The sequence below is a fragment of the Amblyomma mixtum genome, chromosome 1 (assembly GCF_055824585.1).
Source record: "Amblyomma mixtum isolate Tamu chromosome 1, ASM5582458v1, whole genome shotgun sequence".
NCBI classification, from domain to species: Eukaryota; Metazoa; Arthropoda; class Arachnida; order Ixodida; family Ixodidae; genus Amblyomma; species Amblyomma mixtum.
This window is the reverse complement of record NC_143012.1, coordinates 193,627,596-193,771,774: the sequence shown is the minus strand read 5'-3', so window position 1 is coordinate 193,771,774 and position 144,179 is coordinate 193,627,596. Positions and strand designations below refer to the sequence as shown.

Genomic DNA, 144,179 nt, shown 5'->3' with positions numbered 1-144,179 from the left:
AGCTTGCATAATTTCGCGCTCTGTACCTGAATTTGGCGCAGCGTGTTTTTTCCGCGTTAAAACAACAGCTTAAAAATTCACTTTAACGAAGTGTTACCCTACGCGCCTCTGACGTCGCCCTTCATGATGCTCTTCAAGCAGCCTGAGTGCCAGCGTATTATCGACATGTCTTTTACCACCACATGGCGCTGCTTAGCGCTTAAAACACAACTGCATGGCTTCTTCCTGTGTCCCAAATGGGAGAAAAAGGAGCCCAGTAATGAATGCGGGCCCTGGGATATAAAATTAAGATTTAATTTGATGGGTATATTCAAAATTTTCGATCACTTGATCACTTGCGCTAACTAACAACCAGGAAATAGTAGTTATAGCAATATTCTGGCTGCACCAGAGAGAGTACTCAAAAGTAAGCTCGCTTGATGGTTTCCTAAACTGTGTTGTTTGGAAACAGTGCGTGAAAAACAAGGTAACGGCTTTTCGTTCCCAAAGCAGGCTGCGCATACAGCACGTCCCTGAATATACAGCTATGTATAGGGACCACTTGTCGCAGACTTTTTACATATTTATTAGAGGACTCAGAAAATTGGTTGCAATAATGCTGTCGCTCTTTGAATGCGTCGCTCTGTGCTATACCAAGTAGTGAATATTCATCTTGATGCTTCTTACTAGTCGACCGCTCTGTACTGCTCTGGCAAGAAACTGAATGTGACGGAACTAACAGAAATCCCATTGTTTGCCAGGTTTGGCTGGCTCTGGTGTGTTCCCTGCTGAGCTGCGTGTTCATTTCTACCATGGTTGACATGATCGTGCACAGCGAGACAAGGCCTCCAGCCAGAGAACTTCTTCTAAGAAACTGGTGGCTTTACTTTTCTACTCTCTTCTGCGAAGGTATGTACGAAACTGACCCCGAAGGGGGAGATGCGAGCAATCCAGCCTTTCTTTAACTTGTTGTGTCCGAAGAGCTTCGATTTGTCCATCATCAAATAGATGTTAACAATGGTAGAGCAGCTTTTCAGAGGAAGAGTAGCTGTAGGGTAGTTGACTCTGCTATCCACACTGGCTTCCTGCGTGCGCTACTTTAATGTTATAATTTTCAAGAAGAGCGCAGGTAACTAACGACGACTATGATGAAATGATTCGGTTCCCGTTACGACTTCTATAGAGATGCGTGGAAATGCACTCCACGAATCGAACGTCTTGACATGGGTGTAGTGTAAGGCCAGTCGCCGGTATAGTAGCAGCAAGCGAAGCCATTGTGCAAAATAGAATTATGCCACGGCTAACACTAATACTGGCGTTTACTGAACAGATAGTTTGCATGAAAGACTTCCTATGGAATAAAAATCAACTTCATGCTATCTCGTAAACCAAAACTGTCGATATTACCAGCCGCACAAGGACAACATTGGCCAACAAAACAGTAATATTTATGTTATTAAGTTGCCGCTGTAGAAAATTCCTCATTTGTGTTCGGGCTGGCCAGGTGAAATTAGAAAAGGGTATACTCATGGCGAAGCGGCGAAGGTGTAATACAACGCTCATTTAAACATCCTGAGAGCATGTCTGAAGCTACGACGCAATGAGAGCGCATATGAACGGTGGTCTGAACAGGTCTGCATTTAATCGTCGTCCTGCATTGCTTTATAAATCTCTTTTGTGACAGCAAAATAATACAAGCTTTGATGTACGGACAGAAGGCTACACCGAGGCTCCATGCGTTCTCTAACGAAGTGAAAATTCGAAAGGTAGCTGCGTCGCAACGACGAAAAAGCAATAGTGCTCGGCTGTCTCCCGTTCTTTCTTCACGCAGCATCACCAAGGACGCCAAGTAACGTCGCATCCAGGATCGTCTTCGCTGTCTGGTGGTTGACTGTTGTGGTGCTGATGAACGCCTTCACGGGCCACATGAAGGCAACGATGATGGTGCGACCCGAGCCCGATCGTATCGACTCCATGATGGAGTTGGCGAATCGAGAGAATATGAAGACGTTCATATGGAAGGGAACCGCTTACGAGTCGCTACTTAGGGTACGTAAAAATTCAAGGAAAAATCACATTTATCTGACGCCACGTTTGGGAAAAATACCGTCGCCTTAAGTGGCCTTGTGGGATGATCCACGGGCAAGTTCGCGCCCCGCGTATCTGCCTGTGCGGAGAATGTGAAACAAGCTGCATTTGTCGTGCCCGGACCGGCCACAGCCGTCCTTGCCACCGTTTGCGCCTGAGAAAAGGGTCACATTTTTATACTCAAACGAGGGTCGTTAAAATCTCTTCCACCCCCAACAAAATGTGTTTTGTTTGCTAGTCTCACTCTTGTATTAGTGCACTTTAGGTGCAACGTTTTTGCTGTATGGTAGTCTCTAAAGTGTTACTCTGCACGAGTTGCATTACAGTGTAAATCACATTGTATGTGCTCGTACGAGTGATTGGAAATCTTCTGTGCCGTCTCCTTGCTGTATAAACTTTGCTTTGTTTGTAAACCTTTGGTCCCGACCCATTCTCTGGCTTGCGACCGGTGAAAGCTGGGCACCAAACCCCCCATTGTCGCTTAGTCGCCGGTTTCTAGTATAGCTTGCACGCTGAGTCGAGGGCATCTCCTTTCATACCGAGACCGCTACCCCCCCACGCTCTAAGGGTGTCTGGGAGAGCACGCACAAGTGCTTTGTACTAAAATTGTATGGGTCTACTATAAGCAAGGTATACTAAGCGAAAACTTCGAAACATGTACAACAAACAAGACAGCTCAGAAATACTTGCTCTTATTGTTTTCGCGTAAATTATTGCCAGATGTCTGTGCGAAAATCTCTCACAAAATTTCACACATTCTCAGCGCCATTTAAAATTCCTTTTTAGCGGACGTGCGAAATGCCTACAACTAAGGAGTACCAATCCACTTTTTCTTTCGTTTCGAATTCACCACAATAAACATTTTCTTGCCTATTTGATGCTCACTGTGACGTAGTTTTGGAGTATGAATTCGCGCATAGTATTACCTCTAGTCTTAGTTCTGTGGCTCTGCAGCCAAGGCTAGGCAGACTTCCCCCCAACAAGGCCACATCCCTCCTCGTCGTCCGGAGCAGCTTACGAGAAGAAATTATGCAGACTTCGCGCGACGAGCCAATAGCTTGACACTTACGCGTTCATCCGCACCTTGCATCGCTTTCAAGACAAATACTACTGCCACCACTATACGCCGACTTCGCGCGGTGTGTCCAAACTTGCCGCGAGTGTCAGCAACGAAAGCCGTCGCTGATCAGGCCAACTGGACTTTTGAAGACACACCACCACCGAGCAAGCCCTTTAAACAGGTGGAATGGATCTCTTCGTTCCCTTCCCGAAGACAACATCGGGCAACGAATGGATCGTCGTACAGACTAACTACTTGAACCGCCATGCCGAAGCAGTAACCCTGCAAAGGGGTACTGAGGCGGAAATCGCAAATTTTTTGTGGAGCACATCCTTTCGCGCCGCGGTGCCCCAGACGTTCACATCACGCGTAGGGGCAGAACATTTAGGACCGAGCTCACTCAAACCAACGCACGGCGCTACAGTCTACGCTATCGCCACAAGGAATATGAGCTCGGTGAACATGTGTGGGTGGGCGCGGACTCAGTGAAAAGCTTTTGTGCCGCTTCTCCAGCCAATACAAGAGTGTATGTCGGATTGGAGAACTTGACTGCGAGGTCGTCGCTGATGGAGTTACACCATCTCAGGGGCACCGTTCACGCCCAGAAGTTGTTCATGTTGTGCGCCTAAAGCCTGATTACGGACGCAATCGGGCGATTTACAGTCCCAGTGTTTTTCTCTGCTGTGCCTACTTTTTTTTTGCTTTTTCCATTCTTTTCTTTTTATCTTAAAGAATCGAACCGATACTTCTTTGAGAGGGGAAGTATTGCCTGGAACTTTTGCACGGTTTGTTCGTTCCCGTTCAAAGCCTCCGGCACGCAGCTTTATCATGTTTTTTTTTTGTGATGCGAAATGCTACCGGCCTTATCTCGACTGATCGCCGCCACGAGCAACTGCTTCCTCATGTTTCCAGATTGTTGTAGTTTCTTTTGATTCCTAATATCGAAGGTTCCTTGTCAGCTTTAAATTGAGCGCGGTGATGAACTGCAGGCATTCTGTTCGACAACCGCCGAGCACGCTAGTGTATTTCTTCGCCGCCGAGAAATTCAGCGCTTTGCGGGGGCGAGTAAGCCAAACAAACATTCTTTTGGAAGCCTTCTTTGTGTCCTTCTGACTGGTTGACTGCCGTCACCATAACGTGGCAATAAGAGGGCTCTGGTAGCTGCAATCAGCTTGGCTTTCTTTGGCTTGCCGCACAAGTGTACGGATTTGCGCTAAGCCGAGGTCTGCAAAATAAAGAGCCAAGGGAAGCGAAGACTGAGAGGAGGAGAAGAAAAAAGCAGAAGAGAAACTGGAAGGCGAAGAGGAAGACGGAGAAGAAGAAGAGGAAGTTGTATTCTACTTTACTTTAGCAATGCGTGTGTTCCTTCAATAAGGCTTTTAATTTCCAGGCGTAGCTCCTGTGCTGCCCTTGTTCCCACGATCTTTGGCTTTTTACGCTCAAAAGATGTAGGAAGCGTACAGGGGAAATATATGGACTGATTGACTGCGTAAAAGTTCATTTCATCATGGGTTATATCGCTTGCCCGGTTGATGAGTCTTCGCTGGTCGTCCAGGTCTGTGCCGGAAAGAGCGGCTTCCTATTGGGAGGGGGGTGTTGGGTATGGAAAGCAGAGAGGAAGGGGGGGCATTCCCACGTTTAATGACAAGTGTTTGGAGTACTTCGCTGGAGGGGCATTGCCCCGGATATCTGGTTGGGTAGAAGATATGCCTTAGTGCGAGGCAGGGGCGAGGTTATTTTCAAGCTGGCGTCATTTTGCGGCTTCTTCACAAGTTAGTTTCGCATGTTGCGGAGAGAGTGTTCCTCGGGATCGCCTGCGGTGTTGTAAGTGGCGTGGACGCTGTCATAAAATGGAAACTGAAAAAGTGCAAGAGCGAGAAAGGAGAGAAGGACGAAGTATTAAGTGCAAAAATAAACGCAAACGGTGAAATGAGAAAAGAGCCCCACTGAAAAAACCAGCGTCATCTAGTGTAACCAGTAAGCTTTTCGCTATGGTTTTGGTTAAAGAGACTAGCATTCGGCGAAATGTACTTAAGCTTTGGTGGGAAGACACTCTTTGTGCTGGTAGAATGATGAAAAACGCTGGAATCTGCTTTGCCACGTTGGATTTGCCACTGGAATATTCCTCATGGCACTGGAGCCAGTGCTGCACGCGCTAGAACCGTGCTGGTCCCTGTATTATATCGGAAATAGCCGGCAGTCCGGGAATTGGGAGCTGAGACTCCGGGCAAATGAAATATTGTGCAAGTAAGCGCTGTTTGCTGTTTTCTTGGGTCGTATTTCACTATTGAATAGAAAATGAAGGCCACTTGGCATTTCGAGCATTTAGCTGGGCGAGTCAATCGTTCTTAAGCCAGCGCGAACAACATAGCGCTGGCCCTCACATTAGCCGCTGACGAACAACTTGCAAGGGAAAAGCAAAAAAATCTCTGCCTCTTCCGTAACCGAGAGTAGAGTAAGCATGAAATGTTTACGGGCCTAATGTCATCTCGGTGGACACCCGAACCGCACCGTACAGGAAGGCAGGAACGCCACCACCCGTTCAGCGCGATGCCTTGCCATTTGAACGCAAGGTTTTTTGAGGAAAGGAAATGGCGCAGTAATTCTCTGCCATCTCGGTGGACACCCGAACCACACCGTAATGGAAGGGAGGAACGCCACCACCCGTTCGGCGCGATGCCTTGCCCTTTGAACGCAGCGCTTCTCCCCCGGGCCCCTGTGCGCCTGCGCGGCTTTGCTTCGATGCGCGAAGCCCCTAAATGATCACGTATGACAACGAAGTGTATCGTGGCATTTATGTGCTTTTTGCACGCGTTATTAGAAATCGGAAATTATAATTCCGTGCATTATCAAACGCACAGCTCGACTGATATTGATAAACATTGAGAAGGCACTGGCAGTAGTTATTTTTTGTGACTCCTTTGGAGACCAACCGGCGCTTGCATGCCGGTCGCGTAGGAGGGCTTAGAGAGTCTCGTTAAATCTCGTTAAGTCTCGTACGGTGCCCGGATGTTCTCGTTTCAGAGCCCGGATGACTGGAATTCAGTGCCCGGATGAGTGGATTTCAGTGCCCGGATGATGGCTCTCGGTCTCGGAGTGACGTCACCACACTGCCGACAACGGGAGCTAAAAGCATTTCATGCTTAAAAATGTAGGCCATTGTCACAAACATGAAACATATATCCTCGAAGACACGGAAATAGAGCGCCTACCGCCAAAAGCTAGCGTCATAGGAAGCTTTAAACAATGCCTACGGAGTAGTGAGCATGCGCCCGCTATCTTTCCGCACAGATCAAGTGGAAACAGCAGTGTAAAGTGAATGAAAAAGAAAAAGAACAGCCTGCCAAGCGATGAAACTGTGAAAGAAGAAAAAGATCACACAGTCCCTGTGTGTACGACTTCGTGCGTGTTTCTTTACCTTTGCACTCTGTTGCGCTAAGTATCAACTGCCAAGCCGTCAATAGCCGAATGCTTTTGCTGATGTGTTGTCTGTATAAGGCTTAGTCAGCCGTTCACACGGCTGCACCTAAACGCATGGTTTCGGATGCATGATCCTAACGGAGAAAGTATTTTAGATTAGCGTTATTAAGCATGAAATGCTTTTAGCTCCCGTTGTCGGCAGTGTGGTGACGTCACGCCGAGACCGAGAGCCATCATCCGGGCACTGAAATCCACTCATCCGGGCACAGAAATCCACTCATCCGGGCACTGAATTCCAGTCATCCGGGCACTGAAATCCACTCATCCGGGCTCTGAAACGAGAACATCCGGGCACCGTACGAGACTTAACGAGATTTAACGACACTCTCTAAGCCCTCCTACGCGACCGGCATGCAAGCGCCGGTTGGTCTCCAAACGAGACAAAAAATAACTGCTGCCAGTGCCTTCTCAATGTTTATCAAGATATCAGTGGAGCTGTGGGTTTGATAATGCACGGAATTATAATTTCCGATTTCTAATAACGCGTGCAAAAAGCACATAAATGCCACGTTACACTTCGTTGTGATACGTGATCTCTTAGGGGCTTCGCGCATCGAAGCAAAGCCGCGCAGGCGCACAGGGGCCCGGGGGAGAAGCGCTGCGTTCAAAGGGCAAGGCATCGCGCCGAACGGGTGGTGGCGTTCCTCCCTTCCATTACGGTGCGGTTCGGGTGTCCACCGAGATGGCAGAGAATTACTGCGCCATTTCCTTTCCTCAAAAAACCTTGCGTTCAAATGGCAAGGCATCGCGCTGAACGGGTGGTGGCGTTCCTCCCTTCCTGTACGATGCGGTTCGGGTGTCCACCGAGATGACATTAGGCCCCCCCCCGTAAACATTTTATGCTTACTCTACTCTCGTTTACGGGAGAGGCAGAGATTTTTTTATCCAGATGGCGTGCAACGTCCTCGCCGGCTTTGCTTCGACGTGCGCCCATCACCCAGAGTCCGCGCGTCTGCGCACCCGCGTCTGCGAGTTGGTATAATAGCTGTACGTGCGCACCGCCGGCGGAGAGAATATACGCGTCGAGGACGCGCGCGCGCATCAAGGCGACCGGGACAGCCATGAGGACAGCAAAGCTTGGAAATAACTGTTCTTCTTTGTTCTTGCTTACTATTGTATATGCAATTGCAAAAAAAAAAATGGCTAGTAAATGCGCCAAAATAGAAGTTCAAAGTAGCCAGAAAGTAGGCAAGGAGCCAACGTGAAATTTTCACCGCCAGACGGGGTCGAAAAGTAGCCAATTTGGCGCAAAGTAGCCACCAACGGCAACCCTGGATGTGATGCTACCTCGCTCAGTATGCCACCAAGTTTGGCGCCGGAGCTCCGTGTGTTGCTACAATTTGGTGCGCGGTACAGGAGCACGGAAAAACAGGCAGCGCTGTGAAACTTCTAATGGTAAAATGTTTCTGTGCTTACTACTGCGCTCGTAGTGATTCAGAACATTAAAGGCAAATCTCGAGAACCGGCAGGCGCTGAAATATTCAGTCAGACTTGACACGGAAAGTAGAAAAAGTTTCCGTCATTTGTCACTGTGGCATAGGAAAATGTCTACTAAAGCCTTTGTAAATAGTTCATGTAATAACGTAATTTTAATCTAATAAACCCCATGTTTAAAAATAAAAGAACTGCAGATTGGGCTAGTTGGTGTAGGTTCATAGTGATGGTTCAACAGCGCAAACACACACAAACCAAGGAGGAGACAAGACACACACAGCGCTGAACTTACAACTGATTTTTTATTAGGAAGAAGCATGTCATGATATTCACACACGAAAAAAACAGCGCACGTGCGCAATGTCAACAATATCATAGTACTGAAAAAGGTAAGAACCGCTTTAAAAGCACGTGTGTATCCACAGAACCGCTATCCACTGTGTAGCATTTTCATTTCTCTAACAGATAATGTTACAGATGGCGCACTCACGCACCCTTTATCATTGCGGATAATATGAAAGGCTTCAGCAATTTCTCTAGTGCGCTGGTCAGAATGACAAAACAACACATCAGTGTCACCAAAAAACGGCGTGCATTTGCAAGTGAAACAATGCTTCGCTAGGTTTGCTTCTTTGTTCTTTAAAGAATTAGCGGGCTCATGAGCCGCACGTCGCTGTGTGTAGGAACAAAGTTGCTGTGCCTTAGTGGGCAGCGCGTCGAGCAGGTGGTCTGAAGGTGCTTGGTTACGAGAGGTTAGGCACTCGTAACCGGAAAGTGACAAGCGTGGACGAAAGATTACCGTGGAAGGAAATTGGTTTGGTTTGGTTTCATGGGGTTTAACGTCCCAAAGCGACTAAGGCTATGAGAGACGCCGTAGTGGAGGGCTCCGGAAATTTCGACCACCTGGGGTTCTTTAACGTTCACTGACATCGCACAGTACACGGGCCTCTAAATTTCTCCTCCAAAGAAATTCAACCGCCGCGGGAGGAAGACTGTATAGCAAGATGGAAGCTATGCGCTAGCGCTGGGTGGTTAGCCTGGAAGGAGGAGGAAGAGGAGGACCATGAAAGGGGAGCCAATCCCCCCGCGTGGGTATGTGCCATTTTCATCTGGAGAAGAAGAAGAAGAACAAGAGGAAGAAGAAGGAGAGTAAGGGAGGTCCGCTTTGTCTGGGTACCTGGCCATTCGGGAATCTATTTCAACAAGGTGGCCAATTTATTGGCAAGGCCAGCTCTCACTGCCCCTGTAATATATCCCGTACCGCACCTTATTATGTTGGAGACCTCCCGTTTCCAGCGGTTCCAACATACTGTATATCAGCCAGCTTGGGTGATCCGTTGCTGAATACCGCGGACTTTCAACATTTAAAGTTCCCATGGAATGTTCGATCATGAAAGACAAGGCGGTGTTTAGTGTCCATGACGCTTCTGCGATGCAGAATCCCCCACCTCAACTTGTACTTATGCAGATGCGGGTTCGCTACGGGTAACCTTTGTAACACATGCGGAGAAGTTGAAACAATTGACCATTATCTCCTCTCTTGCCCGCGGTTCGCTTTCGAGGTTAGGACTCCCTTTGTCTTTACCAGTCCTGCTCTCGTTTGGTTCGAGCGCCATTGGATTCTCGTTAAGCACTATTTGCGGCTACCTTCATGATTAAAACATTGCAACTGTCCGCTTACCCTGTTAAATCCATATAAAATTCCACTGAATGTCCAAAAGCGTATTTTATTTTGTTTCCTGGTGTATCTAATTTGCTTATTATTAAAGATTTCTAACAATTCATACATAATTTTTGATTTCAAACATTCTACTATTTTACTTAGCTTTTTCCCGCACTTATACCTCCTTGGCATTCACCACCCTACCTTGGCCAATCCCCCCGCGTGGGCATGTGCCATTTTCATATGGTGAAGAAGAAGAAGAGTACGGCGGGAAGACTGAGGACGTCATCGGAGGAGTGCGTAAGCGGCAGGTGGTTACCACGGGAACCATCCAGAGGGAGATTGCCTTTAATAGCGGAGGATTGTCGCGAGAGCACAAGAATGCTCTGGAGGTATTTGCCACGAGAAGAAACTTCAATTGTTTTCTTCTACAAGTGCACACTGGAAGAGTCAGGTCTAGTGACATCCGTTTTTCCGATTGTATGCTATGTATGGCAATAGCGACGGAGAGGCTGTAGACGGTGGTAATATCCATTAATGCATCGGAGAGAATCTATAAGGAATTTTTGTTTGACTTTCGTATTTTCTGACTGAAAATGGCCGTATTACGAACGACGTAAAAAAATATTCGGGATGGCTCAGCTCGCATCGAGCGTGCCATATAAGGTGATCGGCACAATGAAATAATTTTGAGTGCGCATCACAGATATCCAAATCTCGAGTAGAAGAAGGCACTTCACATTCCGGCATGGTTGCTGTTCAGCTAATATTTATTCTTAACATCTCAGAAACTGCTGAGTTGTATGCGGTCGAACACTATAAACATAACACACCTGCTTAGAACAAAATGGGACAACTTGAAAATGAAAGGGCAAACGTTTGCTGCAGGTGTGTGCTACAGTGCTTCGCTCTTGATTGCCTTCTCCAAAATAATTATTGCTCATGAGCGTCTGTCTCAAAGAGACTAAGCCATGACTGTTCTGCTCTGCTATTGCTCAAGCTAGGAGAATGTGACGGTGATGGACATTTTTCTGCTTTGGGAAAATCAGTCACGTGGTCACAGGTAGCACTCGGCTTCACAATTACAATCTAGGCATAACTGCTAACCATATTTTAAGCAGGATTAAGGAAAAAGAGGGTTTTAAAAAATCTATTTTAGTTCGCATGCCTGTAGGATGGTAGAATGTTTAGGGAAATCCCCCAAGGTGGAATAGATTTGAACTAAGGAAGTAATTACTCATTGACATCCACCTGAGCGCGGCCATACGGCGACAAAGGAAAGCTATATAGCTTTCTCAGAAACTTCGTAGTTAAAGAACAATTCGTCCTAGTCCGGGGTTCGAACCCGGGACCACCGCTTGACCGGAGCAGTCGTTCTACCAATTGAGCTAACTGGGACGGCAAGCTTATGGTAGGGCGAGAGCGAATTGATCAACAACTCGAAGTGGCAACTGTGTTGGTCAAATGTTTAGGATGAGCCTGCAGGACGGGCAGTTCACTCAGAGGTATCACGCATTTTTCATCGCAGAACTCACGGAACGTACCGGAGTACCAGGCCGTATGGGAGATGGTCGTACAGAGCAACGGCACCTTCGACACCAACTCCTTGTATTCTCAAGCGAACCTCGTTGCCGTACAGCGGGGCGAAGCGGTGATTGTGAGCGATGCGACCACGATGCGGTACCATGTGGCCACCAACTGCCGCAAGCTGAGGCACGGGACCTTCTACTTTTCCAGAGAGCAGTTCTTTCCGCACAAGTTCGCTGTGGCTCTCAACCGAAACGAAGATCCGAACTTCGTCGCCACCCTGAATCAGCGGTGAGTGTTATGACGCAGAAAATGGCATGGAAGAGAGCCGTATTCATAAAAAGGTCACCCAATGCACTGTTTTATTAAGTATTAGGGTGCGTTACCTTACCCTGGCTTTTCCTGATAAAACACTACTGACGGTTATCTCACGAGACAAATGGCAGCGCATGACTGATGATTATTGGACTACAATTATAGAGTACAAATTAATATAAACGAAACTCAATCAACGGTCAATGGTTAATGAACATAGTTTACCTTAAGCAGCGAGGTACCCTTTTATTTGTGATATACAGCTAGCCGCATTTCCGAGACTCTTTGAGGTTTGGGACACAGTACTTATAGACAGCACGAATAAAAAGGCAAGGCTTACGTATATAAAAAAAATCAAACATTTAGGTAAGATTGTGGAACGTAAGAGGCAAACACCAGTAGCCGCGACACACAAATTTCACAGTATTGAACACTTTCGAACATTAAAGACACGACCGCGGTGGCAGTAATGGGATACACTTGGAATACATTGGAATGGAATACATTGTTATTTACGGCGGCATGTATTCTCTGCATTGGTACCTGACCCACCCCTGGTGGATAGGATCAGCTGGATGAAAGAAAGCGGCCTCGTGGAAGCCTGGATGGAAGAGCAGTACGGCGACTGGGAGACGTGCTCGTCAGGGTCAGGTGACGACACGTACAGTCCTCTTTCGCTGTTCGAGGTGCAGTCCGTGTTCATCATCTACCTCATGTTCAGCGCCTGCTCGGTCGCCGCCTTCATACTCGAGCTCCTCCTTGCTGGTATGTCAAAAACAATGTTTTGAGTGGCGCTCAAGAAACGATTACTCATTATTGCTTTTTAGATTGTTTGCCCACACAGAACGCAAATTACAGCTGTGTTATTGAATGGCAAATTAAGGATTTCCAGAAACAGCCCTAGACCGAGACGTTTATTAGTAACCTATTTGCCCAGCACACGAAAAGATAAAGTTCAACATAATCACGCACCGGACGTAAACTTCGCAAAGAATCAAGTTGAGCCCACATGGAATATACCATATCGCACATATAATTATGAGAAATAGGGGTGTGCCTGCCTTATTTTTTGCCACTCATACGGCGCCAAAAAAATCAAGTACGACCTAACGCGCACATCAGCTAGCGCCCAGCACGCACACAACCACACTGCGCACCATTTTACGTGACAGGCTAGGATGCCCTTGTGTAAAAAAGCAGGCGTCGACGCTGCCGTCGTCGTTGTTTCCGAAAAATCCGGATTGGTCGGAAAGGTAGCTACGTCACACGTGGAGCGGCGGATCTGAAAAGCGATTCATCATTATCATTACCACCATGAGCCTGACTACGGCCACTGCAGGCCAAAGGTCTTGTCTATATCTTTCAAATCAACTCTATGTGTTCAGCACTACCAGTACACTGAATGAAGAAAGTTGCGGACAGAAAAGACCGCTTCTTCCTGTCCGCTTTTTCCTTCCTTGAATGTTCTCTCGCTGCTGAAAATATGATCCAACTCCAACTAGCCCGATTGCTTGAGCAATTAACCCTGCCCTATGCCGAGTGCGGCCACCGTATCCCCGCAAACTTCTTAATTTCATCTGCCCCATATAAGTTTCTGAAAATTGATTAAAACATTACAAAACTGGTGATTATAACCTTACAACGAGAGTAAAATTTCATTAGGACAAGTAATTACATAAAGTAAATGAATTGTGGCGAAACGGAAATTGGGTTGCCGGGTATCGAAGCCCTCATTGTTCGGTTGCGAGTTCAATACGCAACCGATACCTCACGCAGGCACGTTCGTGTAGCCTATTTAAAGCGGTGCTTTATATGTGCGGCGTGCGGTCTTTCACGTAATGATTTTCACTGTGAAAGAGAGAACAGTGTTCGTGTCTACGTGGACAAGAACAACGGCTGTCGCCTCATACGCTTAAAGCGGAGCTTAAGTGTCTCCCCAATTTTGTTTTCTTGTTCCCAGGGCTGCTGTCCGTGAAAAAGAAGCCAGCGGTACGCATCGTTGTCACAGCAGACCCGAATGCTTGGAGAAGAGCTTCGCGTACCTTTCGCAAGAAGCCTAGGGCTAGGTTATTTTTGCGCTAGTTAACCTGTTTCTCAGAGAAAAGATACAATTTAGATTATGTTTACATAAAGGAGCACCCATAAAAGATAGCAGCTTTCATGCGCATAGAGCGACATCATGATAAATGTCAGCGTCACTGAGTAATGTTCGCAAGAATCTAGCGGAATGCTAGGGTAGAGCAGTTGTAGTCCGGGTTGCCGCCTGGAGCACAAGGTGTTCGATTTTGCTCATAGAGACATTAATAAAGTGGCTACTTGAAGCAAGCAGTTTCGTCTTCTGAATCGCTGAAATTCTTGTATTTTTTTTACTACTGCCAACATCGAATGCATGCTGTGGTAAGCACAAGACGAAAAGTCAGAGTTGAAACTTGAGGGAAACTATATAACTGCCTCTCCGATTTGTAAATCAGTAGGAACCCCAACAGCTATTAGTCCCTTGAGAGCGCAAGAACACGTGCCGCCTGAGATGGGCAAACTGGCGCCGGCTTGGGTACAGTTCCTCTGTGATTGGAGCAGCTTTCTTAAGATCTCCCTCGAACGGCACTAAAAAAAAAAAAACTCCCCGACCATTTACCACCGAGGAATGCAGTCTCGAGCGCAGATCTAGGTGCGCGTTGAGCAGTTGCGTCAACTTCGATCATTGTGGCAGGAGAACTGGCTGGATGTGTTGTGTGGCGCTTATTCGTCGCGCTTATACCCAGGTGTTTGGAGGAGGGAGTAATTTTCTAAAATAGGCTTTTTATGGTAAAATATTGCTTTTGCGGCGTAATAATACCAGTGTTGGTGACCATCGGAAAGCCAGTAAATTTTCTTAAGTAGTATGGTGGTTAACTAATTTCTGATAATTAGCTTTTTTACTGCCACAGCTAAGGAAACTGGCTGCCATTAGAGATTTAGCCGGTCTGAGTAATAGCCATATCAGTTTTTATAAAAACGAGAATTTTCTCGGTGCTGTGGCTCGAAAAAAATTTTGCTGCATCTTGCCAAAGTACATGATCGAGCAACAGCGCCAAGGGTAATCGCGTTCTCGAAACTCTAAAAACTGATATGGTCGTTACCAACAACCGACAGAAATTATCTCATTGAAACTGGGTGCCTAATGCAGCTAGTTAAAAAGTGGACTATTAAAAATAAGTTAACCAGCTTACTACTCGAAACGATTCACCGGTTTTCTGGTTTCGGCCAACACTGGTAATTCTATTCTGAAAAAGCCATATTTTTACACCAGAAAACCTATTTTTGAGAATTACCTAAAGCCTTCCCTGAAACAGCTGGACAGCTGCCACACTTTGCTTACAACGTCGCTCCGAGACCGCTCCGACAGCCTGTGATAATCCTCTAACCTTTTTTAGTGTGCTACAAGTTGAGCACAAAAATTTTGCAGAAATTGCTGCCTGGTGAATTAGGAACACCACAACAATACTTTAGCACAATCCCCAACCCCGTACTTCAGTTATCAACGCCAAAAAATATTAGATGTAATCTTACCGTCTTAGCGCATTAATCAGCAACTGCTTTCAAGGGCAAAAATCAGAAAATAAACAAAACCAGCGAAATTTAGCCGAGCACTGTGGATGTTCCTTGGTCATATGTGACATCTGTGACCTCACAGTCTCCACCAAGCATGAAATTTCGCCTCGAACATCGGCGGGTGTTTTTGACAACTGTAATGCTATCTCAGTAAAAATTTCGTCTTGCTAGTTGAAGATTGCTTGCGCTTCATCCCCTTCTTCTCCATCCCCGCGCCTCCCTATCCTGGCATTACAAAAATGTGGTCACGCCATTGACGAAGTATATGATAAATTGAATGGTATAAGGTATATATACAAAATGGTAAGGTATATATATTCGAGGTTTTCACCACAAAGAGGAGGAGCGTAAATTGATTCAGTATGATGGTGCTAGAATTGCGCCCTGAAAGTGCAAACGTATGGACAGGCTGGCAGCCTACAGTGAGCCAAAGCGTTTTTCGCTGCTCCGAATTGTGAAAGGATAAAGGAGAGACAAAGAAAGAATCATGACTGGTGTGAGAGTAGTGCGGTGGACTTTGAAAGAAAATTAAGCTCAAGGAAGCTGAAGCTTAATATTGTGACGAAGACGAAGCTGGCAGTGGCGCGGGACGGAGCGCTCGCGCTAGGCCAGCAGCCATTAAATCATCTCTCATTCTTCGGCTGGCCGCCACGTTACATTTGGTGGAGGTGCGGGGGTCCCTTCATCGCCATCCTGGTCACGGAGCTTCGGCGTCCTGGGCCTGCCGTGGACGTCGGCAGTGAGTACCTGGTCAGCGCCGCACGGCCGTGCCCCAGCCCGCCCGACCTGAACCGACCTCGACGCTCACCCCAGCCCCGTCCCCCGCCCGGACCACAAGACACGACGACCCAAGACCCGACGGACCCAAGACCCCACCTACCTAAGACCCCACTGACCCAAGACCTACACGTGAGGACACAGCCCCCCCTGCCCCTGCCGCCCGGTGCGTCCACGGACCTCGGCCGTCAGCTCCTGGCCCCCTCCGGCCCGGATGCTTCGTGGACCGGGACTCATCCTTCAATCATCTTTATTTACACATACTGCAGTCATAGAGACTAAACAGGGGGGCAACATTCAAAAAGCAAAAATAATATCAAACACTACGCAAATCCAGCGTTCCGGCAACAATAAAAGAAGAAAACCAAACAGAGGGCAATGATATTGTTAAGTTTACACATACAATAAGACACTCTTTTCAAAAGCAGCGGCATCCTGAGCCGAAAAGACATTTGCTGGCAGTGAGTTCCATGTTGTGATTGTTCGGGGAAAAAATGAGTTTTTGAACGTATTTGTGCGTGCAAAGTACGGGGTAAGGTTATGGTTGTGGCTATTGCGTGTCTGTCGTGTAGAACGGGGGGATATATAGGGAGCAGCATTAATATTAAATTGACCAGAGTAATATGAGTACAGAAATTTAAGCCTTGCGAGTGCTCTCCTCCTTTCTAGAGTGGATAGGTTCTTCGTAGACATCAGAACGGATGGCGAGATAGAGCTATGGTAAGCGTTAAAAATGAAACGAACGGCTTTTCTTTGGATCATTTCAAGTTTCTTTATATCCTTTTTTAAGTGCGGATCCCATACGACGGAAGCATACTCAAGTTTCGGACGAATTAGTGTGTTGAAGGCAAGTTGTTTAAGTTCAGAGGGAGCGTGTTTTAATTTGTGTCTTAGAAGGCCGAGGTTCCTTGAAGCAGACGGGCAAATGTTATTAATGTGGCTGGACAATGAAAGGCGATTTGTAATGGTGACTCCAAGATATTTGTATTCGCTCACCTGTAGCAGTGGAAGATTGTTTATTGCGTAATTAAAACTGTATGGCGCTTTCTTGTTAGTAACCTGAAGAAGAACCGATTTGTCGCTATTCATTTTCATGGACCAAAGGGTGCACCACTCTAGGACATTATTAAGATTTGGCTGCAAGTATTCTTGGTCGGTAGTGCTGCTAATTTTCTTAAACAGAATGCAGTCATCTGCGAATAGTCTAATACTGACTTCGGACGTATTTACGGAGTTAACCAAATCATTGATATAAATAAGGAATAAAAGAGGCCCAACTACGCTGCCTTGAGGTACACCAGAGGTAACGGATAAAATACCTGAATGAGATTTTTTAACATCGACGAACTGTTTTCTGTTGGAAAGATAGGTTGTAATCCATTCGACAAATGCTGTTGGAAGACCAAGATGCTGAAGTTTAAAGATGAGCTTATTGTGCATGACGCGATCAAACGCCTTGCTGAAATCTAAAAAAATGACGTCAACCTGTCCAGCATTGTCAATCGATGAAGCGAATTCATGAACTGCAGTGACGAGCTGAGTAACCGTAGATAAGCCTCTTCTAAAACCATGTTGAAAGGGAGACAGGATGTGTTTTTTTTCCAGAAATGACATAAAATATTTAGATATAACATGCTCCATAAGCTTGCAGGTACCTGAAGTTAGCGATATGGGACGGTAATTGTTAACGTTCAAACGATCGCCTTTCTTAAAAATTGGAACAACGCGAGCTAAGCGCCAGTCATCAGGGACAACAGAATCTTTTAATGAAAGTTCGAAGAGGCGAATTAAAATGTGGGCTAATGGTTCGGAAAAACGGCGCAGAAACTCATTAGGGATAACGTCAGGCCCCACTGCCGATTTCGTTTTTAAGTTTAGCAGCATGTTTAGTACGCCTTCATAGCTTATAAAGTCACCTGATATATCAGATACAGATACCTGAAGTTCCAAATCTGGATCACTCGATCCATTGTGGCGGTCAGCACTGCACCATCTTCTACATACTGTTCAACCCCCTACTCAAGACCATCGCCATTTCGCCGTCTGTTCGTCACCGATCGGGACGGTCGCTCGGAGGCCCCGGGTAGTGTGACGAAGACGAAGCTGGCAGTGGCGCGGGACGGAGCGCTCGCGCTAGGCCAGCAGCCATTAAATAATCTCTCGTTCATGGTTCACCACGCCTCATTCTTCCGCTGGCCGCCACGTTACAATATTTTTGCTAATGGGATAACGGCAAAAATGTCTTGTCCGAGAAGGAGGCTGCCGTCGTCTAGCTATTAGTTAATTAAAATGAAATAATAAGCTTTCTTCTCGCTGCATTTACGGTCATGTTGATATTGAGAACTTAGAAACGATCGTAACGCTAGTTATTTTAGGCTGTTCGGACGCTCTCAGCAGGCACTGTTCTGAGGAATTCGCCTTGATATTTCCAAGCCAGTCCGCTCAATTACGAATGAAAAGTGGTGATGCTGGGGTTTTGTATGGGCTTCTTTCAGTTCACTAGCCACATTTATAAGGGAATCGTTATCAGACTCTTTTGTTGGCCTCAGCCTCTCGCAAACAAAAAACGCCAGGCGACAGGTACGCCTGTCGGCGGTAATTTTTGTGCCTTTCATCGATGTGTGATTATGTATTTTGGGTTAGGAATTTGTAGGTGAAAATCTGCCAACGTTAACCTGCTAGGAGAATGATACCAAATGAAATAATCGATCGCCTCAGATTTTTGTCGCAGAAATATTTGCAGAAATAAGAAATAAAACAAATTTTATTTAAACAGAAGATTTTCGACTGCTCTCAGATTTTCGCGCCAGGATACAAACACGCCCGTGTGTTCTGCGATATCACAGCACGTTGAATAAACCCTAATGGGCTCAAATAGTCGGGCGCTTTAAACTAAGTTGCCCATCACAGCTTCATGTTTCGCTTTAAGACGTCAAGGACCACATTCTTCATTAATACTGCGCTCTCAGTTTGTGCTCACCTCGTCGCATAAGGTACATGCCAACGCAGATTTTGCGCTCTCCTGCTGTATTTGCCTAAAAAAAGTTATTGAGAAGCTCTTTTTGATCACCCTGTACTTCTCAAGCAGAGAAAAGTCGATGCTTTAGTAAATGAGCATATTCCGACAGCGCACACTGCGGACTGAGTGAGCTGCAAGCCGCTTCATTAGGCCTCTGTCTTTTCGCACTGTGTAAACATGCAACACAACACTTGATGACTGCAACGGTAAATTTGTGTTTTGTTGCCCTCCTTGATTTAGCTGCGGCACATCATCGATAGGTTACTTAAAAATAAAATACGGACCAACAATATTGCTCGTTCGCCCTGTATAGTAGGCGGAACGTTGAACTTTTCTAATCTGAAAAAAGAGAACGCTTCATGAATTTTAGCTAGGGTAAACTTGTATGGTTACCAAAGGAAATATTTCGAAACGCCATAGTCAAGCGCGCAAGTAAACACTTGCAGACAAACCTCTGAGTGTACACATTCGTTCTTTATGGGACGTGTGGTTCATTTCTTGCTGCTGTCAATGTTCGGTATGCATGCCCAGAAGGGATGAAGCCCCCTTCGCACCAATCTGCGCGCGCAGCAGCAGTTCATCAAACTGCGCATTCCATGCTGTCTCGCACAACGTGAACTCATGGCGGCAAGTGTCTGCACTGCATCCAGATGCGGCCACTCTGGCAGTGATGTCTCACACAGCGCTGGTAGCAGCTCTGCACTGCTGCTTACCAGCCCTAAAAAAAAAGTGACGCCTGACGGGCTCGCTCTGCTTGACGGCCTTGGGGGCTTGGGCACTTCGCTCCGTGCTCACACCAATTCATCGCAATCACTTCGATGTTATAATCTTCAAAGTAAAAGCAGCGGAGGATTCTTACACAGCGATATTTCAGTCCTTTACTTCATGACATTGTGTTGATGCAGAGTGGTGCTGCAGATTATAGGTGTTTTTTTTTCTCACTTTTATTGTAGATAGTTCCACGCACATCAGTGGCTGGAGGGAAAAGTCAATTTGAACGCCTCGATTTAAAAAGGCGATGGGTATTGGTTTCGGCATTATATATGCGACGCAAAAGAATAACGGTCGTCACTCAAAAATACATTTTCTTTCATTATGAGGCCTTTAGCTTGCGGGAGTGTAGAGAAATTGTCCTAACGCGGCACTTTATGTCGCTTTCTTACTCCAGCTAGTTGGGTTAGCAGGAAAACTATCCGATTTTGCTTCAGTTTTGATTCGGTTGATCCGAATCGATTAATTGGGTTGATCCCGTGAGTAACGAAGGAGGAAGTAAAGAAAGCATTAGGAGCAATGCAAAGAGGGAAAGCAGCTGGTGAGGATCAGGTAACAGCAGATTTGTTGAAAGACGGAGGAGAGATTGTGCTACAAAAACTATCCACCCTGTATACGCAACGCCTTGTGACCTCGAGAGTACCAGAAGCTTGGAAGAACGCTAACATTATCTTAATTCATAAGAATGGAGACGTCAAGGACTTGAAGAATTACAGACCGATCAGCTTATTGTCCCCTGCCTACAAGGTATTTACTAAGGTAATCGCTAATAGAGTCAGGACAACCTTGGACTTTAGTCAACCAAATGATGAGGCAGGTTTTCGTAAAGGATACTCGACAATAGACCACATTCAATCTATTAATCAGGTGATAGAGAAATGCGCAAAATATAAGCCATCCCTATATACATATCCCTCATAGATTGCGAGAAAGCATTTGACTCAGTGGAAACCTCAGCTGTCATGCAGGCATTGCGGAATCAGGGTGCGGAAGAGTGTTATGTGAAAATATTGAAAGATATTTATAACGATTGCACAGCTACTATAGTTCTCCATGAAGTCAGCAATAAAATTCCAATACGGAAAGGTGTCAGGCAGGGAGACACGATCTCGCCAATGCTCTTCACTGCCTGCTTACAGGAGGTATTCCGGGGGCTGGAATGCGAACAGTTGGGGATAAGAGTTAATGAAGAATACCTGAGTAATTTGCGATTCGCTGATGACATTGCCTTGGTAAGCCACTCAGGACAAGAGTTGTAAAGCATGATCAATCAGTTAGACAGGCAGAGCAGAACGGTGGGGCTAAGAATTAACATGCAGAAAACCAAAGTAATGTTCAACAGCCTAGCAAGGGAACAGCAGTTCGCAATTGGTAGCGAGGTGCTGGAAGTACTAAGAGAATATGTCTACTTAGGGCAGGTAGTGACCGCAGATCCGGATCATGAGAGGGAAATAGCCAGAAGAATAAGAATAGGGTGGGGCGCATATGGCAGGTTCTCTCAGATCATGAATGGTAGCTTACCAATATCCCTGAAGAGAAAAGAATACAACAGCTGTATCCTACCGGTACTCACCTATGGGGCAGAAACGTGGAGGCTAACAAAGAGGGTTCAGCTTAAGTTAAGAACAACGCAGCGAGCTATGGAAAGAAAAATGATAGGTGTAACGTTAAGAGATCGGAAGACGGCGGAGTGGGTGATGGAACAAACGCGGGTTAATGACATCTTAGTTGAAATCAAGAGGAAGAAATGGGCTTGGGCAGGGCATGCAATGCGAAGACAAGATAACCGCTGGTATTTAAGGGTAACGGAGTGGATTCCAAGAGAAAGCAAATGTAGCAAGGGACGGCAGAAAGTTGGGTGGGCGGATGAGATTAAGAAGTTCTCGGGGATACAGTGGCGGCAACTGACAAAGGACAGGGTTAATTGGAGAGACATGGGAGAGGCCTTTGCCCTGCAGTGGGTGTAGTCAGGTTGATGATGATGATGATGATATTCGCCTTTTCGCCGTAAGTGAGGCCATCAGGAGCCCCGCGAACACAAGCATAATTCCTGCGTATCAGCCACGCAAGCGGCACGGCATCACGCCCATGTTCGCTTGGCCCTCGACGCACTCAGGACTTGCATCACTGGCAGGAGAACTCCTCTTCGGGCCTTCCGATGCGCTGATCTGAGTGGCAAGAAGAGAAAAGAAAGCGTTAGATGAAGTGCACGATGCGATGTGGTCTATACGTTGAAAGAGTAACAATAAAAAATGAATATTTGGCGCAAAATGAGTCGCTATCAGAATATAAATCAGCATGGTGAAAACCATACTGCATATAAAACACCTAGGCGCTTATATAGTTTAGAAAAAAAAAACAAGCTTCACTCCCTATACCTCCTGCACTATACCAGCTGCCTGAGTACTGAGGGTAGGTACGTGGTCTTCGTTTAGCAGCGGTTGCGGATCGAGCTTTCTCCAGACTGTCCATTTGCATGTTTTGTGTGCGCCAATAATTCTTTTGTTTTGCGTTGCCATAGCTATTCTTTGTCAGCCGTTGTGTTCCTGGCTAGGGTGACAAGCAGCTACCTATTTGACACGAGCGGAAGTTATAATTACAGGGGAAAAATGCGTGTTGCATGTACACGTGTGTACAACTTGGCGTGCGCCTTTCTCTTGACGGCAGAAGACTTTACAGCAAAATATGAAAACAAAATGGGAGAAAATTTTTTACCAGTCTGTTGTTTTCATTGCCTAATATCGAGTCTATCCCTAAATTAGTGCCCCACTGCGGTGGCTCAGTGGTTACGGCGCTCGGCTGCTGGCCCGAAAGACGCGGGTTCGATCCCGGCCGCGGCGGCCGAATTTCGATGGAGGCGAAATCTTAGCGGCCCGTATACTGTGCGATGACAGCGCACGTTAAAGAACCCCAGGTGGTCAAAGTTTTCGGAGCCCTTCACTGCGGCGTCCCTCATAGCCTAGGTCGCTTAGGGACCGTTAAATCTCAATAAACCAATAAACCCTAAATTAGTCATAACCCGGTGATAGAAAAATGAACAAATTAAATTTAACCACTACTGGTAGCATTACGAAGCTCGCCAAATAACCTTGTATTACTCTTTGTCTAACAGGCAAAATAGATCTTACTGCTATATAAACGAAATGCAAAGTACTTCGCATTTATATATGCCTCCTGGTAGCCCTCCGCATGGCTTCAAACGGTGGATTTAAATTTAATGGCATACATGACCGAATTAAGAAAGACTGTTTATAATCCCGAAGTTCAACCTTGACATTGGATCTCATATAGCCTTTTGTTGAAAAATAAAACATCAGTGAGTGCAACGGGAAGTTTGCATTGAACAAACTTGCTCTCTCTTCCTTCTCTGGAGCAAGCGTGTGCATTCACTCCGCACACATTTATCACTGAAATTTCGCGCTTGATTCTTTATATTCAGCGTGTAGAGACGCTGCTGACAAGCGCAACTATCAGAACAAAGTAATGCTTACGATGATTACTAATCGTATGGAAGGAGCGAAAAGGAAACCGATTAACTGCATGGTTTCAATCTGAATCATACGAAGAAGATTCGTGATTACTCAAAACTAACCTTTTTGGGTTATTTTCTTTTGGGAAAAGAAAACTTAACATCATTTACATTAGCGTCTCAGCCTGAAACAAGAGCTGAGACGCTAACGTAAATGACGACGTAAATCTACGGCTTAGCTGAACTTGCCGTTTTGTCTTGCATCTACATCAGAAAATAGCTTTGGATCGTTCTTGCAGACTTCTCGCAGGCATACTGATGCAGATTAGTAGCGTGCTGGGCATTATACTGATCCCATCATCGGCGTCTAATTGAAAGAGCGGCATAAAGTCAAGCAAGTGAGAAGTAATAACGGTGCTTTCTAGGAGTCGCACGACTACGATAAAGTTAAGAGATGCGCATAGCAAGTCTATATTTAAGCTTTACCGCGAGTAATAAGCAAGACTTTACCTGTGCATGCTTTCCTATATGACGACAAGCATGCCGGAGCGCTTTAAAGGTTACCTATAGTCTGGAAGAATATGCAGTATACATGTTAGCTCCGTGCACGACGCGAATGTGACATAATTATGTTCAAGCTGTTGCAAAGAACTGAAAAAGCACGAGTAAACTATCACCCCGTAAATTCCACGTCACACTTGCGTGAGAGCTCAAATGACGCGCCGTTCTGCGAACAAAGCGGCACCTAGTAGCAGCTTATGTATTTTAGAGACAATGCTTGCACGAAACTAGAGCCACGAAGACATGAAAATTATGTGATCACGAGCACAATGCTTCGGAGTCAGGATACTTTCTGATTTCCGTATATGCCGCCTGCTGCAAACAGCGCATGTGCTCTACACGATTGTTACGCAGTGCGTATGCGTCCGGAAGTCCGGTAAAAAGAAAAATACGCAATGTAAAGCGGTACTGAAACTTAGCTCCTGTGATGCGAATGATTCTGATATAGTCGCTCAGGAGAGAGGGGTAGTACTTACTTAGCCATACACGCTCTTCCAGAAGCGTAAGCGTTGATGCGTAGGGTAGCGGCGATCTGTGGCATCGATTTCAGCGTGGTCATTTCAACCTCGAGTTTCATCGAGCAGTCCAGATGTGCGAGCAGCGCTGGGCAGCTTTTATGCGTTGCTCTTCGAGTGGACGCCGTGGGCAACAGCCGCCTCTGACGTGCCCGCCACTCGAATCGCGTGCGCCGGTAGGACCACGACGCCCGAAGGGAGCCCTCCGTTAGCTGGGAAGCACGGCAGGTGGCCGGAGATAAGGGTGCGACACGAGTGCAGCCCGAGACAAGGGCCCTGCTTATGCGTTCAGCCTCCGTTGGGGACCGATATTAGAGCTTGGCCCGAAGTTATCGCATTTGCACTGCAGCTGGCAAGCTGTAACGGCTTTTTTTATCGTGCCCTTTTTATCTTAAGATGAGGCGCCTGTGATGAAAACGCAACAGTCTGCTTAGCGGTTGTGTCACTAGAAGCAAGAGGTGCGTGCTGAGGAATATGACACGATGGGCAGAGGTAAATTTAACGAGTGTACAGGTTTTTCTTGAACGCTGGTATTTTAACCACTTATCACGGTGGATCGATGGTCACTGCATTCAGTTGTTCATGTATGTGGCCATCAAAAATACGGCAGTTTGATTTCTGTTCGAGCTCTTGTTTGCTGAAAATTCAGCGCATGCTAAAATCCTCCAGGCGGCTTAAGCAAGTCTGTTCTCTCAATTACAGCTTGTGTTCTTGTTAATTGTTCAGATTCGGCATTGAAATAGAACATTTGTTTAAGGTGTCCGTCACTCTTACAGTGGTAGTAACCGTGGAATCATGAGAAGTGCCATTTACAAGCCTGCGGGCGTTGCTTCATAATCCATAGCTTGCTGATAAGAGGAAAACCAAATGTTTGACTAAAAATTAAGACGGTCAGGAAGAAATGCAGTAAAAATTAAGAGATCCTGCAAGTCGTCTCCCGAGGCAAGTACATTATAAAACTCGGAGGTAAAGTACGTGACCAATACGACCTGTACTCCTAGGACTTTCACAGGCAGTGCCTTGGAAAATATTGAGTTTAGCTTAGAAATCTAATTAGACAAATACGGGCCACGTATACAAGCATATTGAACCTGCTTATTTTAAGATCAGCACAAAGGTAGCGAACAGGAGGGATTATTTTTTGCATTATAATTTTTTTTTATCCAGTGGTGCATATGGTGTTCGACTTCTGTGCCTAAGATTGCGAGGTCGAATCCGCATTTTGATAGCGGCGAAATGCAAAAACAGCCGCGTAAAGTACGATTTGGGTAACCGTTACAGGGTCCCATGTGGCCAAAATTAATTCGTAGACCTCCACCATGGTGTCTCACACAGCCCACGCTCCATCAGGGGAGGAATTACGGAACGCTTTGAATCAGAGGAGAGTCGCAAAACAGCCTCAAAGCCCGGCTTTTATTGGTCGACCCTGACCACGCCACGGCAGCGCCGACGAAAAGGAGCGGGGCTTTGAGACCGTTTTAAATTTTCTCCAAATTGAGAGCGGTCTGTAAATTGGCCTCAGAAGTAATATTTACGAATACGTCACTAATTTCACGCAGTTTTCTGAAAGTGTCGACAACTTGATATGAAGAATTAGTTATCCGCGTTCTTGTACTAATCACCCAGCATCCAACTCCGCTCTCTTCCTATCGCACACGCACCCTACGTAATAGTCCTCCTCGTACGATTTTCTTTCGTCGAGGCAACTGAGGATTTGTGCGGCGTTTCGAATAATATTGTTGACACGGCAACGCTTTTTGTTTATAGATTACCATCTGAACCATCATATTCTGAATAAACCTTCTGATATTTGTTGCAAACACTAAGTCGCCATTTTTTGAGAAAATAAGCATATCAGGCATGCACCATTTCAGACCTAGAATAGTTTTCCTTCAGGCCACCGCGGTGGCTCAGTGGTTATGGTGCTTGGCTGCTGACCCGAAAGACGCGGGTTCGAACCCGGCTGCGGCGGTTGAATTTCTTTGGAGGAGAAATTCTAGAGGCCCGTGTACTGTGCGATGTCAGTGCACGTTAAAGAACCCCAGGTGGTCGAAATTTCCGGAGCCCTCCACTACGGAATCAATTATTTTCGGAGGGTGAGTGAAGCTTGGCGTTGAAAAGGAGGGTTTCGCCCCTTTCTGCCACTTACCAGCCCCCTCATTACCGGAACTTTGACCATGTGTTTTACGCTTGATAAGCGAGGTTTTTGAAACAAAAAAAAAACTGTGAGTTGAAAAAACAAAATCATTACTGAACAACAGTTGCTTTCCGGTGATCTGGCTAACCATACAAAGCAAAACCAGGGCAGAAAACAAAACGCACCTGAAAATAAAAGTCGCCGTCCTTCCTTTTCTTTTGTGTTCAGTTTTCCGCGCAGGCTCTAAAAGGAAAAACGTTTGTTTGTTTCTTTGTGGTGTTTAACGTCCCAAATCGGCTCAGGCTATAGGGGACGCCGTAGTGAAGGGCTCCGTAAATTTCGACATCAATAAATTATGATGACAGTTTTAGGCATTCACATAACTGAGCTTCAAGGGAGTGCTTATTACGCCCATTTTAGATACAAAGTTATCAGCTAAGCTAATTAATGCGCCTACTCCAGACTTGAAAGCCCGATCATAGCGACAGAGTAATTTTTAAGAGCTAATTAATTACACATTATTAATTTAATAATGTCAGGTGAGCAATTGTCGCAAACGGAAGACAAGGTGTCGCATTTATTCATGGTGCTCCTAACATTTGAATAAAAGAATGACACTTCATGAATACTGGAGCTACGGGGCTTGTGCGCTCTTGAGGTAACGGCGTGTCAGGAGCAGCATTCCGTGAATCAGAGCATTCACGTGTACGCAAAATGTTTGTTGCAGATAAACTTCTGAAACCAAATCTTGAAGTCCAACCTCAGTGTTTCTTTCAAAGATGGCGTACATTTCCCTGAGATTAATTATCTTCACCGTTCTCGCCAATGCTGTAGCGGCATAAAACGTTTTAGTATGCGGCTGGGAAGTCTGGCCGCTTATGGTACTTTCATCCTACATGGCGAGCAACTAACCGGAGCTCGGTTTAGAGAATGCAAGTTCCGCCTTTATCTGCATTCGAAGGCTGGTATTCACGGATGTGGCATTCAGAAAAAAAAAGCTAAGCCTTCCTTGGGTTACGTGGTGTATGGCAAAATAAATTTTAATTTGGATTCCGGTGTTATGGGTGGTAACTGTCAGAGTCATTTGTGAGTGAAAAATAAAAAAAAATAAAACGAAATTAGGTTTTGGAAAACCAACAATTCAACGCATCAAGCTTGCACTGGCTGATGATTCGTGATATGTATTATCCGGTTCACTACTTGTTTCTAGGTAAGAAATTAAGATCGAAAACATCTGGTGAAACACAAGCGAAGCCAGAGTTGCACAAATAGCGAAGGAATAGTATAACGGTAAAACTGAATAATGTATACGGATTCTAAGAGGGGTCGAGGGCACTTAGAAAAAAAGAGGCTCATGAGTGTCCCGTAAAAACCACCTACAGTATATTTTCTCACTTTTTCTTGATTCCAATAATACTTCGGTACAGTCTGCACATCAGGAACTCCAAAAAGTAGAGAGAAATCGTGGTTCTAAACAAAGCATGACATACCACGCTGGATCGTGTCTCCAGCTGCTTGACTCAAGCTTGGCTTCTAGAGCGGCCAGGCAAGCGTGTATGAGCAAATGTGGAGGCTCTTCTGTTCACACTCACAAGTGAAAAATATGAAAGAGTACGTTGAGCCATTATCTTTCGATAGCATTTATTTTGGGATGTTTATTCGAGGGACTTTTGGCGTTAATCGAGAAAATAATTTTGTAAAGTAAGAACCCGCGTCGTACCCTGGTTATACTCCGTTCTCTGCACTCTAGACGACGGAGCCGCTGAAGCTTAGGATATGGAGAACCAGTGCTCCACTACCCGAACGCGACGGGGTACTGCTTTTAGGCAATCTGCCGAAAGCACAATTGCGATATATAAGAAAAAAATAGCCGCGTATCGGCAGCACGATGACACTTCACGGGATAACTGAAGAGGTGTACCAAAGATCGCTGGTGGTGGTGAAAACATTTATTTAATCATAGGGAGAGGTGTTGGGGATCGTGACCTGAAGGGTCACGACCCCACAGCCATCTCGAAGAAACATAGCGAACGAGCTACCTCCTCACGAATCATCTCCAAACAGCACTGAGCCACATAACGGCGCCGAGGTCCCATCAAATGTGCACTCCCCGGCAGTGGAGAAAATAATGGCACTCATGCAGCAGTTGACAACCCTGATCGTTGAAGCTCTTCGGCCTCGCCATGGCTAGTGCATCATCTCTGGTGGTGCAATGGAACTGCCGTGGCTTTGCCAATAAGTCATCTGAAGTGAACATCCGCCTGCGTGACGGCAAGGCCTGGGCCTTCCTTCCTTTTTGGGCCTTCCTCGCCTCTCTGGTTTCTGCGCGTACCATTCTCCTTCCATCCCTGATCGCCGCTGCATCGCTTCCTCCCTCCATCCCGGTAAATCTGCAATTTATGTTCATCGTTCTGTTCCCCATACACCGATCGATCTTTCACGGTGGTGCAACACTCGCCAGGGGGTCGTTGGCCTTCTCGTAAAACCTGCACATACACCACTGATACTTGTATCTTTCTATGGTCGTCCGGGAACAGTGTCTCCCAACCTACAACCTAGGTTGGATTCGTTTCCTCCGTAATAACTACTCGGGCACCCCTATTTTAGTTGGCGGAGATTTCAACGGCGCTCACACTTCGTGGGGCTACCCTTTGGATTCCTCCCGGGGTGCTCACATTCATGGCACCTTTCTAGATCATTCATTTCAACTACTAAATCAACCGCAAACTTCAACGCGCCCTCGGGGTGGTCCGTATTCGCCTGATTTGTCTTGGTGGTTAGGGCCCGGCTACCCTCGTTGGAATGTTGAACCAGGCACTTGGGGCAGTGATCACAGCCCTGTTTTAATCTCCATCACAACTTCTCGTCTCCGAAAAATACGCCGCAGCGTGCGCTTTACATCATGGGATTCCGTACGCGCAGATAATAGGTTGTCTACGCTGAACCCATCTACTGTTCTGTCTACCCTCTCAGCTGTTTTGTCGACTCATACATTCGCCACTACTGTAAATGAGGATGATCCGAACCCGGACATGCATCTCCTTAATCTCTGGGCTCTTCGTCGCAGGGCGGATCATTATGCTTCTCGTAATCCCGATGACTCTTCAGCTCTTCCAGCTCTTCATCGGGCTACTGCACGTGCGCGGCGCTACTCAAAGCGACTTAGCAGACAACGCTGGGCTGCATGGTGTGCCCGCCTCTCCTCTACACAGGGTAATAGACATCTTTGGCGGGTATTTCACGCCATGGAACGCACTTCTCAAGTAGCTGATCATACCGAAAGCATTCGCTTGGCTCTGAATGTGGATGAAACTTCATTTGCACAACAAGCAGCCCGTAAGTTTTTCCCACATCATGACTGCCTCTCTACCCCTTCTCCCATATTATCAATTTCTGAGCCCCCTGATGAGGTTACTTCAGATTTTACCATGGCAGAATTGCTGGCCTCCATAGATCGCCTCAAAACAAGCACTGCTCCCGGGCATGACGGTGTACCTAACTCGTTTTTTCGCAGTTTGGAAGGACCTGCTCTACAGTCCCTCCTTGATACATTCAATGAGGTGTTGCATTCTGGAGTTATTCCTGCAGGCTGGAAACATTCCATCGTTGTCCCAATCCCCAAATCAGGTCAGCCGCCGGTTTCTCTTTCGGCCCTCCGCCCTTTTTCACTTACGCCTACTATCTGCAAGCTTTACGAACACATTCTAGCAGCTCGGTTTTCATGGTGGCTGGAATCGGATGATTGTTATCCAGAATCTCGAATTGGGTTCCGCCCTGACATTGTAACCGAAGGCGGTATAGCTGTTTTGGCTGCGGACATACTTAACCATTCTCCCCATAGTCATCTTGTTCGTACGGTGATTGCTACTGACATCACAAAGGCATATGACAACGTCCTACACTCTTCTATTCTTGGCACCCTTCAAGATCTCGGTCTCCCGCATCGCTTTCTCCTTTCAATACACTCATTTTTAACAAACAGAATCTTCAGTGTACGTGTCCATGGGAATCCTTTTGGTCAATTTACCTCCAACCGCGGTGTACCCCAGGGCTCCGTCCTCGCCCCCACATTATTTAATGTAACTTTTATACCTCTTGTTCGAGCCCTAGAGAAAATTCCTTCTGTACGCGTCCTTGAGTACGCCGACGACATAACCTTGTGGTCCTGTCATCCATATGCGTCTGTGCAACAGTCGGCGCTCCAGCAAGCGCTGGATGCCTTAACATCACGACTACCCCCTTTGGATTTGACCCTCTCGTGTAATAAATCTTGTTTCATTCGCATTGGAAACAGAAGTGGCTTACGGAAAGCAGCACCTTTTACCTTCACGGCAGATAATTCTCCAATTCCTCAAGTAGAAAGTGTGCGTGTTCTAGGTCTTCTACTTCATACATCTGGGACTGGGACTCCGTGGCTAAACGCGACCCGTAAATCGGCTCACGCTACTCTCGGTCTGATTCGACGCATAGCTATGCGCTCTGGCGGAGCGCGTTTTGATACTGCCCGTCAGCTCGTGCGCTTCATCCTTCAGCCGCGGATAGTGTACCAGGCGCAATTTCATCGCCTCACCCGCCGACAGTGGGACTCCCTTGAATCAATCAATCGGGAGGCTATGCGCGCCATAACTTATCTTCCTCGTATCACACCCATACCCATTCTCCAAGAGTACGCTCAACTTAATACATTGAGTGAACTTATCGACCAGCGCGAGGCAAACAGAGCACGCAAGATGTCGCTTCAGCTTCATCGTTTACAGACTCTTCCTCCATGGTCATACTGTCAGCTCACAGACAATCGCCCCTCTGCTTCGACGCCGATATCAGCCGCCCATCTTCCTTCAGGGTGCATAATATACACCGATGCATCACACACAGCAGTACAGGGAGTTACTGCAGTTTACAGTCCCTCCCATCCTCATCTCAACTCCCGCGCTACATATAGCGCGGATACTTGCTCCCCCTTGCCTTGGAGCTTCAGGCGCTACACAATGTCATTGCTTCCCTTCCACTCGTACCTACTTTCGATATTGTACACATTTACACCGACTCCCTTGCCGCCCTTAAGCAGCTTAAGGCTGTCCGGCGCACATTCCAAGTTACACAATTCATTCACCAACTTTGCACAAAATACCCCTGTCCTGTGCGTATACATTGGATTCGCGGGCATGCCCAGCATCCGCATAATATTCATGTGGATGCAATGACACACCTTGACACATCCGATATCCCGCCACCTTCCCCTCTTCCCTCAGATCCGTTCCTGTCCCATGTTTCCGAGAAACAGTCTCTGCGTCAGCGAACACGCGCTCTAATTCCTCCGTGTTCGTACCCTCTCCCCCGGAGTCTCACTCGGGAGGAAGAGGTATCTGTGCACCGGATTCGGGCAGGAGCGGCTCTGACTCCTTCTGTGCGTCATCGGTGGCGTGACAAACATTACGAAGTGACAGACAAGTGCCCCCATTGTGGTGCTGCGCCCGACCAGTGCGATGAAAAACACTTGCTGTGGACTTGCCCGGCTACAGCTTCCGTGAGACGACGTTTATTAAGAAAGGTTGGCCTGCGATGGGACGTTGCAGACGACTATAGCAAGTGGACTCAAGATAATCGCTTTATCGCGAACTTTTGCCGCTTTTTAAGCGAGGCTTGTTTGCACTCCTTTTTATAACTTTCTTCCCTTTTTCATTATACCTAATGGCAAACAGCTTGGATAAAAAAAAAAAACACTAGGCGGGATGCCTGGTCAGACACCCCATTGGCGTCAAATTCTGTCCCCCCGAAAGTGTGACTGTGACGACGCTTTCGATTCCTGGCTCCGTATCCTGACCTCCCTGCCGATACTGCGCCATTTCGACCCGACCACACCAACTGACGTCCATACTGACACCAGTGGGGTAGGCCTCGGCGCCGTACTCGCACAACGCAAATCTGGCTTCGCCGAATACGTCGTTCCCCATGCCAGCCGCACGATCACACAGGCTGAATCTAATTACTCGGTCACTGAAAAAGAGTTTCTGGCGATAGTTTGGGCCCTTACCAAGTTCCGCCCTTACCTCTACGGCCGCCTGTTTGAAGTCGTGACCGACCACCACGCGCTGTGCTGGCTTTCCTCTCTGAAAGACTCATCCGGTCGCCTCGCGAGGTGGGCCCTTCGCCTCCAGGAATACATCCGCGTTGTGTATCGTACTGGCCGCAAACATCAAGACGCCGATGCTCTATCGCGCTGCCCACTTCCAGCCAATACTTCGAGCCTTTCAACCTTAGACGCCTCCTCACCGAAGCTTCACATCAGCGCCATGCCTTCGGCGCAGCGTGCCGACCCATGGATCTCTTCTCTTACTGACTTCCTCACCAACCCTACGGCTGCTTCGCCTTCGCGTGCTCTTCGCCGCCATGCTTCCCATTTCTCAATTCGTGATAACCTCCTTTATTGCCGCAACTACAGCTCAGATGGCCGCAAGTGGTTGCTAGTTATTCCCCGTCACCTTCGCTCGGAAGTCTGCGCCCTTTTTCACGCTGACCCGGAGTGTGGTCATGTCGGAGTGTTCAAGACCTACGCTCGCATCCGGTTACGATATTATTGACGTTGCATGTACACCTTCATCCTCAAATACGTGCGCTCATGCCTTACCTGTCAACGTCGCAAGCCACCTCCTCAACGTTCTGCTGGAGAATTGCAGCCGCTACCCTGCCCGCCACGCCCATTTGACCGCGTCGGCATTGATTTATACGGCCCCCTTCCGTACACTTCGGCCGGCAACCGTTGGGCTATCGTCGCGGTTGACCATTGACAAGGTATGTCGAAACCGCCGCCCTTCCACCGGCCACAGCCTCCGAAGCTGCCTCGTTTATTTTAAACCGATTCATCCTTCGTCACGGCGCCCCTCGCGAATTGCTGAGCGATAGAGGCCGCACCTTCTTATCCGATGTTGTGAAGGCACTGCTCACCAAGTGCAATATATTTCATCGCACCACCTCCGCATATCATCCGCAAACCAACGGTCTCACCGAGCGCTTTAACCGTACCCTCGGTGACATGTTATCTATGCACGTCTCTTCAAACCAGTCTAACTGGGATCTTGTGCTTCCGTATGTAACCTATGCGTACAATACCGCAACGCAGTCCATTACTGGCTTCTCTCCTTTCTTTCTCCTTTACGGCCGTCACCCATTTGCTGCCATCGACACCATAATGCCGTACCAACCCGACGCTTCCGAGTATACGCCTCTATCTGAAGCCACCCAGCACGCCGAAGACTGTCGCCGCATCGCCCGTGCTCTCACAACTGACAACCAGTGGAGAGAGAAATCCCGCCACGACCTCAATCAAACAACGCCACACTGCCCCAATGGCTCCATTGTGTGGGTCTGGGTTCCGACAAATATTCCGGGCCTGTCGTCAAAATTTCTCGCCAAATACCATGGCCCATACCGTGTCCTGGAGCGTACATCTCCAGTTAATTACACAGTCGAACCTTTCGTGCCGTCTTCTGATCGCCGCTGCCGTGAACGCGAGACTGTTCACGTCCAGCGCCTCAAGCCATTCTACTACCCAGCCATTCTGCCCGCGCCCTAAGTCGCCAGGTTGGCTCCTCTTTTCCCCGGGGGCAACTGTAAAGACGAAGACGACCGTTCTGCTTAGAGGCGGCATTGCCATCGCTTCGCGTGCTGTGTTCTCGCCTTCGCCGACCACGGACTGTTGCCGCCCTGCTCCTGAGGTCCCAGTGCCTTTAACAAACCCCCATCCTACAGTTATTTTAACTGCATGCTTCGTCCATGTCAAAAAAGTGACAAATGCGGGGACGAAATAACGGCCGGAGCGGGGGGGTGGGGGGGATGAGGTTTGCTGTGTATTGTGAGCATGCTGTATTCGCTGCAGGGACCACGTAATGTCAATTAATTCTCGGAGAGTATAATTTCTAGGCACTTCAAGTGGACGCCGAGCGCTTGTTTAAGAGACTCCATTAGCAAGGCTAGTGAAAAATGCGTACGTTTTCGTTCTTTCGCGTCATGCGTACAAGACTTTGAAGTGGCTCATGCTCGCAGGGCTCATGAGCTCAGTTATATTAGCGCATGCAGCCTTGGTTGCAATAATGGTCCTCCAGTGAGAAACAGTTCCTTTTTGAAATGAGTAGTGCCGGGCGCAGGATGTCCGTGTTCAGCGAGAATGTCCGAAATAAGTGATGTGGAAGGTGTTCGAGGTTGAGTTTGTCTACCGCAAAATTATCCAGTGATACTAAAGTCGTACTAGCGAAACACATGTAAGCAAAATTAAGGGGCCTTGCTGAAAGACTAACAATAACATGTACAATAAACTCGGATCAGCGTTAATGATATATCTGCCGACTATGAACTGCAGGTGAGAAGTTCTGTGTCCATTTCAGGTTTGTATTTTGTCAGAGTTTCGGCAGGCCTTTATGTCTTTTCAGATTGATGAAGCCTGCCAATATGCACCATGATATCTTCCCGTACTAATATGGAGAACTATGATTTCGATTCATGAGATCACCTTAAGCGATGGCGTTAAGGACCGCGTGTCGCAGAAAAGCCAGAGTCGTCGTCGGCGGCATTGGCCGTGAGCGAAAAATCTCGGAAGCATTAATAAATAAAAGTACTTCGGGTCGTAGCTCGGATTAGTCTACAAGTTTTGAACTGATCAAGTGCGTTGACTACCAGGACGTCCTGCCGTATACAAAACTTGTCATGCAGGCTTTCGTCGGTACGGAAACGCGGAGACCGCGTTCGCCGGGTCCTCTGCAAGTTTGTAAGCATAGCATACACATAAGGAAGGCAGATATACAGGGTCTGTTCTGAAAGTAGTAGGACTGGTTTTGTTCTGGGCGAACGGGAGAACGAAAGGTGGTGTGCTCGTGCAGGATCGTTGAAGGGGGATATTGGGAATGCTGGGGAAAATCGGCAGTCGGCTCTCGGCCGTTGAAGAGAGGAGGTCGCTTGTACTGTGAACCCCTGTCGAAACGTCTCGTCACGCAGAATCATCGAGCGTTTACTGGATCAGCGATACGCGATCAAATTTTGAGTAAATCTTGTTAAAACGGGCAAAGAGACTCACAACATGATTAAGGAGGCCTACGGTGACGCTTCCATGGGTAGATCAGGTGTTTTTTGAGTGGCACAAGCTTTTCCGAGAAGGTAAGGAAAGAGTAGAGGAAGACGACCGCTCCAGACGCCCTTCGACCAGCAAGACCAACGAAAATATGTAGCGAGTGAAACATTTACTTAACAGTGATTCTTAGAATGAGTATCAGAATGATTGCTGATGACTTGAGCATTCCTCAAACCCAAGTTTTTGAGCTCGTTACAGAAAACTTATCCATGAGGAAAGCGTGCGCGAAGTTGGTGCTGGGAGCGTTGACAGAGGAGGAAAAGGCCAACCGCAGGATCTTCATCATGTGAATGAGGACCCCGATTTTTTGCCCAGCACAAGGCGGCAACGCTGCCTCAGCCCCCCTGCAGCCTCGACTTGGCCCCGCCAGACATTTTCTATTCCCGAGAATAAAATCGACGCTCGAGGGGAAACATCACGGATCGGTACAGGTGCTTCAACAGGCCGTGACCAGGGAGCTAAACAGCATTCCGGTCCAGGCGTTCCTGGAGGCGTACGAAAACTGTAAAACTCATTAGCAGCAGCGTGTAGGTGCGGAAGGGTGCTACCTTAAAAAATTGTAATCGTTTGTACTATTCTCTTAAATATATTTTGTTTCAAAAAATGAGTCCTACTACTTTCAGAAGAGACCATGTAAATCTCGCCCACTGATGTTTCAAGCAATCGCATTCTGGCACTCGTGCCCCAGCACCATGATGTGAAGCGCGCGCGAGTGCCCCGGCTGTGTTTTAATTTTTGCTTCCACTGCTCATCTGCATCACCGAAGGCTAGCACTGCGTCCTCGCGTGTGATGCCACATAACCCGCATATCTCTTACTCTGAGGTTAAGGTTAAGAAAACAACAACAAATAACATGACGGTCACCCCATGTCAGTGAAATATTCAGCGACAGCTGTTAATGCGATGTGTAGTGGTTCAGAATATTGTCTGTGTAGTTCTATGGCGGTTTTTTCATTTTCCCTTACATACTCGTTTACGCACCAGCGTATACAGCTCGTTAGGTCGAAAAGCCGTCGGCGTCGTAGTTGTAGTTGCCGGCACCGCTCGTAGGAAAAAAAAAGTCTATCATGCCAACCGTTCGCCGCAGAATGTTCCGGATGGTGTAATATCAATCAGCATTTAGAGCAGCATAAACTTACTGGTTAATTTAGCTTGCGGAAGAAATTCGAACCGGCGACCTATAAGTGGGGTTACGGGTGTCCACCGAGGTGTGCGAAACAGTTGCTGCAAGTTCCCTTCCTCAAATCCAATTTTCGTTTCCTTCATTACGGCTCCTCTTTGTCTTTCTTGCGCTCTCACTCTTCCTTCACTCCCACCTACCTCCCTTTCCTTACGGCGGAGTTCGGGTGTCCACTGAGATGTAACTCCACTGTCCACTGTGTCCACTGGTAACTGGGTGTCCACTGGTAACTCAGGACGTAGAATTGCCGCAGGTGTGACGTAGAACGTCATCGAACGTAGAGGGTGGAAGCTGCGTGAGAACCCTCTTATGCTTCCTATGGTGTCAGGACGTTCTACGTCCGCCGCTTATGAACGTGGTTGGCGCTGATGAACATTCTCAAGGTTAGGTTATTTGTAAGCATAAATACCCCCGAAAGCAGAAGGTTTGACAGCCGTCGCCGTAGCTCAGAGGTAGAGCACCGGACGCGTAATTCGGAGGTCGTGGGTTCGGATCCCACCGGCGGCATGTGGTTGTTTTTTTCTTCTTCTTTTCTAATCAATTACCTTTAAGCGATAACATATTCAGTAATATTCTAAATTGATCAACACCACAAAATAAATAAATTAATTAAAAATCCCCTGTGCCCCTTGGTTACTGTGGCTGTTGGCTTCTGTCATATTTATAACGAGCCCCTCATTCCCCTTCCCTAGTTTGATATATATATATATATATATATCAAATCAAAGTTTATTTCCCATCTAGCACTACAGATGGAGGAATCGTAGAAAAAAGCTGCCCTTGGGCAGCTTGACGAGTCTACAATCCTAATTATTGACAGGGAGGCAACACAAGAGTTTATACAATTTTAAAAAATTTTAAAGGAAGCACCGGAAAATACACGAAACAGCAATATGTATACATAATGAAACTTAAACAATGTTATTCAAAAACAAATTATGTAGTTCACGACGTGAAAAAGAAAACAAATCGAGGTTAATGTGGATATACCTATTTAGAAGAGATGGAAGTGTGTACTGAAGGCATTCCCTACCAAGATTTAGTCGAGGTGTTGGCACTGTCCATTCTTCGCCACGTCTTGTTGGATAGACTGATTCTTTTTTCCTTAGTTCTGCTAAATTTTTAAGATTTGTTACATTCTTCTTGATTTCTGTTTTAAAAGTAACACTGAGGCGATATTTATAAAGATTATGTGCTTTAATAACTCTGGAATGACAAAAGAAAGCTGCACTTGGATGTCGGAACGGTAAGTTATATGCATTTCGGAGATATCTTTTTTGCATTAAATGAATACGTTCAAGGTTAGTGAATGTTGTAGTGCCCCACACCAACTGGCGATAGCTTAAATGCGAGTTGAATATTGAATTGTATACCAGCATCTTAGTTTTTGTGGGAAGTATGTATTTTAGACGGCCTATAACACCAGTGATTTGAGCTATTTTTTTCAAGATATAATTGACATGATAATCCCATGACATACTGGCAGAAAATATGACCCCAAGGCATTTAAACTGCTCAACAATTTCTACAGCCCGCGAGTTTAATATAATATTATCGTGCGGTGGGATAACTTTATTGTTCGGCCTAAATATGACAGCTTTGGTCTTACTCTCGTTTATTTTCATCAGGTTAACTGCAGACCAGACCTCAAGAGCTTTCATTGTGGCATTGCATTGTTTGATAAGTTCATGAACGTTTTCACCCGAAAAAAATACGCTCGTATTGTCGGCATAGATGAAAAACTTTGTATTATCGCTAATATATATATTACATTATATTTCGAACAATTAATACTTTCGAATGGTTTGTTTTAAGTGTCAGATATGAAAATACACAACTAAAACAAGTGGCTTTCCAAAAATTTCTTGGTGTTTGGTTTAGATTTTGCGTTTACTCTGTGCGATGAGATACTGTCGTATGAAGCCTATGACGAGGTCGCGAAAAAGCCCCATTTGTCCTCACTTGGCCCCCGCTGCACTAAATCACCGCTGCGCTAATTTTTAGAATATATCGGCTAGCACTCGCAGATGTAGGTAGCGAAATTTGTCGTCTTTTAATAGATACAAAATATTTTACATTTGAAAAAGGCAAAATTTTTCCCTGGCAATTTTACTAGTCAGCATGCATCCTCAGCGTCGGCAAGAAACATGTGTCGCCCTCTCTCGGCATGTTTGGCTAGGCGCACGTCTACGCTTTGGCTGGTTGCTTTAGGGAGGTAGAGTCATGCCGTATATGAATGCGCGCTTTTATCAACAGTGTCCCCATCGGAAGCAGGCACACAAACATGGGCCACTACAAGAAAGTGCGCGCCCTGTATGGGCATATAGAGAAGATTATAAGGAGACTCTTGCGCTCGACAGGTACATTTATTATTGCAAGCGCATACAGTGGCTACATCAGGATGAGGGATAGGGGCATTGCGTGCGCATTAACAATACAAAGCAATGAAACTTAGGCATTTCTGTTCAAGCAGTGCAACGCGCAATTCGAGGATGCTGATACTTAGTGCTTACTCAAGGATACTGGTAATAGCTGTATACACTTGCTACTTTTTGCTACTTGCGCCATGCATTGCAGATAATAAAATCGCGTATTAATCGCTACATTTGAACGTTCAATAGCTGTCAGCTCTTCGAAAGTTTCAACGATGTGGTCAAAATGCAGCATGGATTCATTGAAGTCACTGTACCTCTGGACTCTCCTTATTGAATACAATGCCATTTTGTAGGGGGTACAAGACCAATCAAGCCACATTCGTTGGGCTTCTTGCTGTACTCCGGTCATCTGTGCATATATAGATGCAAATAAACTTAAATTGTATGTTGCAAGTACTGCGTGATTCCATGCAGCAAACCTAGTGCTCCGTTCCGTGCTTGTTTCTCTAACTCATTGTGCGCATTAGGTAGCTTGTCCACTGTAACAATTCGTAGTGCGGTAATTCACACCATTTCTTCTAGGTTCTTAAAGTTGCTCTAATTATTCGATCGTTCGCCGTCGCTAAGGGCTTTGCCATTGCCGTAATCGCTGTTAATTTCCGCAGTCTTGTCAAAGGAGCACTTAAACTATGAACCGATAAAGAGGAGTTCATAGAACGGCATGATGTGAACTATTGTGAGAAATTTGCCATCTGCTTCACAGGAAGCTACGCCTTTTCCCAAAGCAGCAATGCAGAGCCAAATGATAGTTAAATATTGTTGATTATGATTGACATTTAAGTGAGAAATAAACGCCAACCAAATGAATTTTTGCAAGATAACACGACGTTTCAAAACTGGCTCTGTTTCTGCTTTAAGGCGGCAGCTGGGCGCTCCATCTCGGCCACATGCGCAATGTGCCGCTCGCGCCGTCCATTAGCGACAGGACGCTACGTGCACGCGGCCTTGAATATGCAGTGAAATTACACGTGTTGTAAATGTGTACAACAATGCCTAGGCACTAGCTCGCGAGCGCCGCGAACTTGTTTTTTTTTGTATTTTGTAAATGGTGTACAAAGCTTCCCGGTCTTTTCTGTCGGCCGCTTTTCTCCGTACTTCTCGCTATCCTCTCCTTGGGACTGTATTTCCGCCGGCTGCAGCTCTGGTGCTTCCTTTTTGTATTTTTTGTCAGTAAACCAATACTACTACTTTTTCAAGGTACGACTGCGGATGAGTTGCAGGGGCTTTTTTGGCCCACATAAGGTCGACAGCAGGGCCACGGAACTTAAGCCGTGTATGTAAGAAAAGGGAGTGGTTCTCAGAGAATAATTAACTTACACCGGCGTCATGACTCAAGTAGAAGACTTCTCCCCAGTTTGCTTCCGTCTCCAGCACAATGGTTCCACCGAAGTCACTCCTGTTGTGACGTGCCTGGAAAGCTCGGCCACTGCGCTTCGCTCTCTGTTCATTCGTCTGACATAAGCTTCGTGCTGCTTCAACCATTCCGTCATATTATTGGTGTCCCCAAACTAGACACCAAGCACTCGAAGCAGGGGTTCTGCATACCACGTCTTGCATGTCTTCTGTAGGATGACAGGTCTCTGGGACGGCGGAGGCTGCACCTGATAATGGTGTCCGGCTTGTACCCAGTTTCCAACCCTTACTTTCCGAGCATTCTGGCCAAGGTTTCGCTGTTGCCTTTTACGTACGGATTGCATAGGCGTGTGTGGTCCAGGCGGGCGCTTAGCCTAGGCGTAGAACTGTCTTCGTTGCGTTTCTTTCGATTTTGGATATCTATTTCCTAGGGACGTTTTCATTTCTTGATGAGTTTTAATAGGAAACGGCCAGCCCTCAATGAAAGAGTGCCATGGAAAAGTGTTTTCTTCTACACAAGGTTAGGTGAAAGACTTTTTTAGAAGCACCTCACCTCAGGAAGACCGACCACCAGGCCATGAGGAAATTAGTACGCATTGGAAACCGATGGGTACACGGCGGCACTGGGGATCGAACCCCGAGCCTCCCGCGAGCCGCATGCCCAAAGCGCTGCTGCCGCTGATTTTAAAGTAAGTAAGCACTAAATGGGAATTGCCTTCAACCAAAACTTACTTGAATTTCACCGTACCTTCCCGACAAAACTCTCTGACAATGTTCCTCCGAGAAAAACTATGACAACGAGGCACAAGATTCGTAGAATTAGATGGGTGCCGAATGGGTAGGGGCGATAGTATGAAGCGCGAAGAAGGATGTGTGTGGGTGCATAGGAAGAAAAAGGCGTTGTTTTCAAGTATGCGGGCGACCGGTCGCGAGGCTAAGGAAGAGGAGAGAGCGAAGATCAGGAGGGAGAGGGCGGCGTGTACCGCTGTACCTTTGCCTGCGCCTTTCTCTTTCGCCCCTTTTATTTTTCCTCGAGCCATGGACCGCAGGCCAAGGCGCTGTTTCTTCACTTCCGACACTGAAGAACGACAGTTGGCGAGTCTGCCAAACCGATCCTGAAAGGTCTCATACATGAACGCATCTTTGCCGCCGAAAAAAGAACACATAGCTTCTAATGTGTCAGTCCTGACAGAGGGTCAGTCCTCGAGCGGACAAACATATCCCAAAAACCACATCAGCGCTTTTGGAGAGAATCAATTGCATTCGTTGACACCCTTGTTCCGCAGGACTTCCACCAGCTTTGTGAAGAACGCAGTGCAAGGCATAGACAAAAAGTGGCAAAACAAAAACAAATTTTGGTGGATATGGCGTGGTTACGCTAAATCGTATTGGACATAGATTCCGACTAACTTCTGGAATCAAGTGCTTTCAAAATTTTAAGTTGCTGATAAACTGTCTGCTTAAATTGACCCTTCAATATATTAGGTAGCTTGGGTCGCGAACGTTGCGTTGCGCTGTCCCGTAAGTCTTTTTGTAGTTTTGAGATAATAGTCAGCAACTGCTACAACAACGGTATTTCTACAAATGCATAGCCATCACTGCCCCATTCCGTGCTCTCCAAACATTCGGGTAAGTTCGGTTTCACTTTGTATAAAAGCATCACATAGAACTCCTTAAACTTAGCTCCTCGGAGCATTTGCTCAAGTGCTTGAGCACAAAATCTGTATATCTTTAGAACGCAAGCCTTAACCACCTTGTAGGTCTTGACATCCTCCTTTTTCAGCCGCACAACAACCACCGCTGCGTTGCCGGTCAGTTTTTCTGTAATCTCTGATGGACAGCGTCTAACTTCCAGCATACCTCCTGACGTGTTTCATTTAAGATCACCAGATTCAAGCCAATATTCTTTGTTACCTGACATAGAGGCCTACACCTAGAGATCTCGAATCATGCATCTATAACCGCTCCGCAAAATATTACTTCCTCTGCTGTATCTCCAATTGGAATTGGTTTTCTACGCACTCTTGACTTAGGCGGCGTTCCTCACTGTCACACTCACGCCTCTTCTTTTTATTTACCAGTATTTCTACTGTCTCAGCTCCTTTTTGTTGCCAAAGCACGAATCCGGAAGTTGTGAACTTAGCAAACGTCCTTTTTGCGCTTCGCCTATCCTGGCCAAGTGCCGCCGCGGTGGCTGTGGCTATGGTGCTCGGCTGCTGGCCCGAAAGACGCGGGTTCGATCCCGGCCGCGGCGGCTGAATTTCTTTGGAGGAGAAGTTCGAGGCCCGTGTACTGTGCGATGTAAGTGCACGTTAAAGAACCCCAGGTGGTCGAAATTTCCGGAGCCCTCCACTACGGCGTCTCTCATAGCCTTAGTCGCTTTGGGACGTTAAACCCCATAAACCAACCAACCAACCTATCCTGGCCAAGTGTGAGCGCTACGTCCCACGGCACTGCCGGCTCATCGCCTTCTGCGTGGCACAAACCTGGTGCTTCTGACCTCATTAAAGCCGTCGGCTACTTGTCTGTGCGAGTTGTAACGCAAAACAATAGAAAGCGGCACAAAAAAAGGCTAAAACACTACGTGCTTTTCTACTGCATTTGAATGTTGTAAATATGATGATGGTCATTTGTGCCATACCCGTAGCATCTCTTCACAACTCCACACAAGAGCAGCAGGAATTGCTATTGTAGCCCCCGCAAGCTCGTAATTGTTCGAATTACCTACGAGCACCACAGGGCGGTGCGAAAGTACCAATTCTAAGCGCTTTCAGCATAAATCTTTCCATGTTTAAAATCTTACCCTCATTTTTAACTTGACACCATATGCGAGTAAATGTGTACCACTAACAAAACATGCGATCGACTGTTTGAAGCATGTCCTGGCTCACTGGCTGAGCATTGTTGCTGCTTGTATCTTCAGATTTCAACCACGGATCACCAGTTGCTATAGTCCTAAGGCTAGCTGCAACCCGCTGTTTGGTAGGTTGTTGGTAGCGTTTGCTAAGAACTAAAGCTTAATTTAGAAAAAGCAGTATAATAAGTGCCCACAGCACAGTTACGATTAATTAGTTACGCGATCATAAGGGAAGAACTAACAGTGTATTAGTAAAAGGGTATGACTGCAGCTTATTGCCTAGAGCGCAGTCTCACCCAGCATTGGCCTTAATACCCGTCCTATCGTAAACCACCCTCCAGTACTGCAGTCATTGGAACACGCTGAAGGTAATGCACGGGATGGGGCAGTATTTTCCGACACGCGGACAAAACTGCTCTAATCAAGCTTATGTTTCAGTGATAGGGCTTTTTTACAGGTGTCAGGCTGCTTCTGCGCTTATAGTTCAAGGAGAGGAGCGGGCTGAGCGAATGCACGTTCGAGAAATTATGAAGTGTCGAATGAACGTCCATTGTTACTGGTGGATGATTAATATTCTAATTTTTCTATAAAACGTGCACATTCTTAGTTTGATTGCAATGGGCACATAAAAAATTGCATTTATTTTATTTTTTATTTTCGATACGTCAAGGGCTCTCGAGGGAGATCATCATGAGGGGTTTCTACGTAGATGGCTCAGAGTATAGTTTTTTTTATGCCACACTGCAAGTAAGGCCAGGTATCATGAGCAGGCCTAAACTTCAAACCTACATCCTGAAAAGGGCTCCAGGTTAATGTGATTGAGAAAATGCTAATCAGAGAGAGAACCAGTGCATGAAACGCGCACAACGTTGCATTTGTTAATATTTATTGCTATGAAATTATGTTTCACACCAAATGAAAATGCTGTTTCTGATTTCGTAGCCGCAAGACGTCAGTGTTTTTCGCGATTTCGCGGCATATAACACATTCGTCCGTGAATACGCAAGCATTGAAAACAATCCAGTTAGGTAGGTAATTCATTCAAATTAAAAGAAAGAGGACATAATACCGAGTGGTGTGGTCCACCGGATACAACAGGTGCAAGGTGGCGAGTGAATTTGTCAAAGAAGAAAGAACGGTCAGCCTGAAAGTGGTGGATGAGAATTATAAAGTTTTATTTAGATTTAAGTGGAATTCATAAATTAGAGTAATTCATATGATTTTCAAAGAAGAAAGAACGGTCAGCCTGAAAGTGGTGGATGAGAATTATAAAGTTTTATTTAGATTTAAGTGGAATTCATAAATTAGAGTAATTCATATGATTTTCGTAAGCCGTGCTGCGCTGGCGTGAAAAAGTAGTTTTTTTTCCTCCCTTCTCTTATAATTTTGCCCTTAAATTTTTTCTCTCACTCGGCTTGGCTTTAAGTTGCCCTTGGCGTGGTGTGTGCATTTGCATTACATCTAGCACAACTACAAAGGGCAAGACTACAACGGCGACACGACTTACGTCTTTTTTGTTCTGATTATTCATTGCCTCCATCTTCTATTTATACTTGAACACACTGAAGGGCTTATCATGTCCCCAGCAGGAGAGGCAGTACGTGAAAGCCTCAAGCATCATCACAGTTAGAACAGTTGCTGAGGGCTCTTAAGACTACTTACATGCTTTGAAGGCGATGACATCAATTTTTAATTGATATTTTTTCCTTCCTTTTTTAATGACATCCCTACTCATTTGCATACAGTTGTAAGAAAGGCATACGCTAAATTCACATTTATTCGCGAACAAGCAGCGCCGGTTCCTGGCATGTGGTTTGCATGCTAGCCTCCTATTCTGGAGGTCCAGAATTCAATTCGCCGCGTCTTCCGAATAATGTTTCTGCTCTCCTGATGACTTGGCTGAGGGTTTCCTGGACTACTTTTCCTGGACGCCGACAACGACGCCGGTTTGTGTCGCTAATGGGCCATGCGTGGCTGTCGCCTTAAAAAGGTGATTAGAACGGAAATAAACAAGAAATATAAATCACAGAACGGAACAAAATCTAGACATCAAAACAGGCGTTCTAATTGAGCAATGGAATTATGAGCATCAAAAACACTGGAAGGCAGCAAGTTCCACTCCGATACTGTGCTGGGAAGATAACTTTTTAGAAGCATTAGTGCGACCAAATATACAGCACTAAACAAATCATGTTTTCAATTTTTTAACAGAAATTCGAAATATCATGGACATAAAAGAGATTTTTGCGTTTTGTGACGCAATTACGACGCAATAACCCCCTTTCTTCCATCAGGAGCTATTGAAGGCGTAATTGCTTGTGTTCAGTTGGTTTTTCAATTTTTTCATTTGATGGGCGTTCCCCCCTACGTTCGTTTTCTGTTCGTTTTAAATTATTACTAACTTGCTGTCATGTTAAGGGGACATATATTGCTGTTACGTGCATTACTGCACATTTCTGCAAGCAGTGAACGGAGTGTGAGGTTAATATACCGTTGTCAAGACTGCTCCAATGGCAGTTAGCCGCGGCCATAACTATGGGATGAAACGCTATGAGCTTTCACTGGATTTCAGAGTAGCTCGACCCACGCCTTCAGAAATTTTGAAACGATATAGGTTTAGAGAATGTTCGGTTTTACGATCTTTGCACGTCATACGCCAGGACAACTAACCACTGTTGTGCCATAGAGGTGGTCCCGTTGCGCTCGCCACCCGTTTCGTGACTGAGCGTTGCCAGCTCTCTTAGCGGTAGCGAAGACTCCGAGTCAGGCGTCGGTGAGACTAAGAAAACGCTTTATACATTATGTACAGGGCATAATATAGTTCAACAACGGCACGGGGGCCGAGAGCTACACAACGCGACTGTTCTCGCACAGCGACGATCAGCGAGACACCAGCACGTCACACCATCCGATTCCACTCGTGAGCAGTTCTCGACTCACCGTGGGTCGGTCACTCGGTCACACACTCACACACTTCCCAAGCTGCAGCGGTAGGGCTTTTATAGCCTGAGGAACGGTGGCCCCTCAGAACTGGCCAATCCAAAGGCAGCACTCGACGGCAGTCCGAAAGGACCAACCAGCGACCGCGCCGGCCACCCGCTTCAAATTTTGCCGCGCGCGGTGACGCCCCGGGGAAAGAGAAACCGGCGCCTCGTAGTCTGGAACCCAGCGACGTGTCCAGGCACGTTGCTCGCCGATGCTTCTCCTTAGACACCGCTGACTTACGGCGCAGCATCGTGGCTTGTCAAGGGAGCGTTAGGGCGCGTTGCCTTGCGGCGCAGCACCAGGGCTTGTCAAAGGGACGTTCGCAGCAGAAAGTTTGCGGCCTGCAGATTTGGAATCCGGGCGGGTTTCCCGGCATAAAACCACGAAAGATGTCGCGAAGGGCATTGTTCGCGCTAGCCTAAAAAATCTAGACTACTATTATCAAACATTTCCGAAGCATTGACCGTGTTATCAGGCGATACAGTAACCCCATGGGCTCTGGGATGTCGTGTGCAATGTTTTGAGCTAAATGACAGGTGAGCAGCTCTAACCTGGCACATCTGTGAAGAGTTTGGTTTTCAGTATTAAGTCGGTAAAGGAAGGCCTGGTGTGGGTAGGTGAGGAATATAAAGGTTATGTCATTCACTCTCCATTCCATTTCGGTTCTTTCCCACAACATAACGAGTATTTTACCGAAACGCATATGAATTGGACGCTGTTGTCGATTCAGCTGACGTTGATATAGTATTATTGACAGAAACGTGAGTCTCGTTAAAGGTCGATAACAGTGAGCTTCTTATTTGCAAAAAAAGTTCGATATCTACATGTTCGATAGAGAGCAACGATGTGGCAAAGGTGTTTTGATTGCATTTGCTGACCACCTTGTTTCGACATGGCTAGATACTGTAACCGATCTGGAAATGATTTGGGTCGACCTTGGTTTGTCTTTCAAAAGACTGGTTTTGGGCATTTGCTACTGACTACCATCGTGTAGTAGTTCTTTTGCAGATGGAAGTACATGATGCTATCGGTATCACTAATGTACGCTTTCCTGATGTCCGTACACTTTTATTGAAAAGCTTTTGTTCAAATGCTTTTGAATGAGGCAGCCATCTTCCGTACAAAGTGGCCAGTCGGATTCTGCTAAGTAAAGAATCAATTTTGTAAACGGAAGGAATAAATATAAAGAAAATTGTAGCACGTGTTCTAACTCAATTCCGTATAGTGTAATACCCCTGTCACACTAGCAAATTTAATGTAATTCGAACCTAATGGCATTCGATGCATCGAATGTCATTTGGTCTCTTTCGGTGCTACACGGAAAAGAATAATGCCATTCGAAAGTGATGGCATCGACGATCAGTGAAAAAAAAAGTCCAACTGAACATCAGCGCGCATGAAAGATGTTTGAAATTGTTGTGCAGTGTTTCAAAAGCGGGTGAGAACATTTGCGTGCCGTATTATAAGCTTAAAATATTATTTGCGGCCATTCTGCACCAGTTTAGCCATCAAAAGCCAAGCCAAGTACGAAGTCGACCACAAATCCGATAAATGTAAACAAACAAAATGGCTGACATGGCGGCGCGCGAACACGAGCGGAGCTTGGAAATGACTTCCAAAAGGTGGACTGCTCAGTTACGTCTTTAAGTACCTTCGAGCTTAACGAACATGACACGCCAACCAGCAAGACTCACGCATCCCAAAATGACCGACGGTCGCGGGAAAGACGCTGCTGTAGGCTGCTTAGACCGAGAGAATAGCTATCCACGACAGCCTCTAGTGTGAACATGTTCACAACAACATTAACTTTTTTTGGCAGAACTAAATAAATGCACTTTCTAGGTTTGGCAGTGTGCACATTATTTTTTTGCGTCGCTTGTTCCTGCTGCGTATCTGGTGTCCGGAGTATGCATTCGGTTCGAGATCGAATGCGAATGAGTTCCCCTAACTCATTCGATGGCGAATGTCATTCGAACCTAATGACATTACATGTTCCCGTGTAGCAGTCGATTAATGACATTAGGTGCTAATGTCATTCGATTCGAATGACATTAAATTTGCTAGTGTGACAGGGGTATAAGAGGATTGCAGAACACTGAGGTCGTTAGCTACGGACATCTTTGTGTGCGGTACGTGTTTACAAAAATATCTTTGTCGGTGTACTAGCGAAGTGAACACGAAGAAATTATGAGGCTGTCTTTTTTTAGAGGAGCGGAAGAGCACGCTGGGCGAAAGTACTGGTTGACAGCGAAGGATTGGATAACCGAAATACATTTTGAACGCCATTGCGATGGATACGGCAGGATGCACTCATACGAGAGTTGACGTATAATAAGATCTGTTCTTTTGAAATATGGCATTCGTCTGTGTCTTGTGGGGTTTACATGGGGAGATAAACACGTATTCCCCGTTTAAGCGCGGCTGACTCAGTTCAAAACCGCGCTGACCCCACCCCGTGGTCGCGTACGCTACTGAGCGCACGCCGACCACGGCGGGCCGTGCTCTGCGGGAACAAAGGAACGACACAATGGCTGACACAAACAAGGCATTTATTGCTATAGCAACAATAACGCCAGCTAGCAACAAAATACACTGAGGAATCTAGGATGTCCGACTCACCAGCACGGCTACGAGCGAACGTCCGCCCACGCTAGGGCAAAGGGAAGCTCCGAGGCCCGATGGGACGAGGTGGCGGGAGTAAGTTCCAACCACGAGAGGCCCGCGGCACAGAGCGGAGCTTTGCGCGTGAACGTCCACACGCTATCCTGTCCCAGGGAGAAGAGACCTAGCCTTTCCCCCGCGCGCGAGCGGCAAAACACGCCATCCGTGGCGCTGCTGTCGCTGCGACGCGAGCGCCCTCCCCTGTTAGCTAGAGTAACCTAACTAAAGGGAGTGCTTTTCGGGGGCAGCTAACAACAGTGGGGTGCAGTGCGGGAAAGTGAACGCAGGGGACGAAGGCGTCCCCACATCCCCCAACCTTAAATAGACCCACGCGCCTGCAAGTTACATGCTATGGAGGAGTCTCCTGGTCTTCATGCACTTGAGGCAGATCGTACAGCGGAGGTCACGCCGACAGAGCGCACGCAGTCTTCCGCGGTATTCCGAAGGCGGCGTGAAGGTCTCCGCTGGGACGACTCGCATGGCCCGCGGACTATGTGCCCGCAGGCCCGCGAAGAGGAGGGCCGGTTGACCACTGCAGGCCAAGATTCCGCAGTAGTCGCCAGGGGAACAGCAGCCAGAGGTGGCTGCTGTCTGGTCTCGCCACGGCTGCCCCGGATGGATGCGGCGAACAGGATACAGGCCGCTCCGTCGCAGCAGGCGGCAGCGAGACGATGTGCACAAGACAGCAAGCCGCAGAGGCTCCGCTGGATCTGAAAGATTGCCAAAACACACTCCGCATGCCTTTAACGTAGGTCACGGGAGGGGAAACGGCGTACACAAGGGCCTCGTGGCTCAAATGCTCAACTCGCTAGCAAAACGTGTCGGGCGGCTGTGCAACGCTAAGTTCCGAGTGAACAAAGCCCTTTCTTGAGTTGAACGAGAATGCTCGGTACATGCGAGGTTAAAAAAAAACGGGTGGGCCAGCAAAGTGCGCCCCCTCTCAATACCACGGTCCGGTGGTCGTGTCACTTTTGACAAGGTGCAGGCAGCTATGAATAGCCTTAGGCCTCACTACCACTGTGAAGGTCGACGACCCCCAACAAAAAAAAGACCCGAAACGGGTTTCGTGCGCGCAGCCGCGAGGAGACATCAGCGTTGTGGGGTGGTCCTCCCTGCTCACTGCACGAAGCAGCTGCTGAGTGATCGGCGCCCACCGTATCGGACGGTGTCGGAACGCCCGGTGCCGAGCTGCAATACCAGCGAGCTCGTAACGGCACCCGTGGCCCCAGGCCACCCGGCTCCCAGAGCCGCGACTCCCAGAGTCGAAAAGGAGACAGCGAGAAAATATATACAGAAAACTCGGACCACCCACGCGGCTTCCGTACTCACTCGCTTCGGGCTCGGCAACTACGCGGGCGCTAGGCCTCGCGCTCCCTCGATGCGGACCAAGTGGTTCTTGAAGAAATTCCAGGAAGAAAACTTCACAAAAAAAAACATACTGAGCATGTCGAAAAGTTCAAACATGCTGCAGCGCAATGCACCTCGCACTCAAGAAAGCATGCCGCAGGTCCTAGCGATCAAAATTCACTCTAGGCCTAGCACTTGTCAAGTCCGGACAAAGAGCGTTCCTCGAACCGAACAGACTGTCGTCCAATGTTCCAAGAGCAGGCCCCACGTTGGGCTGCCAGATGTGGGGTTTACATGGGGAGATAAACACGTATTCCCCGTTTAAGCGCGGCTGACTCAGTTCAAAACCGCGCTGACCCCACCCCGTGGTCGCGTACGCTACTGAGCGCACGCCGACCACGGCGGGCCGTGCTCTGCGGGAACAAAGGAACGACACAATGGCTGACACAAACAAGGCATTTATTGCTATAGCAACAATAACGCCAGCTAGCAACAAAATACACTGAGGAATCTAGGATGTCCGACTCACCAGCACGGCTACGAGCGAACGTCCGCCCACGCTAGGGCAAAGGGAAGCTCCGAGGCCCGACGGGACGAGGTGGCGGGAGTAAGTTCCAACCACGAGAGGCCCGCGGCACAGAGCGGAGCTTTGCGCGTGAACGTCCACACGCTATCCTGTCCCAGGGAGAAGAGACCTAGCCTTTCCCCCGCGCGCGAGCGGCAAAACACGCCATCCGTGGCGCTGCTGTCGCTGCGACGCGAGCGCCCTCCCCTGTTAGCTAGAGTAACCTAACTAAAGGGAGTGCTTTTCGGGGGCAGCTAACAACAGTGGGGTGCAGTGCGGGAAAGTGAACGCAGGGGACGAAGGCGTCCCCACAGTCTGCTGCCATTGTTTTGTCTCTTTCTTTTTAACTGATAAGTTCTGGGTTCGATGACACCGAGGAGGAGATAAATTCTCTATTTTTATATCAGCGAAACATAACAATTTTAATCGAACAAGTGAACAGTATATTTTGTTTGCAGTGCACAAAAATACAGAAGTGTTTCATGAAGGCGAAACGTTGTCTCTGCACCGCAAGTGGATAAAAGCAAACTGGAGTGTATAAACCCTTAATCTCGTGCGAGCCTTATGAGACTGAGTGCGTTTATTAAAAGAGCGGTGAAAACGACAGCTTAAAAATACTTGAAAAAATTTTGTTTCTTTTTACACACGCTCCGCCACGTGATATGAGATGCGTGAGGTAGCCGGAGTCCTTCAAACGCACTGCATGGTTCTAAAGATTCTTTGTCATCAAAAGCCGCGCATGCGATATATTTGAGAAAGAGTTCATAAGCAGAATTCCAAAAAATACCTAATTTTATCTGTTCGGTGCAACCAGGCCAGAGTGGTGTAAACGATCTTCTCACTAAGGGCTCGGAATGCCTTGATCTTCCGATAGATTTAATGTGATTTCTAGAAAATCCGGCATAAGTTCAAACTCTATCATGTTGCATTTAGCGATCCGGCCAGTTGCAAAAATTGACAAAAATTTCCTCTCTTGAGACGTGTCGTGATATGTCATTGTAATTAAAGAAACCAACTTCACGCATCTATATTGTCACCTCTTTAGCATACTTCACTGCCTCCATCTAGCAAAACATTTTTGCAAAACATCTTGCAAAATGTATGCGCTATTTCGACATCCAATTTTGACATTTTAACTCTAATTATTGGCTATAATTAAAGATTTAATCATCTTAGTGAAAATTTTTTTGCGCGTCATCCTCACACCGTCCTCTATCGATCACGACCATTCGTTTGACGCTACCTCTTCTGACAACGCCACGACTGCTGCGGACACGTTTTACGGCCAAATTTTTGAGACACGACACCGCCGACATAGCCAAGAAATGCTTTCGCATTATTATAATTCTATCGCTTTCCACTCTTAAAGACGCTTAAGCATGCTCATAATTTATTTACTTCTTTTTAAAGTCCAGCTTTCTTTGACAATATTGTAATTGTTAGACAACTCAGCAATATGCAAGATAATGAAGGAAGTTCTGTCATCTTCTAATGCGCAGCAAAATCATGATTTTGGTGTTTGGGCTGTGCTCGCACCAATTACTTAAGGCTGCCATAGAAAGACAGTGGCGTGTGTGTTCTTAAGAATAAAGAACATAAAACTGTGAGATTACCAATGAGGTTTTGCGGATATATAAAATGATATAATGCGATCTCACGCTGTCCGATATAAATTGCGTTAAAAAATAATGTCCCATCGAAAAAAGGCATTTCTCCACAATTTCAGGTGATGTCGTTGGTAGTAATGTATTTATGCGCATGCAAATAAGTATCATTTCGTATTGGTCATGGCACTAGTATAATTCTGATACCTGTTGCTAGTCTTCCATTTCGTTCAATACATGGGCTTTGGCATTGATACACACATAAAAATCCGAATCACTAGCATATAATGTACATTTTTCTGGAGCTGAACAAACAAAACCTCAATTTTCATTTTAAAATAACCAGCTTTTCTTAGCATATCTTAATGTAATTGTACGAAGCAGATTCCCTACAGCATAACTTGTACAATAATTTTGCACTCCTAATAAGATAAATAATTCAGCAACTTTAAGAGCTGTAACGGCACCAGAGGTATTTTCACTACTTCAAGATTGCCTCTGCTGCCTCGAGCAGATTAGCGCTAATTTTTTTCTACATGCTACCAAAATGATCGTTGTTGATCGCCCCTTATTTGTGTCTTCTACTCGTAGTCCTTGCCAAGTATGGCGAGTTGGGAGTTTTATCTTTGCTGGACGCGAACAGGCTAAAACACCATCCATTAAGGCGAAGCTTAAGTGGCACCTGGAGCTTTCCGCATGTCACTACCATCACGTTTCTTTGTAGCGCTGTGGGTTGCTGTCGTTTTATTTTATTTACACGCGCGATTTTCCTTCTAATGCCCGGTATGCCAAATCGTGTACACTCATAAAACTGCAGAGAAAGAAAAAGTATAAATCGCGCTTCTGATTTACCTGAACAACCCTTTTCATCGATGCAACAGCTGCTTATTAGTGAAACTTGCTCGCGGAATAAAGTGAGCACTGACACTGGGCGGAGTGCCTTCACACGGCCTTCATAGAAAGAAAAACCTGATGGTGGGCTCGACTTTTTCCGCGTGCATAACAAAGGAGAGATGCTATGTGTTATGACGTGTGTGTTGCGAAATTTTTCCGTCGTTGTTCTCACCGAGTCTCCAACCTTTGCGCCTGAAAAAGAAAGGCAGTATGCCTCGTCCAAGGTAGTCATAATAGCCACTCAAGAAAAGTTTATACGCGCTCTGGCAAGTTTAAAACTGAGTGTGTGCGATAGTGGTATACAACTCACGAACTAAGCGACTTTTACCCGACAAAGGAACCCCTTGCAGCCAATGGCGTCGGCCGATCCTCATGAAACTGATAGCGCGATTGGCGGGAGAATGAATACAGGGGCAGTCCAGGACAATGCAGGGAGTGGATTATCCTCTTTCATCTGCCACTCCGTGCATTGTCACGCCAGCAGGTTCATCAGAATCGACCGACACCATTGTCTGGAATGGGGTCCTTTGACGATGAAAAGCCGTTTTCTCTTGACTCGTATGCAGCTATAGTTGTTGGTCTTTCTGTGCATTAATTGACCCTTTCATGAGGCGAAAAGATCCTGCGCTCACCGCATCCTTCTTCACTCTTAGCTGCATTGCCTTCAAATCGGCAATGTTTCGAGGAAAACCTTCGCACATTCCGCCATTGTTTTGGTACAAACCAAGCATTTCTCGTAAATCCCAGCTAATATTCCTAACATACTGCGAAACGTACCCCTGTTGCAAAAAGTATCCGGACATCAGGGTCTGCTTCTAAGCCGTACTGTAGACCCCTTAGGGAGCTTCTCCGGGCTAAATGTCCCGAATGGTGAGGAGAAGAATTCTTACCTCACACAGATTCAGAGCGCAAGGTCTGCCATAAGGGCATTGCAACACGGCCGTGATGAGACGATATCTCATATTCTTTGTGAATGACCAGGGTACAGTTCTCAACAGCATTCTCTACACCTTGCGCTGGAACACATCGATTCACGCCACGGAGTTCAAGATTCTCGGACACTGACCGCGGCAATCATGCAGACATCGGCGGTGAGGGCCTGCAAGGCCCTCCTGCCGTTCTTAAGAGTGTCGGGCCTGCACGACAGGCGGTGACTTCACCGAAACCCTTTAACCTTCTGCTTTGTCTTCTCTTTCTCTTTTCACCATCACCTTTATATCCCTCATCCCTTTCTCCAAGTGCAGGGTAGCAAACTAGTTTCACCTACCAGTTAATCTCTCCGCCTTTCCTCATCATATTCCTTCTCCTCCGCCCGCATTGCACCACGGCTGAGAAGGAAAGCGTGGTGATTGGTTACTTTGGAAAAGACGGCCCGTCTTACTAGTTCACACAGCACTACGGCTGCGATTACTTCGGAGGCGCGCAATTGTAAACGAGCTGCATTAATGCTTAGTAGCAGTTTTATGAACAGAAGGCTCAGCCTTTCACTTCGCCACAGTGAACCGTTGGGAATAAACTTTTATTGTAGGATTTACTCAATAGGTATCATACCAATGACATTTTTTAGGGTTTTTGTGCATCTACTTTAACACAAGCCGAACGGCGCAACTCTAGAAAAGAGAAGAAAACGTGAACAACGTTCTTTTCTTTTCCCGTGCTTTTATTTTTGACTGGTTCTAAGATCAATCATTACTAACGCACCCAGTTGTCAGGCTTGTTTTGAAATACTGGCAATTTGGAGGGCTGTACCACTCGGACAACTTGAAGGAGGAAGCCTGGAGGCTCGAACACTGGAATACAAACCTATTTAAAAGATCACTCTAAGTCAGCCGTATTCAAGGCATGCATGAAACGCAGTAGACAAGGGTATATGATAGAGGTGGAAGATAGAAAGGATGATAAGTTTTAATGGTTCGAAGGAATCTATTTCAGGAATATTCTTCCTGGATAAAAAAAAAAACTTTCCAATAGAGAATAATGAGATCATGCTTTTACCGGTGAATATCAGGATTGAGTGCCACGAAGTATAGAAATCACACTGTGATTTCAGATAATTTTTCGGTCACCATTAGCAGCTAGACATCCTTATGAGCGCGCTAGACCTAAATAATATTTAAAGCATCTACCTGCACTGATACAAAAATATTGGTTCCGCAAGTGATTGATATCATTCAGGTTTAAGATTTCTTCCTTTTTCACCGACTAAGTAACTCCTTTTGGCTAAGCGATGTTTTGTCTCAAGAGTGAATGTGGCTGCAGTAATTTTGAAGCCAAAGAATAATAAATAAAAATTAGCATACTTTGCTCCGAGCTGAGAGTTCCGGTGTTCAATACTCATTGCCCACGCAGGCTTATTTTTTCTTTCTTAGAGATTCCTTACTCGGCTAATGCTTCTATACCGAATGCACTATGCCTAGCACAGACCGCTAGAGCAGGAATGAGGTAAATATTGGAAGAGGGGTCAGATATGGGCCCGTTCGTTTTCGCCTTCAAAATCAATTACAGGAAAGACTTTTGGTTGTGGAATGCACGTCGCACAGACACACACAAAAAGAAGAATATTCTCAAATGAACCCGTGTATTAGGCGGCTTCTAATCCTACGATTTGCAAAATGCGCCCGAAAACAACCGCTTTCGATAACGGACGCATGCTGCGCGGGATAGCATCTTCCTTTCTTCTGGGCGCTTGTAGTCGTTTAGAAAACAACTACAGCTGACGTTGTGCACTATCTCAGGCATAACTTCTAACAAGTATCAGAAAAAAATAAAGCAATCTAGTCTTTTTTGTAAGGCTACCTGCCTATTAAGAAAAGAACGAGTCCCATTCTTTTTCCTTAAACGCACCCTCAAAACAAATTTTCCAACTTAAGCGCTAAAGCAAAAAGAGAGTTGAAACCGTTAGGGCTATACCATAGTACAGCAAAAAATATAAAAACAACATTCCACTGCTTTGAGGCCATCTAAAAATACCTCCAAACAGTGTTTGCAGCATTCATCACCCTTGACCGAAACTTCATGCTTTGGAGATTTCACATGGCGCATCAGGAGTGGAAGGGCAGAAGCACATAACAGAATTCAGGTAGTGGCAGTCATGTCGAAGTAAGCATGAAAAAAAGCTGTCAAATTCAGAACTTGGCCTGCAGATGAAGGTATCCCGACAGTTGACCGATAGAAATAGAGAGGAAGAGGGAAGGGGGGGAGGTGGACGGCGAAGATAACAAGATGATGGATATTGGATGCAAATGCGTGATGCAGTGGACATCTAGAAAACTTAATGAAAAAAGGCTGCATTCGTGGCTTAATGAAAGATACCACGTGCACCTCCCGACAAAACTCTGTCTGCAAGAGGTAAAAAAAAATACAGTGGCAGCTTACTTGTTAGCTGATCTTTTGCCATATTCGTGTTGCTGACGCACATTTAGGACTCGAGCTTATACGCATGAAAATAAAAAAAAATCCTTAATTGCTCCAGTAACTCCCTCAGAGTAAGAAACATGTTAATGGAGGTAGGAAATCCAACTTTCAGGGCTGTTTATACTGAACGCAACGATTGCATTGTGACCATTTAAAAGAATTACTTTTCAAAACACTCATTCATTTGTAAAGCACTGAAGCATGTTAAGCTATGAGACCTATTATACTTGAGGAATAGGGTGCAGTAAAACAAAAAGACTGAACATTCCAGCATCAAAAAATAGCCTCGGTCATTTGCGAGACATTCCACATGATAGAATCAACAAGAAAAAATATGCGATAAATGCATTCCGGTAGTAAGCAGTATTCTGTTCCTTTTGATGACCCTCATCAAGGCAAAACAATTTTGCTTTCTCCAGTGATGCACTGCAAATTGGTTTCCGTTTCTGGCTTCAACGTTGCCTTCACGATTGCGGTTTGTCGAATGTCAAAATGTAAACACATATAAAATGGCGAACAACTCATGGAACACTCTCTTTAAAGTAGCATGATACGAATGAAATAGAACTGCTGTAAACAAATCTCTTCTTGGCAAATGAAAAATATGCTTTTATTCCGACTCAACGAAAATGTACCTCTGTATATGTACTCGAAACGCAATATAAAAGTGGTCACACGGCTTTGATCCGAATGCATCGTCACATTGCTTTTGGACCACACAAATCAACGGCCTGCCTCTTGCTCGTAAGTTTTGGAACTCGACGTTTCCACTTCTGAATGCACTGCCTGCCGTTTCCTTAAAAACACCGTCCTCAGAAAAGCTTAACCCGATGCCATATAATGAGAAATCTGCACCAGTTCTCCTACAATCCTATGCTTTAACAAACAGACAGGGCCAGTAAATCCCCGAACTTGTATATTGTTACAGAAAGCGCACTTTCGTAATTGGCCAGGCATACATATATATCTGTACCACAGTCAGCGCAGTTCATATAGACCTGACTATACCACGCAGAGCACCTCTAACATGCCTGTGTGATCGATCCATGACAAGAAGTTGCATTATATGACGACAAGCAGATAGGCAACAGCTTTCTTCGCGTGAGGACATCACATTTATATACTGTTTGTTACTTTAAAAAAGCAAGCTTTAATAGTGAAGACATGGTACGAGGTGAGGCCTGAAAACAGCAGTTCTTGCGGCACCAGTTCATGTGAAGCACCTAAGGGTGGCACTTAGCGCTGAGGAAGGATTGTTAGCGTTGTAGTACCCGGGTTCGAACCCCACCGCGGCGGCAACGTTTAGATGGAGGCGGAATGCAAAAGGCGCCCGTGTGTTGTGCGATGTCAGTGCACGTTAAAGATCCCGAGGTGGTCGAAATTATTCCGGAGCCATCCACTACGGCACCTCTTACTTCCATTCTCCTCTCAGTCCCTCCTTTATACCTTCCTTTACGGCGCGGTTCAGGTGTCCACAGAGGTATGCGAGACAGATACTGCGCTATTTCGTTTCGCAAAAACCAATTATCTAGTCGTGAGAAACAGGAGCAGCTGAGCTTCGGCGTGCGCTTGATAGGTTTTAGAGGTTGACACTTGTAATTTTTTTTTTGCGGAGGGGAAAACGGAGAGACGACATACTTAAACACCACAGAATGCCCCGCAAAAGAACGAATGAGGATCAATCAAGACGTCTGTCCTTATACGCTACATAAAGACACTCTGAGAAGTGCTACATACGATCTGCGATATCTGTACACACCGATTATGTGTTTGCCTCTGCATTCCTGAGCTGTTGTTCGGGGGAAAAAACCGTAATTTTCGCTAATGAACCTGTACCTAAAATTATAACAATTTATTCCCGTCACATAATATCAACTCGTTCATTTAAACCAGAATATCATTGCGTAACCAACAAGGAAAAATGTATACCCATATAGTGTGGGAATCCTGGCTTTCCGTCGTCGCCTTTGCGCGGCTGTGCCGGCCTCCCGCGTTGTTTCTCCTCTTTCCCTTGCTCCCGCCTCAGGCGGTGGAGAGGCGGCTGGGTGACTAATCACTGTCATTTAGCCACAGCTCCGCCCCGGCTCCCCAAGGGCCTTTGCCATTGGCGCCTTTTGGCGGGAATACGGGACCCGCTTTGGGGCGGCCGCGCACCGCGCGACCGTCCGAGCGGGGCCCGGAGAGAGATCCCTCTGAGACAGCGTAAGGTGCGTACGTTACTGTTTTGTCCGTGCCGGCCTTTGCCGTTCGGATCAGTGCTTACTCGAGCTCGCCCGCACGTGTCCTCTGACCTGCGGCGGCTCGAGCCTGTCCAGCGGGGTCCAGCGACCTCCGACAGGCGTACCTTGCGTTGAATGCCCACTCTCTCTCGCAACCGGCCCAACGGTCGACACGAGAGAGAGATCACAGCACGGCCGCGGGGACATTCTCCTGCAGCGGCGTGCTAGCGGCGCGCATTACTCGAGTCGCATCGTGCGCGCAGCGGAGCCTTGCTCCTCGCGCGCCCCCGGGACGGGGTGACTATTGAGTGTGTGTGTATCAGCTGGAGGACGACGTGAATAAACGTCTCCTTTGTGAACTTGGAGGCCTATTTCTTTGCGGCGAATCACTCTCCTCCCAGCGGAGGTTGAGTGCACTGCATCGGTGTCCCAGTGTGTGTGTGGTGACGGCTGATCGGGGCCCTTGGCTCGCGCGAAGCTCGAACCCGCGGTGGGTGGTGGCCTGTGTCCACGTAGAAACCCACAACTGGTGCCCAACGTGCTAAGTCATTGGCGCTTACGCCTTTGATGGCACATTAGCCGAGCAGGTCGCCTTGACGATCACGCTTGCGCACCGTGTCTACCACCCCCAGCGCGGCACTCGGCAGCTACATGTCGGCTCCCTACGGAGTTGTAGCGTCGTTTGATCCGCTGGCTGCTGTTCCTTCGAATAGCTAGACACCGTGGTTGGCCGCGGCCCCCATTGGGGTTTACGGTGACACAACTCAAAATGTTGACCACATGGCTCCCATTGGAGCTGTATCGGAAGCACCCTGCGGTGCATCCGCTGGTCACATGCCTCAGCTGTGCACGCTTTCCGCCCAGTGCAAAAGCAGTTCGTGTCACGCTGCCGCAACCGGCAGTTTCGAACAGCAGCAGCCATGCCCCGCGAGCAGTCAATTCTGCTCTGGGAACGGCGAGGCGCTGGCCGGGTCCCTGTGGAAACCGCGCCGCTCATCGAACTAGGAGCCTTGCCTCCCTCGTTCGTGCAGCCCGCCCAAGCCTCCACTGAGGCAGGGGTGCAGTCGCTGAGGCCGGGGCTCCATTGAGCCAGATGCGGAGAAACTTCAAGCCATACTCGAATTTCCCGCGCCCAAGGACGTACGCGGCCTGCGCCGTTGTGTGGGAATGGCCAACTTTTATCGTGCTGTGCCCGCGTGCAGGCACCCTTGACCTAGCTCTTGGGAAAGACTGCCGCGTGGCGACGGGAGCCCGAGCAAGAGCGATCCTTTCGCCTCCTGTCTAGAGCCATTGCCGAGACAGCGCAGCTCAGGCTACCCGACCTGACCAGACAGTTCGTAGTCCAGACTGACGCGAGCGATCTGGGTTTAGGAGCAGTTCTCCTACAGGAATTCGATGGCGTGCTGCAACCGCTGGCCTTTGCCAGCCGCTCGTTGCTGCCCTCGGAGAAGAATTATTCCGTGACCGAGAAGGAGTGCCTCGCCATCGTGTTTGCACTGCGTAAATTTGACGTCTACCTTGATGGAACTCAATTCGTGGTGCAGACAGACCACAGTGCGCTCAGTTGGCTGATGCGGCTCCGCGAGCCTGCGGGTCGGCTGGCGCGCTGGGCTCTCCTGATACAGCATTACGACTTTTCGGTGCAGTATCGAAAGGGGAGCACAAACGTGGTAGCTGACGCGCTATCCCGTGCCCCACTCGCCAGCGGCGCCTTGACGCCTGTAGGCGGAGGGGGCGAAACAGCGGACGAGCCGCCGGGCGGCAAGGAGGGGGAACCCGCAAACGGGTTAACCCATTCCGCTAACCAGGCGAGCAGCGCTTCGCAAAGCGGACGAGGGGCAAAGCTCTTCGTGAGCGCCTCGGAGGTGCCGACGCGAACGGAAATTTTGGCTGCAAACCTGAGTGGGGACGAGACCATGCTCCCCTCTGGGATGACTGGAATCGTTTTCAGCCGTAAGAGCTACTGAAAGCCCAGCAAAATGACCCCTTTTGTCGCGAGGTGAGCGACGGTCTCAGGGAGACGGAGCGCCGTGACGCTACTTTTATTGTAGCGGGCGCAGGGGGGAAGAAGCCAGCGTGTGTCGCGGCGATTCATATTTGCTGGACCATGACGGGCTCGTGCTGAAGTACATAGCCACCGATGACGAGTCCATCGACCCGTTCAAGGTGGTTATCCCCAAAAGTCTGAGAGGCGCACTGTTGAGATTCTCTCGTGACGAACCACTGGCCGGTCATATGAGTGGCTCCAAAGTTTTTGCAAAACTGAGCCATTCGGTGACGTGGCCCGGCATGAAGCGTGACATTTTCCGCTATTGCCGTTCCTGCCATGTCTGTCAAGCGGTGAAGTCACGGGGCGGCAAGCCGCCTGTAATGATGAAACCGATTGACAGTGTGCTTCCGTGGCAGATGGCCACCTGCGATTTGATGGGGCCTTTCCCCAGGAGCAAGCAGGGGTTCATGGACCTGAAGGCCTACGCGTCACGGTCTGACGAGCTTGCGCCGGTACCCATTGGTATCAAAGGCAAGCGCAAAGGCACAACTGGTGCTGCGGAACGCAAGCGTACGGAGCACCGGTACAATCTGAGGCGACGGTCACCGGTGTGATTGATGCCAGACGGCGGACTTTTCTGCAACCGAAGGCACGCAGCCTCAGCTAGCTGGCGAGCTTTCTCGTCAGGCCCTACCCAGGTGAAGCACGGTGTGTTATTTTTATTTTTGTTTTTGCAGCATGCTCAGTTGCAGCCTTGTGTGTTTATCTATTTATTTATTTGTTTTGTTTTAATCAGTTTTCTAGCCACTTTCATTTCCTGCTGGCTCATCTGTTTTTGTTCTAACGTACCGAGATGTACATAGGCAAACTTCAGCTCGCTCGTGCTTGCTCTTATCTTCGAGAAGGAATAGATTGGATTAGGTGTCGTTTGTACAGCGCGCCTTGTCTCATTTCCGGCCCGACTGTGGGTGGTTGGCTCGTTAAGGAGCCGTGTGTCGCGGTGCGAATTTTGTGCGGCCCGTATGGAGGGGAAGTTGGCGGGGCGTTTGGGGCGATGAGGGGCGGAAAGTGCACCCTTTGACCCTCGCCGCGGCGCCTCTGGACGCTTCTGATGAGGGGATCGTTGTCGCCGACCAGCGTCCGCGCACTTGCCGGTGTATGCGTGGTTGTGGCTGTGACTGTGTGCGCGCGTAACCATGAGCCAAGGCGACGCCTGTGAGTTGTGCCGTTGTGTTGTTCTGTGTGAGCGCGAGGATGAGAAGGACCCCCTCGCTGTGGCCAAGGTTACACATCAGGACGCCGCCGAACGTCCTCGCCCGTTTGAGCCGGCGTGAAGGGGGTGCACTAACTGTCTTGTGCCCGAACGTGATGTCGTGTCCAAGGGCGCGAGGTCAGTGCTCTGCCGCGGCCCCGTCGTCATCAACGCACCCTACTTCAACGGAAAGACCGCCATCAGTCGTCGGCCCTCCCAACCCGTTCAACTTGAAGCCTGCGAGCGGTGAGTCGCCGACCGGCCCATTGGGCCGCGCCATCGAACTTTGAGGCTGACATCCACCTGTAACATAGCTGTACAGTTGTATTCACATCTCCTTGTGAACCGTGTATATAATCTGCAAGCTGTTTTGATTTACTGAAGCGTATGCCAGTTTTTGTTGTTTGCCTTGTTTTCCTTTGTTTATGTGTGTTTGTGTGCGTGTTTTTAGTTCTGGCTGGAACTGAAGTGTAGCTTATTTTTTTGTGTATTCATTTCTTTATTTTGGCCGCGTGCTTTGCCGATGGGTAGGAGGGCATTTAAGGAGAGGGGGATGTGGGAATCCTGGATTTCCGCCGTCGTCTTTGCGCGGCTGTGCCGGCCTCCCGCGTTGTTTCTCCTCTTTCCCTTGCTCCCGCCTCAGGCGGTGGAGAGGCGGCTGGGTGACTAATCACTGTCATTTAGCCACAGCTCCGCCCCGGCTCCCCAAGGGCCTTTGCCATTGGCGCCTTTTGGCGGGAATACGGTACCCGCTTTGGGGCGGCCGCGCACCGCGCGACCGTCCGAGCGGGGCCCGGAGAGATCCCTCCGAGACAGCGTAAGGTGCGTACGTTACTGTTTTTTCCGTGCGGGCCTTTGCCGTTCGGATCAGTGCTTACTCGAGCTCGCCCGCACGTGTCCTCTGACCTGCGGCGGCTCGAGCCTGTCCAGCGGTGTCCAGCGACCTCCGACAGGCGTACCTTGCGTTGATTGCCCACTCTCTCTCGCAACCGGCCCAACGGTCGACACGAGAGAGAGATCACAGCACGGCCGCGGGGACATTCTCCTGCAGCGGCGTGCTAGCGGCGCGCATTACTCGAGTCGCTTCGTGCGCGCAGCGGAGCCTTGCTCCTCGCGCGCCCCCGGGACGGGGTGACTATTGAGTGTGTGTGTATCAGCTGGAGGACGACGTGAATAAACGTCTCCTTTGTGAACTTGGAGGCCTATTTCTTTGCGGCGAATCACTCTCCTCCCAGCGGAGGTTGAGTGCACTGCATCGGTGTCCCAGTGTGTGTGTGGTGACGGCTGATCGGGGCCCTTGGCTCGCGCGAAGCTCGAACCCGCGGTGGGTGGTGGCCTGTGTCCACGTAGAAACCCACAATAGTTATGCCTCAGAGACCCGCTTGAAGTGTTATTTTGCACCTCCGTAGTTCATTTGTGAAAGTAGCCGAGAGTGGCGACACCTCTTTACATGTTTACCTTTTTATAGCTTTTAACGTTCGGGTTTCAGTGAGAACAGTTTAATTATCATTGGAACGCGGAAATGCGTGGACGCAGTTCGACACCAATTTTTGTCAGTTTAGTTGAATATATAGTTGAATTTCTGAGATTATTTATTGAGAATTGTGCAGGGCCTTAATTTGCAGCTCGTTCGGACATGATTCTTTATTCCTCTTTATTTCCTCTGCTTCATGTTCGTTATTTTTTAAAAAGGCTCCAGGGAAGGACTGGCCGCAGAAGTTGTCGAATGAGAGTGCACACTTATTTCAGAGCTCATAAGGTAAAGCCCCTTAGAGTAAAAGAATTATTAACGTAAAGGTCTCATGAAATTAAGAGGCTCATTTAGCTTTGTGCGTGCCAAGAGCTTTGCAAGCTCATAAATCCATGTTTTCGCAGCAATGCTTAGCGAACCAGTAGGTAAACAAAAAACTGCTTCGCAGCTAAAATTTACAATAAGGAATGTATATTTCTGTAGCTTTTAGAAGTGGCTGTTAGGCGCTTTCATATTTTGCTCTGACGTTTCAAACGAGAAATACGTGGAAAACAAAAGCGGCTACAGGTAAGAAGACGGCGCACAAAGTGGAGGGTAATGAAGAAATAATAAAATGAAAAAATATCACCTCCGCCCACCCTCATGGTCATGAATTCCAGTCTGTAATCTGAACTGTGACTGCCTTTAGCTTGAGCGTTGTTCTTGCCTGCTTTTGATTCGGTTCCCTATTGGGCTCACTGTTAACCCACGAGCACGGTGTAGGAATATATTTAGGTGCTGCCACTGCGCCCGGCGGCGCGACCAGATCTTGTTCGCTCCTCCTCGCGCTTCTCGCGAACGCCGACAGATGGCGCCGTACGATAGGGGCTTGAAAGTAATCTGGGTTATAATTTGTCGTACAGATTAGGCGGAAATGTAGTTGAGCAGCGACTCCCGGGTTTAATGTATGCGGACGATATTGTACTGTTAGCAGATAGCCAGGAAGATTTACAAACTTTGGTTAATTGCTGTGGAGACGAAGGAGACGCTCTAGGATTCAGTTTTGGCGCAACTAAATCAGGTGTGATGATTTTTAACGATACAACTGATCAGGTGCTTACAATACAAGGCCACGAAATACCCAAAGTGGCCGAATACAAATACCTCGGGAAATGGCTAAACGAAGGGCAGATATACACGGAAAAGCATGAACAGGCTCTTAGGACAAAAGGACGAAGAGACGCCGGGATAATGAAACATAGGGCATTGTTGGGGTACAACAAATATGAAGTACTAAGACGTATTTGGAAAGGAATAATGGTGCCGGGACTTACTTTCGGCAATGCGGTTCTGTGCTTAAGGGCAGAAGTTCAGTCGAGATTAGACGTAAATCAGAGAGCTGTTGGAAGATTAGCACTAGGTGCCCACGGCAAAACCACAAACGAGGCAGTACAAGGGAATATGGGCTGGGCATCGTTCGAAGCACGGGAAGCTGAGAGTAAAATACTATATGAAGAACGCCTGAGGAAATTGGACGATAACAGATGGGCAGCTAAGGTATTTAAATATTTATACAGAAAGAACGTTGACTCGCAGTGGCGGAAAAGAACTAGAAAACTAACCAGTAAGTATGCAGGTCATGACGACGGAGAAAGAAAGAGCATTAAACGACAGGTTAAAAACGCGGAAGTTAAAAATTGGATGAATTCAATGGAAAAGAAACATAGTGTAGTACTATATCGATACTGGAAAAGGCAGATCAGGAAGGAATTTTTCTGTGATAACTCAAGAGGCAGTGCCCTATTTTTTGAAGCTAGATCAGGGTGTCTTAGAACGCGCAGCTACAAAAAGAAATTTACCGAAGAAGATGACACATGTGCAGTGTGTGGTAGATCTGTGGAAACGATTGAACACCTCATAATCAAATGTGATGGTATCCATCCGGATGTCGATGCAGGCACAGTCGCTCTTTCTGAGGCCCTTGGGTTTAAAGATAACAATGGTCATGTAAATAAATCTGCAGTGGAAGTCAGCAAAAAGCGATTGGAGGATTGGTGGCTGAAAAGCAGAGATGTGGCATAAGGTTATAATTGTAGGAAACCGTAGGTAAAGGTGATGGCGAATCTTAATGAGAATTGCCAACACAGTAAACAAAAAAAAATAATAAAGAAAGAAAAGCTGAGCATGGAGGCAATTGCCACCACCCCGTTTCTAAGGGGGCGCTCACATACATACATACATACATACATACATACATACATACATACATACATACATACATACATACATACATACATACATACATACATGCATACATACATACATACATACATACATACATACATACATCCATACATACATCCCCCCACCCACCCACCCACCCACCCACCCACCCACCCATCCATCCATCCATCCACCCACCCACCCACCCACCCACCCACCCACCCACCCACCCACCCATCCATCCATCCATCCACCCGCCCGCCCGCCCGCCCGCCCGCCCACCCACCCACTCACCCACCCACCCACCCGCCCGCCCGCCCACCCACCCATCCATCCATCCATCCATCCATCCATCCATCCATCCATCCATCCATCCATCCATCCATCCATCCATCCATCCATCCATCCATCCATCCGTCCGTCCGTCCGTCCGTCCGTCCGTCCATCCATCCATCCATCCATCCATTGACTAGTCGCCGAGCTGCGGCGGTCGTAATGCTGGTGTTGCGCGATCGTTCGGTGCCGCCGCCAGTAGTGCATGAGCTTTGTTAAGTGTGGCAACGCACAGGAGGATTGACGCTGCTCTCGACACCGAATAATTTTGGGCGACTTCGCGTTTTACTTGCTGGGACTGCATGAATGGGTGGAACAGGAGAGAGGACGCTGCCCTGCGATCCTTCCGAACTCATTGTCGAAATGTGTCAACTCCAGTTTTTTTCGTTCATCAGCAAGAATTCTGAGAGCATTAGTTATCTCTAGCGACTCCTAAATAAAAAAGGTCGGCTGAAGCGTGCATGCTCCCACATTTGGGACAAAGAGCCTATGCGTATATTCAGACATTGCTGGAGAAGCATAATGCGTCGACGCTGTGAGATCAAGCCCGCTGTGTAGATAGCATGGTTAACATCGGCCAATAATTTACAGAGAAACCTCAAGGGCATTTCCGCATAGAACCCGCGCTCTTGTGCTGCGTTGCGGAACGCCTGCACCGCTATACGAACTAGCACAGGGACCGAAAGGAAACCAGGTGTGCATTTGCGATGTTTTGATGGCTAGTGCAATGCGCTTTTATTTACGTGACGCGAAAATGATTAGGGGGAATTCCCCTGGCATTTCTCCTGCTAGCCGCCGCCGTGGCTGAGTGGTTATGGCGCTCGGCTGCTGACCCGAAATATGCGGGTTTGATGCCGGTCGCAGCTGTCGAATTTCGATGAAGGCGAAATTCTAGAGACCCGTGTACTTTGCCATGTCAGTGCACGTTAAAGAACCCCAGGTGGTCGAAATTTGCGGAGACTTTCTCTACGGCGTACCTCATAGCCTGAGTCGCTTTGGGATGTTAAACCCCGATAAACAAAATCAAACCTCCTGCCAAGCTCATCTTTTACGCCGACACCAATGATGTGAGCTGTTGTCTCCATTAGGGAAAAAACGGCGTGCACGCGCAGAGGTAAAATAATTACGCGACTCTAAACTGGGATTCGTGGATATCAGTTAAGAATAAGCATGGTAAAGCGACTTTTCTACCTCAATGAAGTTGGACCAGGGAATTCTCTATCGAGTGTTGTAAGGTCCGGCAAATTTTGCAGCTGCATATTCGCTATAAATGTTACCGGTATGTCTTAGCATGTTTTGAGGCAGCAAAATGTACAGCGGATGGAAATTTGCCACGTGATCGCCGACCGAAAGTAATTATTTTTGTCATGGCGTGTACAGGGAACGCTGGCCACCTTGAATATTAAGTACCCCGACCAGTTAACACGAGAGCAAAACTCAGTACCATGAATGCCGAATAAAACGGAGCTCGGACTTAAGTGAGGAGGCTTCTCCAAGTTTCATGCTGGAAGGAGGGCATGTTCCTTGATCAGCTGACACGCATGATGTACTGCAGCCCCCTGTGCGGAATTTTGTTTGTGAGCTTTGTGATGAATCGGCGTCTTTGTTTTCACTCGTCGTCCCCGAGGGCAGTAAGGCAGCGGTGGGTGCGGACCGCTTGCTTGCCTGCTTGGCACACGGTGCTACAGACTATCATTTTCCAGGAGTCTTTCTCGAAATTTGCTCTGCTGTCAGATATTGTGGACATCCGGGAAAAATACTGGGTACAGCACTCACCAACGGCATCGGTTTCTTGGGCGCATTTATAAGTGTCTTGCCATTGAACCCGGTGTAGTATGATTTTATGCCTTATGATCGAGAAAGTGCTTCGCGCAGACGTGGTTGTTCGGTTACAAAATCCTATCTGGTCTGGGGATTGCCTGGCGCCAAAATTCTAGGCGAGCAAGCTTCGACGCAACTTTAAAAATCGACACTTGGTCCGGACCACCCTGGCAGCCCGGTCTGCAGTTGGGTACGAAGCATAATCGCGTCTAGTTGGCATCTGGACCCGGCTGGAGCACTTAGGTCTGCCATAGCAACAGCTAACACATCACAGCCACTATGTACAAAGGCCGCGACGACCGTCCACGGCGTCGGCCGGCGACATCACGTGCGTTTGCACAACGACCACAGCGGCTGGCCCCAAACCATGACACAAAAACCTAGTTCTAGCAAGCTTTGTTAATGCACGGTGCCTGCCACAACGTGAAAGCTTAGAACCTAACGTCCACTCCTTGTGGTGCACTCTGGCGACGCTAAACACCGAAAAACAGTCTATGACGGCACCGAAAGACGTGCAAACCACTCAGCCGCGTCCGCCGCTCCGCGAGCGAAGGGCCCCTACTCCGCAGCGCCCCCTGGTCGCGATCGTCGCATGTACTAGAGGGTGAACATGATGTGTGCGCGCTCTCCACCGCCGTGGGCGGTCAGTGTCAACACCTAAAGTATTCTTTCACCGTGCCCACGAGTAATGCTATCCTGCGCAACACTAAATGGACGACAGAGTGCGGAAACAGACTCGCAAGTGCTGTGCTTCGGAGTTAATCTTATGAAAAAGGTTTACAAATAAGCTGATTGTGAAAAATAAAGCGCAATCGCTTAAAATACACAGAGTACGTTAAGTAATCAAAAAACTGAATTTCACTTCTTTTCAAAGCCCCACTCGTTTTGCAGCCTGGTTGTGACCGCATAACCGCGACACCCGAGATTCAAGGCGATATTGCAGCCTAAGGGGTGCGCCCCGATTTGTTCGGCTGTGCCGAAGCAAGCAGGCACTGACACCAGAGAGTAAAGAAGTTTACGGAATAAGATACTTTATGTAGGCAAGATAAGGATTTTATCTTTGCCTTCTTTTGCCTTAGCGTATGTGGTTTTGAATGTCAAGACGTCGCGTATTGTCTGATTGTATTTGATTTTTTTGCATACAGCTGAAGCCTTGTATTTTTAGGTGAAATTCAGCTGGATATTGCGCCTTGGGTGCATGTTTTGACTCTGTGTCATTCTTGACATTTGCACTGTATACTATTACTCTTTGTAACGTGCGTAATAGACCGACAAATATAACGGAGGAAAGGGTTAGGCAGGCAGGCAAAAAACTTCCACTACTGCTCCACACGTGCATACGAGAGGTATTGAGAACTAGAGTGGGGAAGATCTGGATGTAAAAAAGTACTCAGTATACTTTACTGATGTTCCATTTCGTGGTCAAAAGAAGCTCAAAAGACGAGCTACGGATTATTACTGGGAACATAATAAGGCACATTGAAACAGTGAATCAAAATATTATTATGAAGAAAACTAAGGCAATATTAAGCTGTCACAACAGCCACGGAAACATTGTATTTTTAAGCGAACGCATCACCGAATAGCAGGTAGTAACTGCATATCCGAACTGCGAGACGCAAATGCAGTATGCGATAACAGTATTATGGGGGTGCATCTGGCAGGTGCACCGTGTTAGGAAGAATTTCTTATGAAAATCTTACAAATTGGTCGTAGGAACCCTGTACTCACCTATGAGGCAGAACCTTACGGGCTAACGAAAAGGCTTGAACCAGAACTGAGGGCCCAGCAAACAACAACTTGAAGAGATAGGAGAGCAGAGTGCCTTAGGGAACAAACCTGAGTAAAGATATCCTATACAGAATCACGAATAAACGGGCATGAGAATGTCGTGGGCAGATTTTTACCGAGAACCAGTGGCCGCATGTGGCGTAGGGTGGGGTTTACGCTAATGGTTGAGGGAACCTAGTTGCGCTGATGAAAAAAATGTGACCCCAGCGAACACTGCGGCACATAAATCAGAGAATATACATTGAGTTTAATCGGTTTGTAGTGGTCTGGAGGCATAAACATTGTGAAATGTCGATCAGTGACATGCATAAGCTTTACATGCGTAGTCAAGCTCCTTTTGGTGAGTTCCATGAGTTCGTACGCCGTCCGCATATATTGAGTCTTTATGTTGTGTGGAAACTAATCGGAAATGTTTTGGAAACCATTCAGATTACCTCTTATTTTTGATATCTTGCGCACTCCTCCTACCAGCTTTTTCATATGCACCAGTGATGTGATGCCATTGGGTAGGGCTTGGATTTTTCTCAGCGAAATGACGTGTTGTAAGATAATATCTTGCCACGTCATGGGGTGAGGTTGCTCATTTTATAGCTACTCGACTCAAGGTCATCTTTTTAAAAGAAAACTTCTTCTTTTTCCAGCTTTTATCAAACAAAGCAATAAATATGCGGGGGAACTTATGAGTTGCAAGAACTACTCGAAAACCACTTTCCTTAATTTCAGGCAATGGTCATGGCGTGCACGAGCATGATTTCCGTTCTTGTCTTCAACAACGCTCTCCTGTCTCTCGGTAAGTGAGCTGTCAGCCACTCAACTAATATCCAGTGAATACATAAATCACGCAACAGGTCTAGGAGAGCTGTAAATCAAACTGCCGATATAGCCGCCATTGTGATTGTTTTTTTTCTGACCGTCTCAGATAAACAGTTTCTGAAAGGCCAGTAGGAGAGAGCTACATCACGCAACAATACACCTTAATACGAAGAGACCTTCCTCTGCTGAAGAATATCATTAACAGTTAATGCATGTTAAGAGGGCAATGTACTCTCAGCCAGCCCACAACTGTATGCACTTGTTCTGGGGTTTTTCTTGGTCACTTGTCAACAAGCGCTGTGTCGAACCCAACAGCAGCCCTAAGTTTCAAAAATGCACTAAAGGGTCTTTCATTCATATCGATGCGAAATAATCAGAAAAACAATTAACGCAAGGATCAAACTGCCAAATGGCTGTTCGAGAAACCGCGATATACTAGTTAAGGCTATTAGTGTGGTCAAAAATATTAGTGTTCAAGCAGTCCTCTTTAGCTTCGGGACACGTGGCCGGCTGCCCCATTCCGTAACTCGGCCTTCAATCAATCAATCAATCAATCAATCAATCAATCAATCAATCAATCAATCAATCAATCAATCAATCAATCAATCAATCAATCAATCAATCAATCAATCAATCAATCAATCAATCAATCAATCAATCAATCAATCAATCAATCAATCAATCAATCAATCAATCAATCAAATTTATTTTAAACATTAACGGTGTTCAAGGGCCGTAGACGAGAAGCCTCAAGATGGGCTCGAGGGGGTTCCGCCGCCCCGTGTACACGGCAGCATAGAGCAAGCACAGGTGCATGAAAGTTCATACATATCATACATACATTCACACATAGCTTCATACATTCCACAGAGCATTAATATTAATCAATTAAAAAAAACGCGAGGAGATACTTCAGTATTTGTGTACATAGAGCGCAGGCGCGGAATTTGGCGAGTGTTCCGTGCGCGTACTTGCGCACGGAACACGGAGAGATAAGTTTGCGATGCTGCTAAGAGCATTGTTGTGTCTTGTAATGCCTGCCTCGTAACGCTTGATTCGTATTCCCCGCTAAGCAAGTACCGGACTTGCTGAGCTTGGACAGTTCCCGGATTAAGGTAATGCTTCTGGAAGTACTCTTCTTGGTACCTGTATATGAAGATAAATATGCACTTTCGTTAAACATTTCCGTTTCACGCTTTGAACTGAAGCAGACCTTGCACAGGCATACAGAAAGCGTGGGCACCGCTACGAGTTGCGAGTGTTCAGTGTGCTTACAAAAAGTGTATTTATACCCTATATTGCCGCTAAATATGATAAAAGTTAAGTGCATTTATTTTCAATACTTTACTACATGCGTGGTGTGTTGAGATAGGTTTGTAAATTAAGGTTGCATGGCAATATTGTTACTAGAATTAAATTATTGCGATTTAAAAATTACTTGACAAAAATAGCTGACCTTAAACTCTAAAATCTGGATAAATCATCATAATACAATCCTCATAGCCGGATCTTTTGCTCCTAATTATACATTTTTCTTCACACACTCAATGCCTAAAGGAGTTTAGGTAAGTGTATAACCACTTCAAATCAAATCTACAGTAATAAGAAAAACACGAAACGTTAAAAATTATTCGTGTTTTGCCGATTGTCAGTATATATTAAACAGCTGCCAATGTTTGTTCTACAAATGGGATTGTAGCGCTCGGATTCAAAATATATATGTCAGCAAAATCTCGGCTTGTTTGCTTACTGAACTTGTTCATGCAGGAAGAATAACTGGAATGGAGACGAGCAGGACAGAACGATCTTTTGGAGATTTTCTAGGTGAGTGTGTTGTTAAGAGATTACTGCGGTAAGCCACTCTATTGATTCAAGTATTCAGCATATTCCGTATGCGAAACCAATTGAGAAGTTTGGTAAGCGAATTGCGTCCTCCTGAAGATAGAACAAGTTCAATGCTCTCTATAATTGTAACTAATCAGTCTTTAGGATGAGAAGCAGGTTTGAACATCTCTAGATGTTTGAGCTGACCAGAATTGCAATGAAAAACTATGTGTATGAAGTGCCGTATTTCAAAACATGGAGCACAAGTATCCGCCTTGTTCGTAATTTCTGATATCACTGAATTAGTAAAATTTCTTTTTAGCTCTAGCTTTAGAAAAACTCAATTTTTAGAAATTTGAAGTTCATTCAAAATGCAATCCTCCTAGAGGTGTGCATAAAGTGACGTGCTTCGGCGTATTGGCATAAAATATTTTTTCGTTAGAGTGACACTGCATTTTATCACACGGATTCATGCATTATGTGGCAGAAACACTCGCTATAACGCTTGGCCGCTGATAAATTTGTAAGATGCTTTAAAGCCGCTCACAAAACATCCAGTGCTTACAAGTATTGGCTGGACTGTAGCCCTGCAAAATACAGGGCCGCACAAAAAGCTGCTACTGCTGGTGGGGCAAGAAGAGGCGCGTCCGCGTAGGCTGCTAAGATTGAGAGACGTCATATCACACGTAAAGAAGTAAATTTGATTGATTTAAGCTACTGTTAAAGTGGGATTTCTGAGGTCCGCATTGCTCAGACAATGCTTTCACGGAAAATTAGATCGCCTGAGTGTCGACAACAATAGTACTGTGTAATTGAGAACGCCCGGAGCAGACTTTATAGGAACCAGCAGGAATGGCGTTCGCCACGAAGGTGAAGATGAGAGATGATGATTAAGATAAACAAATGAAGATTATGTTCCTGCACAGTGCTCAGAATACTCACAGTCTACTGCGAGTTAACGGACAAATAGATCAAAAGGGTTAGCACGTTCTGCATAGTAGATGTTTATTGTCTTCCCAGACTTTTCCAGCCTGATCGGTCGCTGTTCAAAAATCTGCTTTTTTCTCCGCATAAAATTCTATTCCTGTGCCCCAATGACGTGCGGCAGATGTCGTGGGCAAAATACACTTATTTCGGCAACAAGGAAAATATTATCGCTCGCAATATTCATTTAAAAGTTAAGAATGTTATTGGAAGCAGACAAAATGTACGAATGAATTGCAAATATTTTTTGTATAGAGTGCTGTTTGTAATTCATGCTTAAAACGTAAGCATCAGTGAAATATAGCGAACCGTGACTAAGTCAATAATCGATCGGGAATTGAGACCGGCAAATCTGAGCAACGTTTTGATTTTTAGGTTTTTCTGCTAAGAAAGGACTTTTATAAGTGACTTCTTGGAAAAAAAAATACTCTGGATATTCGGACCGAGGCACCTTTCGAGAAGGCGATACTGGCAAAATGTACTACTCTGATGTCAAAGAACAGGCCTAAAGTTTTCATAGATAGCTTCGCAAGTTCGATTGCTTAGAGAAGTGAACTGAATGAGAAATCATGTTTTAAAGAAACCTGCATACGGCCCTAAATAGTAACATGAAGGCAGGAATGCAATTTGGCAATTTATTATTTTTCTAAGAACCCTGAATATGTGGAACACTCTTTTTTATAGGAACTTAGAAATAATAAAAGTGCCTCAGACCACCAGAGGCACTTCTAGAGGCACCAGAGGTTTTCTAGAGGCATATATAGGGTGGCGTGCTTCACGACACACTTTTATAAATATTTCTGCCCTCATATGGATGCTATATGTACGCTTTACTCATGCAAAACCAGGAATAAATATTTTTGAACGATCTATGATAAAACTGAATTTGTTAAGCGCTTGCAAGAATTTGCTTGCGTTACAAACACGTCGCATACTTAATAAATAATGGTTATTTATTTTATTTTATTTATCGCACGCCTCAGGACCAGAGGCATTGCAGAAAGGGAGTGGTAAAAACACCAGAATAAATTAGTAAAATATAGCAGAGAGACAAATTTAAATAACTGCTGAGTATACAATGCAAGCTATAGCTTCGTGGAACATATTGTAATTATTGATGCCGGCAATATCTATGCGAAGGTGATTCCACTCACTCGAGGTACGCAGCAAAATAACTGAGAAAAATATGTGGTGTTAGAAGAAACTAAACCGACATTCTGATTATGGTCAGTACGATGGGGTACATAAAATGACTGTGGGATAAGGCGATCGCGCACTGCAAGATGATGGTACAACTTGTGAAATAATGCGATACGATGTTCGGCGAGCTGGAAATGTGGGAGTTTCAAAATGCGCCAACCGGTCATATTGAGATAACACATTTTTCTCCGAAATCCATAATGCTTACGAGAAAATCTCAATGACCGCACATAATGCCTTCAATTCAAATCGCAGGAATGATCAAGGTAATTGCGGATTCCTGATACTGCACTCTTTGCAGATCTAAACGAATTTTTCATTCAAAAGCTTTGCTGTTCTCTACCAATGACAGTCTTTGCTAGCTGTCGGATAAGGAAGAAAAACACAAAGTGGTTACCCTCTAGAGCTTTTATACTTACAATACAGTTAGAGGTTTGTAATCAGATATCCGCGATGAAAGATTGATTTCTCCTCAGCGCCATATTCGAATACCTACAGGAAGACACTGTGTTAGTGAACTACGACGCTTTTGTATAGAGCACAAGGCAAACGCTTTCACAGGCGACTGTCAAATAAAAAAACAAACAAGTGCCTTGTGGGAATGTGGAAAAGTGTAATAGACTGCAAGGGTCTTCAAATCCACAGTTAATCCTAATTCAATGCTTCAATCTGTATCGACTAGTCATTTATCGGTTGTCGTGACTCACTGAGTGGTCTTCACACAGGAGGTATATCTGGAATTCAGACTGGCGGGGCCGGTCAGCCTTCTGGAGGATCTGGAGGTAAGCGCTCCTAAGATGACTTCTCTCGAATAAGCTTTCGATTTAAAGGAAAACTAAAGAGTTTTTAGAATTCGATGATTTTAGCCGAGCCGAATGTGTGAAACTTGCAGGTAAAGCATGCGAAATCTTTTTGCGCTAGGATTTGCAATAGTGATGTAATCGCCGACTAAAGGGACATCGGCGTTCAGGCTTCCCTGCAGTGCACAGTGACCGGCAGAGGCCCTATTGATGACGTCCCGTACGGCGGCGCTAAATTGCCAGCGGAAAAGCGGTTGTTTCAAGGATGAAAAAGTATGCCGTCGAAGGTGAAGCTCATGAAGTACCGTTTGGCGGCATCGGAAGACGCATGGCAGCATGTAGGCGAAGGCAGTAGACAACTAAAATGTAGACAGTTATGACGTCACCACGAGGTTCCCCGCACTTCTCCAACGCAGTGAAGAGAAGCCTGAAAATTGTCGTGGTTTTAATTGGCGATTGCGTCGCCATTTTAAATGCTACCGCAAAACTACTTTGCACGCATTACCAAGAAGCTTCATAGATTCGAATTCTTGAATAACCTCGAATTGTCATAAAAACTCATAAAAACCATTTCACGCTTCATTTAAATATTGTGGATGTTCCCACCCAAAAAACCTCAGAGGTGGACGTGAGCAAAATACTGGGCACTCACCCTGTGCTGCTGCGGTATATGGAGGTCGTCGGTAAGGTACGTTGTTGCCGCCACCGAAGGTATCAAATTAGCTGAGGCTAGAAGAGGCCGCTGAAGAAAGAGTTAGCGATAAGAGGGAAAGTATAGAAATTCAGGATCTCGCTATGGAATAGATACGGCTTTAACTGAGGACCACGACGTTAATGTTGAAACAAAGGATAATCTCACAGCTATGATTCCAGCGTACGCCGTAGCAATAGGCGGTAGGACGGTTAGACAGGACGTCGGCAAGCTCTCTCAAAAGGCGGAAGATCTAATTAAAGAACATGAAAAAATGAAAGCTCCTAACGCCACAAACAGAATAGAAGCGGCAGAGCTGTCAAAGCTAATTAATAAGCGCAAGGTAACCGACATGAGGAAGTTTACTGTGCAGAGAATCGAGTATGGGTTACAGAACTGAACTAGCCTGAAAGGGGTTAAGAAGAATCAAGGAATGGGAAAAAGCTAGATGTATGCTTTAAGAGACCAAGGAAGCAATCTCATTAGCAATGTGAATAAGATGGCTAAAGAAGCAGAAAAGTTCTACCAAAATCTATGCAGCAGCCAGTCTAATATGGACGTTAATTAGAGAGACAGTAGCGCGCAGGGCTGGGACATCCCGCCAGTAGCAAAGAGGAAGTAAAAAAAGCCTTAAGAGCAATACCAGGGTGGGGGGGAGCAGCACGTGAGGATCAGGTAATAGAACATCTTTTCAAGGACGGTTGGGATATTGGGCTAAAAAAACTGCACAACTTGTATAGGCACCGTTTGGTTATCTCCAGCCTACCGGAACCTTAGACGAACACTAATACCATTTTAATGAATAAAAAGGGGACGTGGAGGACTTGCAAGATTAGACAATTAGCTTGCTGCCCTTTGCCTGCAAAGTGATTAGTGTGGTAGTCGCCAATACACACTCGACATTTAAAACTTCATCAACCAAAGGATCTGGCAGGCTTTCCTAAAGCTTACTCGAGAGTAGAGAAAACTAACTCTGAATCTGATGATTGAGAAACGCGTACGATACAGTCAACCCCATATAAAGACTTCATAGATTACGACGAAGTTTCGGTGCAGTCAAAACCTCAAGAGTCATGCAGGCATCACAGAATCAGGCTGTAGATGAGCCTTGTGCGAGAATACTCGAAGATACATGTATGTATAACGGCTGCAAACCAAAGTCCTGCATATTGTCAGCAATTAAATTACATTGTAAAGGGTGTCGACCAGGGAGATACGGTCTAGCCAATGCAATTCGCCGCCCGTTTGCAGGAGGCATTCTGAGGTCTGGATTTGCCTAAGAGTAAATTAAAATACCTCAGCAATCTGGGATTGGATAATTACATTGCGTTGCGAAGTCACTCATGGAATGAATTGCAAAGCATGTTAAATGCCTTATGCAGAAGAGAACGGTGGGCCCAAGATCAATATAAAAAAAATAATGTCCAACAGCCTCAGAATGGTAGAGCAGTTTACGATTTGTAGCGAGGTGCTGAATGTGGTGAGTAAATACGTCTAATAATCGCATGTAGCGACCGCAGATCCTGATCAGGAGAGTCAAATTACGAGATGTATAATAATAGGGTGCAACGCATATGGCAGGTTGTCTCAGATCGTGAATTGCAGTTTAACAATATAGCTTACGAGAAAAGTATAGAACAGCTTCATTTTACCAGCAGTCACGTATGGGGCAGAATTTTTCAGTTTAACGAAAGGGACAACGCTGCTATGGAATGGAAAATGAGAGGTGTGACATTAAGGTGCGGGAAGAGTGGGTGAGGGAGCATACGCGAATTAACGAGATTCTAGTCAAAATTAATAAGTGGGCTTGATCAAGACGTGTATAGCGAAGGAAAATAGCCGACGGTCGTTAAGCGTAACTGACTGGATACCAGATAATTGAAGCGTAGCAGGGGCTGGAGGAAGTTAGGTGGACGGATTGGCTAAAGCTGTTTGCGGGGATAAGATGGCCGGAGCTGGCCCAGGACAGTGTTAACTGGAGAGATGTAGGAGAGACCTTTGTCCGGCAGTCCTGTGTAATCAGGGTGTTGGCGATAATAACTCGAAAAAAAAAACTTGGAGATGTAGTGAATCTTTTAATCAGCCAACACTAATGAAGCGAAACATAGGACAGCATATTTCGAGATATCCTTATTAAATATTTATCCCTTTAAACAGACACACTATTTTAACTCATGGAGTGATAAACCACCCGTCTGAACGGATATAATGAGATGTTATGGTTTAGCTGAATTGTGTTTCTAAATTTAAGTACCGCATATTGACAGCGATTGCAGCTGTACTGACAAACTGCCATATAGAGAACTCAAGTAACAATAAAACCATCTGGTATCAAAGCTCGCACATTGCACATCATGGCCCAATATTTGGCTATGTGCACAATTAATAACCATGAACATTTTTCTTGAGTTTCGGACGCTGCATTGTTCTCACCGCTAAAGACTGCCTCTCGTCAGAGCCTCGATTTTGATCGATGATTCTTTGCTATGTGCGAAGAAAGAATAGAAGAAGAAATATTCGCTATTCCCTTGAGTGTAGATTATTACCGACACGCGACTGTCATAAAAGCAGAAAAGTAGCTATCCGAAAATTGCACTCTTCACGTCAAGTAACGGCCGTCCAAAGGCGCAAAAGCCATTCCAACGCGATAGGGGCAACAATGAGTCAATTAGGGGCTGGTTTTCGGCTTTTAAGGAAAGCAAATTATGCAGCAACTGTCTCACATATCTCGGTGGACACCGGAACCGCGCCAAAAGGGAAGGAATAAAGGAGGGTGTGAAAGAAGAAAGAGGTACCGTAGCGGAAGTCTACAGAATAATTTCTATTACCTGCGAATCGAAATGCTAACTACATGACCTGAAAAAAATAAGTTCAAGAGATGTGTGCTGCAGAAATTATTGAAATAATAATAAAATTAAAGTTTATTTTCTGTAAAAGCTTCTTTGTTATGCATTGCGACAAAATGCGTTCGCTAGTGAAATATAACGGGTCGTTACTCCCTCTGCGGCGCACATGCAGGAGGCATATTTGGAAGCCAGTCTGGCCGGCCTGATCCATTTATTGGAGGAACTGTTGGTAAGTGCGGCGCATGTGTTACAGCGTTCAACTGTATCTTTGATCAAAACACTGCAGACGCTTCCACTGAGAAGCCCTAAGAAAGGAGACTTGTGGGAATTACAGTCTTTCATGTAGCTAGAACCGGAGCAAAATCGTGGTTTGAGCTAATTGGTACATCTTCAAAACTTCACCAGCGCTGCGACGAGGAACAAAGACAGAGAACGAAGGAAGCGCTTGTCCTTGTCCTTCCTTCTCTGTTCTTCTTCCTCGTCGCAGCGCTGGTGAAATTTTGTAGCTAGAACCAGTATCAGTTTTTAATGAATAAATATAGTCATCAGCCTTTATGAAGAGGAGCACGAAAAATTGCCACAGTAATTTGATGCAATGAAAAGTTCGATGGTGAAACAACATGCAGATGACCCTATATTTCAAGTGTAACACATCAAATGTGATGCACTTATTTTGTTCTTTTCAGCAGGCTGTGAACGCCTAGAGCCACCTTTTCTAAGCTAGTAGTGGCATCAAAGCAGTTTTTAAATAACTGGAAATGAATTAAAGTTGATAACATTGGTACGGTGCTAGAGGTCAGGCATATTATTCCCCAGTTGATATCTATTGTATTACGATAGAATTAGTGCACTGGCTAAAATATATTTGCCATGCAGGACTAGGTGTCGGTGGGCGTGATTTATTCAACAGGATGATATGCCGACTAGCATGTCTCATCAACCTCCAGATTCAGCTGTAGATTATTTCTCCTAAGACGTGATTGCTCTGAAATTTACCTTTCATTCATGCATAACTGATACCCCCGCGGATACAACTTGCGAGTGGCCAACATATACGGAATATACAGTGTGATGTAGATAGAAGATGTTGAATATTCTTAACAGGATGGTTTTATCAGTTTTTAACAAGAGGAGCAAGTTTTAACTTGCGCGGAACAATGAGTGAACGAAAAATCAGAATATGCATACAGACCCATTATCTATACTTCAGAAAAGTAACTTTCACCCTCATTTTTATAATTTTTTGGACGCACTGAGTTTGTAAAGCCGTATTGATATGTTTGGAATATCCTGAAATCACAACTGAGATAATTATTATATCAGAATTATAAAATTTGTGGATTATTCCGAATTCACTCACTATATAATAAAAAGCTGCAAATGTTCTCTTTATAAGTGTTATTGTAAAGCTTTGCATCCGCATTTATCGGTTAGTAGAATCTCGGGGCTAAACTTACTCAAATGTCTTCCTACAGGAGGAATATCTGGAATCCAGACCGGCAGGTCTGAGCGATCTTTCGGTGATTTTCTAGGTGAGTGTGTTGGTAAGGTTTCACGGATGTAAGCCACTCTTTTGAGTCAGGTAGTGTACACATTCCCGATTAAAATCATTTTGAGAGATCGAGGTGGGCGAAATGTCCTTTCTGATGAAAGTAGAACAGGCGAAATGGTAGCCATAGAGATACATAATCAGTATTAGGAAAGAGAAGGTGTCAACATCGCTACATTTTTGAGCAAATCAGAAATTGGATTTAAAAATAACTTCGTTAAGCTCCTTAATTGGAAACGGAGAGGACGAATATTTACCTGATGATATTTTTCTCCTGACACTCAGTAAAACTGCATTTTGAACTGTACGGATCCATAAAAGGAAATTTTGTATAATAAAAATTTACTGACAACGTCCGATTTCCTACAGGTATCTTTAGAATAGCGTGGCTCAGCAACTGTTAAGAAATATTTTTACATCTATATTTTCACTGCGGTTTAACACATGTATTCCATACATGATGTGGCTGAAACTTTCCCTACAATCTTTGGCTGGAGCTTAATTTATGAAATGCTTTAAATACAATTCCCGCAGCTGTTTCTGTGGCACGTACCTACCGGCTGCCATTAGCTTGAATAAAACAACCGCAAATATTTGTTCTGTAGGGTGCTGCTTGTAATACACTGATTAAAACTCAGCTCTATATGAACGGAAACGAATTCTGACTAAATAAAGTTTATTTACCCTGGAGAAATATATCGAGAATGCAGAATAGCAGCTGTAAGCAGTCATTGCATCGAGCTGTAGGTTGTCCTGTTAAGGCATGAAAGGTCTAAGCCACACTTTAGAAAAAAAAATTGTTACGTGGCGGCCAGCCGCAGAATGAGGCGTGATGAACGATGGATAAGAGATGATATAATGGCCGCTGGCCTAGCGGGAGCGCTCCGTCCCGCGCTACTGCCAGCTTCGTCGTCTTCGTTACAATATTGTAGATATTTGCTGTAAGAAACGTTATCAGGGGCGAATTGCGTGACAGGTACCCTGTTGTGGATAGAAAAAGTCACACATTCGGCATACAGATTGGTATAGGTCTGTGGGAAGAGCAGAATAGTTAAACAGCTGGACAAGTTAGAATTAATGATAAATTAGATATTGGCCGCTAATTCATTATTTTTAAAGGGCTCTCAGTGTGTAAGGGAGGGTTTTATTGAAAGCGCAGAATTATATCAAGCTAATTTTCACCTAACAGGAAATGATTCGGAACGCAGATTCCTGTGATTTTTACGTTCATTTTTAAATTTTTAGGTTCATTATTTTTTTACAATAAATTGGATAGGATTTCGCAACTGGATTTATGTAAAACGAGGAAGCAATATGTTTCAGGAATCTATAATGAAGCTGAGTTTGCGAGGTTCTGGAGCAGCCGTTACGAGTAGTTATCATAATTAATAAAAGATTATAGCTGGTCAACAAGCCGGAAATGAGAAAAACAAATTGCAACTTCAAAATACGCTAGCTGTTAGAGTTGAAATAATTCACAAGTCCGCTCTGTACATCGTGGATATGTGAGTACCTTAAATATCGCATATATTGTCTCAAAGTCGAATCCCTAAAACAACTGCAAAAAATTGAAGTTTATTGAGGATTACTGACCCCGAGGTCTTACAAGAGCTAAACCACAATGTCCCCTCAGATACTTTGTTGGTGCCAAGCAATGATACTCGTTGTTTACTACCAGATAACAACAGAAAGAGAAAAGAATGAGCACAGTGTACAGGTTTACTATTTATTGTGCCTCCAGAGTTTAGGAACGTGATAACTGCGATGAGATCATTGTTTCTATTCAGCCCCAAATTCCAGTCATTACTCTCAAGAATGTGAAATTGTGAGCATGTGATATTTCATTTTTCTTTAGGAAGCGAGCAAAACACAGACGCCGTCAAACGTAAACACGGTCGTTAGGACAATCAGTAGAATATAATTTATTCGAAATGCTTATTATGTATATTGTTCTTCGTTTTGCATTACAACGAAATATACCCGCCACACAAATTTCAGTTGTCTCGACTCACTCAGAGTTCTTCCCGCAGGAGGTATATCTGGCATTCAGACTGGCGGGTCTGGTCAATCTCCCGGTGGATCTGGAGGTAAGTGCTGCTATGATAACGCTACAGTGAGCCGCACTTTTTATTGGTACACTAGTACATTTCAGTACCCGCCTTAAATTACGATGATTTGAAAGCTTAGTAACGTTGAAGAAATATTTCGGGCATAAGGTACTATCATTCATCGCTCAGTTGGCTCAGGTTTCTCATCAGCGCTTTCATTTTCGATAATTAATGATGCGGTGAATGCAGTGGCGAAAGCAATAAAACAAAAATTCTGCATTTTCTCGAATCTGGATGGGCAGGTGCTGGAGACCTTTCCAACCTCATATGGCACTATCCAAAACTCGCACCCTCGACAGAAAGTACTCTCCAGTGCCCTGGAGAAGATGCAGAATACTTGACCCTGAAAAAATAAATCAAAACATGTGTGTCTCAGGAATGATTTAAAATATACTAATACCAAAATACCTTTTCTGTGTGAACTTTTTTATGCATTGCTTCAAAATTCATTTGCCAGTGAAACATAAGGGGTCGTGACTGTCTCTGTGGTGTACGTGCAGGAGGTATATTTGGAAGTCAGTCTAGTCGGCCGGATCCATTTGTTGGAGGGACTGTAGGTAAGTGTTGCGAATATGTCACAGCGTCAAACTGTACCTTCGATTAAAACACTTCACATGCTTCCACAGAGAAGCTTTATGAAAGGAAGACAGGCGACCAATACACTCTTTCATGTAGCTAGAACCGGTAATAAGTTTTTATAAAGATAGCTTCTCGGTCTTTCTTAAGAGGCAGAGGCAAAAATTGCTATACAAGTTTGGCGCCATCAAAAGTTAGAGGTTGAAACAACGTGGAAGTGGCCCTGTATTTCAAGTGCAAGACTTCAAATGTCACGCTCCTATTTCATTCTTTTCTGCATGCAGTGAAAGCGTATAGGCTCATCTGCTAGTGCATAGTTACATAAAAGCAAATTTGAAATAATTGGAAATGGGTTTAAGTTTCTACAGTGGTTCAGGTGCTGATGATCAGGCGTATGATTTAACAGTAGACTTCTCCTGTATTACGATTGCAAGTATTGCAATGGCTAACATGTGTAACATTATAGGACAAATATTTCGAAAATCACGGTATTGTGAGATACTGTATGGAAGTATTGAAGGCTGTGGTCCATTTTTATGATATGTAGCAAGATCTTTCTTTTAAAGTGTTTCTACTGATCGCACCGAAAACTTAAGATTGCCTTAGAAAACCAATACGGACCGCTCTTGATGTTTGCAAAAACGGTAATCGAAAATATTGCGAGACTGGTGTCAAGAGATCGGCGGATATATTGATTATGATAGGGAAATCGTGCATTATATTAAAACGCTCTGTTCATAAAACGTTTGCCGCTTAAAAATGCTTCTGTCCAGAATTGTTGGGTATGGATATCTGTGAGTCAGATCTAGGTGGGAGTGACTTATTCAAGAGGAGGATAATGGGAAATACCGACAAGCAAGTCTCAGCAATCTAAGGATTGAGCTGTAGGTCATTCCTCCTAAGACGTGATCTAAACTTCATGTTTCATTCATGCATAGTTGATACTGCGCCTGAAGCTACTTGCGGAAGGGCAAGATATTCTAAATATACACTCTCCTGTAGATAAAAAAAGATTCGGAATATTCTGAATAGGGATATTTATTCAGCGTTCATTAAGAGGAGCAGATTTTATCCTGAACAAAACATTGACTGAATTAAAAATAAAAGGAATAGGCAAAAAGTGCCATTATGTGGTCGTCATAACAAGAATTTTTTCCTTAATTTTCGCATTTTCTTGAACGCACTTGGTCCCTGGTGAGCATACGATATCTTAAAATCATATCGGAGACATTATCGATCTTATCACAATTATAGAAGTCGTGTATGATTTTCACTTCACTCATTATGTAATAAACAGCTGCAAATGTTCGACATATAAGTGTTCTTGTAAAGCTTTGCTCCAACATATACCGATTAGTAGAATAGCGGGGCATACACCGACTGAACTGCCTTTTCGCAGGGGGAACATCTGGCATCCAGACTGGCAGGTCTGAGCGATCTTTCGGTGATTTTCTAGGTGAGTGCGTTGGTAAGATTTGACTTATATAAGTCACTCTTTTAGTTCAAGTAGAGTACACATTCCCGATTAAAACTTGTGGACAGATCGAGGTGAGCGAAATATCCTTCCCCATGAAACTATAACACGTTCAATGCTATCCATAGAAATACCTAATCAGTATTAGGTAATAGAAGCACGTTTTACTATCGCCAGAATTTTCAGCCAATGAGACATTCGATTTAAAAGTAACTGCTTAAGCCGCTTGATTCGGAATGGAGAGGACCAATATTTCATCATGTGACTACGCCCGCTGCAGTGCAAAGGCCTCTCCTATGTCCCTCCAATTAACCCTGCCCTATTTTAATATTTCGTAAGCACAGACTGATGGGCGCGGTGGTGTGGCATTGCAGGCCACATACGAGCGCGCACGAAGAACAAAGAACGAGGCACACAACCAAGCGCTTCTGTTGCTTTGAATCTTTGTCCTTGTTAGTGTGCGCGTACGTGGTTTGCAAGACAAATATTTGCGTAGCAAGAGGTATTGTTTTCATGCTATTGAGTTAGTAAAACTAGTTTTTAAAGGTGCACTGAAGAGGACTCTGAACTTGCCTTTTTGTCGCGGGAACTCGATCTACACGTTCCAAGCTTTCTTAGAAACTTCGATTTATTGCCCTGTGTGGCCGATTTCCCTAATTAAATCGAATTAACGTCCGGCTCCCGCCTTTTTTTTTAAATTCTCCCGCGTACGGTGGGCGGAGTCGACCAACGCGTGGAGCGCCTTTCACCCAGTCCCGTGGCGGCTTGCCGCTCTGCCATCGGCGGAGTAATACGTAGTAGTCCGTAGTAGCAAATAGTCCGCGCGTGTTTTTATTTCTGCGGGCTTATTTTGCGGCTATATTACCTGCGAATGAAACTATTTATTCATGGAAACCTAAAAAACAAAATAAAGCGAAAGGAAAGCCTCCACGGAGCTGGCTGAGAGGCACTTCCACTTCATGCGTTGGTCGACTCCGCCCACCGTACGCGGAGAATTCAAAAAGTAAAGGCGGGAGCCGGACGTTAATTCGATTTAATTAGGGAAATCGGCCACAGAGGGCAATAAGTCACACTTTCTAAGAATGTTAGGAACGTGTAGATCGAGTTCCCGCGGCAAAAAGACAAGTTCAGAATCCTCTTCAGTGCACCATTAAGGGTAGAAATATTTGAGATAAGTTTTTATAGTAGAAATTAGCTCATAACGCGAAGTTTTCTGAAGGTATCTTTAGGATAGTGGGGCTCAACATACTGTTAAGCGCTTTTCCTGTATCCTTACACTGGATTTTAACATACGCACTCATGCTATATGGCTTAAACATTACAGGACATTTTATATTTTCACGTAGTGGTGATGGCAGTCCGGAAGGCAGGAAGTTCGGAAATGTGCTTCTGAACTAAATTCTTTATTGGCCTAACTGGCGCCCACTAAGAACTAGATCAGTAGTCGGCGGCAAAAGCAACAAGCGTGCACGATGATCGTTGAACAGAGCGTCCGCCGCTGTCACCGTGCTCAAATTAATCGCAATGAATTTTCGAGATGTGGCGTGCAAAGTAAACGCAAAAGCCTGGAGCAAAGTAGAATCGTCTGTGTGAGATCAGCCGACATAAATATGGCCTTGTCTTGCATCACAAACAATGTGATAAGCCCACGTGCTGGCAGATTTGAAAGATAAACAAACAAGTAATAAAAAAATTAACTACAATATTTACAAATAGGAGCGGCACTTTTACCTCCATTTCCTTAGGAAATGAAGGTTAAAGAAAGTGTGCTCCTAAGAAAATGTAATTTTTCTTAGGAGCACAAACAAATAACTTTCTATATACATCATCAAATAAAAACATGCGGGTTAAGGCAATTAGTCAAATACAATTTACTGCACATGCTTCCTAAAAAATAAGTTGGGTTTTGAGGAAAAGAAATGGCGCAGTATGTGCCTCACATATCTCTGTGGACACCTCAACCGCACCATAAGGGAAGGAAGGTGGGAATGAAAGAAGAAAAAGGTGTCTTAGTGGAGGTCTCCTGAATAATTTCGGCCACCTGGGGGCCTTTAACGTGAACTGACATTGCACAGCACACGGGCGCCGTCTGCGTTCCATCTCTATCGAAATGCGGCCGCCGCGGTCAGGTTCGAACTCGGGTACTCCGGCTCTGTAGACGAGCGCCTTAAACGCTAAGCCGCGGCGGGTGAAATGCTTGTTCGGAATATGGTTCTTCGTTGTGCGTTACATCAAAGTATACTCGCCAGTCAGATATCGAATGTCGTGAGTCACTCAGAGTTCTTGCTGCAGGAGGTACATCTGGCATTCAGACTGGCGGGTCTCCTGGAGGATCTGGAGGTTAGTGCTGCTGAGACTGCTCGGAGCTGCACTTTTTATTGCTATGTTTTGGATATTCCAGCAGCGAAACAATATCAGGGTCGCACATGCAGAAAATGTACTCCCATGCAGGTAGAACTCTCTTAAGATATCTCTTGAAAGAGATATCTTAAGAGAGTGGGAAAAGGAGCAGAAGTGAATTTTTGCGCAAGTTTACCTAAACGAGAAAGTCGGGTTATAAACATCATAAACGTAGATCCAGTAATGAATCCACCGAAAAATTGTTTGCCTTCAACTTTCCATTTGCTCCGGGCACTGGAGCTTTAAGCCGCAGCTCTACAGGCGTTGAGATCAACTTGGAGGGCAGCCGAACTTTGTTCAACTCCCTACACTTCTGAAGGTGTATTGGAGGCAGGGTGCTTCGATATAGACTTTGAATTAAATATTTTTGCCTTTATACAGACACTCCATTTGAACACGTGAAATCATACTACAACCGGTTGAAAGAACTAAATAACGCCCCATATTTGCAGCCAATTTAGGTGGTCTGCAGGGATGTAAATGAAAGAATACATGTAGCAAGAAAAATACTAAACACTGATGTGCCATTCTAACTCGTATATTGCACCAAAGGAACTAAGACTGCGATGACTTGAAAGATTATTAACGGTGAAGTATTATTTCGGGTTGAAGATGTTCTTATTGATCGCACGGTTAAGCCAGGTTTGTCATCGGAGCTTTCATTTTCGACGATCAATGATTCTGTGTTTGCTTAGAAAAAAAGAAGCGAAACCAAAATTTATCATTGTCTCCAATCTCGATTTCCGTGGTTTTTTGAGAGTTCGAACCACATGTGTTGCTATACAAAATAGGCACTCTTTCAAGCATGTAAGTTCTGTCCAATGACATCAAGAACCAGGTACTGTGGTCATGGCAACAATAAACATTCTTTTATAGGACGGATTTAGAATACTTTACCTTGTAAGGATAAATAAAAGATATTCGGATTATGGGTATTAGGCAAATTATAATAAACTAAAATTGGCTGGTCAGTAGGTCGGACTTTTCGTTATGCGCTGCTTCAGCGTATTCGCAAACTAAAATTCGGGGGACGTAACTCCCTCAATGGTGCCCATGCAGGAGGTATATTCGGAAATCAAGGTAGCCGGCCTGATCCATTTGTGGGAGGAACTGTAGGTGAGTGCTGCAAAGATATCACTGCTCTCAGTTGCACTTTTCAATAAAATATTTCGGAAATTCCTTACAAAATCTTGTGAGAGGTTGACATGTGCAATATGCACCCTTTCCTGCAGTTATAACAGGTTTAATTCACTACAAAGGTAATTCCGAGCCTTTAGAAATGGGAGTAGCTTCGTATTTGTGCAGATCTTTGATTCACTGGCACATTCGATTTAAAAAAAAATAATGTATTGAGTCCCAGAAATTAAGGTTAAGAAGCACTATTCGCGTCGTATTCCGTCTTTAACCGCAAGCTCTGAATGTGTCAAGCCATTCTTCTATTAGCGTAAATCTAGATTAAGTATATTTTGATCCATACTGGCTTTGAAGATCAGGCATAATTTTTCGCAAGAAAACGCAACATCTTTAGACATATATGAGATGTATTGTCTAAACATATATCTGTGTGTCAAATCATGTGTGTCAAGATTATCTGAAATTCAAACTAGGAGGTCTTAGCAGTCTTCAGGTAGAGCTCTAGATAAATCCTCCTGGGACTTTACTCTTCTAATCTGCTGTTTTCATTCAGGCATTCAAAACACCCGCATTGCTAAAGATCGCGAGAGGTCGACATATGCGAAACATACTCTATAATGTATAGAGAAGATGTCGGATGTTCTTTAAAGAGGTATTTTATCAATGTCTGGTAATAGATGCAGGTTAGACCTTCAACAGAATTTTAACTGGCTGGAAAATGAAAAAAAATTCAGAAAGCTTCATAATCTGAACCTCAGCGGAGAAGCTTTCGGCATCAAGTTCATCTCTTTCTGCGCTAACTTAATCCACAAAGCCGTTTCTTTTAGTGTTCAGTATCACCAAATGGTTACCGAGAAAATGGAAAGTTTATCAAAATTATCAAAAACACATTTATTTTGTGAACAAGTCAGTATATAATAAACGGCTAATCTTTGTTGTATCAGTGCCATTGAAACGATTTAATTAAAATACAAAAGTTTGTCAAATCTCTGATGGCTTACTTATTCAATTGTCTTCACGCAGGAGGAATAGGTGGAATTCAGACTGGCAGGTCTGAGCGATCATTTGGTGAATCTGTAGGTGAGTGTTTGTCGCCACTTCGCGCACTTATTGCGTGCGTTCCCAGGCATCCTTAGAGCGTGTGGGGGTAGTGGTCTCATTCTCAAAGATGCCCTCGACTCAGTGGGGCAAGCTCAGCCAGAAACCAGCTACCAAGTGACAGGGGGGTTGGTCGTTTGGTGCCCAGATTTAGCCGGTAGCAAGCCAGAGAATGGGTCGGAGCCAAAGGTTTACAAAGGAAACAAAGTTTATACAGCCAAGAGACGATACAGAGGATTACACAATCGCTCGTACGAGCACATACAAAGTGATTGCTATACAATGCAAGTCGTGCAAAGTAACACTCTAGAGAGATTACAATACAAAAAAATATTGCACCTAAACTGCGCTAACACGAGAGAGGCAAACAAACAAAACACAATTTGTGCACCGGGCACCGTGACAGTCCGACGACCAGAGGTTCATGACGAAGCCCTCCCGCAGGCTGGCGCAGGCTGGCTCGCTGGTCCGTGGCTGGGCGAGTGGTATTGTCCCGGGAGTCGAGCGGGCGCGCTTCTCTGAAGCTTGAAAGGCGGCTCGAACTAGTCGACAGCGGTCAACGCCCTTCATTCATAAGTGCACTCCGTGTCTGTTCGTCCTTCACGCCAGGGCAGGTGCGCACATACACACAATATCAGCTGTGCAATTTCCTTCTCTCTCTCGCGCGGGGAGCGCGTCCCCATTGCTTAGTTACGGAGACTGGCTTCCAGAAGCTTCCAGATTTTACTTGTGTTGCGCCGCCGCCGGTGCACAAGTGAAGGGGAGAGGGCATCACTTAGCACACTCGAAGCTACGCCCTCTCCATTAGCCTTTAGTAGAAACTACTCCAACATTGTGGAACAATCGACGACGTGGTCGGCCGTAATTTTCTTGGCGCCGCGCCGGTGAGCGATGTTGGAGAGGGAAGCAACGCACACAAGGTTAGGCGCTCTTCGGGGTTTCCTTCTGGCCTCTTCTAACGGCGTGCGGTGGCGAGATTGCTTCCGGGCGGCGATAACGTTTTTTAAATATGCGCCGAATTTCGTGACAATGTTGCTAAGTGTTCAGTGGTCTAGGCGACTGTTTTGGTGGAAGCGTTGCGAATTTTCCTACTACAAGACCTAATGAAATGTCGACGTGTGCGAAATGTTCTTGCTCATGAAAATAGAACAGGTTGAATGCCCTCTATAATCATAGCTTATCGGTTTTTAGGGGGAGAAGCAGGTTTTAACATATAACAGGCTTCGTTATCCCAGTAATTTGGTTTGAAAACTATATTAATAAAGAACGATAATTTAACAACGAAAACGTGAATAATTTCCTTCTATTTTCTATTTTTCTGAAGGCGCTTATTAGTAAAGCCGCTTTTTGGTGAAGCTACGATTACTTCGAATTAATAATGGGATGGTATAAAATGATCGAATTGTCATGTGTCCTGGTTGTATCCTTAGGGTAGCGTGCTTGGGTATATTACTATATTTTGCCATTATATTGGCGCACAATTTAGCACATATGGATTGGTATACTATGTTGTAGAATAATTCCCTAGTAATCTTTGGCTGCAGCTGAACTTGCGAGGTGCCCAAAAGTCAGTTGAATTACACCGAGTATGTATGAATAATTACAGCTGCGTGCAGAACTGCATAATGAAGAATAAGAGACCAGAAAAGAGTTATCTACTGGTTTGGCACCACGAGGGTTGTCTTTGTAGGTCACCGGGATTACAAGAATTCCCATGTAACATGTCATGCCACAAGTTTGAAATATTAGAAATTAGTGACGATCAATACGCTAGATTTCTGCGGCCCCCACTTCTGCCAACATAAATCCAAACTTTCCTCCAAAGGTTCCCGTTTTGACGAAGCAATCATATGCATAGTCTGATGCCAGAATACGAAAATAAACACAAAAAATTGGCACTCCCAAGAATCATAATTTTCAGTACTTTGCAACAATTTTCCCGCCTTAAAAGTTCATATTCAATATTGTGCATTCTTCAAAATTCTTTTCCCCGAAAACATTCATTAAAAAAAGACATCGTTGTTACTGCCATCAGATTGGAGGTTGAGAGAGAACTCGATATACCCTTTTTTCAAAGTGCTGTCAGTGATAAATTACTTGATATGTATGTATCTGTTCAGGTTAATTTTGAGCGATGCTCACTTGGCCTCACAAAAAGGAATATGTCAGGAAAACAAAATTGGAGGTGTGAGGAATCTTTGGACGGAGCTGTATGTTTTCCTTCTAAGACATGACTGCCGATGGAACAGGTCGAATGGTCTTCATAGAGATAGCTTATCAGCCTGCGGGATGAGACGGTTTGGACTTCTAGACTTGCACTAAATGAGCAATTTTGCTTAAAACCAGTCGGAAATAGCTCCTGAATACAAACATGAATGAAAGAATATCGGCTGTAATTTAACTTTTTTTCTGAGCGCCTTGTACTTGCAGAGGCGCGTTTTTTGAATGAATATTACTTTATCAAACTAATTTTGAGATAATAGGAAATATTTTGTAACGCGAAGTTCCTTAAAGGCATGTATGGGATGGCACTTTTCGGGGTAAACTTTCACAAATATATTCCGTTCACATTGATGCTTTACTAACACCCGGATCTGTCTAAACCCAGGAAGGATCATTTCGCAGTGATCTATGATGGAGCAAAATTTGTTATGTGCTTGAAAGGCAGTTACAAACATTTCGCATATTTTAAAATTTATTATAGCTGCTTAGCTAGCCGGCAAGATGGAATGCACAGGGCAATATCAGAATACGCCAGCTGCTACGGGTTGAAACAATACGCTTGTCTTCTCAGTGCAGACATCATATGGGAAGATCTGAAAATATCGCATATACTGTTTCAAAATCGGATGCCTAAAAGGACTAGGAAATGAATGATGCATATTGCGGGTCTCCGGTTCTCGCACTCTTTCCATAGAGAAATCAACTTTTTGTTCACGGTCTTTGTTTTAAATGGCGATGATTCTTTTTCTTTGCTGGCAGGAAATGAAACAAAACCCAAAAATAAAGCACCCTCTTCACGCTCTGTATTTAAGGGGCTGCTACAGGTGTCCAAGCTGCTATCTCCTATCCATGAATTGATTTCCTCTCAGCAAAAACGCGAATCCAATAGCCTGAAGAAGCCACTGTGTAAGTATAAGACCATGTTTCTGTGCATGCACAAGCAAATAACCTTCGCTCAGTGTAATAAAATAGTAAAACGTGCATGTTGTGGAAATCATATAATGAGCTGCAGAATATCTGCTCTATGTATGGTTCTGTTATTCAGTAATCGAAAATCTGTCCGCCAGTGAAATACCGGATGTCATGATTCACACCGATGTCTTTACGTAGGAGGCACAACTGGCATTCAGACTAGCGGGGCAGGTCAATTTCCTGGAGGGTCTGGAGGTAAGTGATGCTGAGTTATCACCACTCTTCTCACAGCTACACTTTTTGACTTCAGGATTGTGTATATTCCCATAGAAAAGCAATGCCAAAGGTTGAAATGCGCGAACTGTAGTCTCATGCAGATAGAACAGGTTGAATGCTTTCCTTCGAGATAGCTTTAGCCCTATGACAATAGGAGCTGGAGTGAACTTTAAAAAATATCTCTCTCATAACTACGAGTTCAAGCAATTTAGTCATAGGCCCACAAGTCAAGCCTCAAAGAATAATCTCAGCATGCAATTTCAAGATTTGTTCAAGGCAAATCATCCATAAAGAGGCCACCTACAAGCACGCAATTACTTGGCGAAAACAGGAAATCCGGTGAACGGCCAGCATTCCTGGAGGTATATTTAGGACAGCATTCTTCGAAAGGCACTGCTAGAGGAATACTTTTTTTATTTATATAGACACTCAATTTTAACACACGGATTCCGGGCACATTACTTCGAAACACCTAAACCTGAATTTTAGCGCTTTCTCAAACACCGCATATATACATTCATTATATCTGCACTACGATTCTGCAAAACCGAGAATCCAAGCAACATTACAACCACGAACTTCTCCCGCATAAAGTGTCCCATATAACACGCCACGCCTAAAATCTCGTTGATTTACGCAAATAAAAACGAACAAGCTTTATCCTGAGTTTCAGATGCTCACGTTGTTCGAACGATTAAACAAATTAATATTTTCTTCGCTGCCAAACCAGGAATGAAACTCAAAATAATCCACACTCTCTCAAGGCTCGTTTCTCAGGATGTCCTGAAACTTCTCAACCGTTAGGTTGAGTCGCAGTCCAAAAATGCTTCCTTTATAGCAGGTAATTTTCAGATGCCCTCAAGAACGTCCCACTGTGGTCATGGCTACAACAGGTTTTTCTTATAGGGCAGATGAAAAGTGCTTTAGGTAGCAAATGCAGAAGTAAAACATTCCTGTTGTTGGAATTAGACAAAGCATAATGAAGTGAAAATGCCTTTCATTTTTTATTTGTTATGAATTGGTTCAAAATGTATTTGCCTGTGAAATATCAGGGACGTTGCTCACCCAACGTTCTGAACGCAGGAGGTATATTTGGAAATCAGGGTGGCCGGCCTGATCCATTTGTGGGAGGAACTGTAGGTGAGTGCTGTAAAAAATAACTCCTCTGAGCCACAATTTTTATTACAATATCGCGGATTTTTCCTGAAGGAACGTGTTGCAATATTGACATGTATGAAATGTACTCTTTTATGCGATTGAGCAGGTGGAATGTTGTGGATGAAAAGAGCTTAGTAGCCTTTCAGAAGAGGTGCAGGTTTGGATTTTTATGGACGTAATAAATAAGTTCGTCTAAGAAACAGCATGCATAAAGGCCGAAATTCATATGTAAGACTAGATATTCTCCAAATTCGCTGGTTTCTCATGGTTCTCAATGTGTAAAGACGCTTTTGCTAAGCGTACAATGAAAGAAGTTCAATAGCGAGATGATCGGAAATTAGTGCAAAAGCTTTAAATTGTACAGATTTTTGAGAACATCATAACTTATTCCGCACCAGAACGCGCTTATTTTAGGGTATACATAACGCATTGGCTTAAAATATATCTGCCAATCGAATATCGATGAGTGTTAGTCATTAAACAGGAGGATTATCAGAAACTCAGACTAGAAAGTCTCAACAATTTTTGCTGCGAGCGGTAGATTATTCCTCATAAGGGCGCACGGTTCTAAGCTGCAGTTTTCATTTTCATTATAGCATTACCGATACTCCGACTGGTAAACCTTTAAAGAGTACGGAGGATGACATGTGGGAAATATAATATGCCACGTAGATCGAAGATATTGACTATTCTAGAGACACTAGAGATGGTTTATCCGTGTGTATACAGGTAGCAGGTTTTAGCTTTTAGCTTAATAGATTCAAATTGAAAGCAATCGCAGAAATCCACTTCATGTATATCTGACTACAGTTACCTTCGGCTTCAATTTCACGTTTTCTCTAAGTACTAACTTCGTAAAGTCGGCTCGGTAAGCGTACCGTAACTTCAAATCGATGCTGGGATAATAGAAATTTTATAAAGATATGAAAATAAAATTTTAAGTATTCTGGACATCAGTGTGTATGACACAAACAGCTGCAGATGTTTATGGCATCAGTGTTATTGTAGTGCTTTTCTTCGAGATGTTTCTCTCAGTTAAATCTCTGTTGCCTCACTGCAGTCCATATTGAGAGGTCTGGACTGTTTTTTTGGGAATCTCTATTTGAGTGTGTTGCTGAGTTAAACGTTTTGGGCCTCAAGTATTGTGGATAATTATATTCCGAAACCGAATGAGAGGTTGACGTGTGCGAAATGACCTTTCTCTTGGAAATACCTGTAGATCAGGTTGAGGCATGGCTTAGGAGTTTTTGAGGTGGGAGGAAGTTTGAACTCCTCGAGAAGCTTCACAAAATCATAAACTCAATTTAAAAAGAATATGAGGAAAGCCCTGGAATTGAAAACTTAAATCACGAGTATTCAGTTCTTGTTTCATATTTTTGAAGGCGCTTGTTTAGTAAAGCCCCTTTTTAGTCTCAGTTCAAATGTTTCAAATCAATTTTTAGATAGCAGAAAACAATAAAAACTTTGTCTTCAGGTGATATGCTAAGGGCAGCGCGTTTCGGTATACTCTTATCAAACATTTCCCCCTTATACTAACTCTGCATTTTATAGCACAGATTTATATATTACCTTTTCGGAAACATACCTTTGTGATGTTTGGGTGCCGATCAATTAATGAGATGCTTGAGAGGCAGTTATATTCAGCTACTAATATTTGTAAATCTTTATAGATGGACAGCAATGTTGTAATGTAAAAATACTAGGCCATCAAAAAGCAGACTTTATTGGTGCGGCATCAATAGGCTTGTCTTTGTATGGCACATAGAATATGAGATGTTCCATACCACATGCCATGCTACAAATTTTAGTCACTCATGTATTACTAACGAAAAATTACGGTGTATTTCGGAGGCCCCTCCATTTACGAATGACCAAGTCCACTTTTATATCAAAGCTTTCAGTTTCGACTTGCCATAATATTGGTAGTCTGATGCCAGAAAACCTTCGCAAACCTAAAGGAATTAACACTCTCTACATTCACGTTTTACGGTATTTGCAGAAATTCAACCCTAAAAAGTCGCAGTCTAGAAATGTGCATTCTTAGCAGGAAATTCAGCTCAATTCTCTTAAGAAGTTTTCTCTGTAATCATGGCAAAGACGTGTTTTCTTGCAGGCAGCAAATAAAACACTTTCGCTGACAACATAAATTTTATAAACATAGGGGCATTGACGCAAGAATAAATATAAGAAAGAACTAGAAATCTTTCTTTGATAGAGTTCCGTTAGCGAGTTTCGTGCTGCGCCGTCTTTTATGCGTGCGTAATATTTGAACAAATATCGTCCCAAGCCTTGTGTTCAGCTTCAACTAACGTGTATAGAATGCCGGGGAGAGTTTTGTTTTCACGTTTGGTCAGACCATTCCCACTCTGCAGGTCAGCAGTTCCCGCTCAGAGGTAGGGACAATTATCCATGTACTGCCCATTTTGTTACCCGCCACGGTCGGTTACCCGCGAAAGGTCAAGAACAAAATCTCTTCGAGGCCAACGTTCTTTTTGAAGCTCGCCTAAAATGTATAGCGCGGGTTGCTTAGTTTTTTGTGAAAAAAAAATTGAAAGAGAAACAAACCTCTAGAAGCCGGTCTTCTGTTCTGGGGCTTTTGTATGATTTTTGTTTAAGTGATACCTAACAAACAATTTGCATGTTTCACAAAGTAATACTTGTGTTTCCTGTAAATGCAGGAGGAAATGGCGGAATATTTTAGCAGGGAGCGCACTTAAGACTGACCCTGCGGAAGTGTAAGTATGTAAACAATGAATGCAATTTTTTTAACCAAAAATTTATTTCCAAGAGGTATTTTTTGTATTACGATTGGAGACAGAGGATAAAGGTAGTGAGAAAATGTCTGGTGCTTTCGTGTCACAAAGTGTGTTGCTGGCGACGGTACACATATGATTATTGCGTTCAGTGTCATAACATGTACGATAGCAGAAATGCGGAAATTTTTGGCATGCGATAAACCTCGGAACAGTGTGTTGTCCTTTAGGTGAACTGAAAGCGAAGAAACCATTGTTTTTGAATTTTTTTTCTGATACTTAGCAATGTGCACGGGTTCACTGTAATTTTTAATGAAGTTTCAGAAGTGAAATAGAGACCTGTAAGGGCTGACTTTTGCATGTTTGTTTTCTCATTTTAAAATTATGAGGTAATATTTTTATGCGCCAGGGATATTTCTAGAAGCAAATTCATGGCAATATTCGCGCTTCGGAAAAACACTTTCTGTGATACAATGCTACGAACAATATGCATACGTATTGCTCATCTTGCTGACCTCATATACGCAGGCACCGTGCAGTGATCTTTTTTAATGATTGAAGTGGAGTCATTAGCAAATATACTCCTTTCACCCATACGTAAACGCATGGCACTCAGTTCTGGACAGTCTGTGAGGAAGTGTTTCGCGTTAGCAATTTTGACAAGTATGGCTGAAACGATTCTCAATGTTTTGCACTTCAGCGCACTTTATGTCGACCACATTTGTCTAAATTCAGGGTTCTCAATCTTGATTTTTTTTTGTGCTCAGCTGGCTTGAAAATCGTACGCTGAACGCCTGAGGGGGTTATTTATGATTTCACTGCATATAATGTACGACACCCAGTTGTTGCAATATTATTATTTGACGAGTAAATTAAGCTGACGGGGTGAGGAAGGAAAAACCTTTCAACATCAGAACAAGATTAGTATTGCCCAAGTGGACGCGGGTTGGAAGTATTTCGCAAATTCATCGGCTACTGCTATAGCTTCTGAAACTGATGAGGGTTCCACCGTTATTCATATACTGCTGGCATTTTACCACCTATATCATCAAATTTGCCTGGTGCTTCCTTGAGAAAATTACCTAAAGTTAAAGTGAAGAAAGTGCCCTTTTTCACTTCAGCTTTCAGCGATGCGCTTAGTGTGTTGATAGCTAGGTGCTGGCTTCATCGACTGATACTTTTAAGCTTTCGTGTGGATTTTTGTTTTCTTAATCCCGGGCTGGCGTTTGGTTTTCTGGACTTCAGGAACAAACATGACAACAAGAAGAAGACAAATTTGATTAATTAATGACACAAAAAAATTAACATTTTCCATGTGCTCTTTTGAAAATTTTGACAACAATCACGACCTTGCTTTTCTCAAACCACTTTTGAAAAGAAAAGCCAACTTCGAACTTGTTATGAAACTGCCCCTTCCTGACATAAAATGCGGAACATAATTATGATAGCGGACTTATAAAAAATAAACCAAGAACGTGGCTAGCAATAACAGTGATCTGATTGAGGCAGAAGCAACCTGGGCTCGATCACAAGAAAAGCAAATGTTCAAAAGAGTCTTGGAGTGCATGCCCTTCGTGTTCATGGTTGACAAATCGCTATTAGGTAAATTAACGCATGAGGCCACAGTTGCGGAAAAGTTATTTATTGAAGATAAACACAGAAAATTACTTGTCGGTCTTATGAAGGGCGTTGCTTCACCCTAATCGAAATGTTAAGACGGATGAAAAAAATCGGCAGAGGCACTGAAGACTGCTTACGGACGGGAATGCAAAATCATTACTGTGCCTAGTTGCACTCGCACCCAGCCACACGCCCATGCTCGTATCACAGCACCCGGGAGGTTGTACGACGAACGGTTGCAGCTCAATTTCGATACGAAAGTCGGGAAAGGATTACTATTGCAGGTGTAACAGTCGTGGGTTCGAGACTTTGTCTGAAGCTAGCCTCCAACTTGACTAGTCCATGTATGCTATAATATGTAACGAGAAATCGTATGACACCACTCCAAACTCTGTACGATAAAAGGTTGCGCCACAGTTTTGGTACGAAGGTCGGGGAAGGCATAGAATTGATGGTGCATATGTTGGCAAGCTAGCCTACAAGTTGACTAGCACATGTAAGCATTGCACAAAAACAGCGCAGCAGACGGGACAAAGAAGAGAAGACACAAACACAGGCGTTGCTATATGCATGTAAGTTATATGCAATGAAAAATTGTGTCACAGCGCCCAGGATGCTTTACGGCAAAAACTGTTCCGCCACACTTTTGTTACCAATGTTGTTGGGAAAAGTGGCGCCACATGGTGGTCGGCCAGTGGCGAGGATATATAGACTAAAGACATGCACAGGAAAGTGTGAAGTGGCGGTGTTCGGTTAAGTGCGTCATACGGCCGCTTGAGGACGTCACCCTACTTTTCTTGCCATTGCTCGTACTTTCTGTACCATCTGCGAGTACGCACACACGCATACTTATGCCGCTGGCTTTTGTCGTAACAGGACTAGTAACGCTTGCGCGTTTAAAATTTATGCTGTTTTTAAATGTACGAGATATACATTTGACACCCTCAGCCATAACCTGAATTCATGTCATAGCAAGTCAAATTTATTTTTCTGTGGTAAGCATAAGTACATGAGTTATGAAATGAACCAAAATAATTACGGTACCACCAAATTTCTTTGCGTAGTAGTGCAATAATCGAAAAGAATGGTTTTCTTTAGGTAACTGTTGAGAAAAAATGCAGCCGGAAGAAGACCGGTCTCACAATTTTTTTACGGTGGTTTATAGCAGGGCTTTTGTATATTTTTAAACGGATATATGAATACTTTAGTATGTTTAATAATTATAATGTTACGTGATGGCGAAGCGATGAACTCAGAACATGTAGGCCGGTGATGGCATGATTTAATGGTGGCGGGCCTCGCACAAGCGCGCCTGCCAACGCCACTGCCTGTTTCGTCTTATTGTATTCCGTGTCATGACCCGGGGCCATCCAGCGATCCGAGAACTAGAAGAAAGGCGTAAAGGATGGGCGTGAAAGAATGGTTGACCAGAGAAAAAAAGAAGGTGAAGAGCTTCCAGCCACGCTGCATGGGTAGACGATCGAATGAGTGCTGTCCCACAGAGATGCCGGGCCGCAAGTCACCTGGAGCCGAACGACTGAGGCCCATGTACACACCGAACGGCATGGGCAGGGGTGCTGGGTTGCAACGTGTAGGTAGCTTCTCGAGTGAATTGGGTCATAAGTAGGGGTGTGCGAATATCAAATTTTTCAAATACGAATCTAATACGAATACTTGATTCCGAATATCGAATCGAATATCGAATAATCAAGGACAGACGCATTTAACCACTACAAAACATTTCTTTGAGCTCCCAAGAACATCACAGTTCAACTATCGATGATTAAATGAACAGAAAAGGTGTGTGTGGCTGCGCAAAAAGTGACAAGGTTTCGAACATTATTCTTAGAAGAGTGGAAATATCAGAGAGGATGGCTAGTAGACAGCATTGATTAAGGCTAGCTTGCCATAAGCACAAGAGCACGTTGCTGGGATGAACATAAAAGATTGTCACGAAGGAAAACCAGCTGCTCCACATGGTTTAGTTTAGTTTAGTTTATGGAGTTTAACGTCCCAAAGCGACTAAGGCTATGAGAGACGCCGTAGTGAAGGGCTCCGGAAATTTCGACCACCTGGGGTTCTTTAACGTGCACTGACATCGCACAGTACACGGGCCTCTAGAATTTCTCCTACAAAGAAATTCTAGCCGCCGCGGCCGGGATCGAACCCGCGCCTTTCGGGCCAGCAGCCGAGCACCATAACCGCTGAGCCACCGCGGCGGCCCATGCTGCTCCACATGGTGAGGCAGAAGTAGTTCCCTCCTGGCTGAAACGACTCCTCCAGCCACAGAAAATGCCCTCTCACGTAGCACTGACCTGGCACGTATTTCGAGGTACTTCGTGCACAGCTCTGACTATAGCAGCTTCGCAGGTATAACCACAAAAAAGCTCACCAGCGCAGTTAGCGACGGCATAGTCCTTGGAGGAAGCTTCCTCGAAGGAAAAATTCCAAGGAAAACTTTCCTTCATCCATGCGCATTGCTCTGGGCGCCACCATGTTGTTATGTCTCTGTCGATAGGGCTTGCGGACTGAAATGAACGCCGGTGCTCACAATGAATATTCGGCTAGGTGCGAATATTCGCATCGGGTCGAATATTCGAAAGAACACGAATACTTTGATTTCGAATCGAATACGAATAATAAAAATATAATATTCGAAATACATTCGAAAATTTCGAATGTTCCCACACCCCTAGTCATAAGGTCTGTTCGCAGCATTGTCTTCAACCTGCGATGTTGTGTGGTCGATGCGGGGATCAGGGCTGGAGTGAACGGCGTGGTCTGTTCTGGTCAGGAGGGCTGGTGCACAGCCGGGCGGTACGGGCAAAGATCACGCTGCTGACGACCACGGCAGACGCAGCACGCCGAAGCTGCAGGACCAATATGGTGATGATCCCCGCACCTCACACCAAATGTTACCTGACTGCTTGCCGATGAAGGCAGAATATGAAGGATGCCGATGACCTTATTTAATGGCGGCGGGTCTAGCGCGAGTGCACCTGCCCGCGCCATTGCCCGATTCGTATTCTTCTAGGCCGTTAAGGTATCGCACAGGAGTAAACTTATGGTTTGTCATGAAAGAAAGAATAACAATGAACAATAAAGATGATTAGAAATAACTGTGAATGTCATAAACCAGAGTCTACTACGGTTAAAATCCACCATAACTGTGGATTCACATTCACTTCAGCCCCATTTTTTTCTCAATATTGCTTGTGTGGTAGGTCACGTTTTTCCGTGTGTTTGCGGAATGAGTGGACGAAAAGGAAGATTTTCATGTACTCTACTGATTTCCTGTCAGGAAAGCTTTCTGTGTATGCAGACTAGGTGTGATCCTTGTGTGGTCCAAGATGTTTCAAGTACTTATGTGGTCACTGTTGAATTGAGACATGTCATCATTAAAACTCAATTGTTGGTATCCTGATAAACCCATGAGATGCGTTGCGAACGTCATGCACGTGTTTTGAGATCGTTTATTTAATAAATACGAACAAAATAGACGTAGTTTCTAAGCAACACTTATTGTAGGTCTAAACAGAAAGGTCTAGTGGATAAAAATATTAGTGAAAGAAACAGTTTTTTTATTCAGCTGGAAATCCTTGTTTCGTTTTAGCGAGATGCTCAAGAGGTTACAACTTTGGCTGAATCAGTGTAACTGTGTTAACTAGAAACGTAACTTTTGTTACAGTTCATTTAGGAAGGAATCAGAATGCAGGTAGAGCAAAATTAAAACTTAAATCTCATCAATCATATTGGTTTTAAAAAGTGGCTTCATTTCTGAATATCCCCGGTTCAAAAACAATTTTTACGTGCTCCCCCGGAAGCTTTGTACATAGAGTTGCTCAAGAAATTCATGTTCTGCCTTTAGAGGACGGTACACAAGAGCGATGGCAATGGAATTACCGTAAAGCCATTTCACAAAGACGATTCGTTTTTATTTAGTGCTGCACGTTATATCTACCTACAGAGGACGTGCAGGAACTGAAAGTGAAGTGCCTTGAATGTCTGGTTTAACTAACGCTTTAGATGTTCGCAGCTCTTCCAAGAGCTAGGGTAATGAATTTGCTTGGAAGATTCATGAGAAGAAAATCCACTTTCTGAAAATATTTTTGTGGCATGGTCTGTTTTCTAGCAGTGTGTTGAGCTCCTCTTTGCTAGCTAATTTATTGCCTTTTTGTTAATGCACCTTTTCCAGTCTGAAAGTTTTGTACACGATGAAACAAATACTTAACTGCTACGCAGAAAAAGTTCATATGAGTGGAAACCTTGTGTTTATTGAATGAAAAAACAACGTTTCACAGTTCCACCTAAATGCCGCGAATGCATAATCAGATTTAGGTTCCACAAGTACTGAAAATAAAGAGCCCACAAACAATGTGGTCTTAGCGCATTCCTTTTCTTTGTATACTTATATACTTCATCGGAACGTGTGCTAACCTGTGCTATCTAAACATTCTTCCAGGAAAATATTACGCTCACGGTCAGCAAAATCAACCTGCATAATCAAGAAGGACCACTTTTACTGGAAGAAGATGTCAAGTCTTCTTTCCAGTCCAAGGATCTTGCTATGAAATGAAAATAAAATGAAGTTTTATAGCTTGCAAAAACAGGCCATGCTGGTTAACTTACTTGAAGATTTGATCTGATTGATGCTTTACTTGCTGCATTTCATGAAGCGTCTATGCTGCTATAGGATATCTGCACAATTAAATCGATGCTAATTGTCTGTGCGGACATGACATTGCATACATAAAAAAATGAATTTTTCAACATTTTCTAAAGATCTTCTCTATGGTTGGTAGCTCGCAGCAAATATTGGTTATCCGTCCCTTGAAACAAGCGACAGATTTTCTCAGCGACCTTATTGACGAAATTGAGGGCTAGTATTGCTAAAGTGTTTTATCAAATTGCGCTACTTTACTCTCGTGACGATCAAACGGCTGACCTGCCGGTTGCTGAGCCGTGCCAAGCGAGCGCCGATCGGCCAGAATGCCAGTGCCTAATAATGCACCGAGTGGCACAACCAGTATGCTCGCAGAAGGTGCTGCCTAGTGCAGGTGACTTCTGCTTATCTGACGTCTGCTGATGGTGACGTCTGCTTATTTTGAAGTACAGGCGTCCTATTGAATTGTACCAAGAAAAAACACCAATGAAATTGAAAGTGCCCTGAATATAGGAGCTCGGCCGTGAAGTTTAGGCTTTGGTTCACCTGCGGCCAGGAGCTCTATATTGACTGTTGAAACAGCCAAGCAAACGACCCTTGGGCTGGGTGAAATTTGGCACCCGCGCACATATTTTCAATCGTTTCGGTGCGCCGCGCCATGATGAGCCCTGACATTCCGGCCTGTTGGCGGTATCACGGTACAGTTCAATACTTTTCCTAAGGCCGGATTTTGTAAAAGGGCCCTCAATCGGGCTCTCACTGAAGTGGCTGTGTGCGTGGGATCCTCCAGCAAGAACGTTTCAATGCGTTTTGCAGAACCTAAGTAGTCAAAACTATAATTCAGTGTCTTTGGGCCTTTCCCACTTTTCTTGTTACTTTTTCCACACTGAAAGGTCGGCGCTCCTCCGCCGGCCTCGCCGCCAGTCCCACTATCGGTTGCCGACAAGCGCAGAAATCCGTCGGGGGCGATGCTTCCTAACCCGCAGGAACGATGCGGCGGACTGGCCGGAGCTGTGGTGTCTGCGCGTCAAGCTATCTATTCCACAACCATATCTTAACATACATATGCGGATGGATGAGAACGAGCAGGGCGCGAGTATCGACGGAACTGTTTTGTAAACTCCTGCACAGTGTGTGTTCTCTTCTGCATGTTCAAATGTTTTATATGGCTGAGGTGTTTATATCAAGTCCTCGTATTGATTGAGCTAGCTTATGCATTTTCATCAGAGGGTGCTTCAGAGTAATCATGAGGATCGATTTGAAACGGACACACATTTTCACGCGTTAGCGTTAAAGCCATTGTTGGACAGAAAAACCTGTGACGGCGCTGTCGGCATTGAGAGAAGAATCACGGGCACGGCGTCATCACAACGTGCTAACCGGATAGTGAGAAAACTGCGCACCGTGGACGGTGGCAGTTAAATTAAAGAATAGTTGCTCGGGCCGCACGAGGTAAATCACTGGGAGTACCTATCATCGCAGAGTTGTGCCGCATCGCTCGACCACTGCACCACTGCGCCAGGAGCTGTATGAGGATGTCTAGAGATGTATGAATGTTGTCACGTAGTGGTGGCTGCAGTCTGGCGAACAGGAAAACAGTGAAAATGGCTCCTAAACGAAACTCTTTATTTGGGCTGACTTGCGCCCGCGACGAACTGATTCACTCGGCGGCGGCGTAGCAAGAAGCGTTCTGGACGGTCGTTGAACAGAATGCCCGCCGCTCTCGGCCGAGCTCTTTTTAAAGCCATAGCCATCACATATCTTTGACTTTGCTATATATGTATCTGCCGTACAACCCTATTGAAAAATGCGGTATCGCGGCAAACCGGATTTTACCGGAACATATCAGTTTCATACCGGTCCGGTATTACTCTCATACCGGCGAGACCCGTCCGGTTTGATGGCTATACCGGTTCATACCGGTCCGGTATCGATCCCAAACCGGACAGACCAGTCCGGTACGGAGCTGAAACCGGACAGACTAGTCCGGTACGGAGCTCAAACCGGACATACCAGCCAGTATTCAGAGCGATATGTGCTGCGGTTTTGGTGCTTGGTCTGCAGATTGACTGTTGTACGCCAGCAGATATTTTTTAGGGGAACGGGGGGGGGGGGGGGGGGGGGTCAGCGTGCGCATAAGTGCGATAATCAAGACATGCACGGTTTTGTTGAAAGGGCTAGGAAAAGAAAAGGGCTAAGCATGAGCTTCGCAGTGGCAAAACATACAGTTTGTGCATGAAAGGCGGGGGCTGCATGAAGAGGAATTTGTTGGCAACCGCCATATTGGCTTCCCGTGCAGCACTCTGACAAAGCCAGGGCGGCTGTGTGCTGGCAAACAGCTAGTATACATCCGCCAGCAGCCTTCGTAAGTCCTGCGCAGATTACTCTGGATTTCACAGTGCAGAACTTCACGACTGGCTGATAAACATGGCGAGCCTCCGGTGACTGCGCCAGAGGCTCCAAAAGGTTTGTTACTGTCACGTTCATTGCAGCAACTTTCTTAATGTTCGCTAGCGGCAGTCTGTAGCGACGCATCGATGAAGAAAGAACATTCTTGGTTTTCGTACAGGAATTCTTTGCACTTCTTCTTCGTCAAGTGATTGCCCATTGATAACGCAACTTGTCCAAGCGCCATCGCGAGCGGCCCCAACCTTCACTCTATCAGGAAGACATACTAATCACAAATCGCCCAGAACATTTCTATCGACGAAGAAAAGGTTAATTCAACGGAGCCGGCAGCTTGGGTTGTTCCCTTTAGGGCGAGGCTTCGTGCTAGCTAAAAGATACAGCGCTCGAGAGAACAAAATAAAAACAAAAACCACCTGTAGAAACCTTACACGAGTAACCCGTCTTTGCGCAATTTTTTCTTTAAGATTTTTTCTTTTCTCTCATCACCGCCTTCTCTGCTTTTCCTGGGTCCCAGTCGGTCGCAACCAAAAACCTGCTCGTCCGTGGTTTTTCTGTCGGCCTTTGTTCCTTCCCCTTGGGCTCCTCTGTGTCTGTCCTACCCCTCCCAGTGCCGTTCCCCGAAACGGCGCGGAGGCGCTCACTCTACAACCCATGACCGAACATTTTTTTAAGCCGCCCTCCCGACCACGCTCCCCGAGAGGCTTCCATGAAGTGGCGAGGAGGTTCCGATTCAGCTTGTTCACTGTGCCAGGTCGCTAGAAGTACTCCCCCGCCTTCCCTGCGTTTGTTTGGAACAGGTTTCTTTTCTCTCCTGGGGTTGGGTTGAGTGTCAAGGGATGAAGGTAGCTGCGAAAACACGCTGGCACTCGCTAGTCCTCGTTGAATTTGTGTTGTACAGTTTTTTGCATCTTTCCTCGTGTTGCTTGATCAATCCACGATCGAAGATGACATCGCCTTCCATGCGTACGTCCAGTGCAAGTATGGTGGAACCCTGTCGTCCTTGTCTCAGTGTTGAATAACTTCGCTCCGAAAGACGTGAGTGGTGAACATTTGACCGGTGGAGGCCACGGCGGTGAAGGCGGATTTTATGACGGCGACGTCGTGCTGCTAGGACGTAAGTACGCATTTTAAATGTCTGTTCTTTAAGTACTGCCTCCGTCTCGGTTATATGCTCGGCGTCAACAGAAACGTTCTAACTGACCAGTTTCTTTTTAACTAAAACTTTGTAGACTGCACAGAGTAGAGGGATGAAATAGCGCAAAATTTTCTTTCAGTTACATACCGAAATTGCTTGTCCTTCATGATAACACGACTAAGCTAAGTTTTATAGTTTGTATTCTTTCTTTACAGAGGCATATGGTGTATACGTGCGAGAACAATCATCGATAAGCGTCCTGAGGTGGAGCGGCTCAAGACTTTGAATAAACATCACGCATCGCGTCGATGCTGCGGTGTGTGCCGTAAATAATGGAGGATGACCACGCAAGCATCAGAATCGTCCGAGCAACCTGTTTACACACCAACAATGTTACGACACACATTTGCAACACAATATTGATTCAAATACGAAAGGCGTGAGGTGCATTCACGATACTGAGCATTGCCAATGCTCAGGGCCTGGCGTCTTGAGACGCCTGGTTTGTCTGTGACTTGTCTGGGCCCACGAGAGCCCGCAATTCAGAGCCCCGTTTGTGCTACTGGGGTATGCATTGGTAATTATCGCATACAGGTCCACCTCGGGAATGGAATTTTATTCCTTCGGCAACGTGGGCAGCAGTTATGGTGGTACCCAAAGATTCGCGTTTCTGCAAGGACGCAGCCTTTGACGACTCCACAACTCCTGGAAAGGAGCGCTACAGGGAAAGCTTGCCATGGGAACCTGAAGTCAGAAGACTCCACAGTGGGCAGAAAGCCAATGACCCCTGAAAAGCTACAAGCCATTGGCCGTAAGTTGCATGTCACAGTGCTCAATGCATTATGTTGTGTGTAAGTGCCCAATTAAATGGTAAGCTGGGGGCATTATGTACTACCAATCATATTTTCTTTTCTGCAGGTGCTTTTGACTACTTCATTGGCCAGCACCCTGTAGAGACCCCAGCGCCGGTAGATCGTCCCAAAGAGTTAAATTATTACCTCAGTGAGCTGGTTCAAGACATGCGAAAAAAAAACATATTTTGGAGTTTTTGATGCATTATAATACTCACAAAGCTACCAATACTTGGTAAAAGCTGGGAGCAAATAACACAATTAAAAGCTGGGAGCAAATCGACTGCAATACGAGTGGCTGATAATCGCAGATTACCAGTTTCTGAGGCTCTGTATATTGCAGCATTTGGCATGTACACTTATGTCCCCAGTTTTTAGGCAGATTTAGTCCAAGTGGGATATATTTGAAGCGTTTTATTCCTTCCTTTGTCCTGTGATACAGGGCCCTCCTGTATAATACGGGCCTAGCCTGTAGAATACAGGACTGTCCTGTATGCCGGTATGAATTTTAAACCGGAACCACATACCGGGTTATTGTACAGGATTTGCGATACCGGATTACCGGAGTATCCTGTACAAAACAGGAGAGTCCTGTATTATACAGGACTGTCCTGTTTTATACAGGATATTCCTGTAATCCGGTATCGCAAATCCTGTACAATAACCCGGTATGCGTTTCCGGTTTAAAATTCATACCGAATTTTTCAGTAGGGAAGTATGCCTTCACGGCGCCCTTATATGAATGATATGTAAATAATAAAACTATACAAACCCGCAGAGCACGGGCGAGTTTGTTTATTTTGTTTTTTCGTGACTCACACAAAGCAATACCAACGCCTTCTACTGGCGTTCCCTTCAGGAAGGACGTCTCCTGACACCCTGCAGGGCACCTGCGTGGCATTCTCCTGTTTTTCTTGCTCCTTGTTTGGTCCGCTTCAAGGAGGAAGCGTCTTCGCTTGGAAGGGGACGGTAAAGACTAGCTTCTTTTGCCGGAAGGTAGCTTTCCGCTAAAGAGAGAGAGAGAGGAACATTATTTATTTATTTATTTCTTATCCACCTCAAATGCCCCTGAATAGGGGTATTACATGAGGGGAAACAATACAAAAAATGAATCTGAAATGAATGACATGGGGTTTAAAACAGAACATTTTCAATGTTTTTTTTAAAAATGGACGGGGCTGGTGTGGAGTGCCGCATCGGCAGGCAGGCCATTCCAGTCTACTGCAGTCTGGGAAAAGAAGGAATGAAGGTGCGCAGTGGTGCGTGCGCGGGGGGATAAACGGCTTTGCTGTGACTGGTGCGAGGAGACACGTGATGAGCTGGTTTTAGATCTGCAAGGGATGAATGATAAAACTTGTGTTAAAGGATTAGTCGGCAGATTTTTCGTCGCAGATCGAGGTCAGGCAGGTTAGCTCTTGACTTCATGGCAGTCACACTAGAATGATAAGAAGTAGTCTGAATGGATGAATCTAGCTGCACGGTTTTGCACTGATTCAAGTGCTTTAGTTAGATAAGAAATGTGAGGGTCCCAAACTGCGCATGCATATTCCAGCTTGGGACGAACCAACGTTATGTAGGCGAGAGTTTTAATAGACGAAGAAGCTACTGACAAATTACGTCGTAAGTAAGACAGGACACGATTAGCTTCATTAGTAATGGCAGTGATATGGGTGGACCAAGAAAGATCATGCGATATGTTAATTCCCAGGTACATGTTGATGTCGGAGAAATAACGGAACCGAAAAGTACGTAGCAAGGAGTTGGGTAAGTGCGTCGCCGATGAAAAGAAGTTAACGAAGTTTTTTCACATTTAAGGACATTAACCAAGGACATTAACCAAGGACATTAACCAATTCCTCTTCATTCAAGGAATGAAGAGGAATTCGGGCCACGCCCCAGGGTCCCCGCCCGACCCCACTGCACTCAAGTGTTTATGTTCCTAAGGTCCATAAAACTGGCAGCCCGGTCGGTGGCGATGGTCTGCACAGCCGGGTCTTCCGAGCGCAGCAGGGTCTCCCAGTCCTCCCAGGTCTTGAGGTTCTCTAGGTCCCGCGGGGGAGGGTCCGCCGGGCAGAGGGAAAGGATGTGGAGGGAAGAAGCGAAAGGTTGTGGGCATAGGGCGTATGCCGGAGTGGGGAAGGAGAGATGATAGTGGGCTAGGGTAAGGGGTGAGGGGAGAGAGTTTGTCTGTAGTCTGTGCCAGAGCGTTGCTTGTTTGTTATCTAGGGAGGAGTGGGGCGGGGGGGTAGAGCTAGCGTGAGGCTCTGTAGGACTGCGTGAGCTCGCTGAATGTGTGCATGCGCTCCTTCGTGAATCCCCGATCCGAGGCCACCTGAGCCCGGTTTAAAGAACTTCGGGCTAAAAGGTTGGCAGCCTCGTTTCCGGGATTCCCGGAGTGCGCAGGCACCCATAACAGCTCCACATGGCGGGGCGGAGGTGCATCGGGTGAGTCCAGTATGCCAAAAGCAGGGACATGGACTCGGCCTCCAGCAAGATTTAGAATCTCAGTTTTCGAGTCCCTTAAAATTTACCGGGCTTCCGTGCGGGTGATGGCAAGTGCAATGGCGGCTTCCTCTGCAGCCTCTGGGGAGGTGTCTGGAAGGAGAGGTAGTGTGAGGAGGGCGGAGAAAGAGGAGTCCACCACAGCAGCTGTCGCTTCATCACCCGTGCAGGCAGCGTCCACCCATACGGCGTCCGGCTTGGGGCCGTACGCTCGATGGAGTGCCTTCGCACGGGATCTGCGGCGCTGCTTATGGTGAGACGGGTGCATATTCCTCGGGAGCGGTCTGATGAGGAGCTCTCGCTGAAGGGGTCGTGGGATGGCGATAAGGGTTGGGTCGTTGGCCAGTATTCTGATTCCGAGAGAGTCTAGGATATACCGACCTGTGGAGGTTTTTGTGAGCTTGATGTATTGGGCCTGTCGGTGGGCCTCCACCAGCTCCCCAATCGTGTTGTGGAGGCCAAGGCCTAGTAATCTGTCTTTGTGTGTGTTGAGGGGAAGATGAAGTGCTACCTTAAATGCCTTTCGAATCAAAGCATCCAAAGCGTTTATGCCATGTTTGGATAGCTTTAAGTATGGGGTAGTGTACAACACACGGCTGAGGACAAAGACATGAATGAGGCGACATAGGTCGCGCTCCTTCATGCCTCTATGCTGTCCGAAACCCTGCGGATGAGGTGCGATATCGCGCCTACAACCTGCTTGAGTTTCTTGAGGGTGGTGGTGTTTTTGCCATCGTTCTGTATATGCAGGCCCAATACACGGAGGGTGCCAACCTCAGGTACCGGATCACCATTCAGTTCAATGGGAATGGGGGAACGGGGACAGCGGTGGTTCTTAGGCCGGATGAGGAAGAGTTCGGACTTCTCTGGGGAAAGAAAGCTGGCTTTTGCGCTTCATGGATTTCTGTCCTAACTAGAAGGCACTAATAAACCATGGAACACGATCTATTGTTGCGTGCAGAATTGTCGAAATAGCAGAAGTATTGCAGCCGGAAAGCAATTACAAAAAACATTTTCTGCTGTGTGGACAGGCAGGAGCGTACTTGGAGAAAACATCGCAGAAGAATTATGTTAAGGACGCTGTTTCACTATTTTGTGAAGCCAAATATTGGACTGCACTGAAATGTAATAGAATTATGCATACGATAAAGAAGCGGTCCGCAAAAAAAAAAACGAGATTTGGCCTCAATATTACTCTATACGACAGGTTTTTCATTACGGTCTAAAATAACCGTAAAGTGTCCAAAAGCCCCGCTGTACTGAAAACATAATATCGCACTTCACGTTCGTAGTTGCGAGCGCGCAAAAATATTGTGTTTAAAATATGCGTCAACATGTTCGATAGGCTAAAAGTCACAGAGCAGCACGCGCTGAAGTGCTTGCCCAGCCAAGGCTGCTGGTTTCGTAGAGACAGCACATTTAAATGTCGCTGTCATTAAGCAGAATCATTCGCTTTCACTGTCTGCGCAGGAAAAAACTGGAGTCGGAGCTTTTAAACCAATCTGCTGGACACTTGCCCCGGTGCCTCCGGGTATCTACGACCCGAGATGCTGATGGGAGAGTGTTGGATTGTCCGGAGGAGGCTTTTTTAGCCCGCAACCGCTAATCCGACGGGTACCACTCCCTAGAAAAACGGCTACCACTCCCCACTCCCGCGGCGCTGCCAGCTTTTCATCGTCTTCTTCCTCGCAAAAATTCGTTGTAAACATGCTGTGTAGTTTTATTCAAGCTCCTTCAGAGCGACAGATTTTAGCTGCTCTGCGAGTACGTCCGACGTATTCCATGCTTGGTCCGGTGCCTTGTACACACGACACATGCGCAAGTCGTACCGTCAGTTTAAAAAGTGCGACAGCACTTATAGTGAGCATCCGCCGCTTTGAGCCATTATGTGTTGGTTTACCCGGCTTTCTATCAGAAGCCAGCTCTGTGGCAAGCTGCCCATCTGCCCATTGGTTACGAGCAACCTGCCCATACAGGCATGCATATATTAACATGTTAACATTGCTGGGAACGAATTAAGTAACCTGAAAAAAAAAACCTCATTTAATCGAACTTCCACAGGCATCGTGAAAGAGAAGTGCGGGAGCCGCTCAGTTAATTCAAAACAGCATCCTCGTGACTTATTGAGAGCCTCGGGAAAATCAGCTGTCTATCTGCAGATTTAATTCCAATCAATTCATAATTTAGTACAAAAAAACTGCTATTCTCTAACCACAGTCTTGAGTCATAAATGTTTAAATTTATTTTCAGAGCTTTAATTTTTCCTTTGCTCTTTACGATTCAGTTCTCGATTCTCTCTTTCGGACATCAGTTACTTTTTATTATCATTGTTTCCACCCGTCCTGCCACACCCGGCTGAGTCACTGGGTGGGGTTGACCAGATGGCACAAAGGAGTAGGGTGCAGCATGCCACAGTGTGTTGTTTCCTTCTCCACCCCTCACCACGTATTTGGCCAGACATACACGTGTCTGTAGTAAAGATGTTAAACGCACCATCTTTAGGTAAGCTTAGGGGGGTCTCAGTGACATCATCGGCCGAGATTAGAGGTCAGGCCTCCAGCCAGGAAGAGACAGGCAGCAGAAGCAGGAAAAGAGGAAAGAGGTAGAGGGTGTGAAAGTGCTTATGACTGGTGCTTTTCCCTCTAACCCCCTGTTGGTAAGAGTTACGTCACTGCTTCTTCTCCAGGAAGCATTCTACCGAGCACTTCCGATATGACACGATATGTAAACCGTTGATGTGAAATCTCAGTGGATTACCAAGCGCCTTTGTGAAAACCCGTGCCGTCAGGAGAATCCGTGGATGCCACTGGCTGGAGAGTCTCGACTGTAAAGATTTGGCATCTATGATTCGTGGATGGCTGGGCTACTAAGATCTAAGCGACCCAGTACGCGCTAGTTTTCTTCGTGATCGCACTGGCTGCAGGTCGGCGTTCCCTGGATAGAACGCACTAGCATCGTGTAGCTGAACGCCGACCTGAAGACTTGGCTCCACCGTTCTGCTCGGCAGGCGGTGGTGAAAACTTTATTTACAACTGGGGAGTTTGAGACACACAGGTCCGTGGGCCCCCGCCCGGCCGCACTGCACTCAAATGTTCATGTCCCGGAGGCTCATGACGCTGGCAGCCCGGCCGGGGGCGATGGCTTGCTTCGCCGGGTCCTCAGAACGCAGTAGGGTCTCCCAAGCTTCCCCAGTGGTAAGGTGTTCCAGGCCCCGCGGGGGAGGATCCGCCGGGAAGAGGAAAAGGATATGGTCTAGAGTGGCTTTGGGGTGGTGGCAGAGGGCACAGGAGGGGTTTGTGTGGACTTGGTGATAGCGCGAGCGTATATAAGGTGAGGGTAAGGTGCGTGTTTGAAGCCGCCTCCAAAGTGTCTGATGATAATGGTCAAGGGAGGGACGGGGTGGAGGGTAGAGCCGACGCTCGGCTTTGCAGGCCTGTGACATTTCATTAATGAGTGCATGCGCTCCCGCGAGAACCCCAGGTCGGAGGCCGCCGCTGCCCGGTTGAGAGAACCTCGGGCTAAAGAGTTGGCGGCCTCGTTTCCGGGAATCCTGGAGTGGGAAGGCACCCATATCAGCTCCACATGGCGGGGCGGGTGCGCGGCACAGCTTCGGTGACTGCTTACTCAAGGCATCTGTGCCGCTCGCAGTCTGCTAACGCTTCGTGGTGGGCGGTGTGCAGTCCTGGTCACTAATTTTGGTAATGAGTATCGGCACCTTTTTGTCAGAACTGCTATCGCTTCTGCCGAAACTGTTATCGATATTCCTGATTGTTTTGCGTCCGCGGCAGCCGGCACTGGTGAATCCTCGCTTGAAAACGTCGACATAAACTGCGATCTGTCTCGGGAGCAACGACTGGCCTTGGAGCAGCGGCTGCTGGAATACAAGCGGTGCGTCGCTTCCTCCTCGAAGGTTCGTCAAACACCCATCACGCTGCACCGCATCATCACCTACGACGACGCTCGCAACATACGACAGCAGCCTTACCGTGTTTCTGCTAAAGAAGGGGCAGTTATTCAAACTCAGGTTCAGGAAATACTTGACGATGGCGTTGTTCACCTTCCCAAAGCCCGTGGTCTTCGCCTGTAGTCCTCGTTAGGAAGAAGGATGGCACTCTCCGGTTTCGTGTCGACTATCGCAGGCTGAACAGTGTGACCAAAAAAGGACGTCTACCCGTTGCCGCGCATTGACGACTCACTGGATAGATTACGGCGCGCTAAGTACTTCTCATCCATTGACTTAAAGAGCGGCTATTGGCAAATTAAAGTAGACGAAGGGGACCGCGAAAAAACACCTTTTGTCACTCCAGATGGCCTCTATGAATTCATAGTGCTTCCTTTCGGTTTGTGCTCCGCCCCGGCTACGTTTAAAAGGATGATGGACAACGTACTCACAGACCTCAAGTGGCAAAGCTGTCTTGTTTACTTGGACGACGCCGTCGTTTTTTCCGAAACGTTTGATCAACATCTCTAGCGCCTGCGGGCTGTCCTCGAAGCCCTCCTCTCGGCATACCTTACCCTGAAGCCCCAGAAGTGTCATTTCGGTTACGAAGAGCTCAGATTTCTGGGTCACGTTTTCAGCGCTGAGGTAGTACGGCCGGACCCCGAAAAGACTGCCGCCGTCGCACATTTCCCGTTCAACCGACAAGGAAGCTGTCCACCGCTTCCTGGGTCTCTGTGCGTATTATCGGCGCTTTATTGCGGAATTTTCGACCATTGCCGAGCTGTTAACGCGCCGTACCATGAATACCACCTCCTTTCTCTTGATCACTGAGCAACAGACCGCTTTCTCTACGCTCCGCCAGCGCCTTCAAACACCTTCCATTCTTGCGCACTTCGACGAAGTTGCCGATACCGAGGTTCACACCGACGCCAGTAACATCGGTCTTGGCGCGGTCTTTGTTCAACACCAAGAGGGTATTGAGAGGGTTATCGCTTATGCTAGCCGTACTCTCTCCCGCGCCGGGAGCAATTACTCTACGTCTGAAAAAGAATGTATTGAGCTCGTGTGGGCCACAATGAAGTTTCGCCCTTATCTATACGGCCTCCTATTCAAAGTCGTAACCGATCACCACTGCTTATGCTGGCTGGCAAATTTGCGAGACCAATCTGGGCTCCTGGCACGCTGGAGCTTACGGGTCCAGGAATTTGACATCATCATTGGCTACAAGTCTGGCCACAGACACGAAGACGCCGACCCACTGTCGCGTGCACCTGTTGATCCTAGCGATGCTGCACCTGAAGACGACAGTGGCTTTCTTGGTACACTCACCACCTCCCAGCTATTGACCCGGCAGAGGGCGGACTGGGACCTTCGCCCTATCAATGACGCCCGTGAAGGTAGAGATACGGCTATACTTGTACAAGAAGAACAAGGTCTCTTGTACAAGAACTCGAGAGGCAACGATAGACCTTACCTTCTCATCATTCCAGCTGATCTCTGAGCTGGCGTTCTTTTCGCCTGCTAGGATGAGCCCATGTATGGCTACTTAGGCTTTTCACGTACGCTCGCCAGATTAAGGAACATGTACTGCTGGCCTGGACTTTGTGCTGCTGTCAAACGCTACGTTAAAACCTGCCGAGAATGCCAGCGCCCTAAAATGCCACCACTTAAGCCGGCGGGTTTTCTCAAGCCTATTACAGACCCTCGCGCTCCGTTCGACCAAATCGGCATGGACCTCCTCGGCCCTTTCCCTTTGTCGCGGGCGGCGATAAGTGTTCATAGTTGCTACCGACTATTTGACTGGCTACGCCGAGACCAAGGCGATCTCTCCAGGCACAGATTCCGAAGTCGCGGAGTTTTATGCGAAGCATATTACTAGAGCTACACTACAGCCCGTCGAGCGCGGCGGTGGAGCTACCATTGACCTTTAGCGTGACCACGTGACACCACTTGACAACATGACGTCACAGCAGAGGAGAGATGGGCTGCCAGCTCGCGCGGTCGGCCGCGGCGGTGGAGGCTCCACATCAGAGGCGCGGCGGCTGACCACGTGACAACATGACGTCACAGCAGAGGAGAGATGGGCTGCCGGCACGCGTGGTCGGCCACGGCGGTGGAGGCTCCACATCAGAGGCGCTGCAGCTGACCACGTGACGCTACAGCAGCGGTATAAAGCTGAGCTTGCCTCGCTCTCCGGGCACTTACGAGGCGGCCAGGTGTTGGGATGCCGCCTAGAAGCAGGGCTGATTTGAACGAGAAGCGAAAGCTTCAGCGTGCCACAGAGACCGATGAAGAGCGGGATGAACGTCTGACTAAGCGGCGTGCTCAATATGCGGCTCGGCGACAACGTTCTACAACAACTGAAGAACAAAGCGAGGACCTTTACCAAGCCTAGCCATCAATATGCTTCGCATCTGACTAGGCTTAGCTAAGCCTCAGCCATTTTTTTATGCACAACATCGTCTTGCTACATGGCGCGCCTTTGCACGGGATTACAGACAGAGGGACGGCGTTTACAGCGTATCTAATCGACCAAATCTCTCGGCTGAGCTGCACAGCGCACCGCAAGAGCACAGCCTAGCATCCGCAGAGCAATGGCTGGACCCAACGATTGAACAGGACCCTTGCTGACATGTTTTCCATGTACGTAGATGTCCGACACAAAACTTGAGATGAGGTCCTGCCGTATGTCATTTTCGCCTACAACACCGCCCTGCAGGAAACTGTGCGCTTTACTCCGTTCCGCCTTGTGTACGGACGTGAAGTCCAGAGCATGCTTGATGCCATGCTTCCGTGCCCTGAGGATGACCAACTCGACCCAGACGCTCAACAATTTGCCCAACGTGCTGAAGAAGCCCGTCAGCTAGCCCGCGTGCACATCGGGCTACAGCAGAGCACCGATGCGCGCCGTTACAACCTTCGCCACCGACAGGTTGACTAGAAACCCTGTACCAAGTCTGGGTGTGGACTCCCCCCAGTAGCACAAACGGGGCTCGGAATTGCGGGCCCTCGTGGGCCCCACACCGGCAGCCCATGGGGGCCCGATGTGGGATATGTGCGGGATTTGCAACTAGGCATCGCGCGGGACCCAAATGGGCAGCCCAGTGGGCTTGCTACATAGGACCAGCAGGGGACCCCTATGGCCAGCACGCATAAAAACTATACAGGGGGCTTTCCTCAGTCCTTAGTGGGACCCATAGGGGCAGTAATGGACTTCTCAGAGGGGACCTCCAGGGGGTCGTAGGCGGCAGTGCTGCGGGGACCCACACGGGCTAGCCCAAGTCTGGCCCACATGGGCTAGCCCAAGCCCGGAAAACGTGGGCTAGCCCAAGTCCGGCCCACGTGGGCTAGCCCAAGTTCGGCCCACAGGCAAACCCACATAGACCAAGAAAGAGACAGGACACACACCAGCGCTGAATTCAGCGCCGGTGTGTGTGTCCTCTCTCTTTCTTGGTCTTGGTGTGTTAGCGCTGTTGAACCATCATTATGAATATACACTAATTTTCCCAATCTGGACTTCATCCACAGGCAAAACAGTCCACTTTTGCTTGTCAACCGGTTTTCCTTGGGTGATGGCTCCCCCGCCCAATTTCTTCTCCTTGTTTAAGACACCTCGGTTTTGCGCTATCTTTTTCCCATTGAACAAGAAACGCGAGCTGTGATGCATTCCGGGAAAGGTCTAGTATTGGACAGTCGCAGGTATTAAGCGACAGCATAAGGAGCTCGTTCAGGTGAAATCCCGGCTCCACCCGTCGGAAAAAAACCCCAATTCCTGTAAATAGAAAAATAAAATAGCCCGACTGCGCCAGGTGGGCAAGTAACGCGTATGCCACGAATGTTTTTGTTTGTTCTTTATTCCCGTAGGCCACGAAGGGTAATTGCTTCAGACGTGTTTGAGCGACACCCATTGAACGCGTGGTCCGGTGTATGGCTTAGTAAGTTGTGTTTGGGATGTGTTCTGGTCTGATGGTAGTAAAAAAAAACAAATATTGGTGTGGTGTATGGGGGCTTAACGTCCCAAAGCGACTCAGGCTATGAGGGACGATGTAGTGAAGGGCTTCGGAAATTTCGGCCACCTGGGGTTCTTTAACGTGCAAAGACATCGCACAGTACACGGGCCTCTAGAATTTAGCCTTCATCGAAATTCGGCCGCCGCGGCCGGGATCGAACCCGCGTCTTTCGGGTCAGCTGCCGAGAGCCGTAACCATTGAGCCACCGCGGAGCCAGACAAATATTAATATGCAAATTACGCGTCAGAAATTGGACGGAATGAAAAGGGGTGTTATGGTGCTTCTGTGTACGGGAACAAATGGTGTGTATGTGTAGAAGTGGCTGGCGTAGTATGCCGTGCTCTGTAAGCTAGATAAGGATTGATGATAGGTAATCGATAATTGGGATTGTAATCGACGATCGTTATCGGTAAAGTGATTATGGATTGGTAATCGCTAAGGTATAAGAAAAGGAAAAAAAAGAGGAAAAGAAGCTACCGAGAATTTCACGCAGCGGAAGGTGTACGTCACATTACTTAAAAAGAGATAATGCGTGCAAAAGAAGACAGGACGAAAGAGAAGCCACGGAAAAGCCAGGCGTCTCATGATGCCTGGACTTGAGCATTGGCAATGCTCAGTATCGTGAATGCACCTCACGCCTTTCGTATTTGAATCAATGTTGTGTTGCAAATGTGTGTCGTAACATTGTTGGTGCGTAAACAGGTTGCTCGGACGATTCCAATGCTTGCTTGGTCATCCTCCTTTATTTACGGCACATTCCGCAGCATCGATGCGATGCGTGATGTTTGTTCAGGGGATTGAGCCGCTCCCCCTCAGGACGCTCGTCGCTGATTGCGATCGCACGTATGCACCATATGCCTGTGTAAAGAAAGAATACACACCACAAAACTAATTTTAGTCTTGTTACCATGAAGGAAAAGAAATTTCGGTTTGTAACTGAGAGAAAATGTTTCGGTATTTTGTCTCTCTACGCTGTGCAATCTACAACTGACTGGTTCAAAAAAAGACACTGAACAAATAGAAAGTTTCTGTTGACGCCGAGCATATAACTGAGACGGCGGCAGTACTCAGACGACAGAGTGATTTCTAATGCGTACTTACGTCCTAGCAGCACGACGTCGGCGTCATAAAATCCGCCTTCACCGCCGTGTCCTCCACCGCTCAAATGTCAGTAAATGTTACTGTTCACCACTCACGTCTTTCGGACCGAAGTTATTCAACACTGAGACAAGGACGACAGGGTTCCACCATACTTGCACTGGACGTACGCATGGAAGGCGATGTCATCTTCGATCGTGGATTGATCAAGCAACACGAGGAAAGACAGAAAAAACTTTATAACACAAATTCGACGAGGACTAGCGAGTGCCAGCGTGTTTACGCAGCTACCTTCATCCCTTGACACAGAACCCAACCACAGGAAATAAAAACCGGTTCCAAACAAACGCAGGAAAGCCGGGGGTGCACTTCTGCATAACGTCCCTGCGCAGCGATCGGACACAGAACAAGTAGAATGGGAGCCCCCTCTCTACTTCATGGAGCGTCGCGGGGAGTGTGGTCGGGAGGGCGGTTTAAAATGTTCGGTAGTGGGCTGTAGAGTGAGTGCCTCCGCGCCATTTCGGGGAAGGGGGCTGGGAGGGACAGGACACACACAGAGGAGCCCTCGGGGAAGGAACAAAGGCAGACAGAAAAACCAGGGTTGAGCAGGTTTTTTTTTTTGAGTGCGGACCCACGAAAAGCAGGGAAGGCGGTGGTGAGAGGAAAGAAAAAAATCTTGAAATAAAAGTGCGCAAAGACAGGTTACTCGTGTGACGTTTCTACAGGAGTTTGTTTTTATTTTGTTCTCTCTAGCACTGTACCTTTTCGCTAGCTAACCTTTTCTTGTTCGTCGATAGAAATGTTCTCGGCGATTTGTGATTAGTATCTCTTCCTGATAGGGTGAAGGGTGGGGCCGCTCGCGATAGCGTTTGGCCAAGTTGCGTTATCAATGTGCGATCACTTGACGAAGAAGACGCGCAAAGAATGCCTGCACAAAAACCAAGAATTTTGTGTCTTGATCAGTGCTTCGCTACAGACTGCTGCTAGCGGACATTAAGAAAGCTGCTGCAATCAACGCGACAGCAACAAACCTTTTGCAGCCTCTGGCGCAGTCACCGGAGGCTCGCTGTGTTCATCAACCAGTCATGAATTCCATGTGCCACATGTTGCATGGAGACGACGAAAGCGCTTGCAGTACTGGCGTAATTGAAGTGCATCGAAACAAGCAAGAAACCTTATCCTCGCAGCTTTCTCCGCGGCGACCGTAGCACAGCAGAAAAAAATACAATGCGATAAACGCAAAAGAAGCACCAACAAATCTCAGAAGCGGGTTCTTTTGTTATTACGACGTTCAAAGAGCAGCTCTTCGTCAGGGTGAAACGTGCAAGGTCTTGCAATTTGGACACGCTTAACCCTTTTACCTCTGATGTAGGACATGCAGGCAGACTAAATGCGAGAATGTCAACTCTTCCCGTGTACAACTAGTTTGGTTTGGTTTGGTTTATGGGGTTTAACGTCCCAAAGCGACTAAGGCTTTGAGAGACGCCGTAGTGGAGGGCTCCGGAAATTTCGACCACCTGGGGTTCTTTAAAGGGCCACTGCTCAGGGCCCGGAAATTTTTGAAAAACAAGCCCACTGCATAGATGAGGCATCGAAGATAACCTCTGCAAAATACTAGAGCCATGCCCGCCCCGAAAAGCTGCGAAAATTCAAATCAAAGCCCGTTCGTTCTTTCCTTCCTTCAAAAACGGGCCCGGCCCACTACTCTGCACCCCGCTGACGTCAAGGGGGGCTACTTTCGCTAAAGGCACTCCATTGGTGCATCGTTCTGACTGACGGGAGAAGGTTGGGCGTAGCCTTGGCGTCGCGTCGTCTGCACAAGGCTTTCCGCAGCGCCTTCTGTTCTGGCTCATGCCTACAAACCCGCATGAAGGAACAAAAAAAAAAAAACTGCGGAGGGAGCGTGCGGCGACAGCCTTGAACCCTAGCCATAAAAAGTAAAAAAATAGTAAAACTGAGGGAGTTGGTTCGCCCCCCCCCCTCCCCCCCGCCGTGATCACGTCACGAGACGCTCTGCGTGCGCGCTCCCTTCTCAGTTTCTTTTCTTCTATGCGAGCCCCCCAAAACAAGGTTTTAATTAGTAGTGCAGCAGAGCCTTTCCCTCGCTCGCCCACTTCACCGCTCCGCACGCACACCGCTTATCTTTCGTGCATCTTGCGTACGCCTTGACTCCAATGAATGACATATGCTTTGGAGCGGAGAAAAGACACAAACACACAGAACACAAACACGCATGGAGAAAAGCAAACGGGCGGTTGCCGGGTCCGCGCTTCGCCGTGTGTTTCGAACACAACCGACTTCCGCCCCTCCGCTCGTGAAACGGTGGGGAGGCCTAAAAGAAAATGAAAAGGTGGCTCGTTAACTGGGAATGACAAACAGATGTATGAAAGGATGCGCTCGCTAACAAGTCTAGGTGGTCGAGCCGATCGCGCCTCTCGATCGTTCAGTGTGCGAAGAAAATGCAAAAACCAAGAAAAGAATTCTATTGAAGGCGGGGCCATGACGTCGCCCTGTGACGCACTCCACAGACACCACGCCTCCGGCTTACGCCGGAGAACGAAGGGGAGATTTTGCCTTGCCGAGCCTACTCGACGAGGAGCGGGAGAGAAGAATTTCGAGGAGGGAACGGAAGGAGAGGAGGCTCACTCAAAGAGAGGTAGAGAGTGTCTGCTGCGCTGGGGTGGGCACGGGCCCTTTAACGTGCACTGACATCGCACAGTACACGGGCCTCTAGAATTTCTCCTCCAAAGAAATTCCAGCTGCCGCGGCCGGGATCGAACCCGCGTCCTTTGGGTCAGCAGCCGAGCACCATAGCCACTGAGCCACCGCGGAGCCAGACAAATATTAATATGCAAATTACGCGTCAGAAATTGGACGGAATGAAAAGGGGTGTTATGGTGCTTCTGTGTACGGGAACAAATGGTGTGTATGTGTAGAAGTGGCTGGCGTAGTATGCCGTGCTCTGTAAGCTAGATAAGGATTGATGATAGGTAATCGATAATTGGGATTGTAATCGACGATCGTTATCGGTAAAGTGATTATGGATTGGTAATCGCTAAGGTATAAGAAAAGGAAAAAAAAGAGGAAAAGAAGCTACCGAGAATTTCACGCAGCGGAAGGTGTACGTCACATTACTTAAAAAGAGATAATGCGTGCCAAAGAAGACAGGACGAAAGAGAAGCCACGGAAAAGCCAGGCGTCTCATGATGCCTGGACTTGAGCATTGGCAATGCTCAGTATCGTGAATGCACCTCACGCCTTTCGTATTTGAATCAATGTTGTGTTGCAAATGTGTGTCGTAACATTGTTGGTGCGTAAACAGGTTGCTCGGACGATTCCAATGCTTGCTTGGTCATCCTCCTTTATTTACGGCACATTCCGCAGCATCGATGCGATGCGTGATGTTTGTTCAGGGCATTGAGCCGCTCCCCCTCAGGACGCTCGTCGCTGATTGCGATCGCACGTATGCACCATATGCCTGTGTAAAGAAAGAATACATACCACAAAACTAATTTTAGTCTTGTTACCATGAAGGAAAAGAAATTTCGGTTTGTAACTGAGAGAAAATGTTTCGGTATTTTGTCTTTCTACGCTGTGCAATCTACAACTGAGTGGTTCAAAAAAAGACATTGAACAACTAGAAAGTTTCTGTTGACGCCGAGCATATAACTGAGACGGCGGCAGTACTCAGACGACAGAGTGATTTCTAATGCGTGCTTACGTCCTAGCAGCACGACGTCGGCGTCATAAAATCCGCCTTCACCGCCGTGGCCTCCACCGCTCAAATGTCAGTAAATGTTACTGTTCACCACTCACGTCTTTCGGACCGAAGTTATTCAACACTGAGACAAGGACGACAGGGTTCCACCATACTTGCACTGGACGTACGCATGGAAGGCGATGTCATCTTCGATCGTGGATTGATCAAGCAACGCGAGGAAAGACACAAAAAACTTTATAACACAAATTCGACGAGGACTAGCGAGTGCCAGCGTGTTTACGCAGCTACCTTCATCCCTTGACACAGAACCCAACCACAGGAAATAAAAACCGGTTCCAAACAAACGCAGGAAAGGCGGGGGTGCACTTCTGCACAACGTCCCAGCGCAGCGACCGGACACAGAACAAGTAGAATGGGAGCCCCCTCTCTACTTCATGGAGCGTCGCGGGGAGTGTGGTCGGGAGGGCGGTTTAAAATGTTCGGTAGTGGGCTGTAGAGTGAGTGCCTCCGCGCCATTTCGGGGAAGGGGGCTGGGAGGGACAGGACACACACAGAGGAGCCCTCGGGGAAGGAACAAAGGCAGACAGAAAAACCAGGGTTGAGCAGGTTTTTTTTTTTTGAGTGCGGACACACGAAAAGCAGGGAAGGCGGTGGTGAGAGGAATGAAAAAAATCTTGAAAAGAAAGTGCGCAAAGACAGGTTACTTGTGTGACGTTTCTACAGGAGTTTGTTTTTATTTTGTTCTCTCTAGCACTGTACCTTTTCGCTAGCTAACCTTTTCTTGTTCGTCGATAGAAATGTTCTCGGCGATTTGTGATTAGTATCTCTTCCTGATAGGGTGAAGGGTGGGGCCGCTCGCGATAGCGTTTGGCCAAGTTGCGTTATCAATGTGCGATCACTTGACGAAGAAGACGCGCAAAGAATGCCTGCACAAAAACCAAGAATTTTGTGTCTTGATCGGTGCTTCGCTACAGACTGCTGCTAGCGGACATTAAGAAAGCTGCTGCAATCAACGCGACAGCAACAAACCTTTTGCAGCCTCTGGCGCAGTCACCGGAGGCTCGCTGTGTTCATCAACCAGTCATGAATTCCATGTGCCACATGTTGCATGGAGACGACGAAAGCGCTTGCAGTACTGGCGTAATTGAAGTGCATTGAAACAAGCAAGAAACCTGATCCTGGCAGCTTTCTCCGCGGCGACCGTAGCACACCAGAAAAAAATACAATGCGATAAACGCAAAAGAAGCATCAACAAATCTCAGAAGCGGGTTCTTTTGTTATTACGACGTTCAAAGAGCAGCTCTTCGTCAGGGTGAAACGTGCAAGGTCTTGCAATTTGGACACGCTTAACCCTTTTACCTCTGATGTAGGATATGCAGGCAGACTAAATGCGAGAATGTCAACTCTTCCCGTGTACAACGAGTGTACGTGGGACTGTCGATAGGTTTTGCCCGGCAACTCGCTAATGGCGCATGATGTTTCTGCACTGTGAAGCCCAGAGTAATCTGCGCAGGATTTACGAAGGCTGCTGGCGGATAGGTGTCCCAGCTAAATGTAACCAAGCTTTTAAAAAACACGGCGTGTCCTAGCCGTCTCAAACCAAATGAGGGTTGTTTAGAGTCGCGTGACCTAGTCTGCAGTATTTTTTCGTTCTTCAAGGTTGACTAATCAGTTAAGCTTAATTAACAAACTTTTTAATTATTGACTTGAGGAACAAAGTGTCAATGGAAAAGTTGTAGACCGCTTTGAGAAACAGCTTACTGAGACATTTGCAGCAAAGTAATATTTGCGTAAAGTAGTTTTTTTACCGGTCTCTAACCATAACCCGCATAATAAGAAAAAGCTTTCACATGACAACTGTGCCCCTTCAACGTCCCAAGACGCGCCTTAAAGAATAAAATCCATTTTTTCTGAAGTACTCTCCTCGATGAGACTTTGGGTGCACATTGGGACAGAGAAGTAAGCGAGCAGCTGGTCACGTGACAACTTTCTTTTAAGGCCAATAAATGAAGCTACGTAAATCGTAACTTGACGGAAACCGCACTACTAGCGGTTTTTCGAGGTGGTCTAAAACATTTGCATTGACACTTTCTTCCTCAAGTTAATAATTAAAAAGTTAGCTAATTAAACTGAACTAACTAATTAACCTTGAAGAGCGAAAAAAATACTCAAGACTAGGCCACGCGACTATGAACAACCCTGAGGTGGTTTCACTGGACTAGGACACTTCGCCTTTTTTAAAAGTTTGGTTTGATTTAGCTGGGACACCTTATACTAGCCGTTTGCCCGCACACACTGTATGTTTTGCTAGTGCGCAGCTCACGCTTAGGCCTTTTCTACCAGATATGTACGATACAGGCTGGGAAGATGTTGGAATCGCAATTGCGCCCATGCCTAGCCCATATATTTTCTATGCAGGACCAATTTAGGCTACAGGCGGGAATACTGGTGTTAGCCCACACACAGCCCAATTGACTCCGTTAGGGCGCTGCACGGGCAGCCCCTGTTGGGTGCGCCCGCACTTCACCGTCATGTAGCCCCATCTTTTATGCACACGAACTGCACGCAGCCCATGCTTACCCCTTTCATATCCGATTTAGAATACAAGACGTCGGAATGGCAAATGTGCCCATGCCCAGCCCACGCGGGACCTTCGCCGGTGTTGCTAAGACAGCCCAAACTGCATGCCTGAAACGCTTCGCCACTATGAAGCCCATAGTTTAGCCCCTGCATTTCCTACGCGGGTCCCATGTAGGCTGAAGGCGGGAATACTAGCTCTTTGCCAACTCACAGAGCAAGCTGCAGCGTATGCTGCCGAACTCTCAGATTCAAATTGGATAGCACGCTGCGACGCCGCAGCTCATCAGATGAGCTCGAAGGGGACGTGGCGTCTCTTTCGCAGTCTAATCGACCCCTCTCAAACGAGAGGGGAGACGCAAAAGCAGCTCCGGTGGGCTCTGCAAGGGTATCAAGGTACGACGGCGCAACTTGCGGACACTCTGTGCGACAGATATCTTTGTCGTACGGAGGACCCGCCTGGGCCTGAGTACATGTACTCTGGCAGGCCTAATGAAACACTTGATGCCCCTTTTGAGTTGCACGACCTTAAGGCGGCCTTAGCAAAAATGCGCCGGGGTACGGCTCCGGGACGGGATCACATAACAGTGAACCTGTTGGCGAACCTACCGGACTCAGCCTACCTCCATTTATTAGAATAAATCAACCAAATCTGGGACGGGCGTCCACTCCCTCCCGAGTGGAAAACGTCACTTGTGTCCTTTATCCCTAAAACAGGTAAGGCCGTGAATACGGAGAACCTGAGGCCCATATCACTGACCTCATGTGCGGGCAAGCTTATGGAGACGATGGTTCGGGATCGCCTCTCTCCATACCTGGAGAGTAAGGGCTTCTTTGCAGTTACCATGTTCGGGTTTCGCCCCCACATGTCTGCACAGGATGTCCTTCTCCAGCTGCACAGGGATGTAATACGACCCACAACTATGCAACACAATGACAAAGCCATCCTCGCCCTTGATCTGAAAGGAGCTTTCGACAATGTTAAACACGGAAGCATCCTGGCCAACTTGAGTTCTACCGATTGTGGGGCTAGGGCCTACGCGTAAGTAAGAGATTTCTTGACTAATCGCCAGGCCTTTCTTCGGATTGAGGGCGAGGAATACGGCCCTTACATGATGGGAACACGGGGTACCCCTCAGGGAGCGGTGTTATCACCGCTCCTGTTCAACATAGCTATGATGCACCTCCCAAGCCAACTGCCCCGGGTGGAAGGCATTCAACACGCGTTGTATGCAGATGACATTACAATTTGGACCACTGAGGGGAGCCTTGGGGACATGGAGGCCCGCCTTCAGCAGGCCGCTTCCATAGTCGATGCGTATGCCATTGACTGTGGGCTCCAATGTGCTCCAGCGAAATCAGAGCTTTTGCATGTCAGAGCGAACCCAAAGGATAGGACAGCAATTCACATCTCTCTGTCAGGAGGTCCTATTAGAGAGGTGGAGGAGCTCCGTATTCTGGGCCTTTTCATTCACCACAGACTCAGACCGGACTCCACCATTCTGAAACTCAAGAGAGTAGGCGAACAGGTAGGGCGCATGATCCGCCGCGTTTCCAACAAGCGGGGCGGTCTGCGGGGCAGGGACGCGCTTCGGCTCGTCTATGCCTTCGTGACTAGCCGGATCCTCTACGCCGTGCCATATCTCCGCATTACTAAGCAAGACGAGGCGCGAATAGACGCCGTCATCCGCAAGGCAACTAAGCGAGCCCTGGATCTCCCGGTGGCTACCTCTAATGCCAAACTCAAGGCGTTGGGGGTGCTAAACTCCTACCAGGAGCTGCGGGAGGCCCACCTCGTGAACCAATACACGCGGCTCATGCAGACGGCCCCTGGGCGCCGCCTGCTAAACCACTTACACATCCAACACGACTGCACTCCAGAGGAGGCGGAGCGTCCCCAGTACTGTGGCGCCATATGCTCTGGGTCTCCCCGCTCCCCCGTAACATGGACACCGACATGCACGTAAACAGGCGACAAGCGCGGGCTCGGGCTCTTGAGAGACAACACGGCTCCCGACCCGGTGTATATTATGTAGACGTAGCAGGCCCATCGCCCACGGGATTTTACACGGCCGCTGTCGTTCACCAGGAAATGCACGTTGATGGACTCTCTTTTCGAGCCCCGAATTCAATGCGAGCCGAGGAAGTAGCGATAGCGCTTGCTGCCGCCCACGCCAATTCGAGAATCATCATTACGGACTCCCGAAAAGCATGTGATCATTACTTGGCAGGGAGATCTCCCCCTTAGCTGCTTGCATTCTAAGACGGACTGCCACTGATCCAACACCCAAAAGAATCATTTGGGCTCCTGGCCACCAGGGCTTACGAGGTAATGAGGCCGCTGACGCGGCTGCCCGAGCGCTTACTCACCGGGCTCCTCATCCCAGCTCTTCTGGCTCGGAGACTAACCAGCCGCTGCTGCGATTCAAGGAAATTATAACGCATTATAGCGACATCCACCGCCTTTTCCCGGCCCCTGGAAAGGGGCTGAGTAAGACGGAGGAGCGAACTTTAAGGCGCCTGCAGACAGGTACTCTACTCTGTCCTGCAATCTTAAAGCATTACGATCCTAACACGGATGGGCGATGCCCACACTGTGGGGAGACCTCTGATATCTTCCACATGGTGTGGGCATGTACTCAAAATCCCTACCTCCCCCCTTCCCCTACCCCTTCCAGAGAGGCATGGGAGACTGCCCTTCTCAACTGCTCCTCGCTTGAGTCCCAAAGAGCTCTGGTGAAACGGGCTAGAGACGGGGCATTGTCATGCGGTGTCCCGGAATAGGGACGCCGACCATGTAGCGTGGCCACTCTGTTGCTCCCAAACTCTATTTCAGAAATTAAAAGTTTTCACCACCACCACCACACAAAAACACTGCGGCTCCCTCATGGTGGGGTACGGGCAGCCCCTTTTGGGGTTGCCTGCGCTTCACCATAATAGAGCCCGCATCGTGGCCCGCGTGTATCTGCGGTGGGACCTAGGTGGGCTGCCCAGTCTGTTTAAGCCCATGCCTAGCCGACGAGGGTCCCATTCGGGCACGAAGTGGGCAGCCCCAGCGTTTTGTGCCAGCACTGCACCCACGGGGGACCCATGTGGGTTTATTGCGGGCAGCCACCAGCCCTCATTGCCCATGTCGGACCCGCATGGGCCCGCCACCTTGTGCTACTGGGGCCTGTGCATCGCCTAGGCTTGTGTGAGAAACTGCTCTGCCGCTATTTCGGCTATTACAGAGTGGTACGGCGTGTGAGTGAGGTTAACTATGAAGTGGTTCCGGACGGTGTTGCGCAACCCCGACGCCGACAGACCAGCTCTAACATTGTGCACGTTGTGCGTGTTGATGTCTTGGCTCGCTTCAGTTGCGGAACTTAGCTCGTTTTTCGTGTATTAAGGCGGAAGCCTTTAATGCCTCATCGTTGTAAGCAGGAGTTGTCCACAGAAATGTCAGGGTTTTCAACTGGTTGAAACGGTCGTGACGTCTCAGTGCGCGAATTTCAAACGGGGCCAATTGTACTTTGGCTAGTAACGATGCAACCAATTAAACAGATCGTATAGTGATGCTCCAATTAAGTGGCAGTGAGGTTAGTTAATTGCGTAATCACTCAATTAGCCTAAAGAACCTCTCTAATCAGGCCACATAAATAGCTAAATCCGAGTAGGAAATTGGCCCAGTTCGGGAATGGACCCCGGACTCCGGAGTGCGAGACGAGCATGCTATCCACTCCGCCATGCGAGCTCGATGGTTTGCAATGAACAAAGGCGCGTCTAGTGAATACGGTTCCATCTTCCTCCCTTCCCGTTACGCCGAGGTTCAGGTGTCGACCGAGGTATGCGAGGTAGATACATTTTCTTTCCTCAAAAACCAATTTACCGACGAGCAAGGCGTAGAACCGAACGTGCGATGGCGTTCTGCGGACTCCTTGGCAGCGTTGGAAGACGCTGTCGCGTTTCACTCTTAGGTGCGTTTCACTCTTAGAGCAGCACCGCCTCCCCGAACTTTAGGTCAGGTCAACAAAGAGAGAGAGAAAACTTTATTTACAGAGGAATTCGGGGCACGCCCCAGGGTCCCCGCACGACCCCACTGCACTCAAGTGTTTATGTTCCGAAGGTCCATAACACTGGCAGCACGGCCGGTGGCGATGGTCTGCACGGCCGGGTCCTCCGAGCGCAGCAGGGTCTCCCAGTCCTCCCAGGTCTTGAGGTTCTCTAGGTCCCGCGGGCGAGGGTCCGCCGGGCGGAGGGAAATGATGTGGAGGGAAGAGGCGAAGGGTTCTGCGCATAGAGTGCATGCCGGAGTGGGGAAGGAGGGATGATAATGGGCTAGGGTAAGGGGTGAAGGGAGTGTGTGTGTCTGTAGTCTGCGCCAGAGTGTTGCGTGTTTGTTATCTAGGGAGGGGTGGGGCGGGGGGTAGAGCTGGCGTAAGGCTCTGTGCGCCTGGGTCAGCTCACTGAATGAGTGCATGCGCTCCTTCGTGAATCCCCGATCAGAGGCCACCTGAGCCCGGTTTAAAGAACCTCGGGCTAAAAGGTGAACAAAGTGCCCCCCTGAATTTTTTAAGCATGAAATGCTTTTAGCCCACGTTGTCGGCAGTGTGGTGACGTCACGCCGAGACCGAGAGCCATCATCCGGGCACTGAAATCCACTCATCCGGGCACTGAAATGTCGTCTTCGTTCTCTGCTCCTGCCCTGCGCGTTGCATCAGCCGCTTCGCTAGGCCCCCCGCTGCGCGGAGCTCGAGACCCCGCCTACCTTCCATCGTGTAAGCCCTGGCCATGGATCCCTCCACTCCTCTGCCGTCTCCGTCGCCTCGCACGCTGCCACTTCATGAGTCCGCGGTCTCCGCCCTCAAGCTCCCCGACTTCTGGTCATCGGACTCGGAACTTTGGTTCTTCACAATCGAGGCCTTGTTCCGCCAGCACCGCATCACGTCACAGGTGACTATGTTCGGCCATGTCATTGGTGCGCTCACGCCTGCTACTGCTGCGGTTGTTCGCGACGTCTTGCGCTCTCCGCCTGCCGATCGCCCATACGATCATCTCAAAGCGATGCTCATCCAGAGAACTACTGAAACGGAGCCGCGTCGCCTGCAGCAGCTCCTTACCTCAGAAGAGCTTGGTGGTGGTGGTGGTGAAAAACATTTATAATACAATAAATATTTACAGAGAGGTGATTGGGGTAGGCCCTATTAGCCCTTTCCCCTAACAATACTAGGTGGAGCCCCTATTCCGGGGCCCCATTGGCAAGCAACGCCGCCCGCGTCCGGTGAACCAAGGCCTTTTGGGTCTTTAGGTCCTGACAGCCGAGCAGGGCCGCCTCCCAGTCCTCTCTGGTGGGGTTGGGGTTGGGGGGGATAGATGGGTTTGACTGACACGCCCAAACCATGTGGAAGGTGTCAGCCACCTCCCCACAGAACTGGCACGCGCCATCAAAGGATGTATTGAAATGTTTAAGCACCGCCGGGCACAGTACAGTGTTAGTAAGAATTTTGATGAGGAGGCGCTCGTCAGCGCGATCCAGACCCTTACAAGGGGCCGGGTAGCGCCGGTGCTCCTCCTTGTAGTAATCGGTGATTTGTTTGAATGTAATGGCCAGATTGTCTGATTGGGAGTACCCTTCCAAGGACAGGGAGATAGCCCGGGGAGAGAGTGCGCGGGCGGCCTGATCGGCCTGTTCGTTTCCCTGGAGTCCCTGGTGACCGGGGGCCCGAATCAGGTTGCGTGGAGTTGGATCTTCAGATCGACAGCTATATTCCAGTATGCGCCAGGCAAGCGGGGGAGCCCAGCCCAACTCGTAGTTCCGACAGGCCCCTCGCGAGTCGGTGATGATGTGTTTCGACTTGGGAGTAGTGAGAGCAAGAGCAATGGCAATCTCCTCCGCGTGTGTTGCGCTGTAGGCTTTGAAAGTGAGCCCGTTGACTGTGTTTGTGTTGTGTACGACTGCGGCCGTGTACCACACCCCGTGGTGTGGGCCGGCAACGTCCACGTAATACACATGTTGTTGGTTACCATAGTATCGCGCCAACGCTTCCGCGCGCGCCTGACGACGACCGCTATGGTCTTCTCTGGACATGTTGCGGGGAAGGGGTCGGACCCGGAGGGCGCGTCTCCAGGGTGCTGGCACTCTCTCCCTTTCCTCAATATGGTAGTCATGTTTGATGTGTAGCCGGTCCAAGAGGCGGCGACCGGACGTGGTCTGTGCAAGACGCGTGTATTGGTTGACTAAGTGGGCCTCTCGAAGCTCCCGAAATGTGTTCACCACGCCCAAGGCCAGAAGTCGCTGGTTGGACGTGGTGACCGGGAGGTCGAGAGCCCGCTTGATGACTTTCCGGTGGATGACCTCCAGTTGGTCATCATCATGTTTGCGCAGGTGCAAGTAGGAGAGCTTGGAGATCGCAAACCTACCGAGCTGTTGCGTCGCATGACCGCCCTGGATGGAGACTTGGCTACTCCCCACGACAGCACGCTCCTGCGGGAACTCTTCCTGCAGCGCCTGCCTCCGCAGGTGCGCATGATCCTGAGCGCGTCTTCGTCTCAGACCCTGGAATCCCTGGCTACGCTTGCGGATAAGATCATGGACGTCGGCTTTCCCTCCCTTGCAACACTTCATCGCCCTCCTGCCCCTCAGCTATCGAGCCCAGCTCCTAACGATTGCTATACCCGTCTCACTGCTACTCATGAGGAGCTAGCCCGGCAGGTGGCGCAGCTTACAGCTGAAGTTGCAGCTCTTCGTGCTGACCGGCCGCATTCGTCGTCTCCACCCCGCCGTAGAAGCCCCAGTTTTTCTGGCAATCGTTCTCCGCCCTCGACGACCCTTTGCTGGTTCCACCGCCGATACGGCTCTCGCGCACGCCACTGCCGCCAGCCCTGCTCCTTCGCGGGAAACGGTCCGGCCGAACACTGAAGGCGACCGGTGTTCTCGGCCCGCGATCCAGTCGTCTTTTCCACGTCACTGACCGAGTAACCAAAGTCCGCTACCTCATCGACACTGGTGCCGAGATCTGTGTTCTTCCGCCTACGTTGGCTGAGCGGCGCCGTCCTTTAGACTCTCCTCCTCTGACCGCAGTCAACGAATCCACCATACGGACATACGGCCAGAAGTCGGTAACGCTTGACCTCGGACTCCGCCGTACTTTTCGCTGGGCATTTGTTATCGCGGACGTGCGCACGCCAATCATCGGCGCCGACTTCCTATGGCACTACAGGCTCCTAGTTGACATGCGGCAAAACAGAATACTGGATTCAGAAACAAGCCTAGTCGTCCAAGGCGTCTCTTGCCGAGCTCCACCACTCCGGCTCCTCCAGGCGCACAGCACCGTTTCCGGCCCTTGGTCCAGCATCCTTGCTGAGTTTCCAGATGTCTTCCGACCCCCGTCCCTCCAAGCGCCAGTCGCTCACAACGTGACTCATCATATTGTGACGACTGGGCCTCCCGTGTTTGCTCGCGCTCGTCGCCTCGCATCGGATCGCCTCGCTGTCGCCAAACAGGAATTTGAGCATATGCTTGAGCTTGGCTTCATCCGCCCCTCCTCCAGTTCTTGGGCGTCGCCTCTCCACACGGTGCCCAAAAAGACCGGCGACTGGCGGCCGTGCGGCGATTACCGGGCCCTCAACAAGGCCACAATCCCTGACCGCTATCCGATTCCCCACATCCAAGATTTTACATCGGCTCTACATGGCTGCACAATCTGCAGCAAAGTCGATCTTGTGAAGGCATATCATCAGATTCCTGTGGAACCGTCGGATATGCCGAAGACCGCCATTATTACACCTTTTGGCATGTTTGAATATCTGAGGATGCCTTTCGGTCTTCGCAACGCGGCCCAGACTTTTCAGCGTTTCGTTGACCAAGTCCTACGCGGCTTGACGTGCTGCTTTGCCTACCTTGACGACATTCTCGTCTTCAGCCCTACGGTAGAGGTCCACAAGCTCCACCTGCGTCAAGTGCTCGAAAGACTCAGCCGCTTTGGACTCGTGGTCAACGGACCGAAAAGCGAGTTCGGCGTTGCTGAGTTGGACTTTCTCGGCCATCGCGTCAACGCCCATGCCATTCGCCCCTTGCCGCCCCGTGTCACCGCCATCAGTCAGTTTCCCCGGCCCACCACAACCCGACAACTGCGCGAATTTCTTGGCCTCGCCAACTATTATCGGCTCTTCATTCCTCGCTGCGCTGCAATACTGCAGCCTCTCCATGACCTTCTCTCGGGCCACGGCAAGCCGGCCGCTCTTGTTGCTTGGACCGATGCCGCTGACCGCGCATTCAGCGGCATCAAAGCAGCCATTGCCGGAGCGACGCTGCTGGTTCATCCTAAATGTGACGCGCCCACGTCCGTCATGGTTGACGCATCGGACACTGCTGTCGGCGCGGTATTGCAACAGTTTGTCGCTGGTGTTTGGCAGCCAATTGCCTTCTTTTCCAAGAAGCTTGCGCCCCCTGAACGCCGCTACAGCACCTTCGGCCGAGAGCTGCTAGCAATATATTCAGCCGTGAAGCACTTCCGACATTTCCTCGAGGGACGAAGATTTCATATCCTCACTGACCACAAACCTCTGACGTCCGGGCTAGCATCCAGCAGTACCTCCTACGCTCCTCGCGAAATCAGGCAGCTCGCCTACATTTCCGAATTTACCTGCGACATTCGTCACGTCAGCGGCAAGTCCAACATAGTTGCCGACGCTCTTTCTCGTGCTGAAGTCAATGCGACGGACAATGGACGGCCAGTCATCGACTTCACGGCTATGGCTGCTGCTCAACGAGCCGATGCCGAGTTGCAACGGTATCGCACGCGCGACACCTCTTTAGTGTTGCAAGACGTCTTGCTCCCTGACTGCGCCGTTCCCCTAGTTTCTGATACATCAACCGGTCGCCCTCGCCCCTACGTGCCTCCACCATACCGACGAACCGTTTTTGATGCCCTCCTTTTTTTGGCCCATCCTGGCATTCGCGCAACAAAGCGCCTTGTCACGGCTCGCTATGTCTGGCCTCGCATCAACGTCGACGTTCGCCGCTGGTCGCGCGCGTGCCTGAGCTGTCAGAAAAGCAAAGTATATCGACACACTGCGACGCCGCTTGGCACGTTCCCGTCCCCGGACGCCCGCTTCAGCCATCTGCATGTCGACATTGTCAGTCCCCTTCCTACCTGCGGGAACCACCGCTACCTGTTAACCTGCATTGACAGGTTCACGAGATGGCCTGAAGCGATGCCCCTTCTGGACATAACGGCGGAGTCGATCGCAAGAGCACTCGTCACACTGTGGATAAGCCGCTACGGTTTCCCTTGCACCATTACGACTGATCGTGGTCGTCAATTTGACTCCACCTTATTTGCTAACCTATCTCGGCTCCTCGGCGTCAATCACATCAAGACGACCTCTTACCACCCGATTTCCAACGGTGTCATTGAGCGTTTTCACCGGCAGCTGAAAGCTTCACTTATGGCGTCCGCTTTTCCTTCGCCATGGATTGAGCGCCTACCCTTCGTCCTGCTTGGTCTCCGCACTGCACTTCGCAGTGACTCTTCTACCTGTGCAGCAGAGCTAAAGTTTGGCACTACTCTTCGTGTCCCTGGCGAATTCTTCGAGCTCTGCTGACGTCTCAGATTACGCCTACCGCCTACGTAGCGCTATGAGCAGTGTAGTTCCACCACGTCAACGATAGTATTCCCGTCGTGTCCACGTCCCCTCCGGCCTTCAGCGGTGCACTCACGTCTTTGTTCGCCACGACGCCGTACGCCCGCCCTTACATATTATCATAATTGTCATCGCCTTTACCCTAGCCCATGTAAAGGCCTGAAGAAGGCGGATGAGCGGCTCCTTCTCCGCCTTCTCACCAATACATTGCTGTGCCCGGCAGCGCTAAAACATTTTGACCCCTCCTTTAGCGGCAGCTGCCCACACTGTAGTGCAGTGTCTTCTGACACTTATCACATGGCGTGGGCCTGCCCCTCCAACCCCGCTATTCCCCCCATCCCCAACCCAACCCGGGAGGACTGGGAAGCGACCCTGCTCGGCTGCCACGACTTACAGGCCCAACAAGCCTTAGTCGGGCGCGCCCGGGCGGCGGCAACCGCCACTGGGGTCCCATACTAGGGACCTCCACCTAGTGTTTGTAAGGATCGGTCCCTTACGGGCGGATCCAAAGATACCTCCTGCTCATTCGTAATAAATGTTTTCACCACCACCACCACCACCTGCTCATCAACGGCCGGCAGGACACAATCTCAGTTGACCGCCTTAAACCTGCTCATTTTGACACCGACGTCATCGCTAACTGTGCCGCTGCATTCCTTCCCGACCGTGCCAGTCCTCGTCGCGTACGATTTGCGCCAAGCCTATCCGCTTTTCGCCATTCACACCTCGCTCATGGCTTCATCGCTAGAGGGGGGGCCCTGTAGCGTGCCATCGTGGTCCGGCAGCCGAAGACGACGACGACTGTCCCAGTACGCCTGCCAAGCACGCGCAGACTGGATTTTCATGGCTGCTTAACTGCAAGGCCGGCGCAGCGCTGTTCCATCCCAGCCTGGCTGAGCGCGTACAGCCGAATATATTTGTGGAGACCTGACGATGACTGGTGCCCACGATTCGTCTCCACACACTCATCCGGGCGCTGAAACGAGAACATCCGGGCACCGTACGAGACTTAACGAGATTTAACGAGACCCTCTAAGCCCTCCTACGCGACCGGCATGCAAGCGACGGTTGGTCTCCAAAGGAGTCACAAAAATAACTGCTGCCAGTGCCTTGTCAGTGTTTATCAAGATATCAGTCGCTGTGCGTTTGATAATGCACGGAATTATAATTACCGATTTCTAAAAACGCGTGCAAAAAGCACATAAATGCCACGATACACTTCGTTGTCATACGTGATCTCTTAGGGGCTTCGCGCATCGAAGCAAAGCCGCGCAGGCGCACAGGGGCCCGGGGGAGAAGCGTTGCGTTCAAAGGGCAAGGCATCGTGCCGTACAGGTGGTGGCGTTCCTCCCTTCCTTTACGGTGCGGTTCGGGTGTCCACCGAGATGACAGAGAATTACTGCGCCATTTCCTTTCCTCAAAAAGCGTCGCGTTCGAAGGGCATCGCGCCGAACGGGTGGTGGCGTTCCGTGGACTGCCTGGCAGCGCTACAACACGCTGTCGCGTTCCACTGCTAAATGCGAAGCTTAAGCGTCATTAATTAGCAGTTAATTAGTATTTTGTCATTAATCAGAAATTAGTCACCAATTAGTAATCTGTCATTACTTCGTCATCAATTATGTGTGACGTAATCGAGTGGTGACGTCACCAGTGTCACATCGGCAAAGTGGTGCGGAAAACGCTTTCGCCTCTACGCACTTCAGACAGTTTCGAATGCGCTGCATATATACATTCTTGTCAGGCCTGCGTCTCGTCATGTCCGCGTACGCTTCTGCATCGTTCTGTATTTCATGCTTACCCTACTCTCGGTTACAGGGGAGGCACAGATTTTTTGTATTAAAGCTGTGACCCAACCGTTCGTCGTACGCCGTTGCGGAGGACGCCATGCGATTTCTAATTCCATATAAGCCACTTGCTGGTTAGAGGCTGGCTCGATACAAGTACTCGAAGCGAGTACCCGACTGTTTCAATGGGAGCTTTGTTGATTGAGCGTTTCTGAAACCATCGTTCGAAGCCACGCCTTCCATTTCTGTGTGCAACGTGCGTTGAGGTCGAACGCTCATGATGACAAACCAAAGGCCCAACCACAAGGCAGTGTTGGCAGTGTCAGACGTGGAGTCAGTGCCTCGTCTGCCAGCGTCTTCGCTCGGAGCGCGTAGCAGAATACGATCAATACATGATGGCATACGATCTGGGGTTTCCAGACAGGCCTGGCAAGAGTTCTGGATAATGCCCCTCAATTATCTCCTGTCTATAGCTAATCGTCTTATTGAGCGGCGAAGGAACTTACTGCGGGGTCAAGGACGACAATAGCAACGTTACAGAAGGGGACAGTGCTACCTTCGCATAAACTGGCCGTGGCTTTTAAGGCGAAAGTCTTTAATGGCTCATACTGTCGTGACCAAGAGGTGTTAGCAAATCTGTCAGCGTTTCAGTTTGGTCGAAATGGTCGTGACGTCACTGCGCGCCAATTTTGACGGTTGTCCACCGAAAAATTCAGGGGTCACTTTGACTGTCTAAAGTGCGTAGAGGCGAAAGCGTTTTCCGCACCACTTACGCTGCTTCTGCGGTGCTGGTGGCGTCACATATAATTGAGTACTAATTACTAAGTGATGATAAATCACTAAATAATGTTTGATTACTGATGAATGCCTGAATATGAATTAACTGCGAATTAATGACGCTTATGCTTTGCCTTTAGGAGTGGAACGCGAGAGCGTGTTGTAGCGCTGCCAGGGAGTACACGGAACGCCACCACCAGTTCGGCGCGATGCCTTGCCCTTTGACTGCAACGCTTTTTGAGGAAAGCAAATGGCGCTGTAATTCCGTGTCATCTCGATGGACACCTGAACCACACCATAGAGGAAGGGACGAAGTAGGAGTGAAAGAAGACAAAGAGGGCCCGTAATGAAGAAAATGAAAATTGTATTTGAGGAAAGGAAATCACGCTGTAACTGTCTCACATACCTCGGTGGACACCCGTCAAAATTCAGGGGGGCACTTTTTTGACCTAAAGTGTGGTCACTGATGTGTGGTTAAGATGTTGAGCTTCGCCTCAAAGAGTGGAACGCGACAGCGTTTTGCAACGCTGCCAGGGAGTCCATAGAACGCCATCGCCCATTCAGTTCTACGCCTCGCTCGTCGGTAAATTGATTTTTGAGGAAAGGAAATGTATCTGTCTCTCTCTCTCTCACATCTCGGTGGACACCTAAATCCGGGGATGAGGTGCTGCGAGAGATTGTACGGAGCATTGTCCGCGAAGAACTGCGACACCTCCGCATGGATGCTCCGTCGGCAAGCATACCTTCTACAGGGGACGTCATCCGTGACGAAATCCAGCGCGTGGTGCAGCCACCACCAGCACCACTACCGGAGCCACACGTCATGTCCTACAGCGATGCCCTGCGCCGACCTGCTCCCATGCCGCAAGAGTTTCGCCCAGTTGCCGGACCTCGAACATCCCACCGTTAAGTGCGCCCCGTCGAGCAGCAGCAGAACCTGCGCCCTCCTATCAGCAAAGCGCACGTGTGGCGCACGCCCAACGACCGCCCGCTCTGCTACCACTGCGGGGAGCCTGGCCATATTCTGCGGCATTGCCCGTACCGTCGTATGGGTTTCAGAGGATTCCCGCCCGACGCACCACGACCTCGCTATGGCGAAAGACCGCAGGACATCGACGAGTACCTCGCCGCTCACGTGCTGCCCCCGGCCTCGCAGCAGCGCCAATCGCGATCGCCATCCCCGAGGCGCTTTGCTTCGCCCAGTCGGCCCTCAACATCTGGTCAGTTCAGACGCACGTCCCCTCGCCGGGAAAACTGAAGACGGCGTCCTCCGGGGGTAGGGCCGCCGCCACTGTACAGAGTCAACAGCCTCCACCCGACGATTCGACGCCCCTGCCCGGGGGGTGGCGACCCGATCCGACGACCTCACCGACGTGCTGCGAACGATTAGTTTCATCTGAAATTTTTGTAACCGCCGACAGTTATCAAGTGACCGCACTCGTCGATACCGGCGCTGATTTGTCGTTGATGAGCAGTCAACTCGCCACGACTCTCCGTAAGGTTCTGACGCCTTGGTGTGGACCTGTGATTCGCACCGCCAGTGGCCACGTAGTGACGCCGATCGGCGCCTGCACCTGCCGCATCCAGATCCGGGGTCTTACTTTCACTGGCTCCTTTGCCGTCTTACGTGACTGTTCTAAAGACCTCATTCTGGGCATGGATTTTCTTCAAGAGTATGGTGCGGTCATCGACCTTCGGGAACTCATGGTATTTTTTTCCGCCCAGCGAGCCGTTGACACCCACAGCGAGCCCTGCAGAGTAATGTTGCGCCTATGTGACGACCATGTAACGATCCCTCCGCGAGCCAGCAAGTTCGTCACAGTCGAGTGTAATGGCAGCACCGGCACCCTTGGCATCGCTGAAGCGAACATGTCGCTGCTACTCGCTCGGCAAGTTTGTGTAGCTCGAGGCCTAGTAGATCTTACCAACGGTCGCACCGACGTCTTAGTTACGAACTTTACCCGTGAACCGCAACATCTCACGAAAACAGAGGTCGTCGCTTATTTTGACGAGCTCGGAGAGTATACGAGGCAGTGCTCTTTGTCCACGACGTCAGACCACGACGAGGCGACAGCTACAGCCATCCCGACCGACGTCAACCCGCACCTCTTGGCGTCAGAAACGCTGCGTAGAAAACCTCATCTATTCCTTCCGCGATTGTTTTGCATCAACTTCCAAGGTGCGACAGACGCCGCTTACAAAGCACCGAATTGTCGTTGCTGACGAGCAAAGACCAAAAATTACGAGGAACTTTAGCGGCTAAAGTGGTGAAAGGCGAAAGCCCGAGTGCTGCATTCTGCAACACGATTGTTCACTGCACATTTTGTAGGTGCATTAATTAACTGCCAATTAATGACGCTTCAGCTTCGCCTTTAGGAGTGGAACGCGACAGCGTGTTGTAGCGCTGCCACGGAGTCTAAGGAACGCCACCACCCACTCGGCGTGATGCGTTGCCCTTTGAACGCAACGCTTTTTGAGGAAAGGAAATGGGGCTGCAATTCTCTGTCATCTCGGTGGACACCTGAGCCGCACCTGACACCTGACACCTGACAGCAGATACAGCTCACAGAAACACAAACAGACGTGGACAACCACCTTCTCCACCTTTGGGAGGCCCGTCGCAGCCTCACGAAGCGATGGAAGAAACAGAAACATAACAGACGCCTAAAGAACCGCATCCTCGAACTCACACAACAGGCAGCGGAATATGCTACTCAGCTAGCCGACACTAACTGGGTGGACCGGTGCAACGCGGCTGCTCGCCAGATGTCTGGCCGCAACACGTGGCGCCTGTTCCGCGCTCTCATCGATCCAATACAAACACGCACAGAAACCCAACGCCAATTACATAGGGCCTTGCACAACTTTACAGGAACGACAAAACAACTAGCGCACACGCTCAGGGATCGCTACCTGTGCACCACTAAGGACCCCCGGCAGGCGGCGTACTCGTATGCAGGCGAAGAGAACACGGAGCTGGACAAGCCGTTCCAGCTGCACGACCTCCGGGCGGCCTTGAGCAAAATGAAGCGGGGCATTGCACCCGGGCGCGACAAGGTTACGGTCATGCTCTTGGCCAATCTTCCCGACGCAGCCTACGCCGCGCTCCTCAAATACATCAATAGCATTTGGGACGGAGAGACTCCTCTCCCTCTCGATTGGAAATCGGCTCTCGTGACCTTTATTCCGAAGGCCGGCAAACCTATTGATGTGGAGAACCTTCGCCCCATCTCCCTCACGTCTTGTGTCGGCAAGCTGATGGAAACGATGGTGCGCGACAGACTCTCCGATTTTCTCGAAACACAGCACACTTTCGCGGACACCATGTTCGGTTTTCGCCCTCACAAGTCTGCACAGGATATACTTCTGCAGCTTCACCACGACATCTTAGATCCTGTCGAATGTCCCCACAACGACAAGGTGGTCCTGGCCTTGGATCTTAAAGGCGCATTCGACAACGTCAAACACGAAGTAATCCTGGACCACCTCAGTAACACCAACTGTGGCCACAAAACATTCAACTACATAAAACAATTTCTTACAGACCGTCAAGCCTACATACGCATACAAGATGCGGAACACGGGCCATAAACCATCGGCTCGAGGGGAACACCTCAAGGCGCGGTCCTGTCTCCCCTCCTCCTCAATTTGGCAATGGTTCATCTTCCCTCCAAATTGTCCTCTTTGCCCGGGATACATCACGCTCTTTATGCGGATGACATTACAATCTGGGCCACGCAAGGTAACCTGGGCCACATGGAATCCTGCCTGCAAGCAGCGGCGACCCTAGTCGACGACTACGCGGCCTACTGCGGACTCCAGTGCGCCCCGTCTAAATCAGAATTTGTGCACATACGTCCCTCCCCTCGGGACACAACACCGCTTTGCATCAGTCTCCCCTCGGGACCGATCCGGGAGTCCAAGGAGATCCGCGTCCTTGGTCTCTTCATACACCACCAACGCAGAGTCGACACCACCCTAGCCAAACTTCGCACGGTGGGAGACCAGGTGGGCCGCATGGTCCGCCGGGTTTCCAACAAGCGGGGCGGATTACAAAGCAAGGATGCACTGCGGCTTGCCCATGCTTTCGTAACGAGTAGAATCCTCTACTCAACCCCCTACTTGCACCTGCGCAAACATGATGATGACCAACTGGAGGTCATCCACCGGAAAGTCATCAAGCGGGCTCTCGACCTCCCGGTCACCACGTCCAACCAGCGACTTCTGGCCTTGGGCGTGGTGAACACATTTCGGGAGCTTCGAGAGGCCCACTTAGTCAACCAATACACGCGTCTTGCACAGACCACGTCCGGTCGCCGCCTCTTGGACCGGTTACACATCAAACATGACTACCATATTGAGGAAAGGGAGAGAGTGCCAGAACCCTGGAGACGCGCCCTCCGGGTCCGACCCCTTCCCCGCAACATGTCCAGAGAAGACCATAGCGGTCGTCGCCAGGCGCGCGCGGAAGCGTTGGCGCGATACTATGGTAACCACGAACATGTGTATTACGTAGACGTTGCCGGCCCACACCACGGGGTGTGGTACACGGCCGCAGTCGTACACAACACAAACACAGTCAACGGGCTCACTTTCAAAGCCTACAGCGCAACACACGCGGAGGAGATTGCCATTGCTCTTGCTCTCACTACTCCCAAGTCGAAACACATCATCACCGACTCGCGAGGGGCCTGTCGGAACTACGAGTTGGGCTGCGCTCCCCCGCTTGCCTGGCGCATACTGGAATATAGCTGTCGATCTGAAGATCCAACTCCACGCAACCTGATTTGGGCCCCCGGTCACCAGGGACTCCAGGGAAACGAACAGGCCGATCAGGCCGCCCGCGCACTCTCTCCCCGGGCTATCTCCCTGTCCTTGGAAGGGTACTCCCAATCAGACAATCTGGCCATTACATTCAAACAAATCACCGATTACTACAAGGAGGAGCACCGGCGCTACCCGGCCCCTTGTAAGGGTCTGGATCGCGCTGACGAGCGCCTCCTCATCAAAATTCTTACTAACACTGTACTGTGCCCGGCGGTGCTCAAACATTTCAATACATCCTTTGATGGCGCGTGCCAGTTCTGTGGGGAGGTGGCTGACACCTTCCACATGGTTTGGGCGTGTCAGTCAAACCCATCTATCCCCCCCAACCCCAGCAGAGAGGACTGGGAGGCGGCCCTGCTCGGCTGTCAGGACCTAAAGACCCAAAAGGGCTTGGTTCACCGGACGCGGGCGGCGTTGCTTGCCAATGGGGCCCCGGAATAGGGGCTCCACCTAGTATTGTTAGGGGAAAGGGCCAATAGGGCCTACCCCAATCACCTCTCTGTAAATATTTATTGTATTATAAATGTTTTTCACCACCACCACCGTACAGGAAGGGAGGAAGTGTGAGTGAAAGAAGAAAGAGGGGCCGTAATGAAGAAAATGAAAATTGTATTTTAGGAAAGGAAATTACGCATTAACTGTCTCACATATCTCAGTAGACACTAGTCTAAAATTGTATTTGAGGAAAGGAAGTTGCGCAGTAACTGTCTCACATATTTCGGTGGACACCCGTCAAAATTCGCGCGCGGTGACGTCACGACAATTTGGACCAATCTGAAACGCGGACAAATACGCCTTGCTCGTCGGTAAATTGGTTTTTGAGGAAAGGAAATGTATCTGTCTCTCATATCTCGGTGGACACCTAAACCTCGCCGTAACGGGAAGGCAGGAAGATGGGAGTGAACGAAGACCCCGTATCCACTAGACGCAGCTTTGTTCATTTCAAACCATCGAGCTGGCATGGCGGAGTGGTAGCGTGCTCGACTCGCACTCCGGAGACCGTGGTTCGATTCCCAAGCTCGGCCAGTTTCTTGCTCGGTTTTATTTATTTATCTGGTCTGACTGGAAAGGTTAATGAGACTAATTGGTTAAGTGAGCAATTAACTAAACTAAATCAAACTTACTTGGAGCATCACTCTACGATCCCTTTAATTGGTTGCATGGTTAGTAGCCTAAGCACAATTGGCCCCGTTTGAAATTCGCGCATTGTGACGTCACGACCGTTTCGACCAATTGAAAAGCGTGACATTTCTGTCGACAGCTCCTGGTTACAACGATGAGGCATTAAAGGCTTCCGCCTTAATATGTCAGCGCCCTTATCGGGTATCTTCAAAAGAACGTGACGCCATCCGCCGCCAAGTTACACAAATGCTCCAGGACGACGTCATACAACCGTCCACGAGCCCCTGGGCATCACCTGTTGTCCTCGTCACGAAGACAGATGGCACCCTCAGGTTCTGCGTGGATTACAGGCGCCTCAATAACGTCACGAAAAAGGATGTGTACCCTCTGCCACGCATTGATGACTCTCTAGACCGCCTGCTCGTCTCGCACTCCGAAGACCGGCGTTCGATTCCCGAGAGAGAGAGAGAAACAACTTTATAGATTGGCGGGATTTAGGGCAGGTGGGCTTGGTGTGGCCCCCAGGTGGGGGCGACTTCCTGGGCCCACGAAATGAGTGCCAGTTGGATGCTCTTGTCTGGCCTTCTGAGGAGTTGGTTCCATCCGTCTTCGGAGGGAGCTGGCAGTAAGGTTCGAGGGGGCGGATTTCCCGCGCAACCCCAGAGGATGTGAGCCTGGGTGACGATTTCTCCCTGGTAACAATTTTGGCAGACGGGGTCGTATTCCCCGTCTGTGATGACTGAAAGTCTAGAATGGCTAAGGATGGAGTGTGTCTGCAACCTGCGGAGCAAGGTGGCTTGCGCTCAATTCAAGTCGGGG

The 144,179-nt window shown here is 47.4% G+C and overlaps 2 protein-coding genes across 2 annotated transcripts in view; both read left to right on the top strand.

Moving 5' to 3' along the window:
• The window catches only part of LOC149370387 (glutamate receptor U1-like), a 10,540-nt gene extending 8,670 nt beyond the window's left edge, over positions 1-1,870 (top strand). Inside the window, exon 4 of the mRNA XM_089577743.1 lies at positions 1,811-1,870. Coding sequence (XP_089433869.1) covers positions 1,811-1,870 — 60 coding nt within the window. The remainder of the gene's footprint in view (positions 1-1,810) is intronic.
• Positions 1,871-70,613: 68,743 nt separating this feature from the next.
• LOC149370386 (uncharacterized) lies at positions 70,614-132,851 on the top strand. The gene is made up of 8 exons (XM_089577735.1): positions 70,614-70,671; positions 79,212-79,268; positions 80,515-80,571; positions 82,619-82,675; positions 83,197-83,249; positions 130,141-130,332; positions 131,591-131,917; positions 132,756-132,851. The coding sequence occupies exons 1-8, from the start codon at positions 70,614-70,616 to the stop codon at positions 132,849-132,851; spliced, it is 897 nt and encodes a 298-aa protein (XP_089433861.1).
• Positions 132,852-144,179: the final 11,328 nt, after the last annotated feature.

Coding starts and splice junctions, on each gene's coding strand:
- LOC149370386 (XM_089577735.1), top strand. CDS start 70,614: ATGGCGTGCACGAGCATGATTTCCGTTCTTGTCTTCAACAACGCTCTC. Junction 80,572..82,618: donor ATCTTTCGGTGATTTTCTAG/GTGAGTGTGTTG, acceptor TTCTTCCCGCAG/GAGGTATATCTGGCATTCAG. Junction 130,333..131,590: donor AGCAGCTCCTTACCTCAGAA/GAGCTTGGTGGT, acceptor ATGTTTGCGCAG/GTGCAAGTAGGAGAGCTTGG.